The sequence below is a fragment of the Megalops cyprinoides genome, chromosome 24 (genome assembly GCF_013368585.1).
Source record: "Megalops cyprinoides isolate fMegCyp1 chromosome 24, fMegCyp1.pri, whole genome shotgun sequence".
NCBI lineage: Eukaryota > Metazoa > Chordata > Actinopteri > Elopiformes > Megalopidae > Megalops > Megalops cyprinoides.
The window spans coordinates 13,898,340-14,036,992 of record NC_050606.1 but is presented as its reverse complement, the minus strand read 5'-3'; the positions used below and the strand labels follow the sequence as shown (position 1 = coordinate 14,036,992).

Below are 138,653 nucleotides of genomic sequence, written 5' to 3'. Positions count from 1 at the left end.
AATAAAACTAAAAATGGTACTGACGTATGAAAATGGTACTGCCTTCTTAGTGATTTTTTTCCCTCTGGGACTTTATGAAGTGCTCTGTGACAATCTCAGTTGTGAAAATGACTAAATGACTAAAATGAATTTATTTATTGGATGATAAAAGCCCAAGCATGGTACAGCTTGTGTAATTCAGTCTTTGCACAAACATTCACTTCTACTGACTAAAAGAGGATACATCTTTTTGAGGTGAGATCATATCTTTAAGGAGCAGGGACTCCTCTGCTGAAAGTTCTTTGCACGAGGCGCAGTACCTGACCTTGACCGCTTCATCAGGATGCCTCTAAACGGTGCCCTGGGACTCTGCAGTAAAGTCAGTCTGACATTGAGGCCAGGGAGCAAGGTTTCGCACTACAGGGACTTGATTTCTAAAAAGATACTTCCTCGCCTGAAACCAGCTCTAACCTCGGTTTTGACTCCAGATCGCCTTAGGTGAATTTCATTGGTCTCCCTCCTCTCAGCCGTCATTCGCTCACGCTCTTCTTTATTTGCCTCTGTAGCTTTGCGAGGCTGGATTGCAACAGAGCAGAATGCAGAATATAAGATATTGTCTGCACAACGGCACTCACATTGAAACGACAGTTTTTCCTTCACAGTAAATGATTCCTCTTTCCACCTGGCTGGTTAACTGGAGTTGGATCATTTTCCACAAATATCCCTGCAACTTTCAATGTCTGCAATCAATGTACTGCTAAGACTACTACCAACAACAACCATATTATTACTAATGCAAATAAATAATATAGTGTGATAACTGAATAAGTATCATTAATTTAAAATATTTTCTCTCTGGTAAAAACCACAGCATTTTTAAAATCATGGCATGCCAGAAATGCAGTACATGCAATACCTTTGCCAGCACAAACATGCATCATATTCAACATTGCAATTCAAAACAGGGTTGCTTCTGCAATATCTATCAAAGCCAGTCGCTGTTGTCTAAAATCACATGTATCAATGTGATGTTGCTCCTCCCGAACTGTTGCCATGCAATAGATCAACCAGATTTCTTCCATTTCAACACCCTTCAAATGTGCATTGTCACAGCAAAGAATGTACACAACATAACTTGCAGAGTGGTGAGCTCCATTGAGATGTATGTATGGATTTATTCATGCCTTTCCTGTATGAGTCTGCCATTTTGATTCACCTGTGGAAATGCCATATCTGATCTCAAAAGCTGGTAATTATGCTCTCACAGCATCAAATCTGGTCATATGTATTGAAAGATGGCTGAATATAAGCTTTTAACCAAAATGTATATCAGATGGGATGATATTAAAGGTTAAAAAATATATTCACATATTTGCTAGGGAAGTGGTGACATGTGCATGTCTTGGATACAGCTCTTAACTGTCAAACAATTTACACACACCTTCAGAATCAATATGGTCTACCAGAAGGGGGCAGACTTGAAATAGCTTGCTCACGCTGTGCGTTGTCATGCCCGCTGCCCTGCCTGCTGCACAAACAATTAAGGAGCTGGCGGATGGTCAAATGATGTCACTGTGTATTTGCAGCCCTTCTATTGAAAAGGTGCCATGATCATGTGTGAACTAATGTGGGGCTTTCCAAACCTATGAAGTGCTGGCTGTGTTTTTGTGGTTTTTTTTTTTTTGCATATCTAAGATAACAACATTTCTTAACCTGATTTTACACATATCCTTAACTTTTAAGCACCTTACTGAGCATATGGAGGTAATTCCATTTTTAGGATTTTACCCAGTAACCTTCTGCTCATAGGTACAGAGCCTGAGATATGGCCTGAAAGAGCTTTCTTTTCTACTACTTCTCCATTTTATGTCCCTGCCTCTGCAGTCTGAGGTAGCAGTGCCTTCAGGTATACAGGCTTATTGTATTGTTATTGTGTTACAGGGGCAATGAAGTCTTGAATTATAAGTTGGTTTAAGCATTCACTATATCTACATCTTAATTTTAATCCTGCATCACATCAGAGCCCATTTCAGCTTGGGTCTGGGATCAGCAACACCACAACATGGAACCAGTGAAGAATCAAAGCACTGTGAAGACACAGGTAAAGCTGGAGAGAAAGATGAGAAATCACACAAGGTGTAATATATGTAGTCTCGTTTCTGGATCAATGGGTTGAACACCATACTCTGGAGAGCAGAGAGAAAAGGTTCAAATCCGAATAGATGCATTGTTATTACGCCCCTACAGATTTGCAGTCATTTCCATTTCAGCTCATTCAGTTGAAATAATTAATTAAAATTCAATTCATAAAACTGACAATTGCCCATCGTTTTCTTTGATGACTTTTCAAGTAATGAATTGAATTTCAACTCATTTGATAAATTGGCTGAACTGAAACAAAATAGACCCCAAATCTGATAATTAGGCAGCAGAATATATAACATTTACAGAGAACATAGGTATTGTTTGCTCCCCTGTGTATGGTCATCTTGTAAATACATAACTAAAAACAATAAAACATCTACTACTGTAAAAAAAAACTTTGGTGAAAGCTGTTTAAATTTATTTTTAATCAAATTGTTTTGTGTGATTAAGCAAAAACATGACATGTTAAATTTATATAGGTTTCCCCATTGAGGAGTCTTCAGTGAGGACAAATGCAATAAGAATGCTGTATGTTCTGAAGGGTACCTGCTCAAATCTACAGGTACTGTATGGGATAATAGAGATCACACAATACAGGTTCAAGCCTACAGATGGAGACTGCGTATATAAAGCATATACGTGAATCTGTTTTGCGTCATTGTGACTCAGGTTCTGTTCCCAAAACACGGCTTGTAGGTTTTAATGAGTGATCGCTGCTGCGCCCTTTACGTAAGATCTTCACTCTCATTACCAGTTACATGAATGCTTACAAAGCTATACATTTTTAATGGCGCAAGGTCACCCTGAATGATGGGGTTGATCAAGACAAGAATAAAGCTTAAATCTTTTCTGATGCCAGATGAATGGATAATTCATTTGGCTGAACTTTTCTTTGTGTGAAATTACCAGAAGGAACAAATAACAGACATTCAAAATCATGTGCTTGTGCAAGACGAAAAAGGTAACATCACATCAGAGTCAGCGTACCTTGGCATCAATGTGCTGAGAGAGAACATGCCGTGCCTCCGCCTTGGCGTATACTGTATGTAAGCTAGATGTATTGACATCTTGGCATACAGACCACCAAGACTTGATATGGAGGGACATGCCAAGCTTCTCCACTCCCTTATAAATATAACACCAAGGGGCAAAACATTTGGAAGTTGCTCAGGGAAAGAAAAAAATAGATTTGTTAAAGTTTCAGCATACTGCCCTAGTTGCAACCCGCTAGTTTTAACTTAACAGGCATTGTTTGTAAGCTTGTTTTTAATCAAGACTCCTAATTACTTGTGTATTGCATATCAATCTATGTTAACATGTTACATATTCTCGATGTATTCAAATGAGTTGATCTGTAGTTGTTTACTGCTGTATACTAATTGTCTCCTCCTGGAGAGAAACACCTACTAGATAATGATGGTACTCTGCTAGTTTATGATAATAGACATGAATTGTTCCAAAAAGAGCTATGACTCATTACCTAGGAAGCAGTCAGTAGCTGTTTGAGATCATTACAGTGTGTCATATTGGCATCTGTGTTTGAGGTGATTAAAAAAACTTCATTGGACATCATTGGATTGACTCAACTTTTGACCCTTTTGAGCTAATTGTTGCACTCAAATGTGGTTTTAAGGTTTGTAAATATCTACAAATCACTGGTAACACTACTGTATGTGTAGGATGATGGACAAAGTGATTCATTCCAGCTGTATTTGTTATGTGTTTATTGCTTTATGCTATATTTTCACCTGAAAAGAAATGTGATACACATTCCTGCTTTATTGTTAAATGTAATAAAAAAATGTAGCAGTAAAACACCTTGATCAAAAATGACTAATTTTCATGACTCACACCGAAATTATTCCTTAGCATTGGAGGGACATTCATGCCAGTATTGCAAATGTAAGCCACCTTTTCAATTATTCAACCTACAACAGCTGGATAATTGAATTGTAAACTGGAAACCAACCAAATCTACAGAGTAGAGTGGACAGTGTACTCACTGCAGGCTAAGCATCTGTTTCAGAGCTGAAGAGAGATATGTAATTCCTTTTGGAAAAAAAAAAAACTCTTCAGGCTTCATATTGATTGTTCTGGCATATTAAATGTAATATTATTGTGTTAATCACTATTTATTTGGCAGAAGCTCCTTTTCAGGGATAATACAGCGTAATAGAATAAACTCATATCACAGGAGCAGTGAGAACAATTATATTAGATATATAGAATATTCATAATTAACACCAGTCCCAGAAACCTGAGGCCCCAGCTTGCACTGAGTGGTGACTTGGTCCTTTCTTCTTCTGCTTTTTCTTCTTCTTCAAAAGCAGCTCTTCAAAAGGCAAGCCATGAAATGCACATGCACAATAACAGCAATTTTGTGTAGGTGTGTAGCAAAACTGGATTTATGTCTGCACACCTTTTTATATTTATTGATGTATATTGACATGTTCAATACTAGTGTACATATTGAATATACTAAATATTAGACTATGCGCCATATGTTACATATAACATTGGATATATGTACTGCATGTTTTGTGAGTGCTTGCAGGACAACAAACCCATGCTGTTTTCTTTGTGTTTTATGTATGCTTCCCACCATATAGTATGGAGGATTCTTGTGCAAGACAGTATGAAGACCAAGAGTGTTTTGAGAAGCACAACCACAACACTGACTGAGATATCAGACACAATGGTCAAAGGAGGCAAAGAGAATGTCACCTTGCCTCAGGTCACACAGAAACAGTCTAACATGCTGTTCAACTGTAGCGGCCCTATTTGATGTTGCCCTGAAACGTGGTGAAAATTTAGTTTTTGCGTCACAGTGATTTGGGCCATGAAAGAAAACAATGTGAATTGAACATTGTCATGTTATTGTCTTCATTTTCTGCATTTTCTCAAAAATATGAGACTCCCTTGGAAAAAAAAAAAACAGCTATAATGCTTTGCAGCAGACTTTGCTCTCAGGGTGAAGATAATTAGAATCTTTCATTCATAGCAGATGAAAAGTTCTTAGTCATCTTTGTCATTTACCTAAATATTTAGTCAGCAATCATGTGTAGGACCGAGTGCATCACTAGGATGAAAATATTAATATGATGACTGATCATATTAATGTGAATGAGCTTAAGTTTATTTGAATAATTTTAAAGATCCACTGAATGAGAAAATTTTATTCAATAAATATATTCAGATAAAATTGTAAACACGTATTTTAAAGTCAATTGACTTTAATGTGCTGCAGAAATATTGTTTCAATTCCATTTCTCAACATGGTCTCTTTGTTATAAATTACTGGTGGTATACTGTACTTTCCTCACTACCTAGAATCACAAGTATGCAAGTAATTGGGGGTCCTATGTGTTGTAGTTGTGTATCACTCAAGATTCACCTTTGCTGGCTGTAAGGTATTACAGGCCAGACTAAAGAAACCCTCATAATTGGGCTAGGTGAAACATACCACCTGTTTGTTTCCAAGCAATGCAAGAGCCTCTGGTAATGAAGCATTTGAAATTCAGCCATTTAGAAAAACCTTTTCATGACATGTTTTGCAGCACTGTTAATTTGAGAGCGAGGGAACAGCGGTCTCTGTTAAGCTCACCACACAATTGCAGGACAAAAATCACTTATTGAAAAGAACCAGAATTTATGAAAACCATACAAGCAATAAAATGGAAATTCAGGGAAAGGGGCTACAAGGAAAATATGGTAATTTGTGTAGAACAACCCCAACAACAAAAATATCTAAAAATCAAGAACAAAACTTGAAGTGAATGAATAAACAGGGTCGAACTATGTCATCCATTATCAACTTGACACACACTCTCATATTGTGTAAGACAATATGTATAAAAAAGCAAAATGTATAAAAAAGCAAAATGTATTACACATGAACATTGACTTATACCTAAAACTGTGAAATTAACTGTCTGATTTTGAACCTCAAAACTTTGTGATCTCTTAACAAAACTGGACCGCCCACATACTTTACTTTTTTATTGTGGATTAATTTTATCACTTGCACCTGTGGATTTACCTATGAAGGTAAGCCAATAATATCTATTCCCAAATGAAGATACGAAGTTTCTAAGAGGTTTCTTTTTTAAAATGACTATAAATAGGAGCGCATGAGAGTGTACAACATTCATTTTTCCTCATTCCCTTCCTTATTAAAAACCTGCACCTTGTTAACATTGGGTGAATCCTTCATTCCTTTAATTGGAATGACTATACAAAACTTAAAGGCTTATAATCAATGATTAAAAATTCCTTTGTGCTCATATTTTATGCCTTGATTATCTACCCTTAGTTGTTGCTGTCTTATTACATAACCTACCTGGCTCCTTGAAAATTTCATTTAGTCACTTCCACTAGACGCCTGAGATGACAGTGAAAATTTGGATGAGGGTGTTTGCAAAATAAAGAATATTCAATGGTGCAATGTTATGTTGTACTGTGCCTGATCCTTTAGGATTGATTCAAGACCCATTGATTGACATGTATAACCTTTTAATACTTCTGGATTTTTACCACCACAACTGGAGAAAAGTAGTTTGTTTGAGGCTAAAGCAGTGGTGTCTGCTTTGGGATTGAAACTACAGCCCACAGACACAAATCTCAATGCCCTTAGCCTGTATGTTACATGGCACACTTTCCCTTTCCAAGAATCACAAAATGCTGGAGCCTGAGAGCTCAGGAATATACTGTTTGGGGGAATGGTGTCTGTCAAGCCAGTGCATTGCAAAGATAACAACATCCGGATAATAAAGAGCTAAATCTAATCAGCCCCCAGACATCTGACTGTGTACACTATTCCCCATGAATGCTAATTAGCACATCCTTTTGTGGAAGGGGAAAAATATTTCACAAAGTGTTCTGAAAAGGTACTTCTCTAATACAGTAGATTGAGATTTCAAGATGAACGGACAGTGATGAATGATTTAAGAGAACTCTTCGTTTTAGCACACTCCAGCTTTGATCAGGGCCTTCGCAGAATCAGCGGTGTTGAGACATCGAATGTCGACAGCCTGGGCTCTTGTTCCTGAACTCTTCCGGATGCGCTTCAAAGCTGAAACGTAAGTGTGGCTGAAACCTACCTTGATGTACTTGTACACCAGATTCCTTTTGCCTCCTTCACCTGAAGGGTGCAAGCCTAGGGCAAACTGTTAAGACTTTTACTTTATGTCCCAACTGAATGCTTTGGCTAATGGGCAGTCAGTTGAGGTATGGCCTGGGGTGTTTTCTCCCCATCTCAGTTAAATGGCCCCTGCCACTGAGTGTCACCACCATAACAAGACAGCCCTCCAAATCCAGGAGTGCAGTTTTTGGGGAACTAAGCTGAGGTCATTGTATCGTGGAGAGAATGACCTAGCAGCTTTGAGTTTTAATGGCCTCCTTTAAATCTGGCCTCTTCTGTCATCTCTATATTGATTGAAATAAAACCCTGGAAAAGCTTTTAAAGAAGAGCTTTTTACCTCAAAACATACTGGTTCTCAGTTAATTCCCTCTGCAGATTTTTTTTTTTTTTTTTTTTTGTTTTTAACTTAGGACTCATCCAGGTCTTCTCTTCACACGTATAACACCAGATACCATCTGCTGGCTTTAAACAGACATTATTTACAGTGGCCATGGCTAGAGCACTGTATTCCTACAGCCATGGCCCTGAATAATCAGACAGAAAATCTCATCTGCGGTTTGAGGGATCTAGAGAGAGGCAACAAAGTGCTATACAACCCAGGGCAGGAGCAGGTGCTGGGATCTGAACAACCCAGCTTCCATGGTAAAAAGACTCTCCTAGAGGGATTCCTTGAGGAATGTCATTTATGTAATGTAATTTTTTTTCCCCTCTTTTGTCTTCAGTGTTTGGGGGTAATATTTTTTGATGCAATAGAAAACACTTTTCAGGAAAAACAAACCCAATTGCACAGATTCAAAAAGAATTTTCACTTCAGCTGATCCAATTCACTTTTCCTGTGTAGTGAAAAGGTCATAGTTCAAACCAAAGGCTCTGCAGTTCATGGGATTATGGCATAAAAATTGGCTCTTTCCTCACCCAATTATGCAGATTCAAATAGAATACTTCATTTCTTTGCTCAAATTCACTTTTCCTGTTCTCTGAACACTCTGAAAAATTGCAGACCAGACCAAAAGGGACGTTTCTTCAGTCATTGTTATTTGTGCTGCATGAATCCATGGTAATGTGCTCAGCACACCAAATAGGTAAGTATCTATATGCTTTGTAACTGGAATGGGTGTGCCTGTGACATCAGAGGCGTCAAGAGCAGTGGTGAATCCCCCTACCCCCATGTCCTCCTGTGATTCCTCTTGATTTCCCATGGTGCTCATTGGGCTTGGTCTTCAGGATAAGCCTGTAGCAGAAAGCTGCGCTGGTTCATTTTGGCTCCTGTAAATGTCTTCAATTGTGTCGGTCTCTGAAATGCATTGCCTCCTTTCCATTCTTTCTGGCATGGCACACATTTCTGGAATTATTTTCAGTAAAACCAAATCATCCATTGCAAATCCAGTTTCTTTGGTTTTGTGGCTTGTCGCGTCTGAGACAGCTCCGAACAACTCCGAAAATATGCATTTTCTTTATTCATTTGAAATGACAACTCATTTCAATTAGAAAACAATGAGCTAGTAGACTGGCCAGCTGGCAAGTTCTTTGTTGGCTAGCAGTGTTTCCACTGAACAAGAAATACCTGACCAGTGACCACAAATGAGATGGCTCTGTCCCATTTTTGTCAGGTTTCAGATGGTCAGTTGATGCTTTTGGCTTTAAATTTTACATTTTACAGAGAACATAAAACTGAGAATATTATATTCTGATGATGCAAAGGTTAATTCCACTGGTTTCTTGTGATATAGGTGTCTCCATAAACCGCAGTTCATTTTTAGGAGAAATTTTCTTGCTCATAATAGGTGTGTGTCATTGGTAGCATGTGAGTGAGACAAAGGAGGCAGAGTATTTTAACTGAACCTGTTGTTTTTCATAATTAACACACATTTTAACTTTGTTGCATAAAAATTATTTCATGTGATGCAATTAAGAAATCTGAGGTGGGTCTTAACTGAAGTCCAGATGTTTTTTTTTCCCCCATTATGACCACAGTGACTCCATAACAAGTGAAAAAAGGTACCACCACCACCATATATATTATCAATTCAAAAGAAATTGGCTGACAATGGAGATTCTAGCTTAAGCTGTCATGCTTGTTTATCATACAAAATTATAAAAACAGATCTGTGGTAGAAACAATTACAGGCAAGTCTTCTACCTCCCAGACTGGATGTTTACAACCCAGCGGCCTCCTTATTTTTGGGTTCACACCAGTAGGATATGTCTCTCAGTCCTGCAAGTGGTATTCACAACTTTGCGGTGTGGGTTATTCTTTGCAGTCCACTGTCACATGGGGCAATCATGCAGGAGAAAACTTTGACTAGATCCATTTCAATGCAATTCATCCCAACCAGTAGCTCCCAGTTAACAGTTCTTTGTGGGATGTTCACGTGTGTCACATCCACTGCTTAACTACACAAAGTCAAAGTGAAAAGATCATCTCAGGACATTGAAATCGGCCCAGCCCTGTGGAGAGCTAGTGAGATGGGTAATTTCCATAAATGCATCGGCAGTAATTATGAGACACTGTTTCAAGTTCTGCTGAAGGTAGTTATCCTTGTTGATGACCTCTCAATGGCCCTTGTCCCTGCAAATCATTTCAAGCAAGAAAACAATTTGCAGATAGCAACACATTCATAGATTAAAGATAATAATTATGCCACATGACAGAAAAATGTGAATCGGGAATGATATGTCTTATAGACTGAACAGCTCGGAGGACTGCATTTAGGTTATCACAATCAATGTCTCTGCACTTCACTGGATTTTGCCGCAAATATTGATTTGCTCCTCGCACAATTATGCAGATTCAAATAGAATACTTTCTCAATGGCTGGCCAAATTCACTTCTCCTGTGTTCCGAAAATGTTGCACATAAAACCAAAGGGACATTTGTTCAGTTATTATTAGTCTCGCAACATTAATCCACATTGCTGTGCAGATTAATGCTGATTAATGAATCCACAATTGACACCAAACAGGTAAGTATCTGTCTGCCTTTTAAACAGAGTTGGCCCATTTACCTTCTAGAGGCCTAATGATATCAGAGGCATCAAGAGCAGTGGTGAGTCCCCCTCCCCCCATGTTCTCCTGCGATTCCTCTTGATTTCCCATGGTGCTCGTTGGGCTTGGTCTTCAGGATAAGCCTGCAGCAGAAAGCTGTGCTGGTTCATTCCAGTCCCTCCTATTGTTCTGAATTTTGAGATGTGTGTTGTCAGTTCACTCACCAGTGACATTCAGACCATCCATTTTAACAGCGAACCATGTCTGCCACGTCAAATGCGCCTTTTCACTTTTGGCAGCCGACAGGTTTCTAATTGATCAGAATTGTATGATTTCTTCATTCATTTGCTCTTTAAGACCTACATTTTATTATTGAAGGTGTTTTTTTTTTCCATCAGAATTCAATCGATAGGTCTAATTAATATTCATGAAAATTGAGTTTTTCTCTGTGGGATTGTTCAAAGGTTAGGATGTAGTGACTTGACTGAAGGGCATTTTTCCATAAGTAGAAACAAAACAAAAGGATGTTTTATGAATGCAATATTTAATTTCATTTCGCTTGTATGCCCTTGGATGGAACAGAAACAGATTGTTTGGCCCTATGACTTTGCAGTGAGTGTATTAGCATATGGTAGGTTTAAATGTGTGTTGACATGTGCTTTCAATTAAAACAGGTCATTGTTTTCAATTAATTCACCATGAAATATGAATACTGTATTGCACATATAAATTGCTTTTTGTTATATCCACAAGCATCTAATGCTTTGGGTGGAAAAAAAACAGATTTGTCATGTATTATACATACAATTTATGAAAGGCCTATTGCTGGTTCTGTATCTAAATGCTGTCACAGAATGGAATAAACAAAAACTAGTTTTATTTTGAGGCACAATATGTCCTGACAGTCTGGGAATACATTGTTTGACTTCAGCAGGGCAAGGACGAGTGGCTTTTATTCAGTGAAGTTGTGAGGTTGAGGGCTCCTCAATCAGATTTATTGTAAGAGGCAGCCAGTGTGTCCTTTGTGAACAAAGTTGGCTCCTTTCTGGTCCCCCCCCCATGCATTGTGCTCTTATCATCTCCTCCCATGCTGTATGTGATTTTGAGGAGCTTGCCTCTATCGATTTTATTTTTGCCAACAGCTAAAAAATGTGGGGAGGATGTAGAAAAAGCAATTCTTCATCAGGCTCCATTTGAAAACTTGAGGGAAAAAAACCAGGCACAGAAATCCTTGTCTCTTGCTTTCTGATGTGTTTCCACAGCGGGAGAGAGAGACTGCGGTTTCAGTCACAGAGGCTTGATGCTAAAAAAAAAAAAAAAAACATGTCTACCAAGACCTTATTTCACTCTAAGTGACGAGGCCTTTGAACCAACATTGTCACCAGCAGTGCAGCAGTTGAAATGTAGGCCATGTGTGTCTTGAAGTCCCCAGATGCACAGCCTACCAGTTTCCCTGCACCAGCAGGAGCATGACTCGTGACTCTGAGGTAACTCAGGTGGGCCACTACTGTTGGACCCTTGGGTAAGGTACCTGACATGAACTGCCTCAGTAAATATTCAGCTGTGTAAACAGATGACACGTAAAAATTGCAATCTGTATAAGTTGCTTTTGGTGAGAGCATCTGTTAAGTTGGCACAATTTACATGTAAACCATCCCCACTGCCTGGTCTTCTGACAACTCCTGGCTTCTGCCACCTTACAAACCAACCACATATAATCTGGATCCTGCCCCTTCCCCTCTTTCAAGCAATCTCCCCCGATCTGCCTGCTTTCCTCTCCTTCCTCTGTCACACCTTCTACCTTGCTTATACTGTCTTACCTCGCTAATGCCTCATACCTCCTCTGAAAAAAATCCTTTCCTTGTATCCCTACACAAGTTTTCAGTCTCTGCTTGCTTCAGGTTCATGTCCCTGCTGCTGGCTAATCTTCCAGTCGAGGCCACAGTTCCTTCTATCCATTCCATCTTCAGATCTCCTGCAGGAAACCTCTACTTAGCATCCTTTGGTCCTATGTGGCCGTGTACCCCAAACTCTTTTTTTCCCACTCACTGACGCACCATTAGTGGAATGAACTATTTGTAACCAACAGAGCTGAAGATTCTCTGTTGACACTCATGAGCTTACAATGTAGATGAACCTGTTCAGACTTTACCTTAATTTTCAGAACTGGACATGTCCTTTACCCACATTTCTGTTTACCTTAAAGTGAAAAATGATTTACCAAAGTACAATAAATCTTTTACATCATTTTTGTTCACTATGAGTATGGTAGTAACATACCAACGTGCTGAGTCTTTATGTGCATATACATATACTATCCAGTATGTATGTTGCTACTATATGTATGCAGAAACAATGAATGCTGTATGATCTTAATTTAACATCATTTGACCTTTGTTAATGTTGTCTTATTGCTCTTATTACGCAAGGGGAATGTATCTCTTCTCAATAGCATTGCAAGTCATTATGTACAGCATTATCTTCAAAAAGAATAAATAAATTAAAAATATTTCATATGTGTTTTAGTGCAGTTTATTTCATTTATTGTGCACACATGCTTATTGTGAAGGAGAGCCTTCACCTGTCCCCTAGAAACTGAATGTTGTTAATTGTTAAAATGTTAAATGTTCAAAGGCCCTGTGTCTTCAATCAAGTTCAAACTTAATACTATCAGTTCACATTTCATCAATCTGCTAATTGTGTGACTGTTTGTCATTGAAAATATCTGTGTGCCTGTGAAACCAGCCATTGGTTAATGGGTCACACCTGTCTAATCAGAGGCACATTAAATACAGGTGTGTGGGTGCTGCAAGCAGACTCGTGAGCAGCTTGTGGTGCTTTTAGTCAAGGCTGGTTTTCTTTAGCTTGTGTTATGAAATTTTTTTTTTTTTTTTGTAAGTTTGTTCCTTTGTTTTTTTTGTTTGCTGAGAAGTGACGGCCAGCTTCCTCACACTCACAAAGAACATCTCTGACTTATGTATGGAGATCTTTTACCCTTTCTGCTGTGTGCTTCCTCCTCTTTCATGAGAGCATTGGGGAGGTTGTTGGCTACTCCATATTTATCTCGGTGAGATTTGACGAAATATTGACTGCACTGCTTGTGTGGTCTGGTCGGCCCGATCGCTGCCCGAGACACTCCTAACTATTTGAGCACAGTACACACCCGTTATCAGCCCCGTGCAACAGTGAAACGACCAAACGGCATTCAGTCAGAAAGGAGGCCGAGAGAACACTGTCTCCCAAAAGGGAGTCCAAGCAAGGACAGATTGGGGGGGAGGCATCCTCCACAGGCTGTTCCCCTGCACAGGAAGGGAGAAACCACCCCGGTGCTGCAGTAGCCATTTAAATTCAGCGCACTAATGTATTCCAGGTCTGCGGGCCCAGTGCGCTCACCATGCGCGGTCCCCCCCCTGCTGTCTGCTCCTCATTGTGTGTTAATGAAAGATTCCCTCGCTGGCGAGCTGGGGATCTCCCGCCGAGACGGGGAATTGGGTAGCAAGCGCCGGCCGCTCCTCCGCTCTCACCGCCATCAAAGCTCTTTTTGTTCCTGTCACTTCACAGACACGCTGTGGGCACATCTGAACAGATGCTGGCAATAACAGGAGGCAAACGCTGGTGCTGAGGTGACGTGGGGAGGGGGGGTGTGTGTGCTGTGGGAACTTTGTCAGTTCACGTGTAGGTGTGCGTATGTGAATGCGTGTGCGTGCGTGTGTGCTTGGCGGGGAGGTTTTTCTATCCCCGTAGCAAACAGAGCTTGGACTATCTAAGGTGAAAATATATTTTTTCACATGACTTTTAGTGAACAATGAGTTGAGCTGTGTACAGGGTTAAGATTCTGTTCCTGCAAATCTGAATCTTCTAATGAGTGCTGTGTTTTTGCATATCTGGGGGAAGTTTCCTGTTATTGCAAAAACCAACTTCAAATATATACAGCTTACAAGGTGAAAATGTAATTAGTCAATAGCAGACAGGGACTAGAAAATCATTAGAATAAACAACAAACACAAAACAACATATGGGGGAGGGCAGATGTTTCATCTTCTACAATGTTTAACAACTAATTAATTTGGGCTGCTGCATTTCAGCCCGAGGCCAAATGCATTATTCAGTACGAAGCAACAGTACATCTACAATCTGAACAAGTGAGCAGCCAAGGTGGCTGAAAATAATTTATTTTTGCTTTTTCTTTGGTATTGAAAAGGATGTTGATCCACACCTTGTAGATGCTCTGAAAATTTGTTTCCAAGGATGCCCAGGACTGAGGGCCGACAGATGAATAAAACAAAGGGACAGAATCACAACAAAATTGCAAGAATATTTTGATAAAAATACAAACTTTCATTCTTTGGTTATGAAAGTGGAAGTGAAGTGTTGCAAAAACATGCATATGTCTCAGTGAATCTTTGCAATCCAGCAAATCAACAAAAAGACACAGGCGGGCATGTCTAATTAATCTCGTTGCCTTGGAGGATAATTGGTTCTCGTTAATCAGGTTGCACAGAATCAATGAAATTAAATGGGAATGTGGGAACACCATATCCATTAGTCTATTAATAATGTTTAATACTAAACAGGTCACGGTCATTGACAATTTACCGGGAAATGTCAAATTATCCACCATTTGTAATGTGGCTGGAGGTCATACGTTTTAGGAGTAAAATAAAAATATGTGCGCACAAATTTGGTTGGATGTGGTGTTCAATACACACAATTCTTTATGTGGTTAATTGTTGCCTGTGTAATTAAGGGATAGAAATATAGAACAAGGCTCCTATACTCTCTAAGAGTGTCTGGCTATTAGAGTCTGGCAATTAGTAAATGTGAAATATAAATGCACTTTCAATGGAAAAAAAAACTGATGCCAGTTACACAGACAGGAGCACCAAGCCCTATACACGGAAATGTATGTGGAGTTATTTTTACAGCCATCAGTGAAACATTGGCTCACACTGGAAAATTATACCTGCCACTGCTATCATAAGGAATTTCATTCAAGTCATTAACAAATTTATGTCAATTTAAGTCTTCATTTACATCACTAGTACATTTAAAGCAAAAGTAATATTGAATCATTTTGTAGTTATTTTTGTTCCATGATACACAGTGAGAAAAAAAAAAAAAAAAAACATCAATGTCTCAGAAAAGACAATGGGTATGTAATGTCCACCGCTGTGCGTTGCCCCTTATGGTAATTTATTTGTAGCTCTTATTCAATATTCTGAGTTTTCTAATATGTTTTTTTGCCAAACTAATAAACATTTGACTTTTCTCACACTAGAGCTAACTGCACACTTGTAGCAGAAGAAAAAAAAACATCCCCCCCCCCCACCCCCACCCCCACCCCCACCCCCACCCCACATACCCAGCACAGCCTTTCGAAATGTTCACATGTACCAGTGCATTCTGAATTTTCTTTGCTGAGAATAAAACAAAAGAGGGAAAGTGTCAAAAATCTGTACTGTTGTTGCTCCTTGCTAAGAGGATAATGCAGCAGAGCAATTACTAGGTCCTCATTGATTTCCTGTAGACTCTAAATGAGGTAACTGCTCATCAGAAACTAGCTTCGAAGTTTGTTAAAACTTAGACACATCAGCCCAAAAGAAGATTAATGAATCTGTTATGAGATATCTTATGTGACTGCTATTAGCTCTGCTAATGTAATCTATCATCTCTTGGGCCAGTGGTGTAGAATAGTGGTATGGAGCAGGACTTGTAACCAAAAGGCTGCCGGCTTGATTCCCTTCTGAGGCACTGCTGTACCCTTGGGCAAGGTACTTAGTACTAAGTAAATATCCAGCTGTACAAATGGGTAATGTAAAAAACCTGTAACATATGTAAGCTACTCTGGATAAGAGTGTCTGTTAAATGCCAGTAATATAATGTAAGGTAATGAATCTGACCTGTTTTCAATAGAATTGTGCAAGTCTTTGTCATTGTCACATGTCAACCAAATTATACACATGCCTCGCTGTCCTGGTCTGTGTGTGGCAATGACAGTTTGTTGCGCACTTGGGTAACTGTGAAATAGATTTTTCATTGGAAGAAAACAGGACTTGATGTGGAGGAATTAAGAAGCCATTCATCACTACTGAAAATGCAGCATGTTTTTTCCTTGGATGTCTCAGCAATATTGCGCATTACTGAGCTGAAATATACATACGATAATGCAACGTTGGATCTGCTGGTATTAAAAAGCAGATGTTATTGCACAAACACAACAGCTGTGGTAAGTAGTATAATGCTTATAGCTCTCCCATGCCTCCTTAAACTTTCAGATTAGGTGGCTGAAATGAACATCTAATGACAATAAATTAGCAGATAACAGCAAACCACACATTAGCTATGCGTTAAAATCCATCCCCTCATCAAGGAGAAAGTTAGTGTTGGCACAAATTCCCTTTACTGCAGTTTATGTGCTGTTTGTGAATTTATGAAAAACATTATAGAAACATTTATCAAAAGCGGTGTAAACAACAATATTAATAAAACACTTTGAAGTGGATCAGCATTTCCAGAGGGAGACACCCATTTGCTTACATACGGTGCGGTGCCGTTTGATTCGCGGCAATCCAAACGGGTAAAGTTCAGCGAAAATCCACGCTGATTTCGGCTTCTCCCAGAGGGATCCCGGGCTCACGGTGACATTTCGTTCACCTCTACTGGAAGAAACAACTCATTAGAAATGCTAAGTCCCGACAGTGTTTACTCCCCGGTCCATGATAAATCGAACGGCTCTTTTTTAATTAGAGAGGATCTCGCTTGCAGCAGAATTATGCTACAGATTAATTTTCCACGTTTTTTTGGTCCCTTTTATTTCTGTGTGGCATGTGTGGATTGAACTCTCTCCCCAGCGAGGGGCCTGGCCAGCGGTCGAGGAGAGCCGGAAAATGGGCTACTTTGTCTTTGTCACGGCGCACCCCGACCGAGGGAGCGATGTTGACACAAAGGAGATGTAATTTGGCAGTGCTTGATTACAGCTTTTAGTTGTACTCCACATCGATGATGAAGTTCACTGCCTCCCCGGCACTTGATCGTTTATTCCTCACGTCCAGATAATAACAGCGATACGAGTGACAGGGGCCAAGCGGGAAAAAGTTGGGACCGTTCTCTGCACATTAATGTAATGCGCATGATTGCTTCTGATGATAATAATAACATTAAACCTCATTGGGTGTAAACTACATTAGTTATAACACACAGAGGAGGAGGTGTGTGGGGGAAGAAAAAGGGATTCTGGTAAGTGAAAAATACGGCCAATATCACCAATTAAGCACAAGCCGGAGGCATAAATGTCTCCAAAAACACTCTGTGATTTTATCATTTTTAAAATTTAAGAAGGTGTTCACAGGGCAAATGTAGTGGGCGTGATTATCTGGGGGATTTTGTGATCCATGTTTCTGCTGGGCTGTCCATGGCCTGTCCTGGCCAGACTGCACAGATGCATTCGGTCAGACAGGTTAGGTAACCATCTTCTTTTCAAATTGGAGCTCATCTGAAATAGGTGAGGTTTTCATTACCTGGCCCAGGGAAGGTGGTTCTTCATTTGGACTTTTTCCCACCTATGCTGTTCATTCCTCACTATGGGAGTCATCCAGTATGTCCTCTCTCAGTTTATATACTGGTTGACCTCAAGGAGAGTTTTTTCAAAAACCACAACATGCAATCAAGCACCACAGTGATCTACTTTGAAGAGGTGCTTTAATTTTCGTTGGTAACATAACATTAACACAATCTCTGCTGAAATATATTGTAGACAATCATTGTCTGATCTATACGTTATTGCATTGTGCTGCAGCCTTTGTACTGTATCTGTCTGTTAAATGCAGACTAGCTACTGTGCAAACGTAAAAGTTTGGGTATACTGTAGGGCCAGGTTTATTTAGTTGTGAGTAGCTATTTGCACAACATCAACATTAGTATAGTTACGCATCATGGCTTAGTGGTATTTCTTCATTATATACCCTTAAAAGAGTACATACTGTATATTGGTTGCTGTATTCCGCTTATAATACCATGGCTAATTGCAACAGAAATAATTCAGCACTGTTGCTGTTAACTTTTACCGTTATTTTTGGTAATAAATGGATGGATTAATTGAAATTGAATGTTGAATTTGGAGGGTGATAAGGCCACTTAAACTGAAATCGGGTATTTAATTAAGCATAGTCCAAAGGCCTAATAAATCACAGTACGCCGCTGTATTTTCATTTGAAGAAATGCGCTAACCTCCATCTGCATGATGTGCAGTGAGCCACGCCCATTTTTATTATGACCAGGTTGGTGAAGTTCTAGACAGGTTCGGACAGGATTGGGTGGCAAGGGATGAATTTGGTTGCTCTTTATGCTCTCTGCTAATTATGGTAAGTTCATTTCATGACAGTTATGACTTAATATGACTGAAGTTGTGTTCACAGTGAGCTACTTATCATCTGAATCAAAAACATTCAACTGCTTATCGCTAAATTGCTCATGAGTTCATAATCAGACCAGTTTGTACTTGAACATTGGATCCTCATAAGTTATGCAAAACTGATTCCAGTTTATTTAAACACAACAGAGATGATTTATTCAAAGCTGGCGAGTTCATACATACGTTTGAGTCGGAGCAGGTGCAGCACCAAATGTCAGAGTCACATACATCATATATCGTAAACTAGAGGTCATCCGCTCCATTTCACTCTGGCTCGGCAGTAAAGGAGGACTGAGCATAGAATGCTTCCTCCCACTACTCTGACCCCAGCTGGTGTTTGAGCTCTGTGGCTTATATCCACATGAGGACATGTAAACCATGAACCCTAAGCACCCGATAAACCAGCCATTAATTCAAATGTGAGCTTAATGTCACTTTCTATGCTAAAGAGAAAGTACAATTTCAGAACTAAAGGAGGTAATTATTACACTTCATTGTTATCTCCACTGCTAATAATAATCCATGCAATTTGTATGAAAAATAATAAGCAGTAATACTGTTTTGAGTACTTGTAGAGAAGGCTATTTCTGTCGGATATACCTATGTTAGCTCAGAACTCTGCATACCTATAATTTGCTCTCTTTGAAAAGCAGGATCAAATTGGTTCCTGCTGTAGAATTGATCTGTTAGCTCATTCACTTACCAGCTTCTGCCCTCTGATGTTGTGTAACAAACTGATCTCTGGGGCTTCTATGAGGCTCCATTCTGTGTTACTCTGACTCCTGTGTTATGCTGAGCTCAAGGATACAGCTAACAAAGCCGGGACGTTTCAGGTTACATACAAGGAAGTGAATATGATACCTCCAATAATAACCACATTCAGCCAGAACAACAGGAAGTATAATATTTCAGTTCATAAATAATTATCGATTGAGCCATTGATTTGCAACTTGGCTTGGACTACACTGTAAACATGCAATGCTACTCCGGATGGCAACGTTTGCAGGTGGCAATCAAAGCTTGGTGTTAATGCACATCCACAAATACCATAAATAACCCATTAAAAAGGTGCGAATTGCATGTTCCAAATATTCTGTATCCTTGAACAAAAGTTGTCTTTTGTTCTCTCCTGAATAAAATGGAGGTGATGAGGAGGAGGAGCTGGATTCGAATCTTCTGGGTAAATAAAGAATATGTGTGTGTATGTCTGTCTGTCCATGTGTACATTTTTTGGGGGGTTATACCATTTTCAAAGAGACTAATTGAGCGTCACAATTTCAGTTGAAGCAGAGATATTGAGATGTCCCTCAGGGAGTCAGGTGGAGCTTGATTCACTCTGGGTAAGCATGCTGAGGGAACCGATTCTCAAGGAAACCACAGGAAAAAATGGAATTTGAGATGAGGCTGATGTTTCAGATGATGACTCCATGTCTCTCCTTAGAAATTACCTGAGGGAAAAAAACCACTGAAAGTATTTCTGTGATGGGGATATGCAAACACTGTGCAGATGCATGGGGAAGGTAAAAGCTGAAATGGACCCAAACACAGTTTTCACAGACCGTCTGCTCTGTGTTCTTTATAGGGTAGGACACAATGCACTGTGTCCAGCCTGTGTCCGTTACTATGCACACAGTCACTGACTGTGTGCTGTGTGTTCTCTCCAGGTGAGAGCACAGTGCAGACAGCCTGTGTTAGAAAAACCATGCAGCGATGTTTACTGGAACTGGCAGATTCAGTCAGACTCTGCGGCCTTGATCAGGCTGTGAGACGTGCCCCTCTCGGGTATTAATGGTGATTTTACAGTTCAACGGCTGCCGTAAATCAACAGTGTTCTCAGTCTTTTTCCCCCCTGCAGATAAGCCTAGAGACCGGACTACAGTAGAATGCACTGCGCAAAACTCCAGTTCTCTAATCCTGAACTGTTGTCATGCTTCTCTTTCTCCCTTTCCATCGCCGCCGGGATCCGTCAAAGCGTCATGTCAGAGCTGCGGTGCATTATTCATGCGCCCCCCCTCCCCGTGGCCCCCACGCTGATGGCACGGGCCGATAAGGATGGTGTCTGTCGGACCCGCGCAGCGGTCGTTATCGGCGTCTCGGTCCCGCGAGCCACCAATTAGGTTAGAGATGGCCTGCCTTCAGAGGGGACGGCTGATTGGACACAGTCAGGTAGTCCCATGGCACGCCTGCCAATGAAAAGCGCAGGCGCGCTCCGATGAAAGGCACTTGACAATGGCTTGTCAGCTCCGAAAGCCGGGCCGGGAGAGATGAAACGAAGGGGGGAGTCCCGTCATCATTCACCGGGAAGAGATCACGCGGATGGCTGTCTCTCTGTCCGCCTGCTGCGGGCTTGCAGTTATGTGTACATGTTACATTACATTACTGCCATTTAGCAGATGCTCTTATCCAGAGCAACTTACCTTGGTTACAATTTTTATGATGTTATCCATTTATACAGGTGGATATTTACTAGGTTAAATACCTTGCCCAAGGGTACAGTAGCAGTGCTCCAGCAGGAAATCGCATCAGCAACCTTTTAGTTACGAGTCCTGCTCCTTATCACTATGCTACACTGCCACCGTCACAACTGACTGCTATTGAATAATTGAACTGTACATGTCCCGTTCGTCACCTGCACCTATAAAGAACACACATTAAAATGCCCCGGCTTAAAGAACCTTGGAAACACTTGTTTTGCACCAAAAGAGAGAATGCTTTTTTTTTCATAGCCTCATTGTAAACAAGTCAATTTCAGTCATCTTCTCAAGGGATGAATTTGGCAGAGGCCATTGTTTTCGGAAAGCACTCAATAAAAAGGAAGACACAATCAAGCAGGCGTCCGGCTAAATCTGAGTGACATTCTAATAAGGACTTTCTGTTGATTGTATTTCTGGGTGAATAATGCACGGGTGACACAGAGGACAAATCTGTAGCCACTCAAATTCTTGGATGCTTTTTAAGTAGCCTCTCATGGCTATTCTGTTAATCACTTACGATAAAATAATGCAAGCCATACAGATGGTGTATAGCTCTGAAGAGGACCCCTACACTACTCTTGACTTTGAGAGTCTGAAAAATCTGAATTTAAAAGTGAACATAACTGCATGTTCGTGGAGTTGCCCTGATGATGTAGACAAATCTAACATACTCATATCAGGAAAACTGCCATACAGTACCTACTGTTTTTATATGCTAACAATTAACATTAATTGAAAGTGTTGGTATAAGGTGTCTATCTACTGATCAGCCACAATGTCTGTTGATTGACATTGTGTAATGTTGTTGCACAAGAATTCACTAACAGCCAATAAGGGGGATTTCTCACAGACTTAAAATAACAGACGACGGGCACTCATTCATAAATTTTAACCCACTATGTAAGTTGCTCTGGATAAGAGCGTCTACTAAATGACAATAATGACAGGTTGATATTCAGGAGTTAAGCTTTATATCTCATGTCTTACCCATCTCACCCTGCCCTGTCTGAAACATTTCAAAACACTCATGAACACGTTATTTGCAAGGAAAACCCACCTGATTCCAACCATTGGGTGCTGGGTACAGACATTTTAAACACTTTAAAAAAAGTACCAACCCAATAAAAGGATGTAAACAACCACAAATTGCCCCAGCGTGCTAATTACTGGCTTGTGGTTCGAAGGTGACAGGAGGCAAGCTGCGAGAATTGCACAGAGAATCAATGATAAGCAGAACCAACAGTAAGAAGGGAGAGAGGTAATGTTCTATTCTTTATGATCACATAAAGCTGTTCATCCTGAAGGAATGTGTCAGGATTATAAAATGCATTTTTTAAAAAGGAAAATATTGGCACAAACACAGGATTTGATCGGTCTTGTTACAAAAGCCTTCAATAAAACATGTTTTAAATCCCTGGGCAAAATCCAGAGGAGGCAAGTCAGTATAACACCAATAAAACTGCATTCGCCTGCCCTAGAGCCTGGCTGGAATCGATCAGGTATCGGCTGACTCAGTATCATCATCACTGCATAGTAGAGGGGAACAGAACAGGATCCAACCTGCCAAAATGGATCACGTATATAAATGAGTACAAGAATCAATGCTGAAATATTCACAATGAATCATTTCATGACTGTGACTATGCAATCTGTACTCAGTAGCACTGACTGAAACCAAGTAGGTGAGAAACACTGCTGAAACATCATTCAATGCTTACTCTGTTTGCTGCAGTATGATTATTGGTGAACAACTCCTGAACAAACATCTCCTTCCCTGCAGTTGTTGTTGAGTATGGAAGACCGTAGCATCTTGTCTAACAAATACATTATGTAGGTGTAGGTAAGACTACATTTGAATACAATAAAAAACCCATCTTTGGCATTTGACCATCTGAAACCCTCTATTGACTTCAGTCCACATTCAGCCAGCATCAAATCCCTAGAGAGCTTTCTCACTGTTCATTGTGTCTGTTCGCCAAGAATGTGTGAAGATCTTTGAACAAGCTACCTTGACTTTGTTATACATACTTAAACAAACTTTTAAAATTTTCAATATTTTGCTTCTAGGTAAATGGGCTGTCAGATTCCATTTCGATTGTCAGTTTTACTTTTTTAAACTGTATGTACTTCTCTCAAATTTAGGTCCTGGAGTAAAAAATAGCTGCTTCACAGAAGCAATGTGATATTGAAGGGGTCAAAGAATTTCAAATGATAGCACTGGTTTTTTCAAAGTTCCCTTTGGAGTCTTTTGTGAAATTACTTTTTTAACAGTAAAAAATAGGTGTGATAAAAACCTGTTCAAGGCAATATCAGCTATTGCACTCAATGTCCTTATTAATGTAAGCAGCAATAATTCATTATTTATATCCTTTTACGCAGTTTCTTCAGAGGGAACATCTTAATTCCCTGCTGTGTATCCATGCAGATTTAGCTCAGCAAGCGTGCATCGGTTGCTCTATAAGGTAAGATTTGTGAAGCATGCAATGTGGACATTACTGGCGCTGACAACGTGAAAATAGATTAACATCACCAATGGGGCATGACCTTTCCAAAGCAATGAAGATACACAGTACATCAGGGGTTAAATCTTGTACATACTGTAGACTCAGGTTTCCTGTAAGAGCACAGCTCTTTTAAATCACTGCACTGGAACATTTTTTTTTACCTCAAAGTCTACGCAGCTTTCTTGGTGAGACAATTAAAAACACTAAAAGAGAACCATGTTGTAATCTTTAACCTTCAGTTTGAGGTCAAGTATTGATATGATTATGATTAATAATACTAGAAAGACACCTTTTATGAACAATAGACCGTACAAAATTATACATCCTTTTTTTTCCAATTCCATGAATACCTGCCTGATTGATACCAATTAGCATGTCACACCACACACATCCAAGGCCTACTCTTTCCCCATGTGCCCCAGTCCTGAGCTCTCCTTCTGGGCACATGCAGCACCCTCAACAGGGTAACCTAATCTAACAGCACAGGCTAGACTTTCACACCACTGCTGACTGTATCCAGATCTATTTTAACACTAAAATCCCACTACCCACGCCAGTGCCACTGATATCCTCTGCTCCTTCCCAAGGGATGTGTGGACAAGCCATTTGCAGATTTTTTTTCCCCTCACTTAAAATGATAACATAAAATTTCTTGGTGCAGACAAAGCACATTTCTACAGTCTAAAAAAAAAAAAACTTGGTTTGTGACTCTGGTATGAATATCAATTGTACATCCTGAAGTCATGATGCATCCTACACAGCAGGTTGCCTGCTTTTTTTTTAACCATAGATAAATCCACTTTGAAGGGAACTATATCAAAAATATAACTGTGGATGCTTCTTCCTTGACCTTAAGAGAACTGTTATCTGTTATTCCTTCCTTTTTCACACCTGGAAGTGAACCTGATTTTCTGGAAACTAAGCTCACCCCAACTATGTCTATTTTGCCACACAGACAACACTTGCATAGGACCTGTGCAGCTGCACTGATCCCAATAACATGTGGATGGGCTGAAAGCAGACAAGAGCATGAGGTTGGTCATCCAGATAATATGAAGATCTGGGACTCATCCATGACTTAGTTTTGATCATTATAATGGTTTTCCCCTTTAAGCAGCACACATTCTCAATGAGGTATTGCTCACACTCCCATGAGCTTCAGCACTGCATCCCTCCATAAATTCATTTCAGCCTAGGGGGGTGGGTGGAAACCTGATGTCGTGACAGTATGGCGGTTCTGTTTATGTCAAATTCCAGCCAAGTTTCACCAAGCTATGAATTTTGCTCCTTTCGACCTTCAAGGCACTCCAGAGTCACGGTCCAGCCTCCCTAACCATGTTATTCCCCGTACTGTGCCCTCAAATCCCCCTCTAAGCATGGCCAAACGCTGAGCGCCGGGGACTATCAATCATTTTCCATCACCCACTACAGGTCTGTCAAAGCTCATCTCTTTTTAATTGTGTAATTAAGCTAATGTTATGATGAACTCTGTGGAACTGCATATTCTTTATATAGCGTGTAGGCGTTATTCAACGTGACAGATGTTGATTGCATTTCCTTTTTTTAAAGCCAGCATAATTGTTCACTAACCGGAGATAAGTGTCAATCAGTTCTGAGCTTGGCATATTTGTTTGCTTTGACATGGCTTTTTCGGTTGCATAATCCACATCATTTATAATGATGGCATTAATAGCAGCTATTGGTGTCTTATTTGATCTCTGTACTGTCTGAAGATACTTTGTCCTGTAGTGGTATCTTTGTGTTTATAAAGAAAGGTCAAAGAAAGGGATTTGGATTCTCTAGGCAAATGGACAGAACTTTCTTTTTTTTCCCACAAAAGTTTATAACACATTGTGGAAATTCTTCTTAAAAATAACTGTGAATAGAGCATTTCTGTCTCAAAAGCAGCGCTGACGTATTAAACAGCATTAAAGTTGCCATGTTAACACTTGGGGCACTTCCTCAGCTGACCCGGAACTCTGACAGGAGGATTCACCATCTTAAAGAATGCCAGCAGAAGAGGATTAACACCATGAATGCCACTGGGGTTTCACCATGAAAGGGATGTTGTGACCCAGACTCCTATGTCTGGCTTCCAAGGAGGTTCCTGGACAACACCAATAGTTCTTATGCCCTGGAATGAGTCATCACAACTCAGCTGACTAGAAAGCAATATTGGGTGATTATAAGTGATGGCTTTGTCCAGAGGCATTAATTGTGGGTAGGTACATATTGCATTGTATTACACACAAAAGGAAAGATTAAACTGTTGTTTAAAATGTTTTCGGCTGATATAGAATACATGTATAGATTGTACACAGAGCACAATTAATTAGGGCAATGGAATACTTACAGTGGTTTCCATTCCATTGCAGTCTTAAATTCAATAAATTGGGGCTTAAAATGTGAGAGGTGGTGAAAGAAAGCAATATTAAACTGTTTGCATATGTAATTGTTTAACCAAATGAAAATGTGAATTAAAAAAAGGACAATGTAAAATCTAATGGTTGTGGAGTATGTCTGCTCTCCCAAGGTATTTTATTTGTACGGTCAGTCTTTTCACATTCAGAAAATGCCAACGCAGAACCTTCTTGTCATTTCTATTCATACACCACTCCAAACACAACAGCAGAATACCAATACTATTGAGAAGATTATAAAGAATTTCTGATTTGAGGATTTGTCTGAATTCTTCACATCTCCAGACTTTGTTTCATGTGTACAGTTAAATGATTCCTATAAACGTTTGGAATTTGTGACAGGGGAGAACTGCATGTATTTATCTAGTGTACATATTCAGCCATCCAAGTCATTATTTGCCATCATTTATTTAAAAGACTGATTTGTGACAATATACGCCCACTTCACCATGGTTGAAAAATAACACTAACACTATCGTACCAATGCTGATCTTAGTAATCTATCCAATGACACTGAGAAAGTGAATGACATGGTTGATCAGAAATGACATAGCACAAGTAACAATACACAGGTAACAACATCAGTGTGATGGTAAATGAAAGGATGCCTAAAACAGAACAGTCCTGGGTATTCTGTGAATAACAGCTACACTCTGCTAGAATGCTATCCGTTACCTTCAGAATGCAGACCATAGTGCTACAATCCTTGTTTACTTTATCTGTGTTACTTGACAAATGATCCCTTAACTCCACAGTCACACAGGTGTCATGTTTAAATATACCAGACAACGAACTGCCTCAGAGAAGATTCTGCCAGTCGTTTTATTTTTAACTGTGATAAAAAGTTGATGTTTGGCACTGTCCTTTTGTGTATCATTTTAATGACATGCAAATCAGGTATAGGGATATTTTGGTCAGTGTTGCTGTCTTTGACAGCATCTGCCAGAATAGTCAGAAAATGTCCTGCGTAAAGCTGTGAACTTATGCATTACTAAACAATGCTATCTGCATTTCTGTCAAGTTTGGCAACACAATAAAATGTTATGCATGAGTTGGATGGACTCAGGAGACAGTATAAGAGGACTGAGGTAATTACATTACAGGATTTTTTATTAGTCCATTGAAATGTGGTGACCTTTCTTGACGTGTCATTCAGAATTATTGCTAACCCTTATTTACATACCTGTTTCCTGTTCATTTTCATCAGATGATGACTTCAGCCACTTCTCACTTTGTTTGTTGATCTACTTTTTGCCTTTGAATTAAATATGAATGAAAGATGACTACTAATTACGGGATTTTTCTTAAAGGGGACATGAATTTCTGGATAAAAATCAATGAATAATTAAACAGCACATGTTAAGTTAACATTGGCAATGGGGTCATTCATTCCTCTTAGAATTATGTATTACAGGAATGTTTTTTTTCATGGTGAAAAGTGAGGGGTCACTCCAGGGGTGACTGTACTAAAAGCTGACCATGCAAAATATTACAAGCTGACTCTAGTGGCTGTTGCATGTCCTATAGAGCTCATCACATGCACCACCTTGGCCTCTGAAACTTCAGATCCTTATCTTAAAATAAATCCCTAAGGAACACTGGCTATACATTGTTTAAGCATGTTATTTTTTTCACTGAAAGGAAAGGTTAACCTCACACTCAGTGATATCCCACATTTATGATATTATTTGTTATATGAATGCATATTAACATTACTTATTAAACTGGAAGTGTTCTGATAAAGACATAAAATAAAATGCATTATCATGTAAATAACATTTTTAGTCAGGTCATCACTGTGTTTACCTTTTAATTACAATATCTCATGTTTAAGACTAGACTTCAAAATACAGTGAGCACAATATTTAATTTACAAATCAATATTTTTGATGTAGATTCTTCATAAAAGAAACATGTAAGAGAAAAGGATAACAGAAGTTGCAAGTATGTGGCTATAGAGCAGGGTTTTAACTGAAACAAAAACAGAATGGAATTTTGTGTTCATGGCCCAACGTTGTACCATAGAGTGTTTATGTCTGACTTGGATTATACTCTTATCCAGGGTGACCCACAATGCTCAGAGATTGATCATATTATACATGATGTGACATTTAAAAGTAAAATCCTTCGTGCAACATCAGTGTCCCGGCTTGGATCTGAACTTGCAACGCTCTAAGCTTTTTTCACATCACCACTTGTTTCACCTAAATAGTTTCTGAAATTTCCCCCATAAAAGCCTACAAGAATTCATGTGAAAATAATCAATTCTGCTATGAATGATTCACCAAAGTGACTGTGTATTTTTGACGCTACTGTAGATGACTTAATTTACATGCCACACACTCTTTCAGAGCATTTCCCAAGGCCCCTGTGAGGTGTCATTGCCCTCAGCATTGACAAAAAGGACAGATGACTTGTCTTGCCGCTGTCTGTCTCTTAATGGAGCCGAGTGCCTTGCTGATTGTTCACGCCCCGATAAAAAGAGAGGGGTGCTGATGAAGTGCCAGACACCAGAAACATTGTCTTGGCCTGTTAGGCTTAACCCCACACAGCAGCACACCAACATGAATAAAACAAAACCCATCCGGTAGCCAAGGAGAAAAATGCCAGCAGCAGCTGGAGCTTCTCAGGAGTGAGAAGTTCCGGACCCACAGCAACACTCGTCTTTGAGAGAACACAACATGTCCGTGGGACCAGAAAGACGTTTTAAGTGTAGAGGAAGCAGGAGGAGGCTCAGCTCCCTCTCTTGATGCTCTTGGAAACTTGATGCACCATCTGTTAATGCATAATCAATGGTAGATGATGATAAAGGCAATCACTTCATATTCAAACCAGTGCTGCCCGGGCAAGATACTCCTCTGTCAGAATAATTACTCCGGCAGACGTCATTGCAATCAAGGCCATTATGTTTTGTTTTTTTTGTTTTGTTTTAGTTTTTGCATACAAATTGTACTCTAAAATGATGGCAGTTATAAAGAGTATGGAAAGAAGTCCTACTTTTTGTGGATTCAGGGTTTCAGAATCAAAGCAAGACAAAGCAAATAGCCAAATAGGCTAACATAGGCCTACTGGATTTGTGATTCAAGAATGGTCTTCCTTTGCCTTTCAGTTTTTGGAAAGCACATATTTCCTTTACCCACTGTGAGAATTTGATGTTTGCCTTCTGACTGAATATGGTGTCAGACAATGAAGATGCAAGAGCTTTTGAACTAGCTGGTGTGTGCTTATGGTCACATTCAAGGATGGGTACACACAGTCAATTGTGTATTAATCTGCTTGTCATGCACTGATATGAGAAAGAGGTGGTATCTTCACAGGTCCCATTCACTGCAACCCCCCCCCCCCCAAAAAAAAAACAAAAAAAAAACACCAGAGCTTAGAATGAAGGTGACCTCAAAATCTGGCAGGTTACAGCTCTGAGAATTGCATGGATGATTCCAGGGGTGAACTGAAAATCTCCAATTCAGTATATGGAGATGGTAATTAACAAGGATTCACCAGACTGTAATAGTATTAACCCCTTACTTTTTGGATTTGGAGGTCTGCATGGCTGACTCTTAGGGCCAAACCCTGCTAATCTGACATTCCTGTCTGTTCACTCACTGTCTGTTCTGCTCATGTTTTTCCCTCCAGCTTAGTATCCACCCTACATAACTCTCCTTCCTGCCTTCTTCACTTTTTGGTGGGGTGATAATTAGCTGCAAATACTACCCTGCTGACCTAAGCTGGCAGAGCATGGAGCTCTTGGCTGTAGTCCTCTGGTCTCTGGCTCTCACCAGATGTCAGCATCGTCCACTTATATGTGGAGTGGCCTCACAGGATGAGTGGAGTAAGTAGTCTGTTCATTACAGCACAGTTCAGCTAATGGAGAACACTTGGAATGAACAGGTTCTAAAGTAAACCAGGGCCGTTTTACCCCACCTGTCATTTGTTTGGCTGGAACCATACCTTTGGGGTTAAGACAGGAGACCTGTCACCTCATTATTAATGATTATATGTATATCTTACCAAACTAGTGAAAATAAATGGTAAACCTCTGAGGCTGTTCAAGCATACCACTTTGCTGTTTTGGACTTCAGATAGCATTTCCCTGGACCCCACATCCTTAGAACCAAAGCCCATGGTGGGTCATTTGGATGAAGCACTAAAGAGGCCCTAAACTCGCTCTGGTCATTAGAGACCCCGTAGCACTCCCCACAAAGAGCTGCAGGTGCAACCCTCCAGTCCTGTCCCAGAAATGGCTATCTGTACTCTGTCACACATTGCACTGGCTAAGGTGAAGCTTTGGCACTTCACTGTGTGCAGATAGTGTGTGGTACATGGTGGGTTTTATGTATCACCTGGATAAATGTTAAGATCTCTTTGCTAATATCTTGGGTCATGTGGCATGAATTAAGGTGGACCTTCAAGAAGACAAGAATGCTTAGAATTATTATTATTATTATTATTATTATTATACAAACTTACAGATATCTTACAGGAAAATACTGCTTCAAACTGAAAAGGCTTTAAATGAATGTGTTCATATGTATATGTGTGTGTATGTGTGTTTTTTTCAATTATTCTGCCTGCTGCAGGTAAGTGAGGCTCAAGTGATGACAGATAGCAGGAGTAATATATTGATAATATGCTCATTTTGCAGCAGTAGATTTTCAGTCCATTTCAGTCCACTACTGTAAAATGCCTGCTCGGTATCTCCACTGCCGGTGGGTGTCGTAGAAGTTGTGTGTTATGTGCCCCTGTAAAAAAGTTATGGGCACATTTGAATGAAACACAGAGATTGTCTCTAGGACAAGGAGGAAATAATTCAGTTTAAGGACTGATACCCCAACTGCCAAGGGTGACAGAAATATGTTCTCTACTGAGTGACACTCCAGTTTGTTATCTGAAAACTTTCCATTTTAACTGGCTAAAATAAATCAGCAAAGCGTTATTGGCATCTTCAGATTTAACAATGCTCTTCTGTGATATTTCCTTCCTCATTGCAGAGGGATAGTTTCTGTAAAGCGACACAAAACGTGAATAGGGATTTTGAATGATAAGTCTCTCATTCAATTCTCAGCTGTTGTGTTGCATTGTACTGCTCTTGGATCCATTAATTTAAACTGCATTTGCACACATCGTAGGACTTTTTATTACCCACAGGTATATGTGTGGAAAATAAGTCACGAGACACTAGCTCAGCTTCAGGGGAAACCAATTAATTCAAATCGATTGAATAGCAAATGAACTGCACTTGATAAAGTCAAGCAGGCTACGGTTAAAAAGAAGAGAGCAGGAAGGAAACTGAGCACAGCTACTATAATGCCGTGGCATTTTATATCCCAAATGAACACCTGCCGTTCTCAGTATTAACCCAGAGAAAAGAAAATTGAATATTTTATTGAATATAATATTATACTCAAAGAATGCTTATATGACTCAGAGTGGTGTTCTGAGACAGCTATAATAACCTTCTACCTTATTCTCTCTTATTTTGACCTCTGTCCTACATTTTACCCCAGAGATATATTGCTCAGCTAGCAAGCCTGAAGAAGGCCTGAAGAATCTAATCAGTTTGTTAATGTTTGCCACCCTAAAACAAACAAAGGAACATCATATTTTTAAGTGCCCTCTGATTCTCATGGTTTGCTGAATCTGTTGGTAGCTTTGGCTAAGCCAAAGATAAATAGATGACTTTGATCATAAAATTCAAATCTTGTGAATTACAATTTCAGTACAATGATATGTATAAATTGTAAGATGTGTTGTCTAAATTACTGTACAGGACATCTTTCCCCAAAAAATACTGATAAAAAAACTTCATTTGGCATGCAAAAACACTTTGATCCTGCCTCAGAGTACGTATTACAGTTGCATCCATGCGGATGGCATACTTCTTAGTTTCTCAGCGTACACAATGTTATACTTTCACCCACATCCATTTCAGAATGGCTGGTGTTAGTAGCTAAGCTCATTTCCTTGGTTACCTTGACAACTCTGGATGTTGGAAGCACAGGTGCACAGGGTCATCATTTACAAATGTGCGGGGCACAGGCAGCAGTGTCATCTTTCAGAGTTGGAGGAGGCTATAAAAAGAGTTGCTGGAATTAGCCTGAACAGCTGACAGCCTGCATAGCCCACGATCATGGATCCAAACCTTTCCCCACCCTTTCTGCACCACAGGCGCGCCCTGTTACATTTCACTGAGCAGAAAGGGCTCAAAAAGGCTGAATAGGGAAACGATTGGCTCACACGCTATACATGCATAAGCACACATATAAAATATACACTTATTTCAGTACTTCTATGCCTTGATATATAATCACAAATGTTAATTATATTTTGCATTTTGTATTGCACCAACAAGGGCAGTGGTTATGAAATGCCTTTTATTTAAAATGAGCAATTACATTTCCTTTTTTTGTGCATCTCTCTGTTTAAATTGAACAGATTGCTTTGATCATTAGAATCCAATAGGCTACAAATGTATCATCTGATTATGTGAGAAACATGCTGGAGATTCCCTGTGCACAGAGCTTTTTCATCTTTGCACTACTTCTATAGTGTATGCACAGCCAGCAACAGAGCGTGTATGTCTGATTTCAATGTCATGTGGGCAAAGAGCGAGATATGGAAAGGCACACAATTCTTTTGACTTATTTCCCAGCTGTATGATATTAGCTTACATGCTGTCCAGTAGAACTTTGTGGAACCCTGGTATTCCACGAGGTGGTGAATCAACGTGCACATTTCTCCCGTTTCCTATTTCTCCAGTGTCAACGTACAAATGGGGCGAAAAGCATTTGATGAAAGAATAACCTGATTGGCCGGGGCAGTATTCCCCTCGCAGGCCCCTGACTCAAAAGGCAACTCAATCAAAAGTCTGTCTTCATGAACCTTATCATAGGAGGCCTGCTCATCTGCCCCCCAGCAGGGAGCATAATGACATGGATGCCACTCTGGATGCAGGGTCTGTGGCTATAAAGATGACATGTCAGTGTAGGATTTGCTTAGTTTCATGTCTGTTTGTTTTTCCTCACCCCCCCTCAGAGCCTTGAACATCAGGCTCAGCTCGGCCGTGGATACTCAGTTTCTTCACAAGACAAAGCCTTTGATCAAGACAAGTTGTATGTTTTAATCTAATAATTAAACTGAAGGAGCTGGTTACTTGAGGCAACTGCAAGATGAAGGAATACACAAAGGACTTGACTCATTGCAACATTTAAAGAGCAGCATTATCTGATGATTTCATAATATGTGATCTCAGGCATCGAAGCAAAATTACAAACATAATGTACTAATGAGGGGTTTAAAAACATAACTATAGTAAGATACAGAACAAGGAGGAAAGTTTGTTTCAATGAATGCATTGAATTGACATCCTGTCTGGATTGATGTCCAAATGGGAGGCTGTAAATTTGGCCATTGGGTTTGGCAGAATGGAGCACCTGTGCAGAACTTGTTGAAAAGCATAGGATAGGAAGAAGAGGATGTGAAATGAACATGAGGTGTGTGTGTGTGTGTGTGTGTGTGTTGTTGAGCCAAACTACCCAGTGAGGTGGGGGAGTCTGGGTCCTTCAATATGGCATAAATAATTTGGTGGCTTGAGATCTGGACGGTCTCAAATTTATTTTCCTCCCAACAACCTCTTCAAGAGCAAGTGGCTAAAAGAACACAAAGAGTATGAAAGACCATGCAAAATTGATACGGCTTCATGAATATAGACAGCTACTAGACATTTAAGACTTGAAAACTAATGGCAAACTCCCGCTGCGGTTCACCTGACAGCAAGACCTATTTCTCTCTTTCTCCTAACACACACCAACCTTAAAATGTTGATTGCCACAGGTGTACTTTGTATGCATTAATTACCCAGGTCAGCTGACTAATCTTATGAGCCATTAGCCTCTTTAGAGTTCACATTTCACAGGTGTTTTAGTAGCTTTTCTTAAAATAGAGGCACTGATTGGCAATTCCTCTCTAATTATCGTGTACACCTGTAGTGACATTTTAGAGAATGGTATAAAAAGGTTGCCTTGAGAAACACCATTTCATTTCAGAGCGTAGTGCATTTATTTAAGCGTAGTGCTGAAATGATTTGCATGAGCTCTAGTGAAAAACTTTGAGTGTTAATCTTTTTTGAATAAACTTACTGCAATACATATACTCCTGAACCTATAGGTTAAAAAAGTGCACAACCCACTTGTGGGTTGAGCACAGACAATGAAAATTTTATTTTCATGTGGTGATGTGTTAGAGATGGTTACATAAAAGTTGCCATCTGGAAAGTGCTATTTCACTCAAGAAGGCAATATGCCAAAACATTCAAACCTTTAGCATCATCTGCACTGTGAAACAGTGAGTGTGGATCTTGAATGTAGTTACCTACATATCACAAGTGTGTCATGATTTGGTTGAAATGCATGGCTGGTGAATGTGTGTAATTGGCATGTTTACCCTTTTACCCCACTTTGAATGTCATTATGAGCTGTTTCTTGCTAGTACCTTGAAGAAGCGCTGCACCTCACGTAAATTACCATTATTTTTGTTACCTTTGTGTTTTCTCACCCATTAATTCCCCACTACAAATGCTGATCCACAGGTGTAGTCATTTTGTAAATTCCCAGAAGTCCGCTTTTCTCACTCTGATGATCTAAGAGTAACCAATAGAGGCATGCTGGAATGACTTGTGTTTAATATGCAGGATCCTTTTTACATCAATCAAAAAGGCTGCTCCATTCCACTCTGCTTTAAATTATAGGGATACAATGTTTTATACACATTTCAGGCTGAGGGGTCAAAGGTTCACTTCACAGAAAACTGCTGATGCTGCTACATTATAGAAAACTGAGGTTCAGTGTGTTTTTTTTCCCTGAATGCATTGCAATACTAATTCTCTGACAGAAACTGGATGTATATGCTTTGAAATATCTCTCATGTAGTGGTGCGTAAGCATACAATTTTTCAGAATTGTATGAAACTGAAACTGACAGAAACTGAATGTATGTAGAAAGTTTGCTGGGTTATTTAAAATAAATCTTTATTATTTTAAATGTAATTGAGACACTATACAAATGTCCATACAACATTTTATTTCAAAATGTGTGTCAAAACTATCTTTGTTCTGAATGCCTTTGGAAACAGAAATGTAATTAGTGCTGCCCTTTGAAGGTAAATGAAGATTTCCTGGCCTTGGTTTATATGTGTCTTGTTCACTTACAATATACTGTAACCTTTAAAAAAACAAAACTTGTTTAATGGACAATCCATCTTTCATACCATTTCCTCACATAATTCTGTTAAATTAAGTATATAAATTTTTTTTCAGCGTTTTTCAACAGAAGAGCACTTGGGAGCAAGGATGCAAAACACAACCACAAACAAAAAGCCTTGCGCTTGACCCCAAGCAGTCCAGGGGAGAGGAGGAATATATTTACCTTGGAAGACTAGGGCAGACAGTGGGACTAGTCCATGGCAGCACTATATAGGTCAGCCTCTCATCAAATATCAAAAACCATGGGGAACCGTGGGCTGCTGTTGCTGGCTGGGGAAGGGCAGAAGGGCCTAGCGCACACAGCCTGCTATTCAGCCCTGACCTCCTGACCATCCATCACACACCAGGAGCCACATCACAGGAGGAGGGGAGAGCAGCCAATGACAATGCTCATCACCATTAGATTTTTCTGGTATTTGTGATCCTTGTCCTTTTACATTCAGTTGGTGTATATTGATATTTAAGCCTCATTGAAATATGAGCCTCTTTGCAAACATAATAATTGAGTTGCGCAGCAAGAGGAAATGAAGATGGTACTTTAATGGCCAACAGAGGTCAGAGGAAAAGTCTGCTGCTATTAGGAAAATGGCAGGTAAAATGAAATGCCCTAGGCTGTACTGTTGATATTACATCAACATTATTACATCCACTGAACACAGTGTAAAATTAAATTAGCTAATCCTTTTTTTGTCAAAAAATCCAGCATATGAAAGCATACCTGCACAGCTTTAAATCTCCGTGTTAAATGTTTCATATTTAAAATGTCTCATAATTTGCAGATGTGTAATTTTGCTGGATCTTCCGTGCAGCGGTATTCATATCATGTGATGCGTTATTTCTTCATGCTGTTAATACAAACAGTTAAGCTGCAGTAATATTCTTCAGCAATCGGAGCTGGATGAAGACAAAAATCGAAAGCCAATCTGCAGAGCCCGTGTGCTTGCCTGATATAAGAACTCTCCACCGGCTCCCACAGGACCGGGACGGTTTTAATTGTTCCCATTGATTACGCCAACCAGGCGAACCTCTACCCCGAAATGACTTAATCACTTCAAGTCGATGAGCTCCGCGCTCCGAGTGTCGGAGGTCAGTTTAACAGGCAGAGGATTAAGCCAGTGCCTCATCGTCCTCACTCACATCCAGCTGCCACCTGCTTCATACAGCAGTCCGCCCCCTCGGCCTGCCTCGCCGTCGCCATGGCTAAGCCTTTTATACATTTAGTTGTAATTCATTATGTATGATCATATATAATTTAGTCATGATGTTGTGGCTTGATTCGTGCCAGTGCTGTCAGTGACTGTGTGCCAATGAAGAGGCACCTTCTGGTGATTCCAGTATAGCATGTTACTGGCTCCACACATCTCTCAGCCGCATGGATCCAGGCAATGAAGCCCTGCCAAGCCTGGCTGGAATCCTGGACATGCACATAACTACAGAGCGGCACGTTGTAATGTTGCGTAGCCACGGCCCGCTCTGCCGCGTCCCAATGCCACGGCGCTCACGAGGGGAAGGTCCGCGGCAGGCCTGAATAATGACCTTGTCATGCGAGGGAAAAATGAGCCGGATAAAAACATAACGGAGAGTCAGGGAGGTGAGACTCGCACGTGTGCCAACAAGTGCGTGTCGGCGCTGGTCGAGTGGCAACTTTCCAATCCCGTCTGTCAGACGGCCCTCCCCGGAGATGAATGGCTACTGAATTGCATTGAGAAGATTGAAAATGTCTGACCCCCTCTGAGCGGCTGCCGCTCGGCCCTGCCTTGTGAGAGGTTGGGTTTGTGTGACTGAATGAGTGGGGGAGACCAACCATTGTGGCGTGCTTCCCTTACATAAGACTCCTAAGCAATGGAAAATACAGACAAGCTGCTCATATCCACTGAGTGGCATGTGATTCAGCTTCATCTATGGGCTGATTGTTTGCTATATCCATTTAGTGAGAACTTTACAGGGATGGGGGAGGGGTGTGATGACACATTTGTATACTTGCTACATTTGACGAATGAGGAAAGTCACTGAAATCACTGAAGAACATCAGAAGGGATAAACTTTTTTGTCGTCCTTTTGCATAGGATTGGTGAGATGTAGATGCCTGGGAGCGCATACAAATGTCAGAATCCTGTTTCATGGCGAAAGAGAGCCTGAGCTGGGGCCTCGTTTTCGAGAGAGCAAAGCCACGGCTGGGGCACAAAGGGGCGCCGTCTGGTACGTGAGGAGGCAACGCGCGAGAACATCACAGCGGAAAGCTGTCAGGTGCATTAATGTCGCCTCTTACTGCGCCCTGGATGCGGTCCCAGCGGTGTATGCAGCAGATAGTCACCGGCAAGCAATTTCACGGTTTGTGCTCGCCTTGTGCGCATTACCGTGGCTGAAATACACCGGTTCCCCTTTCTGCGGCCACAGTCCTGCCACGGGTCAAAGGTGATCGATAGAGAGACTTTGCACATCAATATAAACAAATTATTTTCTTTTTTTTTCCTGGCTGAAGAAAGATCAATAGTTATGAACTAATTTTTCATTTTGAAATCTATTGTGCATTGTTTAATCTACAGGGAGGATATTACATAATGAAAACATGGCACTAGGATTAAAAAGGGCAAAGCATGAATGGATTATATAGTTACTAGTACAGCTATGACAGGGACTCTACTGTCTGTCTCCTTATGAAAAAGTAATGAGTATCAATACATGGTCAAATACATAACCCAGCGACAGGAGTTTATTCTAATGCATTTAAAAATATGTGGCTGTTAAAAGCAAATAACTGTTTTGTCTGCTTCCATGTAATGGATTTTATCCATTTTTTATGCAGAGCACATTTTACAGTGTGTGTCATTTCACAAACAGGTACTCATACATGAATAGCATTACATACATTAAGGTTGCAATATTTGATATCAAATGCATTATGCATTTTAACATGTCTCTTTTTTGAAGTTTCTGTCTGAAAATGATCATGTCTGCAAGGTGAACGGGGACTATGACCTGAGGGTTCTCAATATATCCACCGAATTGTAGATTCAGCACATTTGAATAATTGAATTTCAGACAGTACAGAATTCATCTAATGCATGTGGAACTTTTACTCCAGAGTATATCTTTCTTTTGCTGTTGCATTTTTCATCTGATGTTATGTCAATATTACTCGGTTGAATCTGAGACTTATTGACAGGGTCTTTTGGATATTTCGGAACCATCTGTTTAATCCGTATGCTGGTATGCTGTTTTCTCTGCCTGCCTGGAGTTGCTGTAAAATGAATTCACAAAGCAGAGGAGCTCAGCTGAACTGGAGCCAAAACGCAGTATTTTCTTATGAGCCTTTCTGAGTTTCGTCAAGGGCGTGAGTGAGACGAGGCTGCGGAGATCTGCCGAACCAGATAAATGCAAACGACAAAGTAGCCGCATGGAAAGGCCCACTCTGCAGACGGAACTAAGCCTGTCGCTGAATAAGAATATACTTTACAAGCCTCCTCCTTTAAAGGTCATTGACACAGAATATCGGTTACAACTGCAGTTACCAGCCATCAGATTGTTCAAACAATTCACCATCCCATTTCGGCGGCGTGATTCTGATCTATTTCTGCAGGTAGTTTTATTGCCCTGACAGATCTGCAAACAAGACCAGGGAATCAATAGCATATGGGTAGTATCAAGGTCTTAGCGACAAAAAAAGAAAGTCTTTTATCTGATCTGCGGTGCCAGATGGTGACAGATTTGTTCCCTTGGAAAAAAGAAATATTACTGAGGTTTGGGGACATAACCAAGCTTTAAATCACATTCACTCCCCAGAGTCCGAGTGACAGAGGAAATGTCAACTTCTGTCACAGCACACTTTTCCTTAGGGTGCACACTAAAGTTTCATCTGTGCCTTGGCTGTCCACTTTCAAACCTCAACCTCAGACAGCTGAACGAATACTGGTGTTCACACACACACACACGCACACACACACACACACAAATACACACAAATACAGTACCAGTCAAAAGTTTGGACACATCTGATTACAGTTAGCACAGCCAAAATAGTTGCTGTTTTCCAGCATAGAGGTCTGTTTCGCATTTACTACCTTGTGTAATGAATATTCAGTAGCATTGTAGACGGTGTTTGTTTATTTGATCCTCTTACTCTCTAGAATGAGAAGTTAACAATTGTAATAATACTGTAAATTTGTGTAGCTGATGACAAATTCACATTTCTGAGCATTTGTTCATCTAGTTTTAGCAAGAGCCTAACAAAAATGAACACAGAAAGAATGGTGCTAATTATACACAGATCTGGCATGGGGCCCAGAGTTTAATGTGAGTATTCTACCTTGAACTATTATATTTGCAAAACAAGCTATGTGGCTATGAGAAAGCACTGAAATAAATCGTTGTGCTTTCACACCACAAACACAGCAACTTCCATTTGACTTCACTGGCCTCCAAGCCAGTGCAGAGTGTGGGGCTGGCTAACATACCATTGGTCCAGGTTAATTAGCTGTGGGGACGCCTCCGCCTCACATTAGATATAGATGACCTGCTGACAAGGTGGACCACTGGAAAATGGGAGGAGTGTCACAATTATTTTCCATTGGAGAGGGAATAGTGATTACATGATACATGATTTACAGTAAATTCATTCCAAGTGTGCCTTCTTTTTACGGTTTCCTGCAGGGATATTTGAGTGCTTTCATTTATTTCCTTCTAATTTATTTATCACTACAGTGAAAAGTTAGGGATTGTGACATAATAACTGTCAAGTGAAGGATAATAAATATTTCAATTGAGAAAAAAAAAAACACAATTAGAGTGATACATCTAGCAGATTGACAAGCCCTCGGGAATGAGTTGTGTAGCTGGAAAAGATTTCACCACATTTTAACCATTTCGTTACTGTTACAAAATGAAATGTTTAATACTTATAATACATACTTTCCATTTAGGGAAAAAAAAAATTCCGTTTTTTTTTTTCTGAATATATAACAGGTATTTTTGTTGAAGACAGAGCCGTGTTGAAGAGAAAGATGTCTCAGTTGACAATGAAATGCAAAATGAAATGTTTTATTAGATATATATTATCTATATCACATACTGCACCTCACTTTGTAAGTCCTGAAAGCATTCAGGGCGAACCAACCCTGAATCCCTATCCAGGTGACATAACTATTTACTCATTGCCTCTTACAGGCCTCTATGGGCTCAGATGAATGCATTTAGGCTTGATGCAGAATTGTCATTCTAAAGAAAATAACAGGGGTGTTAAAAGTCATCACAGAAAATATTGGAGACATAATTGTCATACACACCGGCAGATTTCATCTTTTGTTCTCAACATAGTTGTCATAATACAACTGATATTATTGAGCATCTACTATTTGCAATTCATAGTGGATGTATTGAAGCGACAAGCCAACCAATTTAACTTGACAGTACTGTTTCAAAAATTGTGTCTGAAGTTTCCTGCTCTGTTAAAAGGTGTTTACAGAGAGATGAGTTAATTGCAGATGTGATCAGGACAGCTAATGCATGTGTGAGATGTTCCCAGAATGAAGAAGCCTTTCAAGGTCACACCAGTTCCCATTCAGAAACACCATTGACATTTATCCCTGCTGGCCTGGTTTCTCTGCCAGTGTGGCAAAATGTATTCAATGAAACTCTCATTTTCAGCATTTCAAGTAAACAAATTAGCTCCAAATGTCTAATGGGTGCTTACACATTGAATGGATTCCTTGCACTTAATAATGAAATAATACTGTTTTTTGAGTGAAATATAATGGCTTTCAGATGCTGCATATTTTTCCAAGAGCCCTAACCTTCAGAGCCCAAACCCAATGCAGGAGGCCTCTGTGATGACGATAATTTCTGCACTCAGGCAAAATATAAAAAATGCTGAGGCCAACCACATTTCTCTTTAGCACCTTGTTACCCTTTGCAAATGGAGTGAGTGGGTAAACAGTTGAATTTGAGTGTGCAACCACCAGAATAGCCAGTGTCTTTACTAGAGATCTTAACATCTTGAATTAACCACACTCAACCAGGACCTTTATGCAGATTACAGAAGAAAAATATTACATGTGGCTCTACACTGGCCATACTGACCCTAATGTGATGAGCAGTTTTTTGACCCTTATAACTACAGGGTCAAAAAGTTTAAAGGATATTACAGTGTCTGGTATAAATGAAAATACTTTTGAGGGCACACTGACAAGATTTGGGGAATGTTAATTGCATTAGAAACAATTATAAAGCTGCAACTATAAAAAGAAATTTGTGCACACATACTACTAAATTAACTGCTTGAGATATTTTAAGAACAGCATGGACAAACATGAATACATTTGGTATCTCCCCAATATGAAAACATTTTTGGCAAGGGTTAGATTAATAATTTTTCAAACAACACAGACAGTGGAAGCATACAATCATTTATCACAATAAGCTGAAAGAATATCTCAGTTTTTAAAAAGTTAGCCTACGGAAATGCTAGCTTCGACCTTCCTTGGAAGGCATTTTCTCTTTTTTTGCACTGTAAACATTGCAATATGCGTAAGCACTTAGCCAGATGCAGTTTTCACACCTGACCTCAACCTGACCTGATCGACTCATTAAATATTGGACCTGAAAACCTGTTTGGGTCAGGTACAGATCTCAGGTCTGGATGGACCCGCGAAGACCTTTAATCTGCACGTACCGAAGTAAACTGCCACGCTGACAGCAGCTGCTAGCACAAACCCTGTTAAAATGATGAAGGAGGAAGAAGAGAGTACAGATGCTTCGTCCTGAGAACCCTCTGTCTCACCCCCCCCCCCCCCCCCCCCCCGCCCCAGGCCTTTGTGGAGTGACTCCTGACTTCATCGCAGAAAAAAAAAAGATCTGAGGCTGCAAGAGTCAGCAAGCTGAGTCACTTGGGGACACACCAATCATGAACCCTGGCACCTGTCACCCTCGCTCTGAGGGGCAGATGGTGTGCCTGTGTGTATGTGTGAAGTTCATTACAGTACAAGCTGGCTGGAAAAACTGCGGGCCAATTTTTCCCTGACCCTAGATGATGTTTGACTGGCCAAAAGCACTCTCTCCATACACCCTTTGTGAACTCTAAGACAAATTTGTGGAGACGTGGTGAGGGTTCAAAGGCAAGAACTTACAAGGCTGCCGAGGTTGGTGGGACTCAATGAAAAAGCCGATTGGAGTGAATCACTTTGCTGGGCACTTTGATGGGTGAAATGGCTGCTCGGTAACACCATGTCCTACCATCACTCTACTGGCGTGCTGGGAGCTGTTTCCCGACAGCGGAGGTGATCTTCTGTGAGTCCGGGCCAGGGAGAGCAGATGCGCTTATCGCTTAGCACTTTCCATTCTCAAGCTTCCATACGGCGGAGTCACATCATTTAAAACAATGCAGCAATTCACCAATCGAGTCGTCCTGGCCCGCGGAGAAAAAGGAGACCGTTTTGAACCGGGGCCAGGCGTAGCAGATGCACTCTGTTGGGCCCCTTCCAGCCTTCTACATTGTTGTCAGATCATTTGTGAGGCACATAATTTTCAGCAATGAGGAACCGTAGCAGTCAAGTCTGCCCAGGTCTGTGTGAGGAAAACTGTAACAATATCACACAGTCCTTTGAATCCCAAACCCCTGCACCATTTATAGGCATGCATTTTACTCAGCTCTGGATCTGTGTACAAGACCAGCTGCAATACAAGCTCCAGGTATTCCAGGCTGCTGGTGAATTTTCAGGTATAGCTGCTTTTCCTCATCAGTTTACGAGTGAGAAACGACCAGTATACTCCATACAAGTACAGACACATTACACTTGCTTTGTCTGCTTTAGCAGCTTCTAACTCAATCATTCCTCAACCAATAGCAGCTACTCTAATGTGCATTGTGCAGTGTACCTTTAATGAAGAGCCTTGCTCTCTCATGACATCAAGTTTAGAGGTGTAAAAAAAAAAATTGAAGGCAAGTATAGCTGATTATTATGATTCACAATACAAAACAATTAGCTTGTCCTGTTGAAATCGGCGATCGCCTCATTAATGGCCAGCCTTACTCCTTAACAGCGGGAAGGTTGGACTCGCACAGCAGACACACGAGACTTTTCTGCCCAACTGTCCCTATTTTCAGAGGATGCCGTGTGTTGGCTGGATTCTCAATTGGTTGTCAAAGAAGGGTCTTTATCTCTGCCTGCTGGTGGGCCACACCCACACTCCCAGCATGACTCCTGGACCCAAACAGTCAACATTTGGCATGTCTGTAGACCTGTCCCCACAAACATGGCCCTCGCCTCTCCCCCTGTGGCTCTGTACAGGTTACTGCCTCAGGCTACAGCGCTGTCACTCTGCCCCCGCTATCCCAGACTCCCGCGGGAGACCCCCCTCGCACCAACCTCGCATGAATAATGCAGCCTCTCCCCTCGTCTGTGGAGGCACGTTTCTCATTTGCTCTCCATCGGGGGAGATAGCTTAACCCCGGCTGCCCCTGCCCCACTCAAAAGCGCCGATGCCCCGCCTGTGCGGCGTACTGACAGACACAGCAGAATTACACTTCAGTCCTTGTGAGCGATGTTCACGCATTCATCACGGGCAGAGCGAGCCTTTCGTTCACGCAACTTGACATCCTTGCGAGACGGGGGGGGCTTCAATGACGTGCCTGTGCACCTTCACAGCTGCTTCTGCTGTGCTGTTCAATTAATCCTGCTGGTAATGGGTGCTTTAATGAGTGTGTGTGTGTGTGTGTGCCGGCTCTGTCTGCAGCTCTGTTTTGAAGGACACAAAACACCCTCCCATTTAATTTGTGGCCGAGACAGAAAGTGAGTGGCGTTTCATTTCTGCCCGTCCGCGGCCGTGGACAGAGATATCCGTTTCACTGTTGAGATAAAACCCTCCCCCCGGCTGTAATCGAGATCGGCTCGCTATTGACGGTTGTCACATACTTGTGGAAAATCCTCTGACTTCCATGCTGAGGCTGGCTTTGTGCTCAGTTACCCCTCAGCAAGGCGTAATGTGTCGGTAGGGATAAATAAATTAAAAGGATAAAAACAATATTGCTCTGATATTTTGAAAGATTAAAATATAGTGCAGCTCTTACAGTCTGATGTAAAAAAAAAAAAAAGCAGGGGTGAACAAGATTATAGTTCAGATTGTGTGGGAAGTGTTGTTCAATAGAGAACAGACAGTGATGACAATGATGTCTTTATTTCATAATAATTTTAAAAATAATGAAGTAAAAATAAACTTACTTTCTCAGAACCATCCCAAAAAAAGCTAAAAATGATCATACACCATACATTGCAAGTGTCTATATATATTCAGCATCATGTTCATTTAGGAAATAGACTGCAGTTTACTTCTTGGTATTTTATTATGTTGATGATACAAAAAGTCAACCATCCTTAAACATCCTCAAAACCTTGATCCTCAACTACTTAATGTAGTATTTATTCAGGATACTACAGTGCATCTACAATGTACCCCTTGTATCACACAGTGTGTTCAATCCATTTTGTGGCATGCTTATGCACAGATATATGATCATGAGTACAAAAAAATGTTTGTATAGGTTTTATTACTTCATTCTCTTTTTTCCTCAAGAATAAAAACAAGGAGAAAAGGGTTACTGGCTGCACAATCTACTTTGTCAGCATGAAAAACACCCACTTTGCTTCTAAAGTTCATCTTTATTTTATTTTTTAAATCATTTGTAATCAATTACTGTAGGAGAAGACACTATGTGACCGTGCACAAAAAGTACTGCACAGTAACAAAAAGATAATTTAAAAATCACTTGAAAAAAATATAGTTTTTTCCATGAAAGAGCAAAGCTTAATTGTAAATTACTCATAAGAACTATCAAAGACATAATTCGTATTTGTTTATTTCAGTAGCTATTATTGTTTGCATAAATTACTGATTTAATAATTGTGAATAATGCCCAAAGGTATCACCTCTTTGGAGGAAATATATTTTCACAAGCCAACAGATTATTTCATTAAAATGTGCAGCACAGAATACTTGGTTAAGATGGTTAAGGAACTACTTTAAACTTTGGCCACAAAGTGGTTTAAAACTCATTCATTGAGGAAATTTGTACAAAATTTAATTTACAGTTGTTTATCAAGAGATCTAAACTAATAGTCTGTTTTAAATGCATGCACACTACCACTCTCTGATGCAGCAAGCAGGACCTGTGTTCACTTCAAGTATTACCCTCTTTCAGCTACCTGGTATATTTACTAGTACTTTTGTTACATAAAATACGGTTTCCCATTGAATAAATAAATAGACCTGACCTTGATATATATTTAACAGTATTCATTAACAGGATGGCCAAAGTTACTGATCTTATCTTATTGAACAGAATGCCTCATTTAGAAATGATATATTTTTTTTAGAACACATTCGATATTTAATATTTATTGGATTAAGCAATGAAAATATCATCTCTTTCTTTTAAGTTTCAAACAAAATTTTCTCAAGCTATGTCAGTTTCACAACATGTTCATTACAATTATTTTCAAGACACTCTTCAGAGACCTGCTGATTGAGTTCTTTTCATAGCCAGTGTCCATGTCAAAATCCATTACAGCTGTCACATTAAACAGAGTACCAGATTTGACATTGAGTAGGTTTAAGATTATCATAAAATACAACATGACAACATTGTATCATGATAACCTGCCACTCACCCACACCATTTAGAATTACAGTAAAAGTTATGCCCTTCCCACTTGCTCATAACCTTGCTCCGAAACAGAATACCATATGTTCTCACCTAACAACACTAGGGTGCGGTAACCAAAATCCACACAAATGTATGTATGCACACAAATGAGCGTCAGACAATCAGAAAGTTTAGCACCAGTTTGTGTTAAGGTGTCCTCAGGTCTCCTAAAAATCTCAATAACAAAATCCAGTTCAACACTAAGGAACTTCCAGTAGCTCCATTGTGGTTATATCAAGTTCTTTCATCTGAATATGTGTCCATATGTTATGCAAAAAAACCCCCCAAAAACTGATTTATCACTTCCAGACACCCAACAATTACCAATAAGGTTGAACCTCACAGGAAACACATTTTTATTAATTTTGTCAGATTCTGTCATCTTGAATGTCATTTACCGAACAGCTACTCTACATCATCATTCAAGATGACCTTCCAAACTGGCGTGAGGCCTTCACTCCCCCCTCCACCAATTCACCAATCACTACCAAAAAAAAAAAAAAAGAAAAAAAATCTGTATCCCCAGGATTCCCTTGAAAGTTCAGTGGGCCTTTTTAAAAGAAGACAAATTGAGGTGATACACTGCAAAACTGAACTTCTGTCTTCTGGTGTTCTCTGTGCTCTGTGCCGTCATTACTTTTCTTTCGCTGGTGGTCTGCCTGTTGCTTGGCCGCCTTACAGCCGCCTCACAGCTGGGCCTCGGCCGCCTCCCCCTTGCCTTCCTCCTCTTCCCCTATCCGTGTGGCAGCTGGCTCAGCCACAGGCCCCTCCCTCTTGGTCTCCGTCACCACCTCGGTGTAGGTGACGTCGGAGCTGGATTTCTGCCCCTTGGCTGCCGCGGCTGGCTCCTCGGTGTCGGTGGCCCCATCCACGCCCTCGGCGCCCTCCTGGCCCTCTGCCACTGTCCTCTCCTTCTTCAGCTTGATCCTGAAGGACTCCTTGGTGGGGGCCTTCTTGGCAATGTTCTCCTTCAGCCTCTCGCTGGACTGCTTGATGCGCTCACCGGCCTGGTGCATCTTCTCCCGGCGCTCTGGCGGCACAATGCGCTCGCCTAGGTGGTTGAACTTGGTGCCGATGTTGTCCTTGGCCTTGGTCATGTTCTCCCGGGAGAAGGCCGCCTTGATGTTCTCAATGCCCTTCATGCCTGACTTCTTCAAGCGTGTCGCCCTGGAGTCGGCTTCCTCCACCACCATGTACTCCTCATCCGAGGACAGGTCAGCCGGGGCGTCGTAGGTGTCCGGCTCCACCTCCACCCCCGCCAGACCCGCTCCTTTGGGTACCTTTGTGACAGCCACAGAAGGGATCTCGGTTTCTCCCTGTGGGGGTAAAAGCAGAATGTCAGAGTGACCATTTCAGCATAAAATAAAAGGCTATCGTCAACTATGAGAGGCTTGGCAATGGAGTGCAGAAAAACAAACTCAATGGAAATGAAAAGTGGATATAATGTCTAAGGAGCAGCCATAAAATGTGATTGCAGCCAAGAGAGTGAAAAAGGATGCCAGCATCTAAGAAGCCAGGGGGAAAAAAATCAGGTGCATCAAGGAAACTTGGAATATGTATGCATGAGACATCCCTAGAGGTGTCTGTGTGCTCAAAACATCTTTTGAAGCAGAATTGAAAGTGATTCTTTCAAACAGAGGCCTCTGATTCTTTGCTTGTGGGAGCGACTGATTCGCATCAGTAATTTCGACGCGCACTGAGTGCTTAATACGAGAAGATGGTTTCACAGTCGCCGCATTAATCTGAAAATACTTAGATACTGAGGCACATGGTTTGCCAAGTAATCAAGGGAGAAGTTATTCAAATATAGATATCAAGTTCTCATACAAATCGCAAGCACGACAAAGGTTGTGATACATTTAATTAATTTATTTAATAAACTTTTCGTATTTTTATATTGTATATTATTGCAATTCTGAATTTGATAGGAAATTTTTGTGTAAAGCTTGTGTGTTTTTATTGCACTACATCTCTTTATGTGGCCATAAGTCTTTAACTGTAATATTTATGAAGACACAGAGACAAACGATTTCAAATAATTTATTTGAAATACTGGCAATTATGTAATGATAAGGAGGCTCTAATATACAATAATATACAGTATAAAAATTTTCAGTGGGAAATCAATAATTACATACATATAGACATAAATGAGTGCTGAATATGTCAAGATAAGAACTGTGGTAAACCTGCAATTACCTTATTATTGGATTTCTATTCCCATGCATGTATTTGTTATTTTGTTTGATTGTAAAAGGGAGGTATTTGCTGGACAGCTGTAGCTGTTATTTTCAGGCCCATGTTTAAGAGGTCATGGAAATTTGATTTGTTGCGGGTGCCCCAATGTCACTCTCTTGCTGGCTTTAGGCAGTGGAATCACTCCGTGTTTGCAATCCTCAGCTCCTTCACCTCAAACCTTTCAAGACAGTTGAACAAAGAAAAAAGCTGTCTTAATGTCATGTTGTGTCTGATATCAGCCTGAACAAACTGACCAAAACATGCTTTAATTTTACTACATCTTTACTGATTTTGCCTAGAGAAAAGGCAGCTGGTTCCAGTACCATTTTTGGCCTCAGTATTTTTCTTCCATATGTGGTTAAAATTGTTCTGTATTGTATTTCTGTTCTGTTCTGGATTTATTGTAGGTTCATTCTTTACTGCATTCTACTAGTGGTAGCTGGAGAATTGCTGCAACAAATAAGGACTGACTGGTTGATTTATGGTGGCGTTGTGATATTAAAGAAATAAAGAAATGTGACATGTGAAAGTAATTGTCACCTTAAAGAAAAGATGTGCAACAGCACATCCACCCCCTCTTTCCAAGAACCCATAAATTCTGAGGCCCACGAAACTCATCTTGGGTCCTCAAGCTATTGAATCATGGATTTATATTAACAGCCAAAGCTATAATCACTTTTCAAAGCTCATTCACCTATGATAATCAGACAGATATCATCACTATGATGGATGAACAGTCAATCATCAGTCTCAGTCTTCATTCACTACTATCAAGCATGTGTGGCCACTATTCGGAGAAGTGAGGTGAGCTTGCAGAGTGCCCGAGTGTCTGACTTTGTCCTTCAGTGGTGGAAGTTACCTTCAGAAACTGAGGAGGGCTTTATGTGTGTGCACAGAGGTGAAGTGGGAGAGAATGAGAGACAAGTTGGACAGCAGATGGTTATCATAAATGTCTGTGGGCATTGGAAGTACTACTGATTTTGCCTACATGACAAAGCACTTTGCATTTTAATGGAATGCCATGCTTTGGATGAGTGGGATCTTTTAAACCCAGTGCCAGGACTGGCAAGACCAATGTGTTCATGATAGTGAAAAAATAGCTAGCTAATGAAAATCAACTCAAATACTGTATGAAGGCAAAGAAATGGAGGCAGGTTTTCAATGAGAATCTTCATTTCGTTATAATATTACTAGCTACTGCATATAAGTATCCAGGCTAGATAGCTAGTTTCTGATATAAATAACTACCCTTAATTACATATGGCTAGCTTGTAGTAGGTAGCATTTATACTTGTTACTTGCTTTTATATTATTCACTGCGAATGGAGGCTTCCGGCTGCATAATGCTTCTGTCTCATGCACTGTACCGTATACCATATCCAGTACCGTATATTATTTGAAATTATTTATATATTGCATTGTCTTTCATTTTGATTGTGACACAATTAGGGTAAATATTGAAGTACCTTTTATTGCTGTTAGCATGTGACAGCCATGTTAATACAATGTGCTGGAGTATGAATGAGTTTAGATGATGTAGTTCATCAAGCTGAATTCTTGACATTAACATTATGTTTCCTTTCTATAATTTTTATTTGTAGGAAAACATTGCCAGATCTTTCTTTTTTTCCTCTCTGGAGAAATCTCCTCCATGCAGCTTGCCCTCAAGTGTCAAGATTGTGTCCCACATTGTGTCTTGAATTGCAGTGACTGAGCAATACTGTGGAGTAAGGCCCCTTGATGGTGTCGGGTTTTTCTGGTGATCTCAGTTTCAGTCAGAGCACAGAGCACCCCGTCCCCATACACACACACACACACACACACACACACACACACACACACACACACACACACACACACGCACAGTGTTGAGTTGCTGGCTATGTTATCCCAAGACTGAACGGTCAAATATGACACCCATGAGCACTGAATAATATGTGTGCTGGATGGAAGGTACATCATTGTGCTGGGAAATGAACTGGCCACAAAAAAGCCTAATTCAATATTTGTAACCAAACACCAAAATTGACCTGAAACTACATGTTGTATTTCATAACCTTAACCTAAAAACTGGAGGCAGCACCAGCAGCTAAACCATAGTGAAAATTCTTAATTGAGCATGTAGGTGTTAAAGATGTGCGCTTTGTTGTTTTTGCAGAGCAGACATAGGCTATTTATTCTGGGAGCCTGGCAGTGCTGTTTCAGAGTGATACTCTCCAAGGCAACATTTTCCTCTTAGTCTGAAAGCTCAGCCACTCGCCGTGACAATTTCTGCAGGTGACTTTGTATCTGAGGCCTAATTAATCCTAATTAGGAGTTCACAGGGAGAGAGGATTGCAGTCATTAATCAGAGACAAAAGACCTTCATATGCTCACATTCTGAAAGTGACACAATAATCATATTTTGGGGGAGCATTAGCAGGCATGCTAATTGCTCCTTAGTAGCATCATCTGCTATTTCAAATACAGAGAAGAGTACAAATGAAAATTGCTTTCCAGTGGTTTCTAGGTCAAACAACCCAGCATTGTCTTTTTTAGTCTATTTATTTATTTTTCATTTTTTGATTTTTTCATGCTAAATGCTCCCAGGAAACAGATACCGCTGTGATCCCCCTTGTCATTCATTAAGGTTTCTCCTCCTAGCTTGTCTTATCTGATGTGCCACAGACTGCATTTAATTTCTCATAATAGAGGAAGTTTAGCAGGTGCTCAGATAAATGCAGTTTTGGTAAGAGGAATGAAAAATGCTATTCCATCTTAAGTATGAGGCATAAGGGTCACCTTTTGGCAATACCTGTGCATTTAAATTCCTTTTTCCTTGTTTTACAATGGCGAATGGCTCTCCTATTGAATTTCTCTAATGGTTCTCTCATTTGTCTGGGTCATCCACATGACCTACAGTGTAAAAATCATCACCTTAGTAGTGTTCTGTTGGGGGAATGAACTACCACATGGGCTAATCCCTCCATGAACTACACGCTTCATGCTTTTAAAGAATTTAGGTCATCAATAACATTTAGTTAGTTCTGATTATTTATGAGTTTTCCTCGGTCCAGATTCCAGTGGGAGGGTTGAAAATTTTTAACTGCATTTGGGAAAATGCTCGGAGCTATTTAGTACCTTGTTCAAATGCTACTATTTGGGTAAGTTATGTGTGCTGTCGTACTTTTCCTAAAATGAATTACCATCATTATTTTTTGCTAAAACAGATTGGAACCACAACACTTTAAGGGACTGTACAAACAGTCAGAAAACACAAACTTGTTTCACAAAACAGGAAGCAGGCTTTAAAGAGATGAAAAGATTTTTGATTTAGTTGCTTACAATGTCAACCACAAACATTGGAAAGAGAGCGAAATTTATCCTCCACTCAAAACAGATCTGAATTCTTTGGAAAGATAGTAATGTATATGCATACAATCTCTGTGTTATTTCAGAGATTATCAGTTTTATTTTGATACTTACAGTATGGCCAGAACACAATGTTTACAAACCAAGCATTTTGAATAAGAAGGAAATTAATATGTAACCATTTCCTAAAATCCTAAAAAGGCCCTGTAAATTAAAAGATTGATAATACTTGCTGAAAGTAAGCTTTAAATGATTACTGCAGGAATAACTTCTGGGGTCCTACAACTTTCTGACTCATTTCTTTTCTAAATCAGGAAATTAATCAGTCTTTTTGGTTCCACTCATATGTATTTCACACCACACCAGAAATTGGTTTAAAAAAATCCTTTCCAAATATGCACCATTTCCCCAGGGTGCAAATATGTGAGAGTTTATTTGTACATAGCTGCAGTGGACTGCATTGCCACCAGACTGTATAGCCATGCACAGCTCTAGCAGTGCTAACATGCAAGGATCGCTTTCCGAAAACAAGTTTAATGACCCCCCCAAGCAGCCACAGTGTCAAATGCAATAGCACTATATTTGGAGATATATGCCTTCCGAGCAGGGCCTCAGAATAACTGCCAGCAAATCTGTCATCTCGAAACAGTACGCCCCTTCAAACAGAGTGTTCCCTTCAAACCCCAGTAAAGTTCAACTCTCTCAGAAGCAGGTGCATGGGAGCTGTGGAGCAGCGGAGGATTAGCTAAAGACCTCAAAAAGCAGATATCTTGCCTATGCAAACTAACAATATTGCGATATTTGCTAAACTGTGGCACATTTGTTTGATGTGCAAGATTGTAGCATATTCTTACCCATAATAACCATCTTCAGACTGATTTTTTCCATGAATAATTTATGTGCAATCATTTTTTTTCTGCTGCAGTTACCACAGAAACATGAAAACACTTGGGACTGAATAAAAAAACAACTAAAATATGAGGAAATGTAGTGTGCAAGAGTTCACCTTACAACAATGCCCAGTGAATTTATGGCCAGGGTTATCTCTAACCAGTCAGATTTATTTTTTATCAAAGAATCTACTGCTTTTAAGAAAGTTTCCTTTTCCACAAGTTGTGGTACGAAATAGACTGGGAATTCTAAAACCCCACACACTCCATCCTGTTTGACTCCCACCCCTCCTCTTCATCTCTGAGTTAAATTAGCTGCTGAGCCCTGAGAGGGTGGTGGCTTTTCAGAGCGAAACCCAAAACCCTCCGCAGCCTGGCTCAGCGATAGGTCTCTGTGATGGGCCAGACTGACATGGGCCCTCTGCCACATATTGCTCTCCATACTGGCACCACAACCTTTTTTTCTTCACAGCAGTTTATCTTCTGTCTCTAATGGTTCTAGGGCACCAATGTAGCCAATCGCAGTGGCTGATCTTTGAGCCATGCACTAAGAATAGCTTGGCTGTCATGGGGCATGCGGCCACTCGCTTTGAAGTCACAAACTCCTACCCATCCGCTCTTTACCTTCTGAGAGGGAATGTGCTCTTCTTTGTTCTGACTACCACGAACACAAATCCCTCAACCACATGTTCTCTCTCTACCTGTCCCAGAACTGAATGTAGGTCTCAGACACTACATTTCTGTTGGTATTAGGTGGATTTTTCTTAGACCCTCATTTAAACCTATGTCCCATGTGCCCCATGCTAAATTCCTCTTGCTCATTTGACTTGTACGGAGGGGACATTTCCTTAAACACTGAATATGACGTGGTGATCTGTGAACCACAAAACAAGACAGGCTGAGAGTGTGTGGACGGGCATTGCGAGCAAGTTGCTTTGAATCTGTAATACATTGTGGAAGGTGTTCTCTATGCAAATAAATTTATTTCAGTCTTATCTGTTAATGCATTAGCTACCCACTGCTTTAAGACTTCCACCCTGTCCTGTTTGGCAACTTCCAAAGAAATGATACCTGCTCTGTAAGCAGACTTTGCTTTTAGAACAGCTTTCTCCCCTCAAAAACAGTCACTCCTTTGATCTGGGATTCAAGATTTCTTTTCTCTTAGACTCTCAGCAGATATCTAAAGCTGTTTGTTCATGCTGGGGCTCTCATTCACCTTTTGAAAAGTAGTTCAGTCATGCAACTCAGCAAAATGGAACACGAGAAGCCGAAGCCTGAATTCCAGGCTGTTTTTCGGTTGCGCTTCCACAGAGTGCGATTTCTACGCCTGCCACTCTGACCGCCGGCTTACCTGGTAGATGACGACGCGGAACTTGTTCCTGGTGAGCAGCTCGTCCTGGGTGCTCTCCACCTTCTTCACGCGCACGTTCTGCTTCTCCACTCGCGTCCGCACGTCCTTGACGTTGGAGCTGACCTTGCGGGTCTTCTGCAGGAGCTTCTCCACCGCCCCGCTGGTGGTGGTGTGGTCCTTGGCCAGCTTGAGCACGTCACCCTGGATGGTCTTGATGTTGTTCTCCAGCTCCAGCTGCCGCTCCTCCATGCGTTGCTGGCCCAGCTGCACGTTGTCGATGATGCCGGCCACCCGCTCCAGCAGGGAGAGGATGGACAGGGCGCTGATGGGGTTTCCCGCCTCATCCTCGATGCCGGACAGCTCCAGCTTGTCCGACGCGGCCGCCACCCGTTGCCTCTGTGGATCCATGACAGATGGGGGGGGGAACCACGCGGGGATCTTGGGTTGGGGTGGAGGGAGAGGGAAGGGGGGACCAGATCACGAGCCCAAAGCGCCCACTGGACTCTGCTTCTCGAGGCTTCGACCTGAGGCTCTCGTTGTCTCTGCTAGATTCGGGTGGACCTGGTTGGCTCTGTCACCATGAGCGGAGGGCAGGGAGAGGACACAATGACCAGTGGGACTCTCCTTGCGATCGCAGCCTCAGTCGGGGGTCTGGCGGTCTGGAACGAAGGAGGCTCCACCTACCCTGCGAGTCGGCTGCCAGGGAGTGGAAGGATCAGAGAGAAAGCATGTGCAGCCCACAGGACTCTGAGTGGGAGAGGGGGCAACAGAGACACCAGCATGCACTTCATAGTTATAAATACTTTTTGTAAGCCGACACTCTTACATTTTTGGTAGATGCATCACAGGGATAATGGAAAGCCCCTTCCAGCCACCCCCACTTGCTTTGACCCAAATCATTCATTTTCCATTGTATGTTACTTTCCAATCACCTTCCAGGATAAGCAGGCATGTGCCAAGGTGTACATGAGTATGTGACTGACGCATCCCTATATTTCATTTGGCTCATTCAAACACATACAGAGGGCTATTGGAAATAAATGGAAATGGGATCTATTGGTTCTGCGTCCATGAACAACATCGATGAAATTTTGTCAGGATTAAACACATTGTTCTGTTCGCTTTTACTTTCTCAGAAGTAGCAGCTTGCATACACATTGTGTAGGTCAGATCTGCCATTCTGTAAAGCAGTTCTTTAAAGTTTCTGCCCTTCAATTTCAGTGCTCCAGTAAATGTGTGTGTTCTTTTTTTATAGACTTATTTTTCAGTTTCCTTGAACACATGAGCACACAAAGCTTTACTTCCTGTGTTGCTTTCCTGTTGGTTAATTTCCCCAGTGTTGGCAGCAAACCAATATTACTGAAACAAGTTGCTCTTCCCAGCCCAGAGAACATCTTTACAGCAAATGACTGAAAAGAGCGGGTTATAATCGTAAGTCCTCACGGGCCATGAATAGATGACACACAAAACCACAAGTGGGCTGTATACTTCATGTAGCCTTCCCTGACAAGGCTGGATCCCTTACATGGCCTGGATGAATGAGTAAAACTAACGCACAGGTGCTGAGCAATCCCGCACCAACCTTCAGTGCTAAGCTTACCAGTTCAACCAAGCTGTGTGTCATCGAAACCTGAACGAAACACCGGTTACAAAAACAGGAGAAGAGAGGGATGATCAAAGCAGTTCCAAAAACAGTTGCCTATCCACTGCATTATGCATTATGAATTATAAAATGTCAAAATATATCATTATTAAGGAATGTTTGACAGTTGAACTTTAGCCCAATCCTTTCTGAGCTGCGAACCTGTAAGAAGAGTCAGTTATAAAATTGTCTGGTTACTGGTCTCAGGCAAATAAAACTTACCCCTACAGGTCTCCTTGTGTTGCATATTTGCCCTGAAAAAGTTCTAACTTGAAGCTTTGTCCTTTGTGCAATGCAGTGAAATGAATTTTTGGAGCAAATAGCATGTAATTTTTTGTTTCTTTGAACCTGAAAGAAATGTCCTTCAGTTTCACAAAAACGTGGCATAAGTAAGCAAACTTAATATACTGGCAAACATAAACCTGCCACTGCAGCAGCTTGCTGTCATCACAATCACAAAAATATCAACACAAAAAGTGTGTCAACTGACAATGATCAGGTAACATGACAGAGGATTTATGTTTTGTATAAACAAATCCATACTTACTAAAAACTATAATGGGTGCATATAGCAGTTGTGAATATAAACATTTTTTCAATCTTTTATTATTAATCTTATATTCACAACTGCAATATACGCCCATTATAGTTTGAATTTTACATGTCGTTTTAGAGCATATTAAGCTAATTTATGCCACGGTTCGGATAAGTAACGGATTCATACTGTTTAACAACCACAGTAATACGGGGTGCAAGGTCAGGACTGCACAGCTGATTTACAAATTAGTCATCAATTAAAAATCACTACACCTAAGATTCAAATTTTTAAATAATTAACCTTTCTATTGGTTTCCGTATAAAGCTGTTTCCTCTCGCAAGCAGTGATAGTCAAGGGCAAAAGCTACGGTGCTGGGTGAACTCCATTTTCTAACAAATGAAAAAAGAAATGAGATACTACTGCTGAAATCACAATAGCAGCTGCAGTTTAACTTGAGCTTAGTCTGAAAAAATGTACAATGGTAGTAGACCAGGAAAGAAACCTCTGTTATGCTAAAGAAAGCCCAATGAAAAAAAAAAAGATAAATGAACCATTCCACTAAGATGCTCCTTTTTGTTGCATGTTTCGCCAATCCATTCAGACCTGTGGCACAGCGATTGAATGTGTGCACCAACTCTGCTGCAGCTACCTATCCTCCTGTTTACATTTAAGACTTCTATTGTACCACATTGAAGTAAAACCACAGGAGGTATATGACATGTGTTGTCTTGATATATTAGCTTGTTGTTTAATGAGCTTCACCAAACTAAATCATACTGAGAGCATAAGGAGGAAAAGTGGCTGATTCTACCTACTGCCAAACAGCTTGGTACTCATAACTGCTGCTTATTTAGCTAGACAGCTAAATTATCATTCGATAAGCATATGTAGCTTATGCCGTCTGATTGGAAAACTAACACATCAGCTGCAAACTGCCATAACTTTGCCATGAACTTCCCATTCAAAGAAATCACACGAAGCACACTGCTTATTGTGGTTTATGCCTTGCACATCACTTTTAGGTGAGTGAGGAATTTGGTTTCCCCTGGACTTTAAAAAGGAGTGAGCTCAATCAGCACACACCCCTTAATAAAAGCCATTGGAATACCACCTAAATATGGAGACTTATCTCTCTGGCGGTGTTATCATTTTGCAATACAGAAATTCATATTTACCCACACCCAGTTATAAAATAAATATTTACCCACACCCAGTTATAAAATAAAAAGCAGAGATGGTTACCCCAAAGAAAGGCACAGAAAAGAAAATGTAAAAGGTAAATTGGGGTCTGGAGTGTGAATGTGAGGGCTATGGGGTTAGGATGTGGGGGCGATGAGTTGGCACAGTGTCCTACGCTGGCGTCCAGTGGCCCGCCTTATTTTTATTCCTTTTCAGAATATCAGAAGGTCAGGGTGCACAGGGCCCCCCGTCACCCAGGCCAGCAAGCTGATCCTGCCTCGAGGAGCGGGCGGAAATCCCCCCCACCCCCACTTCGACCCCAACCCCCACCTCAGCATCTCTCAAGGGGGCCACCCAATCCTGCCAATTGAAGCCAGCAGCTGCTACAATCCCCATGACCCCAACACACACACACACACACACACACACACACACACACACACACACACACACCCAACCCTGTCTACAGTTACACAGTAGAGGGCAAGCTTCTCTCATTTAAATCAACCTGCTGCCCCAACTTGAAATACATTTCACCCCACCCCCGCCCCCCTCCCGCAGTTTATTTTCACTTTGGGAGGCACTGACCTCTGCTCCCATTCTGTCTTCTGCAGACAGGCGGTTTTTAATTAGATTCAAGCGCCAATTAATGAACGTACCCACCCAAAAACTCCCATCCCACCCCACGTCCAGTGGGGGAAACAAATTTGGGAAGCATAGCTGGAGGGCGTGTTCAACCTTGTGAGCCCCATTTGCACCAAATATAATCTCTGACATGGCTTCAATGCAGACGGCTGTAACTGTGTGTTGGCGGGGATGGGGGTGCTGCATGTTTCGTGGTATGTACACAGTGCCCACGTACAGAAGTAACAATGATAATAAATGTGACATGGTGGGTCTCCAGTGGAGTTCTGTGTGGGAGGGCTGAAGGTCATCTCATTAATCCTTGTCACTGGGGAACCACCAGATATGGTGCCTGTTGTATCTTCCTTATAGAAACATTATTGAATATCTTAACCCTTTCCTTTGCGTCTGTGGAGCATGCCTTACCTCATTCTCCCTGCTAAGTAGTTTAATGCACTGTTCGAGCTCTTATAAACATATGCCATGTTGCTTGACTTTGAATAAACCAATGGCTGTAAAGATTCCCCAGTGAAAAAAAGATAATTACAGCATCCCCTGCAAAAATAAAACTAAAAACCATTTAATTGTGAAATTCACCTGCCCAAATCTTTTTAATAAAGATTCTCTTTAATCAGAGATTAAAGTTCAGTGCATGTTATTCAATGGAAGGCAGGGCTAACTGTGACAATGATACACGCCACCAAAGCTCAATGAGTGTGTACTGCATGCATGCTGAATATTATTTCAAACTCTGTTTCTGCTGTGTAATGCTAATGTGAATGCTAATAATAACTGGCCTCACTGCTTTGGCTTGGGAGTGCAGTGTACATAATGAATAAAAACAGGTTGAAATGAAAAATTACCAGTCTGTTTTTCCCTTGTATTATAATTCCACAACTCTCTGCAAATAACTGTGGTGCGAGAAAGCTAACTTCAATGGCTCCTATACCATTTGCAATGGACTTTGACATAGCTACCTCTACAGTCTTTTATTAGAATCGGCAATAACCAGGATGTATCAGGAAAGTTTTATGTTTACATATATATAATAAGTAAAGCTGTTTCAATGTCTGTGACAGCAACATAAAACAGTAGATTTAGTGTGATATACATGTATGTAGGCACTTGCTGTGTCTCTTGAAATTATATTGTGCACTGAATATGTACTACCCAAAAAACGGAAATATCGGAAAGATATCAAAACTATTATTCTACAAACTGTAGGGGGATCAAAGAACAGCACAGTCTTGTATGACATATGGCCTCTTAATGCATTGCAATGAAAATGATGCTGCTATTAAGATGCTACAAAAGTCATAATTTGTCAGTATCAGAACTCAGTGTTACCTAGGTGTTCTCGCAGTTCCATTTCATGTGCAGATTGCTTAACTGTGAAAATTTAAATAAAAAGTCAGTAAAAGACAGGCACATCAACGTGCTGCTGACAGCATATAAAAATGGTGCTTCTGATGTCCATCAATGAGAGATCTACATTCTCTGTGGAAAAGGTATCAGATGAATAATGAGACCACATGATATACATTAAAAAAAGCATTTTTATTTTTTGTTTGAGACAAAAATGGCTGACTATAAAGTCCTACATGCAGAATATTAATGACATGTCAAACAAACACATTCTACTCACATTAAGAGTCACCGCTGGATGGTTAACAACAAGTAGATTGCTACTCTCAGAGAACTACAACCAGATGAATTCAAACAAGGCCCTTAAAACTGTGGACCTCGGTGCCTGAATATTAAAGATGAACCCTTTAGCTCCCAGTTTGGCAAAGTGCTTTGGATACTACTGCCATAAGATACTAGCCTTTTAACATCGGTTTATGAAAGACAAATGTCACTGCACCTCAACAAGAAATGTTGAGTTTGTTCAAACTTAAAATTGATATATTTAAAGGAAAGAAAGAACCACAGACTCAGATTTAGCCCTGTTTTTTCACATTCCATGAACTCATATTTCCACTGATAAATAAAATAGTTAATAAGCTATATTTGAATGTGTTGTTCTTTAATTCATACATATATTCATTGATTTCCTTTTCTTAAATAAACATTGGCTACTCAAAGTAAATGCCTATATGATATCTATTTCTGTGAGTTAAAGGTTAATGGATCAAGACACAATTGTTTCTCCTCCTGCCTCGAAACAGTAATATTGGGGTAGATGCCTCATGGTTAGTGTAGAACTCCAGAGTATTATCATTTAAATAAATACAGATACTTCCTTTTTTTCAAGCGTGGTTTGGAACAACAGGAGACTCCTTTTTGAACATTACACATTCTTTTTTTTCCTAATGACAAATTCCTTCCTTTTTTCTCCAACAGCTCTTATATCCATTGACACTACCAGTCACATTTTCAAGGAAGATGGGAAACAGTACACCAGGGCCTATTAAAAATGTCGAAACAGCGCTGGAATCACTTAAAACGGTAGTGCTCAGATGAAAGCTACAAGACTGGAGTCTGAAACATACAGCACAGCATTAAATTTAAGTTAAAACTACTCCACAGAACACGGTTTCACAAGTCATGCGATATGCAGTGTCTAGAATTGTAAAATAATTGACAATAATCATTAACAATAATAATAATAATCATAATCATAATAACAATATAATTAAACATAAAAAGGTACACTTTAAGAAACAAATTAAGCTATGATCTAACCAAACACAGTGTGTTCCTTGTATTTCATATTAAAGAACAACTGTAAACCTCAGTCTCCTGCCTTGCCTAACGCCTCGTTTTAAAACTGCATTTGGTGTTCAGCTGCACATCAGTCGCCAAAAAAAAAAAAAAAAGAGAGAAAGAGAGAATCCGGTGAAGCTGTCAAGAAATCACTTCTCCCAATAAATAGCACATTCCAAGAGAGGCAAAAGTCCGTTACCTTACTGCAGGATTAAAGGTATGCGTGCCACAGCGAGAAACGAAAATGCGTTGCCGAGAAAAACCCGGACGAGAGACGGAAAAGAAGGCGAAAGAGAAAACGGAATGGGGGGGAAAAGAAAGCAGCTTTGTAGTCTTCTGAACAGTCTGTCGCTGTTGAAAAAAAAAAAAAACCCAAAACAAAAACGCTGCATGCTGCTGACAGCGCACGCCTTGAATGTCCGGGAGTGGAAATAAAAAACATAAGGCCCCTGAAATAAATATCTTCATTCCTCGGTTCTGGTTTCCCACAAAAGAATTCAACAAAAAAGCAAAAAAAAAAAAAAAATCCTTACATTAAAAAATGTATTCCACATGGTAAGAAAATGTATCAAAAAAGACACAAGCTATACCATCCTGGAGGAGGTGTCTGACGTGAAGTGTCCAAGATTTTGCTTTTGCCGACGTCCCCTGTTGTTTTTGGGGCATTTCCTGTAAGAAATGTAGGGGAAAAAGAGGAAGTCACTCTATATGAACATTAGACCATTGAACAGGTACACAACAGACCATTGTCAATGCTCATCATGTTATATCACTATCCATGGACACTACTAAGATGTCTAATATCAGTCATTCTCCAGAAGAGCAGAGCAATTTCAGGCTTTCTCAACTACAGTTAAAAATAAGTGATTCTGAGTTCCATTTAGATGTTCTATAACAGGATTTGATATTCAAACAGCATCACTGGTAATTACATTCGCTTATAGCCTTAATACGGAGCCTAGCTCGTAATTTCATTGTCCACATGACCACCATGATTCCTGAATTAGGGTGACTGTTTAATTTTTACTCGGATGGCACTTTTCACTTTCATTTAAAAGAAGAGGTCTTCAAATAATGACTTTTTTATCATGATTTACAGTACTTTTATAACTTACTAATATAACTTAATTAGTTCCTTGCAGCCCTTGAAAAAATGACCAGTCTCATAGCATATCTTTCCATATTCCAAGGCAGAATTTCCCCATGATAAGACATGGGCCTATTGTAATAGGTTCAGATCATTGATTAATCTTTGTACCATATAATCACTGGGAACTAGTATATTACAATGTATTGTGCCTTTTACAACACACTTTATGTGATGTATTTAGTGATACAATTATTACATGGGGAGCTCTGACCAATCCGAAGACAAAAATTTATATATTTTTCCAATGATACATTCAGTCTTTGCCCCCTAGGGCACTGCAACCCAAAGACCTATGGTATATGACGAGGCACAGGCAAGCTGACCTGACTCTCACCAAAGTCACTCCACTGCCTGTACCCGGCTTATCCTGCCAGTGAATCTTCTTACACAAACACACTGTGACAACAAAAAGCTGTGGGTTTTACTTCGGCAGTCAGCAGCATTCGGCCACTACCTCCGGGAAGAGCTTTGGAGAGAGGGAGGCACTTTCTGTGTCCTCTAATCGGTTTCCTCAAAGTCTCTCCTGAGCTGCTAAATCACAGTGTTTCTGCGCCTGTTCCGAGTAAGTCGACTTGCAGATAACAACCGCAGGCCGCAATTTATATAAACGCACTGCTTTCTTAAATGGCAAGTGATTAAGTGAAGTAAAGGTTCTGAGGGAGGTATTGGAGGTTTGCATTCCCTGTACATTTCATGTAAATGACATTTCACAATTTGCTGGTCTTCAGTGTGACACATTAGCGTGAGCAGAGGATCCTGTATGCAGAGGAATAACAGCTTAATGGGAGCACCGCAGTGGCTGGGACTACTTTTCTGGCCTTTCCAACCACAGTAGTAAAATGTCATAACAATGGGGGGGGTGAATCAGTCAGCAGGTCAGTCACTGAGTCAGTGAGAGAGGCATTATGGCTTGTATGGACTCCAGTCAGAGCAACAACAATAGCAAAATATTCTTCTGGCTCTTTAGTGGCCGAAACAAAGCAACGTGAAATGAGTGAACAATTTCGAGCCGGTGCTTTTGAAGAATGCGGGCAGTGTTGCAAGTACCCTGGTGGCTTAGCTGATGAAGGCTTTTCAGAAGAATGGAAAAAAAAAAAACTTCAATGGGTCCCTGCCTTTCAAGATGCGCAGTTCTTGAGGGCGCACTGATGCAGCGAGTGTGTAATTACAGGGAAATGGGCTGTGTCCTGGAGACATGCTGAAATTACCCAGCGGGGCTGAGGGAAACGTGGCTCGCAAAGCCATTTTCCATGCTGCTACAAAATGTTTGTGGGGTAGAAAGAGGGCTCCGAGTGAGGCGTGCGATCGTGCCCGCATCGAGCCCCGGGGAGCGGTGTGGGACGGCGGATGCGCGGCTGCCGTGTGTCTGGAACGCAGCTGGGAATTCGCAATTTGCTGCACGGCTGCGGCTTTCCAATCGTGCCGGCTCAGGGGTCTGTTCACTCGACACTAATGGGCTGCCGCGTGGAGGGTGGCAACAGCTCCGGAATGATGAGTGCAGTAATGTGCACATATAAGTAAGTGCAGCAACGTTCACATCCTTTCTCTTATACTGTAACGAGCTTCAGCCGGACACACAGATGAACTCAATTTCCTTGCTTAATTTCTCAGCCGGATTTAAGTAATGTCTTTCTCACTTGCTATAGGTTTTTAAGTACAGTGAACCATATTAAAATTGGAATCCACTTAAAAGTGTGTTGGCAGGGCTCCTTGCTCAGTCAGCAGGCCATTTGTCCTGAGTGCAGGCTGAGTCTCTACAGCCTGGGTTTGAAACCGGCTATGTTTGGCCTTGTTCCACTAGGGATGGAAGTGGGTAGGCTGACCAGGATTTCCCTGTCTTGCTGCCATCAGTGGAATAGCGCCTATCCTCCAATAAGCACCTATTTCACTATGGTGCGCTGTGTGATGTGTCGTATGACAAACAGCCATTGGCTGCATGTCAGTGTACTAGATGAATGTATTCATTTTGCCTCAGCACCCCTGGTCAAATACTGAGGTTGTCATTGTGAGACAAGCTTAATGTACAAATGCTGCTTCAAAACCAAAGAAAGCATAAAGGAGCATTTTAGAAGTTGCTATAAAAAGTAGGTGTCAACCATACGCCTATGCTGTTAATGGATATGTCCTTGAAAATCCACAAATCCCCACTCTATCACAAGAGTCCCCCCCACTCCAAAAAACAAACAAAAAAACCACAACGAGACTTATAATTGCAATGCCTCAGAATTCCCAGAATACATTGCATTGTTTGAAATGGCAGGGACTGTAAATAGACCAAAGCTTCCCACAGCTTTTGGAGATGAACAACAAAACATCCAATCGAAATTAATACATGAATGCAGGTTATGACCCTCATAACTCCTGTCACCCCGATTTTGTCAGCAATAAATCAGGACATTAACAGGGATCATCAGCGGCAGTAAAATCCGGCAGTATATTCCTACTCATCAGTGCCTAAAGGACACCATCACCAAATAAACCCTCCACTGAAACGAATGACGTGGCTAAATCCTTTCACCTCATGCCTCTCCAAATAGAACAGGCTGCCTCTTTCCATCAGCAAATCTGCACAACCGCCGAGAACCGAGGCTATTTTTACACAGGGCCAGGAAACAGCTGGACTTTGTACCTCAAATCTGGTTTAATGCCTCAAATGACAGAGCTATCCTACCCCCTGGTCTCCTGACATTATAAAATCGATGGTTCACAATGTAACATTTGACATTATTGCTGAAAACATGACACAAAATGTTAAGTGCTAAGGCCTACTTTACTACATACTACATACTAATAGCTGATTTTTAAAAAGATTTAAATCCTTACTATAACATCTGTGTTTGAATGAAGGTATTACTTATTTCATTGATATTCTATCCTTTTAGCTTGAGTAAGATGGAGTGTACAGAATGCTGACACATCTAGTGTATTATAAAAAAACTCTACTGCAAGCCTCAGTAATAGTCAGCTGACTATATTCAGCACTAAAATTCTCATGCTTTGCAACAAACGAGTATTGACTTTTTTCTACCCTAGTTGTTTCGGTACCCTGAAGCACAGGAGAAGACAGACACTCACCTTGTGATGCACATCACCACAGCGACGATGATGGCGATCTGCACTGCTCCGATGATGGCGGCGATGAGGACATAGTGGAGCTTCTGCCCGCTCGGCACCACGTACAGGATGTTGAAGTCCTGGGACTCGTCGCACTGTGGTCCCTTGTACCCCGAGTCACAGCTGCAGATTAAGACACAGGTCCCCCTCAGCATTACTGCCCTGACTGTGATCTGTCTACAGCACTAGAGGCATAGAGATTTTGCTGTTCTTTTTTTGTTCTTTTTTTTTTTCTTCTTTTTTTTTAATAAGCATTTTGGAAAAAAAAGACAAACAACATGTCTCTGGTGGTTTTTCTTACGGAAAAAAGATTGTTGCTTTTTTATGGCTAAATTCTTCACCTCATGCCTCTCTGCCTCCTCCCATTTGCAAATCTGCACAAAATATTTTTTCTGATATTTTGATGTGTGCAAATTCTCTCATACATAATTCAATGTAAAAACAGCACTTAAGAAACATTTTTGTGAATGGGAATCTAAACAACTGGTCTTTCTCAAAAAAAAAAATCATAGAATATCTGACACCTATGTGTATCACATCAAAATTCTATGTGCTGAAGAATCAGTGACCATTCAACAACACAACAAAATAATCTGTGTCTATACCTGTGCGTGAAGACTTATTTTATGTTTCCCTGTTTAACAGATTCTTTCTTAGTCTGAGGGAAATACTGTTAGCCCCCATAATGCAGCAGGCAACCTAGAGAATATTTCCAAACCAGGAGTAATGAGTCACCCAGGACTGCTGTTTTATATTTAAACCTCAACATGTGAGGAACCTCCCACCTTCAGACATTTTAATGTTTGCGCTTATGTCCTAAATAAATGGCCTTCAGGGTTAGAAGGTTCTTCTTATGGTTGGTTCAGCCAACAGGGTTGCCATGGGGTTGAGATTAGACTGAGGTCAGGTTTGGCGCTGACGCTGTGATGAGTCGACATTACAACTGCATTATGGGAATTTCGCTGGACCAACTGTTTTTTTTTTTTTTTTCTTTTAGTGTCTCACTTCATTATGTAAATTGGACACATTAAATAATGATGCTTGCACAATGAGTATTTCAGCTATTCCACACTGAAACAAATGTGCTGAATTGTGGAAAAGGCCCCCAGGGGCCTCTTTAGGAGCTTGGCTGTTTAGAAAGCTTTTTTATTGGATGGGAGGCACTTGTGTACCAAGGTAAGTTGTTTCGATATGTTTAACTGTGACAGTGTATTACGGACATGCTGTTTTGTAGTGGGTCTCCCAAAGCCTACACAAAATCTTCATAAGCACTAAATGACTTCATTCATAAACCTCTGTATCTATTTGTGCACTTTAGTGAAAATTGATGCAATTTATCCTGTTTACATTTTGCTCTATATAAGTTACAGTTTTTCCAAAATTCAAATTGACTGAACTGAACAGTACTTTGTGCACTATTTCAGATCTACTTAATCACGTATCATAATGTTAGATGTGGGTAATGGCCATCTAACACAGCACCTATACTTCCTGTTACAGGCAGATTGGGACTAATTAACACTCCTGTATCAGTAAACTAGGTGGAGAGAATACCACTGAGGAGGAGTACAAGAAATCACAGAACTCAGAGTAAACACTGATTAATATAACAATGAGCCTCCAAATAAGCTGGCAGTGTTTTGAAGTGTTTAAGGCTGTATATTAGTTAAGAACAGCATCCAAAGGAATTTCTACTACCCCTCAAAAATACCCTTCAAACATTAGTACCTAAGCGTTTCTTTCTAACAATGGTGGGTAAATAATTAGTATCTCTCACAACTGAAATGTTGTGCACATGGTCATCTTGCATTTGGTTTGATAAAAAATAAATATGAAAGCTGTGTGCAATTACCCACTCTATTAGGATTACAAATACTTTTTTTTAGTGCACTTTAAAAAAAAAGAAAAAAGAAATGCCGTCAAAGCTAAGTATGTTTGAGAAGGGAGACAAATGTTTCCCTCATAAAAGTGTGTGCAAGTTAATTACAAGCCACAGAAATGAATTCAGTTGTGTTTTTTAACAGTAGGTTTCATAATGACATCTACTTTTTTTGACTTTGCCTCGGATTGGATGCTCTGAGTCTGATTAAATCATTGCCCTGCCATTATACGCTACACTGAAGAACCATAGAACTTGAAGGGTGCAAATGTATGCTTGTATATTAAGAGAACCATCCCTTTGAGGAAGGTGACACAAAAATACTTCGAAGAAAGCACTACATGCCAAAAATAATGAACAAAATCCGAAGCCCTCGCCCTTTGCGCAATATTGGACTGCAACATTATTTCAAATGCAAATTCTCTCCACAGGTATGAATATGATGAAGGGAATTAAACTGTCAGAGGAAATTGGCCCATTTACTTTACAGCCCTTCCTGTGAAATACAGTATTAATATTGGACATTAATGACTCAATCAATCCACATATCTGTCAGCCTCTTTCACTGAGCTGGGGCATTCATAATAGATGGCGAGCAAAGTTTCTTTCTGCAATGCATGAAAGCTGTTGAAATCAGATAAAACTTTCATAACCTTACATAAGAGTAACCTCCATGTTGTTTTGCAACATTTCCACACACAACATAGCCTAAATATGGCAGAATGTATGTACATCTTAAATTACACATATTTGGCTTCAATCTGTCATTCAAAATATTTTGTTTGGTGGTTGTTTAGGATTTAGAGATGATGGAGGAACTTCACAAAAGTCTTTTATGAACAAACATTTTCGTTGCAACGATGCAATTTCCACAAAAATTAGCTACTTTAGGGAATTTGGGAAAGTCATGCAGCGCATATTATTTTCTAACAATCGTTTCTGTGCAGAAACACACTGCAGGTGTTCTTGGCAGTGAGCACAAGCCTTCAAAGCTTTTTGGTAGTGGGAAGCCTGTACAAGCCAACACACTTGCCAAATCGTAAGCAATATCAGCACAATGACACCCCTCCACTTGATAGTAACTGCTTGAAGCTAATGAGTTGGCAAGAAAAACAGATGCTTTTCATAAGGGCAATTTTCCATGACTTTTCAAGTACTCTGAGATATTCAACAACTTTCCAAGACTTTTCCACAACTCTCCAGGGTGCAGTTATTTGAGGATTTGTAAGGTCAGAGAGGTCCCTGACACCAGGGTTACCATGAAGAATACAAACAGGAAGAAGTGAGGTCTGTCTCAGGCCTGGACATTTCAGATAGTGCAGGACTCACGGCACATGGCTGGCAAAGCAATGGTAGAAGGAAGAGACCCCAAAGCGCCTTACCGACAGGAGGCCATGTTGTACTTGATCTCGCACTTGCCATGCACACAGAACCCGGCGTAATTATCCGAGCATGGGATGGGGATGCCTCCGTAAACACTGTCCCCCTGGTCTGCAGTGTCTAGGGGGTTCAGACAAAGGGAAAGGGACATTTTAAGTCAGTGCTCTGGAAACATTTAGTACAGGAAGACTGGCATTGGCTGAAAGTAAACTTTTTTGATACAGTATATCACAAGGTATACTCCTAAAAGTCCCCTCAACCCCTATCTGCATCTCTGCATTTACTGTTCATGGTCATACTCTTGTTTGCAATACTATTTCAAATCTACCGTGATACTTTACTCAGAAAATATTTTTAATTGCAAAACCCAGCCACCATCTCTTTTCTGATGTAGGCTATATCCACAGCTGGCCCAGGCATATCACACATACTCTCGATGCAGAAGCTCTGCTGGTTTTTTGACACTTGGGGTCTTACGCGATGCGGCCAATGTACAGGACAGTTATTTAACAGATGTCCCTCTCACGGTTTAAGACCAGAGAAAATAGAAGGGATCCGGTCTTATGCATGTCCTGGTTCGGCAGTAAACCCTCTGTCCAGAGCGCGCACCTCACGGTACTGCTCCGCGATGCCTTGTCCCCTGCTTGCCAGCCTGCCGCTGCCCACTCAGGACAGACTGGGACAGGTGTGCGCCGGTTCATTAACAGAAACAGCACGCCCACCCTCAGCCTTGAAATAACCCACTCACTTCTGGCAAGGATAGCTGGGCCTCCTAATTAACAGCTCTACTGGTCGCTTAGAATGTAGCAGAATGTATGACATTTATTACAGTCACTTTATTGGATAAAAGTTTCTTTTGTTGTAGAAGGACATGGTGTTGTCTTTGTTATCAGACGCCTCTGGAGAGAAGTCACAATATTCACTGCTACATTCAGCAATTCTTCTTTTTTTCTGGAATTAAGCCTGTGTATTTGTCCCAAAATCATGCTCAGTATGTGCTAAATAACAGTAATCAAAGTAATAAATGATCATCTTTTTCTGTCATTTATCTAATCTAATCAGTTAATTTAATTTGTTATTATAAGACCATAGAACATGCATGCAGGTATATGTAGTCTCTTCTTAATGAGTTTATCAAGCAATTGCCAGAAAATTGGAATGTGGTGCGTCTGTAAAGAGCTCATTTTCACAAACCTCCCCACAGATTTGTCTGTAAATGAAAACATGCAATATGAAAAGCACACGTCTATTTTGCAAAGAGACCTCAAAATACCAAAGCAATAATGAGTGAACATCATACATATTAATGTCGTCAGTGAACACATGGAACATACAGACCAAATAAGACCTTACACAATTTTCAGCTGTTTTCCGTAATGAGCTGAGGACAAAGCATACTTCACAGAGTACATCACAGGCGTGAATATACTGCCGATGCAAATATGGCATAAGAACACAAACATTCTGCAGGCTCCCCATGGGAGTTCACGCTGCGGCCTCAAACCCTAAGTGAAATATTCTCACTGCTGGCAGAGATCTCAGAATGCAAAAATATACCCATGATTCATTGCTGCTAGCGCATTCACACTGAGACTACAGCGGCAGGTGCGAGGGGTGTGGCACCGGCTGCTTGGGGTTGCACAAGACCACGCTAAACAAACCCACCTTCAGCTGGCCTTCAGTTTGCTAAACAAGGACTGAGCTTCACTAAACTGCCTCCACCAGGGGGTCGGGTTTCAAGTTTATAGCGACAGACACCACCCTCATGGTTGCGAGGCGTTTGTTTTTTCCGCACTTCATAGCCAAAATGGGAGTGTATGCCAAAGCACATAGCTGTTATACCAAAAATAACATAGTGACTAATTCGAATGAAAATTCAAATGCCACCACCTTGGAATTAACACAGCTGATTGTTATACACTACTGCCCCAATTGCAATGCGTTTCTTCTTTAAATCTGAGTTACAAACTTTTAGCAATTTTACCATTACGTGTACTACTGTTCCTCAATTTTGTTATGATCATTTCAGTGACAGCCAACAGATTGGTCAGTGAGAAAGAAAGAAACACCACTTGAACATTTTAGAAAAAATGGATGTGACAGTGCAGTCAATGCTTGTGTACTTACCTAATAGATCAGGCTTGTATGGACTTCCCTCATCTTTCTTCCCCATCTTCTCTTTATCTGGAAACAGAGCAAATATTGGGGAACAGATGAAAACACATATGCCAAACAATAGACAGTGTGCTTTGTTTATAAGAAGTACTGATATAATTAACTGTTTACAATGATCAGAAACACTTGGGTCCCCTCGAGTCTTTCAGTTATGTTCCTCAGACTAACTAAAGAGATTCAGTCAAGAAATTGGGTACCATCTCAAATCACAAAGAACAAAGCAGACGGAAAACGAATGAGAATCTGCAATGCCTATAATTGAGGGTGGTGCTTGTCATATCAGACAAGTTTGTGATCAAACATCCACTGCGCCTTGTCTTATAGCCTAAATAGTGCCAATTATAACCAAAATTCAAAATAATATGTGTCAAATTATTTTATGTACAAAGAATTTACTTTGCTTTGACTTCACCTATACACTGGCAGCAATTTGGATGATGACCACCCCCCCCCCCCCCCCCAAGAATAACATATTATTTATTATTATCATTTCATAAAAATTATATAAACATTCTCTCTGTACATTCAAATACAATTTGTTCCATGTCTGAAGAAGGTTTGCAGACGGTTTATAAAGGGCGTTTTAAATGAGGTGAAAATGTAAATACAAATGTCCATTTTCATTGCTCATTCAACACTCATAAAAATCTAATTTCCAGACTGTGCGTGATTCTTTAAGTGGAGTGCACTGCAGCCAATTACTTCTTTCTTTCCATAATTGTTTTGAATTCGCTCAGTACTGCTGTACCACTGATGTCCTCACGTTGTCATTGAGAATAACAGGTCGGTATTGAGCTGAATATTGAGGTGGGAAACACTTTTGATACTTTTAGGGGCAACAGCAACTTACATTCCTCAGAATGTCAAAGATGTCAAAAGGAACATGACCATGCTGTTTAATTTACATGAGAACAGAGAAAATGATTTGGACCTGGAGTCAAGCCCCCTCATTTATTACTCAACACAGACACACAGACTAAAAACTGGCCGCTAATGAGTCCATTTTATGCAAAGCACCATCTTTAAAATCTCTGCAAGACTAACCAGATCAGTGATGATGGCTACATCAGTTCTGTCTCTCACCCATGAAAAGTCTGTATTTTTACCCTGAGAGTATACTTGACATAAAAAGAAGCTTGTTGTTAAACCAAAGTCCAACTTATAATGCTGTCAAACTAGGGTAGGGCACCTAACTATAATGCACATCAGTTCATAGTGTACACATTGCAGTGCACTCGGTTGTGTGCATCAATCTTGCCTTTGAGGTTTTCCTACCAAATTATGCAAACAGTTTGGCCCTACGGCTAATCACGATGCACAGCCTTAATTCCCTAATTGGCACTTTTTCAAAGGAGGAAAAAAAATATCTCACAAATATTATGGCGCTTGTAGCGCCCGTCAAAACAAGCACCACACTGCGTTCCCAATGACACGCCAAGTACATAACAACAAGGGACATAACAACAAGACGCACCTCTGAGAATGACAGCCGAAAGACCATTCTCAAAATGCACAAAGCGTGCCTTCCCTGACAGTCCGGCCTTTGTTTGTTTCAGCTTACCCTGCAGGGGCAGTCGTTTGGTGTTGACTTGACACCCTCAATTATGTGCACAGAGGGAGATATAGGTAAGCTTGTGACAAAGGTATAAACAAGAGCGTGGAATCCTAGTTGAAAAAATGGCAGGGGTTCATTTCACACAGTGTCCATGCAAAAAAAAAAAAAAAAAATCCCTGAAAACAATAATTTAAAACTACACTGTATCCAGAAGAGAATCCTTAGCTGACCTTTTTAATATACTTGCTCAGCTCCCTGAATAAGTATCAGTTTATTAATTGTTCAATTGCGAAATCAGTGCACTTGTATGAACTGACTAGGTTTTTTCTTTTTGATTTTTGGCTGGTCAATCAGTGCAGATACAATTCATTAACTTAAAAAAATACCATAGTCTTTCCAGAAATCCTTCCCATGAAGGACACTTAAATGACTCGTTTGGTACTGAGTTGTACTTATTTCCCTGTGTTACCTTAACAGATTTGATGAAAGCACATTTGTAGATCACTCGGCTTACAAATGCAGAACTGTGCAAACCCGCAGATCATCCAGACTAATCAGACTGATGCGGCATTTATCTTCTTACACGGTCTTTGATCACCTTCTGAGGCTCATTAAAATAAAAGGAGAGAAAGCCGACTGCGGGTTCCATTGAATCCACAGATCAATGGCCCCCTTAAAATTGTACATTTGTAGAGGAAACAGCAGAATAGAGAGAGTTGGTTCACCTGTCCAGGTGGGCTTGAGTGTGCTTGGGGAAGACCATATCGTGGTTCAGCCAGAGCAGACAGAGAACTGCAGACATGATTGTGTTTTCCACTGCTTATCCAGAGTCTATCAGAAGGGCCTGCTGAGACTGGTAACGTGTGCAGGACGGGGGGTACAGAAGGGGGTTGGTGATGAACGGAATGGGGGGGGACACCAGCATGGGCAGGAGCACTGAAGTCTCGTCAGACACATCCTTTCAGATAGGCTGGAGTGGTGACCCTTCTGACCAGAGCTTCACTGCACCTCTCATGATCTGAAGCACAGAGGCGTGTTGAGGGACTGCACACCGAATAGAGCAGATGAAATGAATAAAGGAATGTAAGTTGTGAATACACAAAAAGTGGAATAGCTTCCAACTTGTCCATTTTCCGTGCTTTTGCTTTCCAGAAATAATTTACCGCACCCCCCCATACCCCCACCCCTCCAACTCCTAACAATCTGTTTCTGCTGCCTGCAGCTTCATGCAATTTCCCCATTGTTTGGACAGACTCAACAGCATCCAGGGATGCTGTCTTCATTCGACGGGTTTGAAATTTGCATAAAATGTACAACTGGCTGGCCGTTACAATCTGTTGCTTAATAAGGGTTACACCAGAGGTAAAACAAAAATGCAGTGTTTATAATGCATAATGCAATGGGTCTAATGGCTATTTAGACAAATGATGCAATTGTAGAGACAAAGGCAAATCTTTAGCACAGCAGCTACACAGTAGACCTACATTTGCATCTTTTTTTATGTAAATTAATTCTCACAATGCTTGTACGATGTAGCACCAAGGACAATAAATTGTTACATATAAATATTATATCTGTACTGTTAGATTATGTCTATATATAGCCCACAGAGTATAGATAGATTATAAATCTTTCTCAAGCTATGGAGGGGGTTGAACTGTCAGTAACTTAAAATATTTTAGTTTTTCCAAGCACATTCCTAATTCTTTTTTATCCTCTTACCCCTTTGTTTCCAAGTTAAAAAAAAAAAAAAACATTCTTTCACCCATTTCAAATTCTTATTGCAGACTGCTTCTGTGATTTCTTATATTCCTTAATTCATTATTCCTTCTCATGTTTTTGCTATATTCTTGTAATTGTGAATTTCATTTGATCTGTTCTGTACATTGTCCATTGACTTTTTTCTGTAAATAACTACTGTCTCTTAGCATCACACAAATTACCCAACACATACATTGGAAGCATTTTTTTTCGGTTTTCAGATAAACATGTCCACATGTATTGACTCCTGCTCTCAGCTGGAATGATTATGTGGAGTTTCCATCATGGGGACTGTAGATAGCGGTGGGGTCAGAATCAGAAGGTAGGCCTTACCAACATTCCATTTAGGATTCTTAGGGGCAGTAAGTGGGAAGCACAGCCAATCCTGGTCAACCATGCCCTCTGCAGTTAATGCAGTAAACTAACATCCATTACACTTTCCTGGCAAAATATACCAAGTGAGTTTGAGTGGTGACTCAATCTCACACCATTATCTTACATTATTGTTTACTCATGCATGAACTGTGTGCAAACTGGTAACGTTCAGATGGCGATATCCATGAGGGTGCTATGAAGAATTTTAATGGCATTAAGAAGAATCAACATACCAAAAGCAACATTTATCTCTTCAGAGCGAGAGAGAACGAGTTCACCTCAACTGGAAAGCTGAGCTAATATCAGGCGCCTTCAAACGAGACGCTCACGCGGCTCGCGATAAATTGTTGTCCCAGACCTTTACGTGACGGGCATTTGAAATGCGGGAGACTGACGGTATTCCCGCGGGGGGAATCGTCCTGGTCGCTTGTTTGTCGTCGCGCTTCGGAAACTTCGCAGTTCTACACCCACGCTCATGGGTGCGCTCGGCTGATCGGCTGTCTCAGCTCAGGGAACAGGTGATTCTGATTAGCAGTAGCTTATCTCCCCTTCGAGGCGTATGACACAGCGTTAGCTCGGGCAGCGAGACAGACTTCATAATGAGGTAGGGGCACACTACACTTCTGTTACTTAGCAGCAGTAATGTTACACTACGGGCTACAGAGCCATGATGTGGCTGCTTTGATACCGCCGCCTCATGTGTTTCCTCAGATTGGCTTACAACGTGACAGACTTTGAAAAACAAAACCGGCGCAAGTTTAGAAGTTAGCAGACATTGCCAAAGCAGTATGTCTCCTCAGGACTGTTTCATTTGGCTGTTTTATCAAAATAGACTAGACAGTCCTCATATAATGGAGACCTGCTTTCATTGGGTACGTTTTCAAACTGGTGAATTATGAAAGCAGCACATTTCAACCTAAAAACATGCCAGTAACTACCATGCTACTGTCAGTTGGGTTAACATGGCTTATCTGCTCATGTTGACAGAACTCATGTCATGATAGGCATATTCTAGTCAGGCTAACAAGTCATTAAAATTATGGCCATGAAGAGGTGATGTGTGGGAGTTAACATACAACTGCTTTTAAATGGAGGTTAAAGCTAACATCACGCACTGACAGACACACATTTTCAACACACAACTATCCATGGTTAAATGGCCCTGAAAAGAAGCAGCGCACACACCACAAGCATACAGGGAGTGTTTAGCCTGAATGACTTGCTTATCTTCACAAAGCAATGCTCTCTCGTTCTATATAGCACTTTCCCCCAAAGGTGAAAATGTAGCTAAGCACAATTCAAAGCTCTATACGACTACTCAAGTACCTAAAGAATGATGTTTTTTTTCCAGTCAGTCACATTTTTGTCTGTACTATGTCACTCTACAGTACTTCATGTGTGAAATGCAAACATTTTTTTCTTTAATGTAACATAACCACAAAGTGATGAAATGTTTCCTTAGTAAATGGAAAGTCCAAGGAATTTTGTGATTACAATGTGAACATCTACACCAGATCATTGAAGTCAGATCCTGTCGTTTCAGCCATGGTTTTAAGTTACTTTATGAGGTCCACTAGGGCCCTACTTGTCAAAGAGACCAATCGTGGTATTTCAATGTGATTTTATAAGAGAGAATTTTTAAAGAAGTTTTCTAGTCTTCTCCTTTGAGATTCAGGTGCCATAATTTTCAGGAAAAGGCACTTAATGTTTTGACAACAAATGGTTTTAATAAAACTTTAATAAAATGTATCTTTGGTTTTAAAAGCCTTTAAAGTCTTTCACTTGCTATGTAAGTGCTGCTCATGGCAACATCTGGTGCCGTTTTGACTCTAGATATAAATAGTGTTTATTCTTTGGAGTTCATGAAGTTACTCCAAGGAAATCTTGTGCTGACATCCTCCCAGGGACAGTAGTATGTATAGAGAATATAGCTGATCTACTTGTATCTACTTGTATCAACATATTAGCTAAACTGCACTGATTTTTCTGAGAAAGAAGCAAATTCTGAAAGAAGGGTACCCTGGTGTTACTCATGGGAAATGGGAAATAATTTCTGCTTTCCATGGAAAACTATTAATTGCTTCCTTTTTTCCCTCAGATTGAATACAATTAAGAAGAAATTTCCTTTTTTATGGTACAACTAGAGTTGCCAAAGACTGAAAAGCTGCAAGCTATATGCAAAAAGGTCAGGCAAAAAATTGCAAGAGATTGTACTGAGATGGTACTGTGCAATAGAGCCTTCTTCTAAAATCCTGAGGTTGATTAGCATTGTTTTTGTAGAAAGACTAGGATTCCTAAGAGCCAGTAATAATGAACAGCAGATGTTATGAACAATATGAACAATAACAACGATAACAATGTTGTGAACAAAAAACAAGTACACATTCAAAGATGGTGAGATACACAGAATAACCTATGCAAAAATTAACTGATACAAAATTTAAAATTTAAAAATTTTAAAATAAAAAAATAAAAATTTAAAAATATCAAGGTTTCTTTAAAGGGAGCAGACTATGGTATGGTAATAATGGTAATAATGGAGGTACTGCAGTAACTTCAGCCCATAAAGTCTGATTGATAATATCAGTCTCAGTGTCCCCAGAAGGTCAGTCTACTGCATGGCAGTTCCTCTAAACTGTCGCTGTAATCAGAGGCAGCGGTATCATTTCTAATGTCTTTGGTAGGACTCCATCTGGGCTCAAACCCAGGACTTTTCCCCTTTCAGAGAGCGACACTCTAAATGCAGGAACACAGGGTGAGACGTGATACACGCTGCTAAACTTTCTAACAGCTTCTCCTCTCTCCATCAAAGAGCCCGCAAAGTTCAGTGGATTGATATACACTCAGAGTGAATTACAGCTAATTGGCCTCTAGGGACCAAATGCAATTTGAATTTTTTTTCCTCTCATGTGCACAACTTTCAGGTTGTTCTTTCTTCTTAAGGGATCTAAGGCTTTTTTCTGAATGGAGGCCAATTTTCTTAAATAACCCATAGCCCATGTGACCCATAACCTTTCCTGTTGATGCCCCCCCCCCCCCCATTTCTCATGACAGGGTTATGGCTGCCTATACAACAGTGTTGCTCCCAAGCAAACAATGTTCCACATTACAATGAAGAAACAGAAATACATGGGGTGATTTTAATTTTTCATAGCTGTAAACATTTGCAAATCCGCACTACAAAATTCAAGTTAAGTGTTCACATGACGTTCCACATCGCACTCAGTTCTGTAATTGCTTGGTGCTCAGTGCCAACCTGCGGGTAATTTGTGCTATTCATATATAACATTTTGGATTTCACTGCCCGGGGATTGTGACCGAATGTTCTCACTGAACAGTCTCAGCCAGGGGCCTGTTGACATCATGCCACACAGACACCTGTTAAAGGAGCAACACACTCCAGCCAACCAGCCAGTGAAGAATAGGATAGACCTGCTGTGGTCTGTTAGTAGGGAAGGAAAGGGGGCAGGAGTCTGGAAATCTGTAGATCAAGAGATGGGGTGAAAGAAGTTAAATAGACAGATTTGTATGGGGGACCTTGCCCCTTGGTCATGGGAAGGAATTTGATATTAAGAGGTTACTTGATCATGTGGAAAAGTTATATTAATAGAAACCCAATGTCAAATATTAGTCCATTGCATAAAATGTGTCAGTGGGTACTAATGCTACAATTAAACTGTCAGGGTCTTGTACAAACCAGACTTCTGATGTATTTAAACAAGGTGCAACAACCATATTCCATCATCAACATGATGGCATAAAGCCAGACCAAAGCTTTGTAAATGTATACAAACTAGTATAAATCATACTCACAGATCTTTCTGAATATTAGCATGTAGCATTTACTCTTTTTGTGATAATGCCATTGTTGTGCATGGCACACATTCCTCAAAGGGTGGTCATGGGACCAAATTTGTTGTTTCTGGCATGCCTCTGTGTTCTGATGGCTTACACTGGGATGCAATTACAGCCAATTAATCCTGAGATCCAGATTTGGAGACTTCTCAGATCTGTGGATCTCAACTGGAGCTGCAGGCTGTCAGAGTATGCACTGGAGCCTTTACAAGCCAACAAGTCTTTCAGTGAAACCAGTCCTTACAAGTCAGTCCATACAAGGAAACCAGTCTTTACAAGCTGGTCCAAACAAGAAAACAGCCTTTACAAGCCATGTACATATACATATGTATGTGCATATAAATGTACATTTCATTCAACCAGTCCTCATAAACCCATTCAAACAAGGAAGCCAGTCCAAACAAGCCAGTCCATATGAGGAAGCCAGTCCTTAATAGTCCTTAAAACCTAAAAACTGGGATCTGACACCTCCTTTTGATTGTTTCTTTGTTTGAGTCTTTAAGAAAAGATTACAGCGCGTGGTGTGCATTCAGCACACTGGAATGTCCCAGCACATAAAAAAGCCGTTTTTTGGCATCTTGGCATCTTACCTAGACACCTCCCCAGGTGCTTCACGTCAATTTGCTCCTGCTTCATGCAGGATGCCTCGCGGACCAGGCAGGGGTTGTTGTAGGAGTTCCCGTCGGTGGCGCACACGGGGTTCTCATTGTGTCCGCTGCAGTCAATGTTGCATATGCACCTGATGGTGAGAACGGATTTCTAACGTCAAAGCTCAACATAAAGCAGTGTATCGCTTCTGTCATGATGGCGTCCGGGACTGCCGATTCCCGTTTTTATGCTCAAATTTGGCAGAAGGCTTTGGAAACGAGGCGGTATATCTGTCACTGCCTCCTTTTATTGTCCCCTTGAAAATGCCCAGAAAACACTCATGCATCATTTATTGCGGCCCTTATCTCATTGATCATACAGTATAACAATATTGATCGCTTGTCAGAGATAAACTGACTAATTCCCTGAAAAACAACTTTTGTGTGTGTGTGTGCGTGTGTGTGTGTGTGTGTGTGTGTGCAGGAGGGTACATATTGATGTCATATTGATTTTTCAGCTGCTTGTAAGTGTCCATCTGTGCTGTCTATTAAGAGACGGGAATGTCCTTGGCAGCACTTTGTATAAACTGTTGGTATGAAAATGCTGTTGGTACTGAAGTAACTTTAGATTTCTGCCTGGTTTTGATGGCTCTCGTGATGTGTGATGGCCCTGGTATTTGCATATTCTCTATCTATCTATCTATATATATCTATCTATATTCCCTCTGTCATTACTTGAATGTAAAGGTTCTTTTACTCGAGTTAGAGAAATATGGTGTGAAAATGAGACGGAAGAATCTTTTTAAATGCACTGGAACTGCAAAACAGTCTTGAATAAATGATGTTCCTGAAATGCATACTATAACATATTAACGTGTATCATAAAAAATAAAAAAAAAACAAAAAACTGATTCAAAATTAAAATTATTTAACAGTTAATTATTTAACAGTTACAATAATGTATTTATAAATGATGATGTGATCATGTAAAAACAAAGAAACACTATTCTACATTATTCTGACACATAATTGTCTTGAATCAATTTAGAGCTACATTTATAGTCAGGTGATATACTCTTCATTCCCATTTGCCGTTTTTATGTGCTTTTCCCATTTTAAACACCATTGAGGCTTCCTATATATCACCGCAAGGCTAATGGTATTGAGATTCCTATATATTCACCGTGTGGCACAAGTCAATACAACACATCTCCATCAGCCTCAGCCTCCTTGAGTGCTGTGATTCAGGCGGACCAATAGCTCCCCGCACCCACTCGGCCTATGCTAAGGATGGATGAGCACAGTATATCTTCCTGACTGACACGTCTCACATTAATTCCCCCTTTTGTGAGCCTTTCTTGGCTCTTTCTGATTTACACAACAGACCTGTATTAATGGCATCAACCATCTAGGAAAGGACAAAAAGCATAGTGATTGGATTAAAAAAAAAGCCTTTGATCAAATTTGGGTGGATTAAAGGAACATTAAAAAAAAATCCCATTCCACCTTTTATTTGGGTTCTGCATGTGATGTCACAGCAATGGCTGCCTCTCTGCCGGAAGGTTTACAATTGCAGCTTAATGTGCAGGCAGTCTGTGAGTTGATTTTAAGTTAAATTTGTGAAATGGGTTTGGAAAACCATGATAATTTGGTGGGTTTTGTGTCTTTTAGAGGATAAACATCAGGAAGCAGGTAGACGGTAATTTGTATTGATTCCCATTTTAAGGAAAAGCTGAGCATCATCATTGTTTTTCTTTGGTGAAAACTAGTAACCAACTGAAAACTGACATCTACTTAGCTAAGACCATTTTCATCCAGTTTATACCAATAGCTATTGTTCAGCTTGTAAATGTAATAACATTACAGAATCTCAGCAGACCTGCGGCACTCTGAAAAGACTTCTGTTTCAGGTGTAATTTTACAAGTGCCATAAGCCTCCTTCACTCTAAATCTGAATTAATTCATACCAGTGATAGCAGAGTGAAAACTGGGTGATAAACAGGAATGGAGAAACTACATGTCTAGTCCAACTATCACGAACCACAGTTGGCTTGATTCTGTAAATTCTCTGAAGTTCTGATAGCGTGCTCTACCTGAATTGTTTCAGTGAACAACCAGTATTATATGTTGCGAACAGAGAAGCACAAACCCTGCAATTTGTCAGTGGCAGACAGCGGCATACAAGCACACAAATGCTCGGCGGGAATGAGGGGGTGGGGGTGGGGGTCACTAACCATACGTCCTCCAGGTCCTCGTCGCACTCGGCGCCGTACTTGCAGGTGCTGCACTTGGTGAACTTCTTTCCTGCGTCCGTAGCGGATCCCTCGTACTCTGCGAGGCAAGAGCGATGACGTCTGAGGCTCCCCTTTATCACAAGTGCAAGCGGTGACTGTCTGTCTGTCTTTCTCTCCTTTTTGGTCCCTGTGCTCATTTCCTTCAGTGTTCCCGCGTGTCGGGAATCATTACCATGACGACCCACTTTCAGGAAACGCGGTTGTCGCGTTCCGTTCGCAGCGCTGTCACCAGGCACCGATTGTTTTACTTGCCGGTGATTTATCAAAAGAAAATCGCTTATTTATTTACACAAAAAAGTGGGGAGTCTTACAACTGATCTTACTCTGCTCTGCATTTACATTTAATGAGCCCAGAATCGGAACAACAACAAAACAGGAGCGATAAAATTGTACTAGATATTGAAACAAACAAACTGACAAGCTTACCACAACAATTTCATGACACCCCATACCAAAGAATCCCTACAACACAGTCTTATAATAACTCCTTAAAAAAAAACAATGCAGACATCTCTATTCTCCATGGACAACTTCTGAACAATGTGACAAAACGGCTTCCTATTTACTCTGAATTGACAGAATTTAGTAGGGCAGCGTTGCCACTCCCCCTGTGAATAGTACCAACAAATGCAGGAGTAAGTAAATCAGGTTTACCCTGTACATCCGTGGATTAAGGATTATGGTGGGATTGTGGTGGTGTACAGGTCAGATGATGATGTACATGCTGTATTAGCTTGCTTATTGCTGAGATTTTTGATGTATATGCAATGTGACATGACAGAGAGGAAGAAATGATTTCACTAACTGTATTAGTCTACCTTACTACTCAGGGCTTTCCACATCAACAGAACCAAAGCCACATTTTACATGAATAACCCTGAAAGAACAGAATGCACCAGAGATATTTTTCATTGATAGCTTCACAAAAAAATTTACTCTCGGTGGTAGTGCACACTGTAGAAATTTTAGGCTTCCAGAATGAAAAAAAACAAGCCTTAATATGATGCTGGAAACAAAAGCTCCTTTGTAAAGAGAGAGGAAGGCCAGCAGAATTTCTACCCTTTTGTCTTCATCCTCCAAAGCCAGCCCATGGTAGTGGTTTCAGAGCACAGACACAGAGCCTGACAGTTGAAAAACTGCTTCTCCCTTGCAGCTTGATGATTCTGTTAAGCTACTAATCCATCACGAAAATACTCACTTCACTATTATTGCTGGCTGAGACTGCACCCCCCCCCCCCTCCTCCCTTCCTCTCTGCCTGTCAGTTCATGCGTCCGGGGGATGGTCTGGCTCCCCTCTAGAGGGAGGGCCTCGAGCCTGCCCCTCTCCACGCTGACACCTGCTGGGGAGATGGGGGCGGAGCGGCTGCGCTCTCTCCCTTCCAGCCCCTGCTTGTCCAGAAGGCAGCTCACACTGCGCGGCTTAATTAGAGCAGCTCCGAGTCCCCAGCAGCGGCACACCTATGGTGATGCACTGAAAGCACGCATGCATGATCACGCCCGTCCATACAAAAAAAGACTGTGTATTCTAACTGGCGCGCATGTGCTCAGACAGTGACGCGGGCGTGTGTGTGGCGGACACTAGGGCTGCGCTCTTCCACACGACCCCCCTCCCTTCTGACGAAGTCCCGGCCTCCATGTGGGAGGTGGCCAGCCCCTCCCCTTCCTGCCAGCCTTCTAAATCCCAGGTCTGGTGCCAGGCTGTCATCTCTGTGCTCATCAGCAATGCTTCCCCCATCCCAACCATTCCCCTATCCTGTCTGCTCACACCACACTCCCCCCCCCCCCCCCGGCGCAAAATCACACTCAAAACGCTCATGGCGCTCCAGTCATGGAGCTCTGTAAACACCCCCCCCCAAATATCAGCTATTCCTTCCACACCAACAATCAGATTTCTGCCAGGTTTAATGCATGCCACCTGCAGACTAATTAGCTTTGCCATTAAGCCTGTGATGACAAAGCTATTGCAAATACTCAGAGCAAGGAGTGCAACATTTCATCTGGATTTAATCACGCTGGCCTGTAAAGTGCAGTTTCCCTATACAATACACAAATATCAGTGTGTGAGCAATAAGAAGGGACAGAAACATGTGACATACCTCCTTCTCCTGAACCGGAGCCATTGTCTGTAAATGAGAAACAGCAGATGGCACATTAATCACATCTTGCAACCTCCTTTGGTTTAATGATACTGTACAGAGCAATGGACACACACTGCCTGAGCCCTGGCTTCTTTAGGTGCTTCAGGTATATAGCCAGAGTCAGCATTTATGTAAACGATCACTGGCAGGGTATAGCCTCCTTTTCACTGCAGCTACGGGCTCTCTGTATCACACTGGACATGCGTGGAGGAGAGAGGAGCCCACTAAATTGAAGAAAGTTATGAATAAAAGATACCCATCCACAGGCATCGATTGGTTTTCTCTTGGCTGCTGGCACGCCATCTATTTATTTACACGGTGACCACTTAAAGTGCTTGTTTTCACATTAGTTTTGTACATTGTGGGATGAATGCTGATGATCGGATATATTTTGCAGGTCAATGTTTTAGGTTCTCTCGACAGAATCTACAACAGTCTGAATAAGACAAGCTCGGATCAGTCCATCGTGCCTCTTGACTGCAGCGCAGGGCGAACCCCATATTGACAAGCCATCAAGTATTCATTCTAATCCCCGATCTGCTGCTGCTGTGCTGAGTTCATATAGCCCGTCTTATACAGAGCCATAGAGCTAAAGGAGCTTTCTTATGGGAGCAGCTACCTGGAGTTAAACCTTGGAGTGTCAGCCTGGATTTAAGCCTGCGACTGACAGGTCGAAGGTTCATGCAACAGGCATGGCTTTGCAGTGCACGGGGGACAGTAAAACACACAAAGGCACTCCGCTAGTTTCTTCTTGCCAAGGAGGTGAGGTCAGTGAAGACCCACTAAAAATTTTCAGCACAACTGCCCCAGTGGGCAATTTTACAGGCTGACATAAAGGTAACACCATTCGGATATTTTGGTTATTTCTTACCGTGTTTTGCTCAATGGCTGGTCAGGGCATGGTGGGAAATTTTTAAATCACAGGGCATTTGTCCTTCAGGGATGAAATTACACTGGCCAAGGAGGTATATGAAAACTATGAATTTTGTACTGACAGGGAATTGCACAGACACAGCTTGGCTGAGACGCATGTGTCACACCACAAGACAAATCAACACAGCTTTTCCCATCATTTGCGTTCACTGAGTTTCCATCGTTGCACTTTCTGCGTCTAACAGCCTTCAACTTTTGCAGTTTAGTGTCAAAACATCACAATCGACCACGCTGAGAGACAGATATCCTCATTCAAATTCCTGTTTGCAAGTGTTTTGTGTGGTACGCCATTGTTGGATTCTTATTGGAGGTTGAGGGTCAGGGTCTCAATCAGTACTGAAGTACTGAAAGTGTGCATCACATGTCATGACCTCATTTCTGTGATGCAATACCCATTGTGTGATGCACAGTAACACAGACAATGGATCATAACAGAAGACAATGTCATTTGTGTCCTTGCTTTTCTGCTCCATATTTATGAATATTTCAGATGTGCAAAATGTTGAAAGTAAAGCAAAGCTTTCACACAGTAATTACAGCATGAACACAACAACATGGTCCTAAAAAAGACAAGCTGCTCGCATAAATCAACCTTAAATATGTGTGCGCAATACTAAATTATGGAAAACGAGGCTGTCTGTTGCTATTGGAAACTTGTTAGGTGTGGGTTATCAGCTTCTGGTTATGCTTGGATTATCAGTTTCTCGAGAAATACAATGCAATACAGCCTAGATATACAAAGTGTACAGAAATTGCCTTCGTGTCAAAAAAATGAATGAGTGGGTTGTCAAGTTTTTCCAGCGCTTTCCTGATGGAGGATCTTCGAACCAGGATCACAGCAGTACTCACCTGGGTTGCAGGGCCCTTCTGACGCCACCGATATGTGCCTCTGCTGTTTGCAGGCCGCCTGCCTGAGGTAGCACTCGTTCTGGTAGGTTTCACCATTGGACCCGCACACAGGGTAGACTTTAGTCCGTTTGTAGTTGTAGTTTTTGTGGCACTAAAATGAAATAAGAAAAAAAAGAAAAGCTGATGAAATGGGATTCAGTGAGGGGGAGAAGGTGATGCGAGGGACAGAACATGGCAGTTTCTTATTCCACTTGACTTGATTGAAGTCCATGTTTGGACAGGAAGTCGAATCAGCAGTGATTGCAGGCCTGTGTTCATTCCTTATTTTTAGGTCACTATAGAGGCAGAAGTGTCTTGGCACATGAGGTCCATTACTGCAAGCCTTACAGGAACATGTAGCACATATCTGAATGACTATAAAAATCACACAAACTGCTTGGAAATTGGCTCTCAGCAATTAGTATTTATCACGATTTGCATCAACATGTTGTGAACAAGGCCTGGGAATTGTATTAGCTACTGACAATGAGAAAACTTAATATAACAAAACTGACCTTTAACATAAAGCAATTATCATTTAAAATATCACATAACCTTTACTGTATCCTTCATTTAACATATTTGGTTCTGCGCAAGAGCTGAAAAAGTCTGCCATTGCCCATTGACACTACAGGCATCTACCCTGCATTTCACCAACAGCAGTGAATTAATTCTAAATGGCACCACTTCAAATGATACTGTAAGTCTGGGAAATACACACTCATTTCTGAAGTTTGCAGCACTGTCTTCCCTTTTCATTTCTACCAATTGGTGGAATGGGAGTCTATGCAATCAAACTGGCCAGACATGGTCCTGACAACATCTTGGTCCCTGCCCACTTCCTGCACAATAATGTGCTGCCTTCTTCCCAACTCTCCCTCCGTTGTGTGGAGATTGGCTGGAGGGCCATTTGCTGCACAGTAGCTAAAGCCCGACGGAAAATGGCTTGACCAATCAAATTTCATGGTGTTCCGCAGATACAGGTCGACAAAATGAAGGGCATAAAAAACCCGACTGAGGGTGCGAACTCTGCAGACCTAATACTGGCATGAAGGTGCTACAGTACTTAACAGTCTAGAGATGCCTTTCAAGGGACTTAGCTTTGTTTTCCGGTACATTCCCTGGAAAATAACAACTGTGTCACAACGAAGAATACATTCAAACAGTGATAAAGTAGAGTGAGGAGTATGAGTTATTTTATTTGTGTGGTGAAACATCAATTGCTTCAAATACGCAGACAGACAATGAGATAAATATAGAATTTCTGACAAAGCCTATGCTTTGTGATTTATGAAACTATTATGCACTCGTTTTTGAACAAGATGGATGTTGACTTCGAGAGACGTTCCTATGGAAATGCACACTTTTATTGAAACTCCACCTGTATGCCCAGACACCTCATTGCCGGCTCAGCGTGAGAGGCAGTTCATTGCATGGTCCCATTAATAAACACGGTGTGTAGAGATTTCATTTCTCCTGTGTAATCTGTTATTTTCAGAGTGTTGTTCACCTCTCTGGGAAAAGGAAAGAACTGTTCCATTAATGCAGCTGTTGCCAGAACAATTCATTTCCTTTTGTCCTCCGTTTCCTACGATAACAAGATGACATGAGGGCATATTTGAATTATCTCTTGAAGGCCTCTGTCGCAATCTCAATCTATTGACTAATTACATCAGAAACGTGCTTGACAGAAATACAATTCCACTTCAGTATCACGGAACAATTGAGCCTACCTTATTCTTTCCATGTACCGGCCACTCCTTGTGATCAGTGTACATACACAGAATGGCATTTAGCATAATGATATGCTATCCATTCACATAATTATATACTGATTGGAAATTAACCTCGCAATGTCTTTGCACAGCAGCTGGGGTGGATGACTGTAGCCAACTGACTGTAAGTAGCAAATGAAATAGGAAGTGTACTCTTAATGCAGTACATTCTCTCGGGCTTCCTCAGAGATCACACTCACATAGAAGCCTCCTGTCTTATGTCTTAAGCCGTAAGACATAAACCCTTAGTGTGCCTTAGCGCACATTCGACATCTATAGTGAAATATTTCCACCAACATGAATGTCATATTGATGCTAATAAATACATTTGATTCAATGAATCCAGTTCTTTTAGAAATTCTCATTATTTACACACTGATAACACTTACATAACAGAAAACCAACTTCAGTACAATTCATCTTGTGTGGTTTGTGGGGGAAAAGCCATGAGAACAGTTCTACATCTAATTTAATCATTCCAGTTAGAACTGAGATCCATGAGTATGTGACTTGCCTGCAATAGCATCTTCTCTTTCCAAGCACATTGTGGGTAATGTTGCCTAACAACATCATCATCCATGAGTGATGCGCTACAGCACATGCCTGCATCCAGCCATAAGTGAACCAATAAGCCGCATCATCCTTACATAATAAGGACTGAATGTTTTATGTTCATGCAGAGAGGCAGAAAGTCTTGCAGCAGCTACTGGAGAGGAGACTCGTGCAGACTCAGAGCAACGGAAACATCAGCAGTCCAAATGCGTAATCGGCCTGTTCCTGCCCAGACTATTTGAAATTGATATTCGGTTGGTGTCAGCGGTGGGATCTCATTTCTTTGACTTCCAGCACAATGGCAACATCAGTCAATAACCTGTTGCCCCAAGAAGATGATCTGAAAGCAGAGGCGGACTACTGATGGAGAGAGGAGTCGAGTTGAAGGCTACCCTTCTGATCCTCGAGGGCAGCGCCCGATCAGGTAGGTTTTCCAACTCCCTCTAAACCCTTAACAAACAAAGGGTTGAGGCAGCTCTATTGCATCACAAATGAGCTCTGGCAGGTTTTGGCACAGCCGTTTTCAAGGCCGAATACGCCGCTAAAACTAATATGCTTTTATGTTCTCTGTGCAATCAAGACTTCATTCAGCTGCAGGCTGGCTGAGTCATTTCAGTTAATGGCTTTGAGATGTTTGCCTGAGCAACCATCTGCTGAAATACAGGTGAAATACATGTAGTAAAAGACACTGTTTCAGTTCAGTAAGTGTGGCCAATGTAACAAAGGCAGTTCGACACATCAAAGGACTCATCAGAAATAAATTGCTTGAAACCAACCAGTTTGTACATGTGGATTCATAACATACTGTTAGGAGGCAGAAATGGGAGAGTTCCAGATCAAAAGCTCCGACAAGCTCTCAAGCATGAACAGGCAGTGACAAACTTCTTTTTTGTCCCTGTCATCACCACGTGCCTCAGCATATTCATCTTCAGGAATGTCCACCTTAAAGACCCCCTTGCACGCAAGCACACGTCTCATTAGAACCGAAGATCCTGAACTCTCTGAGGCATGCCACAATCATTGCACACACCTGTCTTCTTTCTTCAGCAATTAAAGTTCCATTAGAAGAAAAATCTGTCAGCTTTTCTCACAATGTGTTTCTCCAAGTACATCAACAAAAAACCAACCCCCACACCCACTCCCCCATGACTACCACCATAGCTGAGGAGCTTTCATGTATTAAACTCAAATATTTAAGCTGAATCACAATCAGCACTGTCATCTGTGATCCACAAAGAAAGAAACATGTCTATTCACCCAAAGCTGTATCAATGCAAGCTGACCTCACACAATGACCTTCATTCCAGACACACTATGACAAAAAACTAACATAGGTCATAGGATGCAGAAAAAGGACAGGCCATTTGGTTCATTTCATTTGGTTATGTAACACTATATCAAAACATTTTGGTAGGATACTTTGTTCTGTCACTGTGTACTACAACCTTATTAGTGAGGTAAATAAAGGCAGGGAACACTCTGACATAGACTTGTATTGTAAGGATGTCTCTCCTGCACAAAACCTTAAATGAGGATTTTTATCATTTTCTGAACACATTTCTGAACACAATATCGAAGGCGTCTATATAAGACTGATTCAGGTCCAAACCCTGCCAAATATGGCAACAGCACAAACAATAAAGATAACAATACAGTACTCTAAAGACAATGCTAGGTTCATTATTATAGGAAATTGCAGCAAATTAATGACCTCAGGTATATTATCTAGCAAAATTCTAACTACGCCTTCTAACTGTACCCATGTACATGAACTGTCTCAGAGTCAGTAATTGAGCCCTAATGTTAGAAAATTCTAAGAATGATGTGAATTTGGTACTACTCTTACTGCCAAGAGTAAAAGTAATTTATTGAGTTTTTTTTTTTTTTGGACAGAGGTTTAGGAGTCCTTGACAAGATCTGTCCTAATGTATTAGGAGTTGCCGACAGCTAGCTACATTGAGGTAGGGTGCAAGCAGTTTTCAGGGTGGTAAATACATTTTGTGTACATTTGACAGCTTGGAGCTTTTAAAAGATATCTGCAAGATAAGGAGGTTATTTTATTCGTCACCAACCTTATTAGAGACATTGTCACTCCTCCTGTGAGAAAAACATCACCACTTTCCACTTTAATAAAAGTAACTTTGTTTCTTGGTGACAGGGAAAAGTTTTTGTTTGAAAATGATTTTGTCCCGTTAGGGTATCACTTACATAATGACACCTCTTAAAAACATGTTGGATGACTCCTTTCCCATGACTGCTTGCTGGTGCACAGATCAAGTACAACAGCTAACTACATGACAAACATTTATGTTGTAATTCAGCATTTGTAGCAATGTACGGCAGCATATGAAACCCATAAATGACTTAAACAACATTTCACATATCAGTTATGTACAGGGTTCATAAGATCATTGATACTGTTGTGTGGATGCTAATTGGGAATTTGAAAAAGATACAAGTTACCCATAAAAATTCAGCAACAGCTCTGAAAAAGCCATTATATATTGCACAATTCTGTACAATATCTGCAAGCTGTGGACTCATGTTGGCGTATGTGGGATTTCAGGCCTATTACCCTGGGAGAAATCAGGAGCTAAGGCAATATTAACCGTATTGGAAAAATAAAACAATATAGTTTTGTTGATTCCACGTTGACTAAGAATGGAAACCATCCATGTTAATTTGCTGGCATTTATTCACATTTATGAGATGTTTGATTGTATTCACAAATTGCAGCGCTAGTGCTTTCAACACTACTGCATTTATTAGCCGTTCACTCAACATATGGGACAAACTGTGAAAAATGTCATCACTATTGTTCACTTGTGACACTTCATATTGACACTTTGGAGTAATTCTCAGAGGATTGACTAATACAAGCACATATCTTCAGTTTTTGGTCACTTTGGTTTCTCTGATCCAGTCTAAGTTTAAATACTAACAGCATGAGCAAAACAATTACAGACCTCTTTTTGTTTTTTCATGTGATGCATTGGAAGGAGGCACCCAGATAATCACAGCAAATCCTGACAGTTCACCTAACTCGGACAGCAGGCAACTGCTGACTATGACTGACCACCCCTGTTTGTCAAAACTACATGACAAACTATCAAACGCTCAGAGATGACAAGAATGCCACTGTGATATTCGCAGGGACCCCTGGCTTCAGGGTATGGGAGAGAGAGGAAAGGTAGCAAAATGTAATGACATGGTAGTCCAGTCTGGGGTTCTGTTTGTTTTATTTAATCAGTACCAATGACAATCTGTCACACTTAATCCCCTCCCTTTTTGCCTACTGACGCACACACACACAGTCTTCTTTTCTCCTACCTGAAAGTTGTTGCACACACACTTCAGGTCGGCCCCATCCTCCATGCAGGTGCCTCCGTATCGGCATGTGGAGTCATCACACACTCGCAGGTCACTCTTCTTCTCTGAGAGGTCTGGGAAAACACAGAGGGAAAAGACAGACTGTTAATGGCAGCCATGATGATTGCCGCCACCTTTTGAGCAAATTCCTCCATTAAGAGAATTATATCAATTTGACCGACTTGATATTGAAATAGTAAGCCACTAAGGAGTCACCCCCTGTAAAAGCGTGTTGTATTTTAAATAGCATTTCACAAAATATGTCTCTGATACATTTTATCAGTAGATTATACAACTGCACACAACAAAACTGTAAGAGATGCCTGCTTCTAGCAAAATGTTAGGCTTTTTACTTGGCTCCTTGGCTATTGAGGAAATGCAACTGAAAAAGCATTCTGACTTTCAGATTCTAGTTACTTCAGATTCCTCAGTTTATGCCCACATAATGCATAAACATGTTTGCACTGAAACCACTCACCCCTAGCTCTGGCTGGAATTATGACATATAGTCAGTATTTTAAACTAAGCTGAACCAAGGGATATCCAGGATTACCAGTAATGTGATTGCTCATGCTGAACGAGCAAAAATAATACTATAAGTAAGCACATTGGTTTTAACTCAATCTGACACAATCTAGTCCAAATAGTTCCATATACCGGATAAAGTGCTCCATAAAGATCCATGCAGTGGAAAATCTGACAGTGACACTGACCACACAGTGCACAATGTTAATCTCTTCTCATACTGATCATCCACAATCAGGACGCTCAGGGATGGACTGGCCCCTTGTTAACCTGTCTTCAAATCATCAGTGAGTCCCATTGTTTCCACCAACCCTTAATAATTCTGTTCAGCCCGCCCGCCAATGCAATAAGTGCATCTGGCAGTGGTGCAAGGGGGTCTCTGTCATGATGACCACGGGCTGTGAGCTCCTTTCACATCTCTACTTGCCATCGCTTCTTTTACCCTGGGACCTTGGTTTTATGGCAACCCTGATGGATGGACACCTTAACGACGTCTGATAGAGCTGTTTTGAGATATTGGCTTCGCTCAGGTAACAGAAAGCCCTATGAATGTCAGCAGGCAACAATGGCCAAAGCATGGTCCATAATCACTTCTAGCAAACAGCACAGAAAAAAAAAAGAATAAATACATAAATGAACACTGCTCAATTTTGTTGAGGGATGTATTGATGACAGCGGTGGTGGTGGTTGTTACTCTGTTCCAAAGAAAAGTGACAGTCTGAGAGGCTTAAATGGAGACAAACGAATGAAAATAGTGAGACTTCTACTTCTGTGCTAGCAGCTGGGCATTAGGCAGTCTAGTCCACTGTAATTACCTCAGAAAACAGAGCTTTTAAACAGCCAGACTTGTGTACGTATCTTTGGTTAATGGCCTCTGAGGAAGCACTCTGCACTCTGTGGTAATCATCCTCAGAGTTTCCTAAATTCTAGGCCTGACTACTTTATGGCTGCCTACTGAGTATAAGAACATTACTAGATGGCAAGAACAAGTAAGTCACCAACTCCCTGTATCAACTGGGTTGGGTGACTTTTTATTTTTTTTTCTTTACTTTTGGGTAATGTCATCAAGAAAACTATTTCCCAAAAGGTCAAAAAAATAACCAAAAATCACAACACCTTTAATATTTGGACAATAATTACTCCTGGGACAGTTTCAAACAAAATTCAGACCTGGGGAGTTTTCATTTAAACAGCTTGAAAAAATACATCAAAAATTGCATTTAGCAGTGCAATATAGCTATTATTTGAGCTGCCTGCGAATTAATGTATAATTAAAGCAAATTATGAATGATATTATCTAACCTATATAGGAAGTCTGAAAAAATATTCAGCTTGGATGCAAACCATGGGTTCACTTAGGGAGAAAAAAAACTGCTTAATAATAAAAGATACATCTGTGTGCAAAGCAAACAATACTAAAAAGTCAGGGACATCATGGGTGTGAATGAGAGCCCCAGAAACTTAATTCTTTTATTTGTTAGTTGTTGTGTTAAATGTTTACCAGTTTAACAATTAAAGGGTCCTTTGTCTTCAATCAAATTCAAATCTACCAGTCGCAGATCACATTTCATCCAAACCTGTTGTTAATTGTTTGCCTGTTTGAAATTATAATTGTCTGATGAGCATGTGAAGCCAGCCATTGGTTAATGGTCCACACCTGCCTAATCAGAGGCACATTAAAAACAGGTGTGAGGCAGCAGAGGGAGAGTAGTGGTTTGACTGTATGCTGTGTTTGCCCAAGGGTAGAGCCTTTCTTTGTTGATTTAAATAACTATTTTTTTGTACATTTTCCAGCTTCTGTTTGTTTTATGTGTTACAAGAGGTCAGAATTTGATTAATGTCTTCAGAGATCTGAGTCATCCTCTACACCCTAGACAAATCACCAGTGTAACCTGTATGTCTAAGAGATTTTATCTTTATCTACAGGTCAAGTTCTCATAATGATTGAATTAATAATGAAGTGCTCTTTTTTGATAGAGCTTAATTTTACTTGCCATACTTGGAGCTTAGTTTAAGTGTCTCACTTTTAAAAGACAAATTAGAGCTGGGAGATAATATGCAGAAAGGAGGGGAGGGTTGTGTTCATGAAAGGGCCTCACTGGTGTCAGCAGCGTCCGTTGTGGTTAATGTTAAAGAGTGGTGGGTTGATGACCCTACTAGCCCAGCTGATGATAATGCTAAAAAGCAGCAGGTGATTTCATTAGCTATTCTGTGGACAACATTAAAGACCTGCAGGTCGATGATGTCATTAGTGGTGCTGTGGGCAGTGCTAAACAAATGGGCAGGTTGATGATGTCACTGCCCCCTGATGCTTGTAATGTCAAACGGCGGGGCGGTTGTTGACATCGTCAACATCGGCTGTGCGAGCTGCTAGCCCCAGGAACTGATGGAGGTTGATACTCCTGCCCGGGGGAGCTCGACAAAAGAAATAAATTGCCTCAGGTTGTTTATCAGACTGGCAGACATGGCTGAATCACCCACCAAGGTGAGGGAAGAACTCTGCTCTTATCTCTGCTGGCAGATGGGAGTTTGTATTAAACAGAGGAGAAGTTGTTAAAGGCTTGATCTTGTAAGCTACTGCTTGGCAAAGCCAGTGTGTACACTGGGTAGGTATGGGAGAGTATTGTGTCATATACTGTAGGTATCAATCAAATCAGGACTGATGCTGTTGGTCAATAGAAATTGATAGAAAAAGGAGGCAGGGACCAATGGATAAAAGCCCCAAAAAAGTTAATGCAAAGTAACAAAACGGTTTCAGTGGCTGGGCTCAGCAGAAACTTTCTATCAAACATGGAGATCAATGGCTAGAGGGTCTGGTAAACAATCACCACTCTCTTGATCCTGCTTCAATACAGGGGCATAGCCATTCTCATGATGAGCGCTCCCCTCAGTGGTCAGAGAGGATCACAGGCTACTGTGCCAATTACAGATCTCAGTCTCAGTATACAAATCTTGGCCATCTTTCCATACTCATTAAGCCTAGACAGCAATGAATGGCTGTGCTCTGGAAAAAATGCTAAAACTATAATTAATGATTGTTTCTCTTTCAGACAATCTACATGATGATGGCCAGGGCAGTAGTGGTGTACATGGACAACTGTGCACCACAAAGCTCCTTTCAAGACCTCAACCTTCCAACAAAAAAAACATGGCCATTCTGGCTCACAGAGTGAGCTCTCTACTGCCATAAATGCTGTCAATCATATAAAATGGACTAGCTTGCCACTGTTAAAAATTTTAAATTCACAACACCCAGGACAAAAAAAACCTAAACAACAATGGTGTATGTTGCTCAAAGATACCCCTGAACACAGAATTACCCATATTCAATCCACAGTTTATTAAGGAGACAATGAGAAACACTGCTTTTAAAAGGAATAGTTTAGCCTTTCCTATTTATTTAATCCCACAGGCCCTTGTAGTTGGCACGAGCCTTTATTGTGTAATTGTATACTTGGAAGGATTTAAAATGTGGTCACTAATTGCATACCTTAACCCACAAAGATGACTAAGCAGATGTTTCACTCTAGAGAAGCAAATGGGAAGCAAGTGTAATGTGCATGAAAAGAAACTGAGGTATGAGCATTTATGTTACAAAGTTCTGTGGAAATGTTTCAAAGGTACAGTTTGATACAGTTCTGGTCTATCTTGAAAGGCTAGTGCTGCTTGGTAGACAATGTTGGATTATGTTTAGGGCAGTTGATGGCAGGTTTCACCTGGCACATTTTTTTTTTGGATCAAAGATCGATAGGAGTCAGATGGGATGTGTAATAGGGTCAGTGTAACTGGCAGAGGGAAACATTGGCCATTTGGATACACAATACAAGCCTTGCAGAGGACTGGGCGAACGGTTCCGCACAGGGAGTCCCAAGTGCCAAGGCATGCTGGGATTGCTCCGACCCTGAAGAAGTCGGCGACCGCCCTCCAAAGGCCACGGGGGTCCCTGAACCGTCTGCATCCTGTCGTTTGTTCTGGGGTGCCGGTGACAACAACAACGCTTTACAGCATCTGTCAACTGTTGGGCGTGTGCAATCTTTCATCGTTTCATCCCTCCTGCAGGGAAGTGTGCCTTTCATGGCTAATTAAGTCAGGCCATTGCTCCATCCATCAGAGAGGATTGCGGTCGGCGGGGCGTACTGGAATTGGAAGTGGGGGGTGGTGGCCATTGTAGCTCTTTTGAACCGGTCAGAACTTTCTAGACCGAGGCTTGCCAGCTTTGGAGTCTCTGACTCAGTTGGAAAACCTTTCTGCTAAAATTCAGGGCTACAACAATTATGCTGACTTTTTGAATAAATAGCTTTTAAAAATCATTGGTTAAAGTTCTACATTTCAAAAGCATGGTATAAATTGAGGACCACTACAAGCATACTCATACTCAAATACATCCCATTTTAAAAACTTCTCTTATTTTTTGGCTGAACCACAAAAGAGCTGTCAAGTGTGCTCTGTAATTCAGAATTATCTTGTCACAAGAACACCTGAAGTATGTCAGAACATCTGAATAAAAAATCTGATGTGCTTAATGGCTATGAAATGGGTGACATATTGGGATAAGATTTTTTGCACCACAAAGTGTCACTTTGCTCTCTGAAAGACAAACATTAGTATCACATTTTTTTTCCTATTTTTTCCTGCATGACTGTTGAGGAATACTACCACAAATCAGTGTACATGTTATTGTAGTGCAGCATTGATCCAACGTGTGATTGTTGAACTACAAGATAATTTACTTACAAGGTCTGTTTTGTCATCAAGATGGCACCTGACTATACTGTACTCCACAGCAGTACTGTGCTGAAACAGTACTATCTGTGATATCTCAATAACACAGAAGAATTTAATGCACAGTTCTCAAAAAACATGAAGAAAAAGAACTGATAACTGAAGTAGAACATTAAAATTCAAATGCAAAATGCTGACGGAAATGAAAATAGATTTTTTTCTGCAATGGAGATTCTTTAAATTGATAAGCATCTTTGGCTTGTTCTTGATTGCTGTTCATTAACACACTTGCCAATCATTCCTTTTTATGCAATTGCACATTTAGTCATGTTCCTTATACCTTCATGTTACATTATTTTAATCACAACACAGACAGAGGATTACATGGCTCTGATTATGACAGAGTGATTGAAGACGAGTTTTGGCCTAAAACCAGTTCTTCCATGCCTCCTCTATCACATGAATCAAGCCATTGTTTGAAGACGCATATATTTGATTGCTGCAGCTGTTATCAACGGACACCAAATGGATTATGGGTTACTCTTTGCCAGCCTGGAGTAGAGATGATACAAGATCTGATTGAGATTGAGCTGATTGAGTGCTGAAGAAGAGACGTCTTATGAATTTTTCCGTCAGATTCTGTACAAAAATGTGCATATCAAGCTTCAAAAGGAAGTCAAATCAAGACATTTACATAAAATATCCTTTTATGTTGTATGTTTATGTAATACTCTGATAAATATCAGTTGTATTTATTTTGTTTTCTCCTCTCCTGGGAATAATTTAAAGATAGAATGCCAGTTGTTACGGCGAAGTTAAAATTCATAAATAGTGTTGAGATAAATAGGATATTAAAATGGATAAATATTTTTTGTTTAAAATGTGTGACTTTAAAAAATACAATGTCATGGGTTCTGAATGCTTTTGAGGAAAAAAACAGAAAAAGTATTTTTTTATTTCGTACGAGAGTTCATGACCTTGGAGTTAGAGTTTCCGGAAGGAAGCGGGGGAAAGAAAAAGTTAATGGCGCGGAGCAGATAGCAGGGAACTGGGGAACAGTTGTTGTACCACGGGTGGAGAGTGTGTGAGGCAGGCTCCCCGCGGCAGTCACGGGTTTGTGTTGGTGAACGCGAGGCGAGTTCGGCTAGGTGGCTGGACGGAGCTGGGCTGACGGTGCGGTCACCGCTGTGAGAAGACATCCCCTGCACGGACGGGAGGAGTTTCGCCGGGTCGACGGAGATAGCTGCTGCCAAGGGAGACGGAGGACCGACGCTGCTAGCAGGTGCCGAGGGGTACAGAGGGCTGTCGCTGCGAGTTGCTGCGGGCGGAGACGGTTGCTGCCGTGACGAGGGAGCGATTCATTCATTCGCTCTCTGCGGTCTGGTCCTGCTGATTTCACCGATACACGGAGGTATTGTTATCCAAGGTTTCCCTCATGAGCTCCAACTAAAGCGCGCCAACGAAACAAAATAAGAGTGCACTCAAAACTAGACAGTTTGGGACAAAAAGACAAACTATCATTATTCGTGTTTCTGTTTGTATTTTTTCCTTTTCCTATAAAAAGGCTTGAATGTGTTTCTACTGTTCATTTTAATATACATTTCAAAGCCTGAGATCCTGTGTCGATATTATTGGACTGCGTTTCATGACATTGTTGATTCTGTATTATATGAGTGCTTATAGGTCCAAGTGTATTACCCACCGTCTCCACACATTCATTAATGAGAGTGAGAATCATACATTACCTTAGGCAGTTATTCACTAATTTGAAATGTCTCTTTTACCATAAGATATTGAAGAAGGGTTAAGGCTTCATCTTACAGCATAAGGTGGGTTTTAATACACGAGCCGGTGGTAAAAGGGTTACATTTACATGGCATTAATGACATGTTGTCTATTGGAAAATGTCATTATTTTCCAATATTCTGTTTTTTTTTTGATAGCTCAGTATGGAAAATGAATTAAAGACACGGTAAGAAATTTAATTCATTAAACATTTACCTGATAAAATATGTAGCTCAAAGTTTTTCTTCTACACAGCACACAATATTCTGTATTTTACATTATGTAATTATGGAATATTGCATTCATACATGTAAACCAAACTTTCACAACACATTCTAAAGATGCATTGTGATGGATTACACCCCCCAGCTCCTTAATGCCACCTGCTGAGTCTGAGTTTCTAAATGGCCTCATGTGGCATCTGAGCTGATTGGTTGAGTGCTGCCTGAGTGATAATTTTACACACCGCCCTCTGCATTCATCTAAGGTAATGGCAGGACAAATTCCAGACTGATCGAATATTGCTTCTAAGTACGTGCGGGGAAAAAACAAAGTGGATGCAATGCATTATGGGAAAGGGGAGGCATCCACAAGGACAGTGACAAACAATATTTAATTAAGCTGAAAATGATTAACTTTCACAAGGGAAGATTAGAGCTGAGAGGACGGCCACGGCTTACTTTATGAATGCATTTCTACACAAAGTACCGGCACACTTCAGCTAATAAGAAAGTGTGTGATCTATCTGTCTCGGGATGCCGGGTTGGGTAATTTGTCGTGGGTCTTTGTGATATGCTTGGAATATGGAACAGACAAGAAAGCAGGGACACGAGGATGGTAGAGCCACGAGGACAGCTGATGGCTGTGCCAGAAAGGTGACAACAGGGCGGTGTGGGGGAAAGAGTATGTGACAAATGAGGCAGGAGGGGTCTTTGCTGTTCCAGTTGTCCCAAACTCTCCCAGAGAATCTATTAGCTGAATGGCAGTTGTTGCTTTCTAGTCACCATTCATACCAGAGCTAATAATAATAATAATATGACAATAAATATTAAATAAAATAATAATTGCAGGTAAGTTGCAGTTGGTATGGTGCCTTTCACAACTTGCCAGTCAAAACCAGAATGGATCTCATGCAGCTCTCATAGTGTTGGTAATCCCCACCAGTTTCTTAAGCTTAACTCTACATAGTACCCCTATCGGCCTGAATTTCAGATACTGTAATGTTTAAACGACTCCCTGACCGATTGAGAGATTCCTCTTCTGCACATATATGAAACACCTGCTATACTTATTTTTCTTTCATAATTTCATTTTCATACTAATCTTCATTGGCCATTTATAATGAAAAATCAACAGTGCTACAAATGTCTTGACAAGTTTTTTGACATGGCCATATTTGGTGTGACCTTAGACCTACAGCAACAAAGTATTTTATTCATATCTACTGACTATGACCACTAAGTATGACAAATCTGAGAAAAAGTGAGCAATGCTCGCAAGAGTTAAGCAAGCAGAAAAAGCAGAAAAAAGGACCAGATGATGGGCTTTTAGCTGTTTTGGCGTGAAAGCCTTACGGAATATTTTCCTCTCATCTTTTGTGGACAAATGCAGTCATTTTTAAAGCCAAGAAAACAGCCAGTGGCCTTAAAAGCAGCATTACAAAACAGATACCACCTACGTAAGAACCACCTGAAATAAGTTCAGACGTCCCTGTCACCAGAAACTGACAGTGGTAATTTGGCATCGCACTCACAAACCATCAAAAGAACCCACACACAGCTGAGATATGGACAGAATCCCACGTGCATTTCAAGGACGAGAAAATGATTTTTTAAATTCAGACTACTTCTCTCTTTGACAGGCTTGTAATGTGAGAAAGAATCTCAGAATATATTTTGCTTGTGCTGACATGCCTACAGCCAAAGACTCCTGGCTCCAGGAGTTAACCAGGGTCCCATAACAAATCTTTTCTAGGTTCTGGTTCCTACATGAACTTTCATACTTGGAATCAAATTAATTCAATCAAGCCCAGAACCTTTAATTTACTGTGAAGATAAGTTAAAAAGAAACCATAAATATCGACTATCATGCAGAGGTATGAAAAATCTAAACATTTTCATAGTTGACATGCTCTTCAGGGAGAGAAAGAGATTTTCTACTTTCTCTGGCTCAAGCAGGAAGACACGTCCTTTCATATTTCCTTTTGAGCTCGAAGCCTGCAGACGCTGTGCTGGTGGCTGTGTAATTTTGTCTTTTTCTAATTTCCCCCGTCAGAAAGAACTGGGTTTCATTTTTCCTTGGCCACAAAGCAGGATCCTATTCCTGTCGATCTCCGGCCCCCGCAAGCAACTGGCACATCTGGCGTGAGACACATTCACAGGTTCCCTTTCACACACACTCTCATGGCCTCGGCTCGGCCCTTCATCGCGTGTGGAAGCCAAACACCACTGCAGCCTTACGGCGGCTACATCTCGCAGCAAACTGCAAGCTACCAGCAAGTTAGCGCAGCTCCCCTGTCTGTTTAACGAGGTGAGGAGGCATTTTGAAATGCATAACTGGTATTAATGTTGTTTCAAAATCAGGCTGTTTATGGTAACTACAAGTGTCCTTAAGGAGCTGCACGCCCACAGCTCCATGTTAACACACTCGGAAAAAACATCCCAAGGAATGCTGGGCTTGTATTGCCACAGCTCTTTCACTGAGAAACCTTTAACTATGCATAATGCATTGATCTATTTTAATCCACTCAGTTTAATGTTTTTCAGATGGCTGCTATGGATAGCTATGTGCCTTGCCATCTGACACACAGCCACTTCCACAATGTGCACAGTCTGAATGTGACTGACTGTTGATGACAGAGCAATACAAAAGCATAGCTGCTCCATAAACACAGCCAGTTTTGTCAAGCCAAAGGCCTTGTGAGAAAAAGGAAAAGCCAGCCTTTGCAAAAAATGCTCCCGTCCAGTTTAATCAAATACAGCATTGCTAAAATATTTATGCCTTAGCAAATAATTCCTGTGTCTATTTATTTAAAAAAAATGTCCAGAGTTCATATCACTACCAACTTCAACAGTCGATTTAATTAGCCATAAGGTCATGAACCATCAATTGAAGAGGAGCCAGAAGGTCTGGTCCACTGCACAGTTTGCAGATGTTTTCTTTCCAAATGACTGTGATTTTAACTGACATTGTAACGGTTGTAGGGAAAACACAATGACTTGACTCAGAAAGGAAGCCAGATTATTGTGTTCATCATTAGATACGTTTAGAATGATAATGCTGCTGGATTAATTTCAAATACTGAACAGCTATTTTATCCATCTTGTTGGACGCTATTCTGCATTGTATCCTCTCTGCTCTGTGCACACAAAACGTGACATCAGCAGTTGCATATTTTACACGAGATTAGCCAATGACAAACCAGGGGTTGGACAAATCAGCCAATCAGGAGGCTGAAAGTCAACTCCATTGCGCAGTTGTTCGGCGGAAAAAAAAAATGCACCCTACTCTGCTTTCCCTCTGCCGCATCCCGGGATTAACAGCTTTTAGTGATTGACTGTACAAAAGCGCTCCACGAGCTTAAATGTTGCATCTTTAAATAAAGCAACAGAGTTTAATCCATTGGCTTGAAACATTTCCAGGACCCAAATTCTAAAATAGAACCCCGATTGAGCCCTTCGAGGGGAAACTAGGACAGGGGGGCTGACTGAGGGGGCCGTATGAGGCAGCGATAATCAAAGCCCGCGGCAAATCAATGGCACTAAAAGGGAAGGAGTCGATGTCTCCAAGGCCACGGTCGTTATCTGGAGGCTGCCGTCTGACCCCCCTCACCGGGCAACATCGATAACTCATGTCCTGTCACAGTCTTTGGTCTCTGCTGGCCTCGCCTCTATTAGCCATGCAGCTGTGAGTTTCGCATCAGGACCAGATTCTGCGATTAACTTGACTTCCCTCCTCTCAGGACAAACGGCATATGCCACTCTCCTACCCGTGCCAGAGAGACCACAAGACAGTGAAAGGTGAATAATGCTAGAACGTGTCTCCTGTTTTGTATCCCTGATCCCAAAATCTGCAAACAGGCCCTCGCTGGTTTCGGTGAACAGCGGGAGCTTAAGCCTAGGAGGTAAGCTCAACACGGCACTGAGCATGAACTCCTGTAAGTGAGCCCAACATATTAAAACGTCCCATCCAAACCAATACAAAATCATGCCACTCATGCAGGAATATAAACAGCACCCTGACCACATGTTAATCCTCGATGTGCAATAATAAGATTCCTTATGAAGAGCAGAGTGTGAAAAGCTACAGGCAAAATATTATTTTACTGACTTTTTAGTGACAACTAATAGGAACACCCTGTGTTTAGTACTCACATTAAGCGAGTAACTTAACTAGTCAGCAATTCCTTAGGTGCCTCTATTATCACAACATGCTCAGAGGATAGACCTATTTGCACTGAATCTTTTCCTCTAGAGTCTAGTATCCCCAGCAACTTCTTTAAATACACTCTCACCCCCCAAAGGAGGTTGGGTTTGCATTGGCTACGCTGGCTTAAGCAATGAACCAGTAAACAAGAGGGCATAAAATGAACCAATGACAAAAAAGAGGGGGGGGGGGGGGGGGGTCACACAATGGAAAGCATTTAAGAAACACAGACCATTTTAGCCTGTCTATGCTTGTTTGAACATGGAAAAAACTGTGCAATAATTTAGAATTAGCCACAAAATGTGCAATACAGTCTTGTGGTGAACTCAGCAAGGGAACCAACAAAAATGATCATGAGAGGCTGCCAGCTTCTGTGTGCCGTACCATAGACTGGTTGCTCTGGCGCTGACACATTTCTCCACACATTCGCTGATGAGAATTAAGAGGGAGACCCTACTGAGCAAGGCAACTGACTCTCACTTAATCTCTTCCACCGCAGAGTGGGTGGCAGAACTTGGTCAACTGTGTCAATGGGCTCTCTGGACCAAACAGGAACTTAATGATCTCCATATGTGCAGCAATTATTATGCTCTTTTCAAAAAATGTCCCTTCAAATGGATATTAGGGCCCAGCGAAGGGAATTTTATTTCGTTTATTTATTTTTCCCCCCCCCCATGTCAGACCAAGCCATGCGTTCTTTTATGTCAATTTTTTTCAATCTGAATCAAGGAGTGAGGGCAGCTTTCATTTCATTTCATTTTACAATGTATTGTTTGTGTTTGTTTCCACAGATGTTTAGTTTTGCTCTTCCTTCAAATTGCCTCTTTTGAAATACCTACTGCTGCAATTGCAGGGATACCGGTGACAGTCGTTCTGGCAAGATGACCCCGTTTTCTTTCTCCTTGTGGGGGACTCTGATTTCACTGCACTGGCATTGGACTATGCACACCGATGACCTGAAATGTGCTCTGAACTTTCAAAAAAAAAAACAAGAAAAAAAACAGTGCAGCACTTTAATAGCAATGGACAACTATGACACCTGAAGAGGCGGAAGCAGTTAAAAAAACACTGCATCTTCTGATTTAGACAATATCATTAATAACTTCTCATTTTTAACGCAAAAAGCTGGTATCTGGGCTTCATTCAGTCATTATTTCTGGGGTAACCAAAAACTGTCAACCCGAAAGTGCAACTTCTCTGCTTCCACACTGCCAACATAGGCCACTGTTTTCTAAAGCTAATTGCATTGTCTCTGCCCTCAAGATGGGTCTGGAAATGTGACGTGAAATTGAACTGGTAACAAAAAAAAAAAATAATAATAATAACACTATTAGAAAAAAAGGCCTGAAAAATGTTATTCACACTGTTGGTGTAGCACTGAGCATGCCTTAGATAATTGCCATTCAGACTGCATGTACAACAAGGATTTAACACATTTGTTGATTCTGTCTGAGACTAAACAAAGAACTCTCACACTAGAGACATATAACAGAGTTGTTCAGAATATCAGGTACATTACAATACAAATTATATTAATTTGCTGAATTCCTAAGTTCAGAGCCACCAAAAAGAACTTCAGTGCTGTATGTGTCTGCATCTGAACCAGTTTCATCCACTTTTCTATGCTCTGCTATTTGTTCCTTCCTTTTTCTTAATCCTAGCCGACAGCCCAAACCATACAAAATGCGAGCAGAACCTCCTGGCTTCTGGTCTAATTACTCCATTTGAATAATTGGCCCTGGCTGGGGCACAAGTGTTGTCTTCCACTCCGCACGGCTCCCAGCTGAATGATTGTTTTAGCCTTTTCAAGTCCCCTTCGAAGATTTACGGGGGGAGGGGGGGTCTTATCAGCCCGTCCCCACCCCGTCCCCACTGTCCTCTGACCATTCATTGCCTTGGTGACTTCCTGGAGGCATCTGTCCTCCCTTTCCTGTTCCCTCTCATCTTTCAGCCGTTTTCTTAAGAGCGCGGCCAGGCCCGCGACAACATATTGCCTTTTCAAAGAGTGGACTGCGCCCCTCACTAAGAGCTGACTGAGCAAGATTGAAGCTCCTCGCGATACAAGAGGGAGGCTCTTTTTTAAAGAAACTCCCCAAGCTTTTGTCTGCGGGAAAAGGACTGTTTGAATGAAAGAGCGGCATTTGGAACAGACTGGAGAGGGAAGCTGATGAAGGGAGTGGGGATTTTTTTTTTCATCACCGTTTGAAGGCAAACAATAAAGGCTTTGCATTTATCGAGAGAATGCCGGCAAAGAGGGCCACAGTCCAGTCCTCAGCCAGAACAACATGGGTCCACGTCGACATGTACTGCTCTTTTCATTTGCGTTTTTTTTTTTTTTGGTCGTTTTTTTGATAATCGCATTAAGGATCAAAGCTTTTGTTGTCTGTATCCTCAGTAACACACAGGCTAATCCTGTAAATGTATGGCCCTGAGTGGATCCAGATAGCTTACCATGCTCTGTCATGGATTTTCCTTACAGAGGCATTTTCAGACAGACTACCTCTAATTGATCCCACTGGCGGACTGCAAATTGTAAGCCATGGGCTGCTGGCACGCAGCTCCCGGTTCAAGAGGAACAGGGTATGTCATTAGCAATGGGTGTGTTATTAGCCATGGGTGGAAGGGTCAAAGGTCAGTCCATTCTAATCCTTGCACATCTGTATGTCCACAAAAGGTAGAGCTCTTGAAATATAATTTACTGAAAATGTCAATGATGTATTACCAGTTCCCAAATTAGGACAGAGCTGTCCGGGGTGCAGTACCAGCACTTCTAAAATTGTAATGAATGAGTCCTGGCACTTTTCCCTGAGTCCCTGTACTTTTTCATAATTGAGGTTATGCTGCATGGAGTCTGCCATAAACAATTTAAACATTGTACACATAAATATTAAATGCATACATTTTTAGAATGGGAATGAATGTAGTCATCAATAGGTTGGAACATCCTTAATTGAAGAACTTGGCCATCACAGGTTACAATTCCCATTTCCCAGATCAAAACACAGTGAACATGGATATTGTCATAGATATCAGCTACTGTACATTTATTCAAAAAGGTAATCTGGCCATTGAAAATAGGCTAATTTATTGTTAAAACATTACAGGTTATGTATTTTTACATTTACGTCGTATGTGCCCTTGTTTTGTTTTGTTTTGTTTTGTTTAACAAATTTTACAATTCAATACTTTGCTGGAGGTTTAGTAATGCTTATATGGCTGGTCTAATGAATAAATGCATGGGTCAAGTTTAAATTTGAATCATGGTATTGATAGGATGAAAGGCATGAGGAAATTTTGCAGCTACTGGTAGTGAATTTGACAGATGTTATTTTAAACATACTATGCTTTCATATTTTTACACTGGTTTTTGCTGAGAACACAAATTAACGGTTATTAACCTAGAAACATTAAAATCATCGAGGTCTTTCACTTTTTTCAGTTTAACCACTGTGTATTACTGAATTTTGTTTGATATGTGTGGTAAGAACATCTGTGATAACATCATGACATTTTGCTCTTGACATTTGCAAGTGGGAGCAAGACTTAAATTGTAGAGGAAAGGAAACATATTATACTCATGTCCATGGCCTTACAAACTATGCCACACACATACTCAATAAACCATCCTGCTGGTAACGTGTAGAATATTTTTTTGGCTCTCATATTTTCAGTGTTCTGTTCTTGGTTTGTGTTGTTGATAGTACTATGGCTTGCTGCATCTTCTAACTAGAGCTGCCGAGCTTTCCCATGGGGTGGGGGTGGGGGCGTTTGAATCATGAGCGCAGGTTAAAGGAAGCCGATTTCTAATGGAGAGAGTCAACAAACTCTAGGGCAGGTTTGATTGAAGGCATGGAAAATCCTTACTGGGTCAGCTCTGTCACTCCCCACTGTAATACTCTGAGTACTAGGTATGGGGAGTGTGAGTGTGTGCGTGTTTTTATTTATTTATTTATTTTACCAGAAAGTCCCATTGAGATCAAAAATCTCTTTTACAAGAGAGACCTGGCCAAGACAGCAGCCGTACAGACTCACAACATATTAAAAATACAACATATACAACATAAAGTACATCATATACAACATAATACACAAAAAAATGTGTGTGTGTGTGTGTGTGTGTGTGTGTCTTTGCGTTTACCTCCAGTGGTTGTAGGGTGGCAGCGTTTCGACAGATTGTGGGGACGTTTTTTGCACTAATGATCTATCCCACTGATACACAGGTACTGCCCAACCCTCGCCCCCCCTCCCATTTGAACATTCGGCTCATCGAGATTTTTTTCGGCACTGCATGAATGGATATCCTACTGTGGGGTTTTACGGGCCTCTACTCCAAAATGTGATCCCTCCTGTGAGTGCCTGTATGTTCGGCTTTGCCGCTTCGTTTGATCGAGGGATGTACCGGTTGACAAATATACAAGGCCACGGACACCTTGCCTCCCACATGTTACTGCCAGCATGTGGCAGATTTTCCTCACATTCAGGGAAATATCAAGTATCTCAAAGTAACTCATTATTAAACAGCATGTCATTGCTTGAAATAGACAGCTCTTATACAGACTGTTTTTATTTTTCCCAAACGAAGACGATAAATTTTGTAGACGCTCATTACTTTTGAAGTGCCGTCTGGAAAAATCACAGCAGACCGCCATCATTAAGAACCGGCTGTTTAAAAGCTGCTTCCATGTCTCCTGTCAGTAAGATTATGGTATCATAACAATTACAGCAAAAGAGATGGAAGGTGGAAAAAAAAAAACGTCTGGGCTTTTCATAGATGAAATGAGACAGTGTTGTGGAGTACATGAAAAAGAATACCCAATTATTTCTCAAAGTCCCTCTGATCGATTCAGGAGTCTCGGGAAGAGTGAAGAGATTCGCCAATATTTTATCTGCAAATTCTGAGAGATGGAGGCTAAATCCGCTTCAGAGAGAATGCAAAGTCCTTATCGCATGTTTATTCAAGTATGAAAGGCACACGAGATCAAGACACTCCTCAGAACAGCCTGCTTTCTGGGGAGGAGGCTCAGACCAAACCTGACCCTGACCAATAGCTGAGTTATCTGTGACTGCAGAGAGAAATAAACAGATCTCAGTTTTGCTCCTCCTTAGATGCTGATGCTCTGTTTTTTGAATAGTTAGTCCACTTGCATGCTATTTTCAGTCTAGTTCTTAACAGCATGCATTACACTTTTGCATCCCTTGTCAATAAAAGTTGCTCAGCCCTAAAGTCCTGGAATCAAAAAAGCTGTAGAGGGCTACTATGGCAATTATAAGCAAATGCCAACAGAAGTTAATATAATGGCATAGTCATATAGTCATAAGGAGTAGGGCTTGTAACCCAAAGGTTGCTGGGTAATTTCCCTGGTTGGGCACTGCTGCCGTGACCTTGAGCAAGGTACTTAACCAAAATTCCTTCAGCAACAATATTCAGCTGTTTTACTGGACAATACTCTGTGTGCAGTACATGACTATAAAAATCCCTCTGACAACAGGATCTGCCAAACAAATGTAATGTCTTAAAAGAAACATCATCATAAAAACAACCAAAATGGAATATGAGAAATAGGTGTGTCTAAAGGGAATGTATCACCTGGTGCAATTGTGACTAATAAGCATCACTGTTTCCAGCATTCTTGGAAGTGCCAACAACATGCAAGATGGTAAGACAATTTGATTGCGTTTCTGTCTCACAAAGCAAATACATATTTGATGCACTGACTATGTGTGTGCACCCAGTATTTTGAAATGGCTGTCAGCATTGTAAAAAATTACCGGATTATATCCGGAAGGTAACCCTAGTAGATCTTGCAGTGTGACATACATGAGCACAGTGAGGCTGATCGGAGTAGCCTAGTTTCTCGGAGAGTCCCCCGAATGAACCCAGAAAGACTGCAGAGTTATCTATGTCAGACGGATGGAGTGTGGCGCAGTCGATTTGCACCGTAATTGGGGTTCCGGGAGTCTAATCTGTCTGATTTGCTTGTTGGCGCGCCGGCTAAAAAACACCGCGATCGCTGCATTGATCAAAAGAGATCCGTCTGGCCTGCATTCAGCTTTGTGGCAGTTCGACAGAGTTAACAAATGGGGAATATTTCGGTTCCCAAGATGAGGCATGAAATCTGTCTTTACACGAGAAAAATAAACATCTGTCTCAGTAACAGAAAATGACCATGTTGCAAGCGCTGGCAATGACAAACTCAGGACGTTTTTTTGATTTTGCCTCTCTTTATGTAGAGAAGCACATAACTGACATAAGTGGAAGAGTTATTGTTCTCCAATATGAATACTGTTCTTTTCCACAAGCTAAAAGATGGATGCAATATGAGGTGAAAAGTATGCTGTTTTTTCGTTCTCTTTTGAAACTGCATAAAACTTTTGAAACAACGTTTTGTCATAAAAAAAAAAACAAAAAACATATTATTGCCTTTCACAAATGCTGAGACCAAAATGGGATTTTTGAAGATTTCACTGCAATTCACTCTCAAGGTGACTCTAATGTTCTTCACATGTTAATCCACATAACTCAACCTCGGCCTTTATTCTTAAAAGCTCAAGGTTTCACACAGAAAACAACGGGCTTATTATGAAAATCGGGGAATTAAGTCAAGACAGATCACCAGAAAAATAGTCTGGAAACACGGAGGAGGCACAACGCCCCTTATTCCTTCTACCTTTGCCTCGAGCATGGCTACCAAGTTCAACCCCCATAATTAACCTGGGATATAATGGCTATTGATTGGGCCACTTTGCAGTGGTTTCCTCATTAACACTCGCCAGGTCAGGCATCCTGAGGTTCCCTGATTAAAAGCATGCAGTGACCTTTGCCCTCTCTGTAATTGAGGCAATCTGCAGTCAAAGATATAGGCTGAATACAAACACCGGTACCCCGGTACTCTGGACGTTGTCAATTTCGCCTTGATCAGCTTTCGGTTAAAGATTCCTGTTTATCTAGAACCGGCGCAGAATGGCGCAGCTAAGCGCTTTGATGTATTATTCATGCTGGCTCGCAGCAGCCGAGACTGTTTTGGAATGGCATTAGCGTGTGATTTATTGAGCAGTGAGTATCAAAGTCTGTGCCCCAAAATGACTCCCATTAACACCGTCAGAAAGAGACAGTGTGAAAAGGCCCTGAGCAACCTGTGGAAATAAGGGGTCTCAATTCTGTCTCTGGCTGTGGGACATGTTCCCACATCAACATCCCTTTCAACACGCACCGCTTCCAACAGCTACAAAAACCATCACCTGTGGGTAAGTATTAAAAATAAAGCATGAATACTAAATAATGAGGATGAATCACTCCTGAAATGAATAGAAATGGTATGCCATTTGATAGAAGCCTGTCTAAATGTGACTCTGCCTGTCAGAAATGGCTGCGAGGATCCATCCACTTCCCGGCGGTAGAGAGATGAAAAAGAACAGACGTGTTTCACCACTAAGGCTAGTAAAATGGCAGGGTGGGAGTACGTATGTTGGCTGCTACTCTAGGCTTGCATTATTGAGAAGGGAAAAATATTCACAGACAGCAGAGGCACCAATGAGGAATCTGCAGAGTTCTTTGTGCATAAGCAGTTTGAAGTATTTATGCATGTTTAGACATGGCTTGTTGTTGTTTTTTTTTCTGGGTGTGCTGTTGTTCATGTGGCCCACCCCGCCTTTGCTTTGTAAGTACCTCTGAGTATGTGAGTAAATGTGAGTGTAACGTAGTGTAAAAAGGACCCATTCTAGACCGAAAGCCTCGAGCGAAGGTGTTTGTTTGCGTGCGGTGGTGACAGATGGTGTGGGTGGCATGGGAGGGAGCCAGCCTGGCGGGGGGCAGGGGGGACCTTGGGTGCAGTTCAACAGGATTGGGGGATGTGTCCCTGAGGGGTTCAGGTAAGCCAACAGCATGGGGCAACCACAGTCTGCCGGCAAGGAATGGCTTGGTGGCCACCCCTCCAATAATGGCTGGTTCCAGCATAACAACTCTACCATTTCCCTCATTGATGACAATGTAGGAAATCTAGGCAAAGACTGAGACAAATGTGTGACTCTGCCACAATCCAACCCAAGCTATTGTAGTTCTTCCCACAGAAACCATAGAGAAAACAGTGTCTGCTACAGACTGTTTGATGTAAGAATGCAACGTGACTGTTTGAGTACATAAAACACAGAAGTGGGTGGATATGGAGAGCTTCAGGCAAGGGAGTTTAATGAACAGTCAGTGAGCTCTTCAGAATCGGATCGTATGAATGAATACTGATCAACAGCACTGCAGACATCCACAGCTGCGGCTGTGAATGTACCAAAAGGGTCACACCTGCCAGTTCTCCTCTCTGTACTGGTGCAACTCGCTGGCTGACCAAATCTGTAATCGACTCCCGCCGTCAGCTTGGCCTCTCGGATCTAAATCCATGAAAGGCATTGTGATGAAAAATCTCAAACTGTTACAGGCAGGCTGGAGTAGCCGTGAGTCTGGAGCAAGTCCAGGGAGACATTTCAACTCCCACCTGAAATCAGTGGACTTAGCTGTTCCACAATTATACAAAACAACCGATCAGTGCAGTAAAAGGGAGTCCGCGATCCAATGTAATTAACAATGCTTTTTTGAGGTTTAGCACTCTGCTGGAGGGGCTCTCTGCTAAAAAAAAAATCTTTAATATGATATTCCTTCCTTTTAAAATCCACACAGCCTTACTACCCCGCTGTCACAAGGCCCTATTTCTCAGAGCTCCCTGCAGAAGGCCTTATTACAGGCGGGGGGGGGGGGGGGGGGGTGCTTTCAAGCTCAGTGACTGAGGTCACAGCTGTCCCAGGTCCCTGGGGTCCATCAACTTCTGATTGCAAGATGTGACCTGGAGTCTCCAAGAGCAGGGGAAACCAAACCAACGACTGATGTTCTCCGCCATGTTACCGGAAACACCTCTGCCCTTCTCTCCAGAGAAGTTGGTTCCCTTTTTCTCTAGGCTTGGGTGAAAAATACATTCTCTATCATGGAAGTAGAGCACCCCATGTCTTGCTTTTCACCGTGGCTTGTAATGATCTGCCCTGACATATACAGATAACAATCATTAACAAAAAAATAGACACTTTTACCATAGAATCAGCTCTCTTCAGATTTGTTACTATTGTTGTTGTTGTTGTTGTTTTTGATATTATTATTGTTATTGTTGTTATTATTATTATTATTATTATTATTATTATTATCGTAGCAGTAGTAGTAGTGGGAGGAGGGGGAGGAGTAGTAGAAATATAGTGAAGCATTGACCTTGGCAGTTTGTAACAAATAACATTAAAGCATGAATTAATACTGACAGCACACAAACAGTTCATTTGTGATAAAACTGACTTTCCTTGGCATAAAATCCCAAACATTTCAGACAGAAATCTCAGCTGCATCCATTACTTCAAATAAGAATGTCAAATTAATAATTCATCCGTAATTAACTGGTGGATCCAACATGAACACAACTTGTTAAAAAAAAAAGTAAAACACAGAAAAAGCCCTCTTGTTGTTTGTTCTCACAAAGTGTTGTTTATTTTGTGAGAGGAGAAGGCACTTCATGGTAAATGGCACAGTCTCTCTCGGTAATAGCCCATGGCTTCACATGCCTCTTCTTTCGAGCACGCCTTCAAAGACCTTTCAAAGTACACTACTGCTTGTAAAAATCAACACCACCCGCAACAGGAAGAGGCAGCCAGATTACGGCTGGCGACAATGTGTTACTTGTAGCTCTGCTATTTTTAGTGATTTTTTTTCTTTTTTTTTGGTGTTCCTGTTACTTCGCAATACTTGTTTTTCTGTCCCTGCTGGTGCCCAAAACCGAGGTGTTAAAAAAAAATCAAAAAACATGAGTAACTGAAGTGTGAATATAGGGTGCTTTTTATAAATATATACAACCTTTCTACCAAGGAAAAAGGGGTATACAAAGTCAAACAGAAAAACAAAACAAAAAAGAATGTTCAGTCATGTGCTGACTTTAGAAATACATATATGGAGAAAGCCATGGCAGCTTTTCATCAAACATTACCAACATTACCACATGTCTGTCTCAATTACACATACATCAACTGTAAAGTCAAATCATCGCTTCTTTGTCCCTTATTTTAGCCCATTATTTTACCAAATGTTTTCCAACTTTCACAATTATGCTGTTCACAGACAAAGCAAAAGGACAGATGGAAAAATACACAAAGGCCGCCGTATAACCTCCGCTCCACCTACCTCCCAGCAACAGTAGGAGACTGTAAAAAAAAAAAAAAAAAAAAACTGAAGGCCTTTGTGCCACTGCCAGCCAAGCCAACCTACATAAAATCCTAAGCTTGAGGACCAGCTCAAAAGGTACTGCTTGGTCACTAAAGGAGGCCTGTTGTGCTGTTAAGCGTGGCTTCAAAGAGGTCCGAATCTCAATCATGGCAGAGGACAGAGGATACAAAAGGTGGGGAGGGAGAGAAAAACTTTGAAAGAGGACCAAAGAAAAAAAAAAAACAGATATACTGACAGCTCCAAACTAAAACCACAGAGAGGATTTCTTAGCAGGCAGTCCCCTACCAGCTGAGACTGGGCTTGACGCACCAAAGGATTTAAGCACTGCAGGAATTTTGAAGGCTGCCCGAGCAACCAGACACAATTGAATCAGCAAACGACAGACGGCGGCCATTTGAGAGAGAGGGCTCGAGAGTGGGCTGCGAGTTCAGCGGAGGCTCCTTCCAGAGGTTTCAACCCAGCTTGTAACATTCTGTGTAAACAAGCGGGAGGCCGAGAAGCCTCTTCAAAGCCTTAGCCCCTGTGTCAGGAGGAAGGAAATGAGGTGCCCAAGAGAGTGGCGCTCACCTTCAATTCAAATGCATGCTATGCTCAGCTGCTGGTACCTGATAGCACTGTACCAAAGAACAAAGAACTGACATGGTATACTGTAGCTCTTATATGTCATACACAATATGATAATATTGATATGATATCATATAAAAATAATAATACACTGGATCCATTTTCTCTCTAGTCCAGTCAACAAACACATTCTTGTCCCTATCAGCACAGTTACCATCATTTCATTTGGGTTCACTCTGTTTTCCCTGGATTGCTCTTATATTTTCAGTGTTCTTCCCAAAAAGCTAGGTTTTCTGTAAAACAACAAATAACTCAATGTGGAGAAAATGATAGAATACTTTAATCTCAAGGACCCTTGATGCAAAACAAAAGTAACCCTGGCTAATTCCTCTGAAGTACAGAAAGAGGTACTCAGCCCTAGCCACAGATCTAAGAACAAAATTGGTATATCAGCTCTGGTATTTTTCTCTCTCTCCCTCACACACACACACACACACACACCAGCAGCAGCTAATTCTCTTCTCTAACTTCCTATGAATGCAGCCTCCAAGTGTGGAGGGAGCAACCAAGCAGCACTGCTGGCTTCTGTCACGTCTCAGCCCCCCAATTCTGCTGATGGACTTCAAAGCCTGACTGCCTGCTCATGTTGTTGGGCTTTGGTCTCACAGCCGCCCCAGCTGTGCGACCAGCAACTCCCAAACTTCCTCTGCTCCCAAATTAACCCCTGTTTGGCACCTACTCTTTCCCATTTTTACCCTTAATTCCTTAAATGACAAGATGATAGGCCTCAAGAATCACCAGAGAGCTGTGCTTCCATTCAGCCTCCACATGGCTGGGTGACAACAACAGAATGCATGCAGCTGGAGTGGCCCATGGTGTCCAAGCCCACCAATGGCCTCGTTACACATGGGACCCACACCAACTTGGCCCCTCCTCGTTCATCCCCCTATCTCACGCCCCACCTTTAAATCGCGCAACACACCAGAACCTCAACTCCCACCCCCGCCGAAGTTCTCCATCCATTCTCTCTGCCAATGTCAACTTGGTCATCATTTCATTACATTACATTACCAGCATTTAGCAGACGCTCTTATCCAGAGCGACTTCTAGCACAACAGAATATAAGTTCATTCAGCTTAAATGAGCAACAGTGCCAGACCAGGCTAACAACACTCAGTGTTATGCTCACACCATTGGTGATTTTAGACTCTTTTTAGGGGTGCTCAAGCACACCTAAATTTCATCTCAGCACCCCAACCTAACATTATTATTATTATTATTATTATTAACAATAATAATAATAATTAATTATTATTATTATTTTCTTAAATCATTTTTAGCCCTCTACCAAACTTGTCTGTTAGAGACGGGACAAACAATTACAGGTTCAAATGGCTTTATTTAAACAGGTTTTTACCACGGCTTGGTTAAATACTTGTTTCTGATTGGCTGGAGGGGTGTGCATTATTTCCCAGTAAATGCACGGTAATAATGCACAGCTATGAAGTAGTTCCAGTGAAAGTGGCCTTATCACCGTTCGAAATTAATATGCAAGCTCATTAAATGTTACTGAAGATTCCATTTACAACCGAACATAACGGCAACATTGTAATAACATTAGATAACATTACAGTTAACAGCAGCAACATAGCTAGAGCATCAACAAAGTGACATCGCCAATACACCATGACATTTGCCGCTTAAAATGGAGAATTTCTCAGAATTTTTAAAAATTATTTCTTTGGTAAGTAGCCGTAGTATAAGTGGAATAAACCACTCCTGGTGGTGCAGTTCTATGGAAATAAACCACTTCAGGGTGGTTAACGCCCCTTGGCTTCTCCACGGGGCCGCATAACACCATCCTGTCATTGTTTATTTCCATAGAACACCATTGCCAGTCGTGGTTTATTCCTTAATTGGAAAGTATCTGGTTATAGTTCCATGGTGTGAATAGTGTCAAAGAACACTAGCTGACGTAATTCGCTAGAGATCATCAGCTAGTGTTAGCTTTTTGAGCTTATCTGCTTGCACAGTTGCCAGATAAGGAGCTAACTGATGCACTTTATTATTTTAGTTAAAGTAGTCACAATGTTTCTTATTCTGATAGAATTGGGGTTCATTATATATTTATAGTACATTTGAACCGTTATTATTATACACTACAATAGACTACCCAACTAATTAGGTTGCTTCTGAAGATAACATTGTGTACCTAATTAAATTGAGGTTTGCCAAGGTGAAAGGGGTTGAATACTGTTGCAAACAGCATATTCCATTTTTCATTTTCTTAAATATTTTATGGTGTAAAACTCATGTTACATACTAGTAATTCATTAAAAGTATTGTTGTAAATTAAAATATCATACTTAGAAAAATATTAATGTATTGTACACTTTTGCAAGGCACTGTATGCATGTTGCATTCTCATTAGGGGCTGAGGCCCCCTAAAGGCCTAGAATCACCCCTGGCTCACACTGACAATGTGAGCATAGCACCATTCAAGCCCTACCACAAGTCAACTTGTCCAATCTAACTAGGCCATGGAAGCCAAGTATATTACTATACCATTTCAGTTTGACTACGTTTTGTTTGAGCGTTTCAATGAAAGAAAAAGAAGCGGTCAGTGTGAGAGCCGCACTTCCTTCGGAGAGGAAGAAGAGAAAAGGGGGCAACTGCCGGGCCTCTTCCCTGCTCTTCATTAGAGTGTTTTTCACAGCCTCGATAAAGACCAGTTTATAGCCTCCCGGCACGCCACCCTTATTTACCGGACCCTTACAGGGGCGAGCGGGACACTCCACAGAGCAGGAGCGGGCTCGCACACAATGCAGCAGTGCATCGCTGTCCTTCTCCAAAGCTCAAAAACACATACCAGTGGGCGACCTGAGCCTTGCGTGTATGTATTAGCGCACACGGAACGGTTTCATACGGTTTCATCTTTTCCCGACGAGGCCCCGCATCGAAAGTGGGCCTCCTTTCTCATTGTAGCCACGGACACCCACGTCTCCAAATGCTGCATCCTGGCAGTTCCCAGCTTATTCATGCTGTGATAAATGTACGGACCCTTTCTGGATCCACCCATTACTTAGCTGTTCATGCCCCTACGGTGCATTGATCATGCGGGGCCTTCAAGTCTGGGTCTATGCACCTCACAGGCTTTCCAGCCCCTTGCAACATTCCTGCAACCAGGGCGAAACAGTACAATGGATCAATGTAGGTAATGATCAGTTAAATTACTGTGGGTGTGTGGGTGTGTAGTGCAAACTCTCTCTGTTACCAGGGCTGCGCGCCTCTGTCCTACTGCGCTCCTCTTGACTCCCCCTTAATATCTTTGTCAGAGCCAATCAGAGGCGAAGACGGATGTTTCCGGCTTATGCATGCTCCCCCTATGGGCTGTAATTGATGGCCATGTTGCTCACGCCGGTGGGCGGATGTGAAAAGATGCGGGATGCAGGACATGGTGGTGTGGGGGGTTGGGGGGACAAAGACACGCCCCGGAGCATCATGCGCTCCACCAGCCCGCTGAAGGGAGGGTCTGTCTGAGTGGCGGACGCGGGGGGGGTGGGGGGTTTGGGGGGTAGCAGGCATCTTCCCTCAGGGCGTTCATCCGTCACACGCCCATGCCCTTGTCATTTCTATTTTTTTTGGGTATCGTTTTCACCCTACTTCTGGAGGTGCCCCATCACACGACAGCCGACCGCCCAGCGGCAAGCGTAAAAAGGCAAGGCCGGCGTACATGGAAGCGTGAGGGGAGGGGGGAGGGGGGAGGGAGGCTGATCTGCATTCGTGGTATTATGTTTCTGAAAGGCAGGAAAAACAAGAGAGGAGTGCATCTACACAGACCTGAAATTATGCAAAGTGGCCGAACTGGAGGGACTCCTTTTCTCTCCGTCGACACCCTTTTGTGATAAACATTGCTGCCATTGAATCCGCAGACAAAGCTTTGAGCCGCATGAAGGACGTGCTCTCTTTGCCACAAAGCGGCGGCGTGGATCCTGCATAATGAATTGTAATATGCTGAAAGGAGGAGATTCAGGATAACAGATGATTAACTGTTAATTGCCTTCCTCCTTTCAAATACTGCTATGCTGTACTACCACACAGTATTTACAGTTTACATAGGGGGTGGGTTAAAAAAATGCATTCATGTTCATTGTTTTTTTTTTTTCATTTCAGATCTATCCACATGAATGTTCAACAGAATTTTCTGAAAGCCAAAAACATAATCCACAACGCAAATGGTTTGCCTCTGTGGGTATGTCTTAGACGAAGAACCATCTATGCGTGCGTCAAACAGATGGCTAAGCCCAGACAGACAGACATCAGGGGTTGTTTGTCAGTGCTGCACAGGGGTCATTTGTCACTTATGACAAACATAAATGCCCACACATGGAAGGTGTGCATTGGTGAAGCACTGTGAAGATCGGTATACAGGTACACTGAAGCCCAGCAAAGTTCTGTTCCAGACAATTAATGTTCAGATAAACAAAACTCATTTTCTTCCCCACACACCACATGAAAGTCCACCTTTTCTATGGAAATAATGACACTATGGAAATAATGATAACATTAACATTCAGGCAGGAAAATTAATATTACAAACCAACCATTTGTCATTTTCCTTCTGGGTTCTCCGGCTCTCCTTCGTATATATTGTGAAAGGAATAGAACTATAATTTCATAATTATTTATTAATTTCCATACTGACCCAAGTAATCAATTAATAATGTCAAGGCTGAATAGTCAAGTAACTGAATCTCTCATCACTACAAACAGGAGCAGTTCCTTCTGTTCTGGGCTCTGTCCTCTAGTTTATATCCTTTAGCCTTTGTGTGATTACTGTGAGAACTCTTGGCCGGAGACTGGAGCAGGGGTGAGTTTCGCACTGCATCTCACTTCGTCTCTGGGGACTTGTAAATAGGCCGAAAGGCCACACTGAGACTGAAAACAGATTTCCACAACCACAGGTAATGGCCTTCTCCACATGAGAAGGGGCTATATTTCATCCCATTTGTTTTTCTATTTTTTCTTTTCCTTTTTTTTTTGCGAGGGACGACTAGTGTGGGTTTTCTTATACTCTTAATGTTGCCGCTGCGAGAGTGACCTCAGCTGTTACATACAGAGGCTTGGATTTCACCCTGTGAAGTTAATAGCCTTCATCACAATCAGCCTACAAACACCTAATAAGACATATCTGCCGATTTAAGCAGTGTCAGATAATTGCATATAAAATTTTTTTTTAAAGACTCACAATAATGATTATTTTTTTTGACCCCCCCCTTTTGACAACTTGCACTTGCACATGGCGTGGCGTGTCTGGCAGATTCAGCCCTGCAACTCTCCGTTCGAGCCAGGTGTTGACTTTGGAAACGGAATTAGCGAGGCTCCCACCATCACACACATCATTACAGCGCATCAGATGCCCGTCTCCCATGGGCTGCCGTAATGAGGCCGGCTGGAGAGAAAGCCCTTTGAAGCCGAGACGGGGCTGCACGTAATGAGGTGGGGTGATATATGGCAGCGTGCAGACCTTCAGGTGCCCACTGCCGAAATAGAAAACCCCGTTATCAGTCATACTCTGGACAAATTTTTTTTTTCTTTCGGCCTAATGTTGACAAGGAGAAAGGAAGCGAAACGGACTAAACAATATCCGCTGCGCAAAGCTGGCTTGGAGAGCCCTTTCGGGAGGGAAATGAGATTTCATGGTTGTAGTCTTCGGTTAAAGTGAGACGTGTGCTGGAGATGGTAAAGCGGGGTGGCGGTTTCAAACAAGACCCTGTGTCCGTGTACAAATTCCCCTCTTAATGTTTGATCCGCACTATTTGATCAGCATCTCTACTGACCGTGCTGCAAAATTGACAGCGGAAAGCAAAACAAAAGCAACACATCCTGCGGTTTTCTACACTTGTTTTCAAGGTTGATGGTTTGAAAAGACGTCTCACAATGGCTTTTGTCTGCTATGTGTGGAGGGGGTTGAGGAGGGATGGGGGATGGGGGAGGAGGGGGTGTTCCAGGGTGCCAAAGGACGGTCTATGCCAATGCGGCGTCTTTGATATATGTTGTCGAGGGCCTCACTGTTTTTTCCTTCGAGCAATTGAGGCCAATATTCAAAGGGCCTCCTTCTTTTTAGCCAAATGGTGCCGGCTAGCCTCAAAGAGAAAAAGATCGAGGTCTTTGGGCCTGGGGTTCTTCCTTCAGAATGGTGGGAGTTCACACAAAGGTGGTGGCAGACATGAGGGAGCAAAAATACAGCACCCCAGAGCCCTCGCTGCTCGGAACCAAAAGTGCCAGCGCCGGAAACATTCCAGCCCCGTCACTCACATGCAGGCTCCCCGGAGACGGGCCCAGGCCATGGTCCAATCCGAACACTTTGCTTTTTTCCTCTTCTGTTTTATAAACTTCACCTCCTGGGGCCGGACTCCACACGATTTTTACGGACCAGCGAACTTGATTAGAAAACCACCAAGCATTGGGGGGGGGGGGGGGGGGGGGGGGCACAACAGAAACCACATTTTCCGCAGCAGCATTTTGAGACCAACTTAGACCAACTGAATACCCCATTTATATACGGGCCGCGAGAAAAGAACGCTTCCTGGGTTTGTCATTCTTCCAGGCTCCACTGATGGCGCTGACATCAAACACTTAATGCACCTTGGGTCACCTGCATGACAGCCAACTCCTGCACAGAATGCTGGTTTTGAGTGACTAAACCTTTGTTTACTTAGCAACAGCCTTCTTTTGTTGGCTGGAGGGATTCCAAGGCTACGCTGTGGTGAAATGAATCTGCAGATTGTAAGACTTATTTGGTGGTATGAAATTTTTAAAAACTTTTTATAAAGCATCAAACTACACATTCCACTGCAAAGAATGTACGCATTTTCTCAGCAGACATTTTGTAAACAACTTCCTTCATTGATGAAAGCCAGACTCCCATAAGATGGCTGAACAAGATAGTATGGCAACTCAAGTGACTCCATTAGGACCCTGTGCAAACGGTGTCTAGTAAACAGAGGCCTCACTATCGTGTGTCCAGAAGACAGTGTTTGTAAACTGGGCTGAATGAAACCATTTGCTGTCAATTCAGCACAGGCTTAAAGGTCGCTTTTATCACTCAAGATCGGAAATAGAAGCACTTGAGCAAGGTCACTATAGGGAAATGTTCTTATTGTCCCTCCTCTGGAGTCAGGTGAGATACCTTTAGGAACTTTAATGCATACACCTGAAAAAAGGGAGTTTGAAGGGAGCAGAAAAAAAGCAATGCTGATGAAATTCATCCCTGAGTGCCTTCCATTATGTTAATCCACCACTTAAGAAGAGGCAGATTACAGGCCTTTTTGTCCTTTTTCTCTGGTTGAACCTGGTTGAGCGCTTCATAACCCATCAAACTCCACTGTGAAGGGGAGGGATCACAGACCATTTTTGGGGTCAGTGATGATTGTCCCCCTGTTGACATTATCTGGGTCTCTATATGTAACTCCTTGATTATTCCAATTTTAACAGTTCCACTGTTTTCCAGGAATCTCTCAGCTGCCTTCTATTGAGGTCAGGGGCAAAAAAAACTACCTGTTGTGTTTAGCCAAACCCGCTGCATTGTGTTTGATGACAATTTTGATTGTAAAATTTAAAGTTGATTGACTGATTAATGATACATTAGTCCAGTCTGAGTCTACTTAAGACGGTTCCTCCAGAACGACATGGGAGAGACCATGAATGTGACATCCTCCCTCAGTCACTCCCCTTAACTTTCCATTCATACACCCCCCCCAAGGGATGACTCCATTATCCCGAGATGGACAAAGGGACAATTAATTTGCAACCCGATAAATGTAATTCTCTGGGCTTCACTTTAATTTGCACCAAGCTGGTCTCCCCCTCCTCCCCACGGGCAGCAAGTTGTATCCAGGCTGAAATTAATTAACCCGATCGTATTTTGTTGCTCCTATGGCACAGGCCCCTGCTCAGCTCTTGCCTGGGTTGTGATCCACTCTAACAAGCTCCAGACAACCCTGGTCTCTCCATAAGGACTCTGCATCATTAAGGGCTGCTATTGTTATGAGTGGCTGTTGGCCCCACAGCTTTGATAAGCTCATATTAAAGGTCTCACAAATGTATCTATCTAACACTTCCCTTTATTCAAAAACAGGAGTGCCTTCTTCCATGGGAGAATGCCAGCTTGCACCAGTCAAGGGCTGATTGTGGATCTCTTCACATATAATAGGACGCAACTAGCAACGCAGCCAGGCTGTTTTCCAGCCATCCTCCAGGAATTGTAATATGGTAGACCCTTTAATGTCTGTTTGTAATTTATACAGCAGTGACATTATGGCACCACAAGGAGATTGGTTCTGGAGCTGCTTTTTAGCTTTTTTTCAGCTTAATGCACCTGGGAGCCTGAGCGCCTGAGTGTCAGGAAAGGAATTTGCTGAGTTTACAGCTGCAATCTATGTGTACACCTTGTGATAATGAAGCACGATGAGAGGTTAGTGTATGGGGAACCAAAGTGAAACATCAGGGTAAGAGAAGCGAAAGAATGCAAAAAAGCAATACAAAACAAAAAAACCCGCTTTCTCCTATGTGGAGTTATCCGGGTCAATACATTCATCCCACAGAAACAGAGGAGATCTTCGGTGGATTAAACATCGACCTGGATTTGCACAGCGGGAATGAAACCATGGAGCTTGTCAGCGCTTGTGCAAACTGTAAAAGCTCCAGACTTTTTTTTTTAAAGGATCAAAGGGAAAATGTGGAGGGAAATGCAACCAATCCAGATATTTTCATGGTGGCACAAAGATAGCACACTGTGCAATCGTACACTTATTGTGCCATCATTGTGAGCTGGCTAATGAGGTCAGTGCTTACTGCAACAGGAACAGTTACTGGAACACAATGTAACAACAGCAAGCAATAGCAAGGAAGATATTATGTCACAATCGCATCATCAGATCATTGCCTGCTCATTGTCCAAGTGGCACTGATAGGATTTTACTCAACATCATACACTTCATCTAAAGTAGATGGTAATACTATAATACTCTCATCTGCCTGGTAATTTTTGGTTTATGGTGGGTTTCCAGAGGAATTTCACGCATGTTAAGCTCATGTCATGTAGTGCAGTGGCTGGTTAAAACACAGATACGTAAAGATTGATTACAGCTTTCTTGAGCATGATAAGAGCTTCTCGATTTACGTTCCAGGTCTTGGTATTATCTTAAGCCATGCTTGAGACATGAATGTTACCATGAACCAGGAAGCGAGTTTGGACTTGTATGAATGTACGGTATGAATGACTGCTATTTCAAGATTGGTTTTTCACTTATTCACTGCAACATGGTAGGTTAAGGGTAATCAACACAAGATTGAGGTGAGCCAGAGATACTATAATTAAGGCCATCTAAAATTCGCGCAATAAGCATGCAAGGGAATTAGTCCAAATTACAGAGCTGTTGCTTACCGCTTTTAACCTCAAAACAATTTTCTTCAATCGACACCTTTCATCTTTGTCTGTTTAAAAATCCATTTCTGAGAGTAGCCCTCAGATTGCGTTGGTGGAGCATGGTTACTTCTGTGTTGGACGGCTGTTACCGCCGTCCACGTCATCTGTCAAAGGTGCGCCGCTGCCCTCCTGCGGGGGTGGGGTCAGCCATCCATCAGGAAGCGGCTTGAGGAAGTGCTGAAATCAATACGCTTCCACCATGCGACCTAGGCAGAGATGAGCTTGGGGGGGGGGGGGGGGAACTTCACACCAACACCCGTAGCTGGCACCTGCAATGCGTGAATGTATGCTTTCCTCCTCTTTCTCAATAACTAATTGGGAATTAAGATTCATTTCTGGCTTAGTGATCTACAATCTTTGTAGTAAACAAAATAAGCGCCACTTCGAGGGAAGCAACTGTATTTCTACTCCTTGTAAGTATAATGATCCTTTATCTTTTTCTTTCATATTACACCATGCAGATTTCATCCATTTCTGCTTTCTACAGACCATATGGCATGTCTTTAGGTGTTAATTTCATCATATCGCTTTGTTATATACATCAAGACATTTAAATGACAATTTTCAGCATTCACTCATGCTAGAACAAATGATTAAACTGAGTTTAAATGCCGCTATTCGTGCTGGGGTAAGCAGGAAGCATTTACATGCTGTTTAAATGCAATCTTTTCATTCACTAAAGGAGAAAAAACACACTCCTCACGTATCACTTTCAATTAAATGATGTTCCACAGGTACAAGAGATGTTTAGAGTCGAGATTAGTATTCCTTTGGAGTAACACCGAAACATCAGAGTGCCCATCAAGTTTTAATGACATTTTGCAGGTTCCGCACCATGATATCATCTGTGCAAGGAATATCTTAAAACGGGAATGTTTTTGGTTAATCAGGTAGTGCATTTCAAGGCAGCGCTTTCATGAATATTGCATGCACTGCTATGCACTATCAGTGGTGGCTGACAGTTAAATTATGAAGATTATATTACGCTTACGACCAGCTGTCTTCCATAGACTCTCAATGAAAGAAAAAAATTCCAGGCAACAGCAATATATATGTCTATATTTAGAAAGCCATTTCACGCGGTAATTACGTGATGATCTTATGGCGCAGATCTGGGAGACGTATATGTGACGGATGTCTGGTTTGCGGTGATTAGATGTTAAATTTTTAAGTTGAGAAATGGGGAAGGAGTCACACATGTTCAGCAGAGGGCTGTTTTAAAGCCTATTGCTTCCCCTCAAAGGGCCTTGTCCTGGCAGTAAAGAGAAGGACTTCAGGCAGGCTTGGTGGCTCCACAGGTTACCTGGTGCCACCACTGTTCTGTTGTGCTTCTGCAGACAACAGAAAACTGTTCAAGAAAACACTGAATTTATCTTGTTTAGCTTCCCAGAGTATTGCATGCCATACAGCTAATAATCAAAAAGTCCACCAAGCTAACTACCAGCGTATCCTCCCACACTCAGCTGTGACAGCCAGCTGGAATCCATAATAGCCGTGACTTTGATTGTGTGGCCTCTGGCGCTGTTTGCCCAAACTGTGAACATCTGTGGGCAGTGGACTTTGTCCATGCGTAAACAGTGGACTCCATCAGAATGTTGCATGTGCATTCGGAGAGTATTCCCTTGGCTTTGGGGCTGCTACAGGTAGTGCTCCTTTTGCTGTGGGTGTCAGCCCTGATATATTGGCATAAGAATTTTTGACGTGGCTTCAGATTGAACTACATGATTGCCCCACATGGCACCCACGCAGGCTACAGCATTTTTATGACTGGGAATGGAATCTCTGAAAGTATGGCTGTAAAACATAAAGGAGAAAACCATTCTAGATAGCGTTAGCATACATCACGCGAAGCCCGAGAGAGCACCATTTCAGTCTTTTCAACAGAGAACTAAAAAAAGCCCCTTAAAAAGCCAAAGGAGGGTTTAACCAAGGACGGTTCAATGAAATACCCAGCTTCCCATACATTCAGTGGGTTTTACTATATTAAAACAACATGCACAATCTTTATGTAGGGGCTGCTACTAATCTCTGTGTTTTGAGTTTCATAGGAGTATGCAATTTGAGTCTGTCTCCCACTTGCAGCTCTTAGTAGATTCACCATAATTGATTGTTCCCAGGGGTTCTGTGGCAGGTGAGTATGCTTAGTTGACTCATCAACAAACATTGATGAATGCGAAAGTCCTAATGAACAGCACGGATCGAAACTGTGACGAGGCCACTATCTTAGGCGGACATGCTTATGTGACAGTGTGAGCTCGAGCAGAGTGGTGCTCTGATGGAACCAAGATGGGGATGGGGATGGGGGGGGGGGCGGGTGGGTGCATGTTGCCCCTGTCCAAACTAAGGGTCATTCATCACTGACAGAGGGGGAACATGTACAAGCCACCATCACGCTGGGAGATAAGCCACGCAGGACAGAGCTGGTTTGCAGAATGGCGGCGATCTCCCACCAGCGCACCACTCCCTGCCCCACTTCCCGGGTGCATCACTAAACAGCCTGGGATGCAGCGATAGCTGTTTTGCATCAGACATCCCAGCTCCGCAACATCTCACCACGTGACGCTGACGTAACATTATACGTGAGGCTGAACATTGCTTACTTGGTCATGAAAAGGAAAAGAGTGTCAATGGTCTGTGCTTGCGGTTGGTCAGTGTGCCTTTCAACTCAGTATTTCAAACAAAGGGAATGATCAGCGGCATGAGAGCAGCTCAAAAACAGAGCAAAAAGCGTGTCAAAATAACACTACTGACTGAAAAAACTAGCAGACATGGACAAAGGTGGGATGGGGTATACCAAAAAAATGTACCCTCAATACCGCAATGTGAAGTGGAATGATGGAACTGCAAAAAATACTGCCAGCTGTTGGTACATTCATTTTTAATATCTGCTCTATACTGTCTCTAGTAGGCTATTAGCTCAGTCATTATGAAATGTACCATTAATCTATATATATCACCAATCCCAACCGCTGGAGTGACTGCAGTTAAATACCCTACAGTGATAAAACCCTTGAGGCTCAAACCCATAAGCTGGCGGTCAAAAGCACATCCGTGCATGCTAACATTGGAATGTAAAAACGGAGGCAAAAGATGATGAATTTGACTGTATGCCGATATGACACATCCGTCAACATTGATTACGATGCCATTCCTCACATCCCAAATCACTGACCATATTTTGCACCTATGTCTTGCAAATGACTTCTGTAAGGCATTTTAATGACAGCAGCAGTATTTTTTTCCTTCATTATTATTTTGACTATGACTTTGAATACAATGCTGGGAAGGAATAATTAATTTGGTTGTCACGTTTGTTAACCTTTAGCGATCTCATCAGTAGACTCCATTCTCTGCAATAGACTTCACCATTATTATAATTGTTGTTTTTACATTGTCAATTAGCTTTCTTGCTCCTGGACACAAGTATGATAAACATACGCATCATAAACATAATTACAAAGGAAGGTCAAGTCAAATGTCAAGCAGCAGTATATCAAGAACAATTCTCAGAAACATACAGCGTGTGGGTGTGAAGCATGAGGCTGTGTGTTAGGCTATGGCTGTCCTCCTTCATGATCTGAGAGGGATAACAGACACAGGTTTGTGTGCACTGGTGCCAAGGATAAAGTTATTTTCTAAATTCAAATAATGCTCTCCAGCCACACGGAGGTGCCAGGAGGCCTGTGTGGACACGGTTGGAGTTTCTGCCTCAGACCGCAGCGGTCGCACGGTCCAGAAACTCCGCTGGCTGACAGCTTTCCTGCCCTCTCATTGGCTCCTGATCGGTCCTGTTAGGTGGTCCCTCTCCTCAGAGGGGGCCTTTGTGCCGCCTCATTCTCCGATGACCTATTTTGCGAGGAGCCTTGCTGGCGCCCGCCGAGGGCCCTGGCACAGTGGGGCTGACAGCTCGGCTTGGACCCGGTGCCACCGGGGGGTGGGGGCGTGGGCCACCGCGACAATGGCGCTCGTTCACCTGCAACGGCCGGGGGGGGGTTCCCATTCACACAGAGGGGAGGGATTAAATCGAAAACCTTGACCCACCTGCTAATTGCAAGGCGCGTGCCCAGCACTGGTGGCTGGCTCGCTCTGGGTTTGAGCCAAAATCCCACCGAGAAAGGACAGAAACACAGCAGCATCTGCTGTATCCTTGGTTCCTGTCCCAGCAGATCCGAGACCGCCAGCACCGCCCCTCCAACCACAAGTCAGTAAATACATGCTCCTCATTACCACATTATCAGGATGCTGGAACTTCTTCAAGGAGATGAAATTTCATTTCAGGAAGCCGTGCATTAGTTCCCATAGCCTTAGAACCTTCATCCTCGACACGGGAAAGGGAAAGGCATAAATCTGATGCTTAAAACCTGCCATGGGAGAAATGTGTTGCATTGCAATGAACGACAAGCACAGAGGGTGATATAAACAACTCGGGCATTCTCACACGCCGCATGTTCCGGAGCCAATAATTTTCCGCCCCAGAAATCAAAACTCCACGCTTTGTCTTGACTGTTTGCTAAACAAACCAGTGCATTTGTTGTGGAATTTGGGGTGAATATAAATAGATACGAAAATATTGTGCGCACACAAAAGCTATGCTTTTTAATAGGCTGTGCAAAACTGATCGCCATCATTGCAAATTAGAACTTTTTTCAGTTGAACATGCACACTGAAAAGTTCTCTGCAGGGCCTTGGCTTTAAATGATCCATGTAAGACAAAGATGTCTGGTGATGGTTCCTGCATAATAATGAAGACTACAACAAACCCAAGGCTGGTTACATTTCCATCCAAGGAAGTAAGGCCAGCAATTATAGAGGACCATTGGGCTTTCATCCCGATCAGCTCAACTAGGACCTGCCAGCCCTTTTCAGTTTCAGGCACATGTGCCACTTGTCGTATTTCAGGAGTCAAATGATCACAAGCCTCAGTTTTCTGATGGTCTACAAGGCCATCCTCCTAATCTTAAGCAAACTGGAACACATTTCCATGCACTCAGCAATGGTGTTCTTTCAAATGACTGCAGAATATGAGGAGCACTCTCATCTGCATTGCTTCAAAAACACATACTACAGCTGTGCTGAAACCTCAAGAAATTGGCCTCCACATGTATCTTCCTTGAGATGTACAGTAAGTCAAACAACTCCACTCAAGGACAAGACTTTCCTGGCAAGAGTGAATCTGCTGTCAGGGGTAAACATGCTACATGTTTGTTTTGGCTTTTGCTCAAACCAGGTACAGATGGTTAATTTGTGACCTTGGTGAAGATAGCCAAAACTAATGAAATGAAACACCACTCAATGAAAAGGCAAGTCTTTTTTTCTGGAAACACACAATGCTTTAAGGACAGTATCCACTGCCTTCATGAGGTAGTCTTACAACATTCTCAGTGGGAACAGATGTGAATGATGCACAACCAGGAAGCAATTAATATGGCCACAATCCATACTGCGCTGTTACTCCTGTTCAAAGCCTAGTATGACATTACAACTACCAAGAATGAAATGGATTATTTAATTCCTTTTTTTTCCAGAATGTTTTGCAGTACACTGAAGATGGATGAGACTGTGTGTACAGAGTAAGATATACACATATTACGCTGAAATCACAATATGAAATGTGTTATTTAATGTGATTTCTTTTCCCCTGCTTGCAGGGATTTGCAGCAGTTTCAGCATGGGACGACTATCAGGTGTTGATAAATAAGGATTTTGTATAAAGGTGCTTAAGGTGAAATCACAAAAATAGTTGTTTTTTAAGTGAATTTCGACTGAATGTTTTCTCAGTATTATTGCTCTTAGAGCATATTACAATGAAGACTTCTAAAAGCCTTATGCTGTGCATTGCTCCTGTTTCAACAATGCTTATCCCAACCTAATCCTGTCTGTTTCTACGATATCTGAACTTGAAATGGCAATTGTATGCCAAATCATTTCGTCACAAATGACAATCTGTCAGAGCTTTGCTTGAAGCTGACCTGTTATTGCTAGAGTTTAGAATAGAAGAACATGTATGTGGATCTTGGTCAGCTCAAATTGCTGTGATTGGACAGTTTCTCCTGGAGAAATGGTAGGTGGGGAATGAGCAGACTCAATTGCTGCTCAAGGCGGTGACCTCACTGGCGTGAAAGGGTAATTCATTCTTCATGCCCAGTGATCCCTGTCTCATCTCCTCGAACCTGCATCCGTATCTGGCTCCCCTCAGGGTCCTGCCACCAGCTCTGATCAGTGCATTGAAAGCCCCCCATCCCCCCCTCCAATTACTTCATGTATTATGGCTTCATATTTGGTTGATTATCATGTTGAGCTCTGGGTGAGTGTCCAGCTAATTCATATGGATTTAGGTGGGGAACATTGCAGTGGAGAGTGCAGTGTCACGCAGTCACGGCTGTTTGTACTTGCCTTCGCTGAAATAATTTGTTGGCTGCTGCATAACTGATAGAAATCTGATTCGGTCACACCACGAGGCTCCTGGAGTTAATTTCACGTTAAACGGTTTTCATGCAGTTCATGAATAAAATTTAATTTCCCAGGCAGCATGCGAAATACTATTGCTGCTGTCATTAATAAGACACCATGAAGTTAGTTAAAAACATATTTAAGCCAGATGTTGGGATTCTGCAATCCTTTTGAATGAAATTACACAACAGAGCTCAGTATCCTGTGTCACTTGATACAGTGTTTATGAAAGCCATTAAGACCAACTAGAGTTTCCAGGTATGTGACATAATGTAACTGTCATTTGAACAATGTATAAAGGTATGGTTTTGCTCCCGCTGGCATTTACTGTAGTTCATTGAAATACTATACACAAGCTAATGGGCTGAGAGAATTTATGACAGATAGTTTTCAAAGGCATTCCTTCTCAGAATGGATGGATGAATTTGCTACAGGTGAAAGGATTTCATTATTTTTCGGTCTTTTTCAAACAATAGCTCGAATCCGAGCACGTGATGTAACATTACGGGAAAGATAACAATAAAGGCATATTTCACAGATCTTCACCTACAGTTGTTGCACTTTATTAGGATTTACCTTTTTTGAAACATGGTTTTACCCTGTTTCACTAAGGGACTTTCTGTAGTTGCCGCAGCATGCAAGAAGTTGACAAAAATCTGCATAAGTGAGAAGCTTTTCCACAGAAAAACATTCCCACTCTTTACGCACAAAACGGATGTCGAAGGCAAACAGAAAATAAAGGAAAAGTCAATTCTGTCGTTCATAAATAAAAGATGGGTCCCAGGTTAATACAGTACCCGCGAGCAGTTGTCTATCAGCATCCTGTAGTATTACTTTAGGAAAGGGATGCTCTGAATTCTGGAAGAAACGCTCTCTCCGCGTTAAATTTTTAATAGATAAGGGTCACGTGAAGCCCACCGTAAGCCGAGCTTTGCATTTGCAGAGACCTTAATAAGAGGAGAAAGAGAAAGGCAGGGATCGCGAAGGACCCGGGTACTCGTAGGGCGGGGTTCAGTTCTGTGTGCGGTTCTTTCATCGCGCACCTGCTTAGCTGCACTGGGAGAGTCAGTCCAGTGCACCTATTGCATTTACTACATCAGGTGCATTTGTAAATTACAATCACAATTAGGCGAATACAAATGAAACAAGAAAATAAAAACGTCACGGCATGATTCAGCAGTAGTAAGCACCCTCTGAATAACAATAGATGATTGCAATTCCAATGCAATCCGGTTCTCTCAAGGGGTCATGTTCTTTGTCTGCTGTAAGTGGCTAAGAGATTCTGAGCACGAGAGTAGCAAGGATGAGGGGGATCGCTCACTAGAAACAAATTCAAATTTCCTCCTCACAGGAAACGTTAAGAAAATACACAGAATATCAAAACATGTTTAAACGGCAAACCTCTCAAACTGTACACATGCAATCGCTCGCCCGCACCCCACACCGAGCATGCTTACACTTACCTGTACAACCTTTTCCTTTGCCGGACTGGCATTCGCTGCTCTGGGGATAAGATGCTCGAATCCCAGGAAGCGAGGCGATGGCCAGGAAACACAAGAGCGAAAAGTAATAGCCAGGCAAAGGTCCGATCCACCTACCGGGGTGCAAACCACCCACCATGATGAAGAGGAGTACGGCACCGACAGCTGAAGAAGGCCGCCGTCTGTTGACAAGCAGTGGTTGTCGGCTCCTTTGTTTAAAAACCGTCGAGTATGCACCAAATAAATGAGTGAGCGAGGGGAAAAGCACGGGCTCATGCAAGAGTCGAGTACGTGGTCGGCGAGGCAACGGGACCCTGAACAATAGTGCTGCGATCGAGAAAAAAAAAAACCCGCACACGTTTTCACTCCAGATTAAAATGTGGCAATGTTGTCTATGTCTTTTCTCAAGCAGTAACAGCAGGTATTTATTTCCAGAACAGCTACAGAAGCGGCAGCATCACCCAGTACCTCGACACAGCCGCTATCTTCATGCACCACGATTTTCTGAACCACTTTTCGTTTTACCGTCCCCGGATCTGACTCCCTCGCTATCCTACGCTGTCTCTCTCCTCCTGCTCTCTCATCAACTCCTCTCCGGTACCTCCGTCCGACTGGATGGGGGTGTAGTTCCGTGGTCCTTTCGGTATTTCCCTCCTTGTTTCAAATTAAATCTCAACAAATGAGGAAAAAGAAAAGGCAGCCGTCCCGAACAGCAGCTGCAGCAATAACAACAAAGAGGGTAGTGGGGGAGTGAAAACGGTCACGTGACAAGGCCGCCCCCCCCCGACACACACACACACACACACACACACAAAACACACGCGCGCGCGCACGCAAACCCTTACATCTCTCGCTCCCCAGGGGTGACCGTAGAGCAGGAGAACACAGTTATAAGGAATCAGCTTGTCTCTTATGCATACAGTTTTAAAAACGTTATAAACGACATGTTCTGAGAGCATCTATGATCTGCTTACTAAATGTGGGTGCTACACATCAATACGACGACCGTAACTGTGAAAAACATATTTCCCAATTGTTAAATTATACAGCAATAATAAGTGACCAAACTTACCTCACTGTCAGGGATAGGCATTGAGCTGGGATGCAGGGTTTGAAACCAAGAGCATACTGGTTTGCCCTTATTTTCAGTCATGAGGTGAATTACAGATTTGACGACACTGTTCCTTTCGTCATCGCATTATTTAAAGTAAGGTGATAAAAAAAAACTAAACAAGTAAGACATGCTGCATGCTTTTTGTTGCTAATTAAAGCTAAATCCTTTCATATGTCCGCAGTTACAGTAGCTACTGGTTGCGTCAAAGCTTACAATTTACGGTAATAATCTGCGGAAGTGATTGAGGAAGTAATTAAGCGGTTTACCTCTGTCTCAATGTATTTCACTGAACCCTATATACGTTTGAATTCATGAACAGCGTAATGATCGCATGATAATGATATCTATCTAACACTGAAAGTAACTTTGTAATGACTCATATCCTCTACCATTCTGGACTTTGGTCTCAGGCTTTCTTGTCCCTCACCATATGATGTTATTATTTCAGAGCTGTGGTAGAGGTGACGCTTTTATAGAGCCCCCTATATTACACTGAGAGAATGAGTACACACATACACACGTGAAAAGGCATTCTGAGAAAATAACCCTTGCCCAGTTATAATGTTCAAGCCATTAGTGAATGGTTGTGGAAGCGAACATTTCATTTGAAACTGGTTGCTAGGCAAGCTTTGGAGTACAATCGTGCCTGAATGCCGTGCATTGTCGTGTGCAGCAGGAGCCGAAGCAGAGATCGCGGGAAAAAAGCCGTCTCTTCCCTTGAAACTTCCCCGCTGGAGTCCTTTCTTTCATTTCCTTAGCGGGGCAGGGGGACGGACGCCGCAGTGCGCTGATGGCATCCTCCCGCTGACTGGAAGCGACTGACTGCAGTCGTCGGCTCCGAGGGGGCTGGGATCCAACAGGTGGCTCCTAACCGGGCCCACAGGTTGTCAAGGAAGGTTCGCACGCCGTGAGTATCTACCTACAATATTAAGTCCAAGGCAAACGCTATTCATCGAGCTCCAGCAGAGTGCCGCCGCGTGACAGTCGTGTCTCCTTTGCTGGTGTGCCCTGGCAACGGGCAGCGATTATGCTGGATGAATGAATAGATGATAATACAGAGATGATCGGGTACGGTGGTGTGCACTGAAGCGACGGTCGGAAAAGGAATGGCTATTCAGGCTGGCTATTCAGATGTTGTCACATCTGTGATAATTATGGAAATGAACGTTTTTGGTTGCAGCGATTTTAGTACAGTTGTCTTGTCAACCATTCAAGGTTACAGGTAATTAGACTAATGTCATTGTCACAGCAGGAAAAAAAAAATCAAAGTAATTGACATGCTTCATCGAAGTATAACCCATACGGTAATGCATGACATCAAACAGGCCTGGCGCTATGGGGGTGCTTAGGATGGACCAGACTTCAGTGCACCCCCAGGTGTCTCCTTATATCCCAGTGTCTACATAGTATTTATGACTTTTTGTGCACCCCTCTGTGTTTTCTCCTGGCAGCGAGCCTGACATGTTAGCAGCCAAACAAGAATACAGTAGAACAACATTTCTGTCCTTCATGTTGCCTTGCTCTTTCTCCTCTCAAAGCCTGACATTGTGCCATTGGAACTGAGCCTATGATGAATAATACAATCCACTAATCACTAAAACCACACTATCCCTCTTCTGACATTATGATTGGCCTCATCACAGACCTGTTCACCAAAACCATGGCCCCCCACTTCCTGGACTCCTTTGCTGTCCAAAATTGTCCACAAATGGAAATACTCCAGCTGGAGCCACCACCAGGTGGCGAGAATGAGAATGGGGACAAAATCAGGGGGTGCACACTACAAAGACATGACATACCCTTCTGCCAATGTAGGAGAGGACAAGAGAAATTACAAATTTTAAAGTGGAACGGGCTGATGGACTGTGTATGTTTGCAGTCAGTCTCAAACCAGTATTGAGTGTGACATTGAAAAATGCTAGAGTAAAACTAAGCCGGATAGGTGCTACAAACTGAACCCCACCGTTCAGAATAAGTGACTGTGGAAGAAAGGAAGCAGGAAGCATGCTAGTTTGAACTGCCACATTGATGAGAACAGAACTCCCTGACCAAAGAAGTCCCTAAAAAAAAACAGAGACACCATAATACCCCGAGCAAATCCAAGCTGTACCAGATCAAATGCATTCTGTGCTAGGCTGCTCGCAGTCGGATTGGCATAGATTGCTTGTAAATCCAACCAGAGCAACCGATGGCCAGACACTAGACGCAGATATGATTTTGTTGTATAACCATGTTATTACATGACAAAACAGAAGGATAAAAGTGTAATAAGAGTGACAGAGTAAGGGTCGTGAAGCAGTGGCAGAAGCAAGCGTGAAAGTGCAGAATACTGAATGCCAATCAGCATGTTGATATGATACTATATATATTATTAAAACACAGACATAACAGTTGATGTTTAATTGATTTATGTGAAAAAAAAAATAAAAAGGATTGAGGGAAGGACTTGCTACAGCATGCCTTTCCATTCATTAAGAAATAGCTGGCCATGTGCGGTAAGGTCATGTATTGAAGCTCACACAGTGGGGGTTCCATTATGCTGTGTGTCTTTGGCTGGGGTTGTCAGCCACAGCGCAGCAGCTTTGGATGCTGCTTTTAGACTGCAAAGTCATGTCTCGCTGCAGAGTCCTGGACACCTTGAAGCTCTTTATGTCCAGGAATAAAGCACTGCGCCAGAGGCATTCGTTTGATCTTAGAGACCGTGCCTGCGGCAAGAATGCCTGAAAAATGATGCTTTTTGGATCAATCCATGGCAAAGTGAGTTTACCATGGAGAGAAAGTCACATCGCTTCCTTCATCTCAGTTTAAGATAAGCCATGAGTGCTGTTTCTGAGAGTATCCCTATACATGTCAAATTCGAATCAATAATTTTTTCAGTTATCTCGTTATAGATTTATTTGAGATATTTTAAATCTGTTACTTTACTGAGCCCACTATCACAACAATTGGACTTCAGTCCTTTGGTTTATGTCTTCATGAGACATACCATCTACAAATGACACCAAACATTACTTCAAATCTAAGTAATACACTTGCATTAACACATACACACGACTGGTATAGTGATCCTGTTTATAACTACATATAATGAGACATGTCCTAGGGTAAAATTAATAATAAAAAAGTCAAATTATTTAAGCCTGAAGATGAATCTAGAAGGAGCCTAGTCCCACATTGTTTTGCATTGCGGGATTTCCCATCCTGTGGTGTCTTGCTTGGTCGGTAGGTTGTCCAGGCCAGGGTTGTGTTTTGATTTGGTGGACTGACAGATTAACCCAAAAAGCAGCAGACGCTAGAATGCAAGCAGGTCCATTCTCCTCCATTACATGCCTTCTTACCCCACCCCCGTAGCACACTGAAACGGTTTCCAAATTACCCCACCATCTGTGTCATCAGCCCCCCCTAACCCCCCCCCCCCCCAATTCAAGATGACCCCCTGGCGTGCCCGGCTAATCGCACAGGACCCGTGGCAGAGCTCTGTCCCTCGTAAATCACCCCGGGGCTTGGCTGGACCCACTGACAGCCACCTACCGGTCAACCTATCTAGTTTACGCAGTTGTAGCAAAGGAGACGAGACATCTGGTGTCTGGTTAAAAACCCGACCCATAACCTCCCTGCCGGATACACAGAAAAAAACACCAAGGATCTGTTCATCAGCAGAATATCTTTCACTGCGTTCACTGTAAAACAACATGTTGCCTTCAGTCAAGGTACGTTATGTTCATTGAGAAAACATCTCTTACTCATCTCCACTCGTTATTTACTCAATTCATCCCTTGTTCCCTAGTTTTATGCATAATTGAAATGCCATTCAAGTCAAGTAAGGTAAAATAATTTAACAAAAACAAATAATAAAGGAATAGAAGATCTGTTCTTTTTTCTGTGTGTAGTGTGTTTATCCTTTTGAAGAGGCACATTAATGTGCAAAAAGGGGTTAAAAATGAGCAAAAGAGAAACCAAAACATTTTCCATTTGCTTAATAAATGTCTCTCTTCTCCACAAACAGTAAATTAAATGTGACAATTGTTTATTGCATGTGAACTTTCTTTTTTTTTGCTGGTATTAAAATATAACTTTGTGTCTTGCACAGAAACATTTGTGCTTCAGTGATGTTCAAAAATACACAACAATCATTACTTTCAAATTGTTTTTTATTTCATCTGGAAAGAAAAAAAAAACATTTTTGGCAGGCTAATGCAATCATTAAGATGATTCAATGATTAATTATTACACATAACAAAACAAAACAAACATATTTTAGATGTTCAAGGCTTAATTTTTTGCTCATTTTTTTGTACACTGCAAAACATTCACCTCAGCCTCAGAGCAAGGGCCACTTGAACCGGAGCCTGACTCAACAGGCCTGAGGATTTGACTGCAGGTCACTCAGTGACCCTAGACTAACTTACATTAATCTCTTGCCTCTTGTGACATCTGCCATTGGAAGATTTGCATTATCCAAAATGATTGATTGAGTTTGTGTCACCTTCCCAATCCTTCAACATCTCTCTCTCAAGCATTTCCATGACAAACCTTTCTATTCCATTTAAACTGAAATTCTGATTATCCTGGTTATCAGTGGGTCAAATTGGACTTACTTGATTTAGTTAAGGTTAATATGTGACCTAAGTAAAAGTCCCTCATTGTATCCTGTGTGTTAAAACATGCTTTTAAATTGTCCAGTAAGGCTGAGTGTATTTCTGGATCATTCTCTATTTGTGCATACTTAAAAGAAATATGAAAACATATGATTAATACTACTACTACTACTACTACTACTACTAATAATAATAATACTTTCATTATAGCATAATCATGTAGAGATACTAAGAATTGCATTTCAGATGCTTTATATTTATCTTGCATTTTCATAAATGTGATGTAACTGCAGCACTGGCACCTAAGAACAGTGACAGAACACCTCTCGACTTGACTTAATGCTGTGGTCACATTTCCTGGATGTTCAACATGCTAAGGGCTCCACATATGGGGACACAGTCTGTGGACTTGGCCCACCTCCAGGAGAGCTCTGAATGAGGCATTCTCCTGGGTTCCAAGGGATTGCCTAATATGTGCCAACATGGCATTAAAAAATTACTGCAGTCATTCCCAAAACACGTAAGGCCCTCTTTCCCCAGTCACCCCATCATGGACCTTAATTCAAAACACATACTATCTATATTAAGGGTCCCTCAGTGGCCGGATCCCGTATCGAATACAGCACGCGAGGAATTCAGATGGAGCGGAATCCAGCTCATTCCAGTCCAAATGTGTGATAAAAGCCAATACAAGTGCTGGAGCATGGCCTTTGGTTCCATAAAGCTTCAACCTTTTCCTGCATGTAACCTTCCTGTCTGTTGTTAATGGGGATATTTAAGATGAAGTGAATTAAAATGGCATTCAAAGGCTGGGGCTGTAAAATGAATGGCAATCATTAAACTGCATTCATTTCCCATCCAACCGCTCCGGCTTTACACACAAGTCATCAGTGGGGGATTTTTTTTTGAAGAAGAAGAATCTGAATTCTCGGGGTGTCTGCGCAGTTCTGCAGCAGAGTAAGCAATTAACCTTAGCTGAGCTCACGTGTGTCCTCTCCAAACAATATTTAATAAGAACGCTCGTGGTGCTTTCAGCTTTGTCACATGTAACCTTTTCCTTTATTTCCTGGAGTGGAAAGAATGCCAAATCTAGCGTTACTGGTGGTTTTGGATTTGTAATTTAGATTTAGCTGCCGTGAAGCCCCAGATGAACATTAATTAGGTGCATATGCTCTAAGAGTTGACAGAAACGTCATCTGATTCGATGACCGCGTTCCTTGCTCAATGTTTATTTCATAGCCTGAATACCATTATAGCTACTTAATTAGTATAATTATAACTTGTTTGGTAGGTTTTGCTTCAAAACTCAGTCATAACTTTGCAAACACAAGTAGTCCTGGGACTACACTAGACTCTTCTTGTTCTGTGACCTCATATGAATGAGCATTTTTGAAATCCAGTTCAACTTCTTACTAAATTCCAGTCTCATTTGTCCTTTGATAAATGTATCCGCTAATCAGGATAGTCCCCCCAGACACTTCGTGAGGCCTATAGTTCTCCCATGAACCACAACAGATCATTCCCACTGATTGGCAGTGGGGCCTTTTGCCCTTGACAACTAACCCACAGTGTATTTCATTTCTTTTATTTAAGGTGGGTAGCATCAAAAGAGGTCATGTCACCACTCTTCCAGCAACCTGTCTGTAAGCTCCACGAAGCATCTTTGTTTAAATAACATTGTGTACATTGATACATTGTGGATGAGGCTTCCTTTGTACATGTCATTCAATTATGTGTATATTATGTTTAATTTTTACCATTTCCTAAATATTTTATTATATAACATATTGTACATACCTTTGCATTTGCTCTCTGTTGGTATGCTGTTCAGTGCAATATACTGTAGATTCATGTTCACCCCCTTTGAATGCTGTGCATTCATTATTATAATTTACATCTATACGCTTAAAACTTGAAATACAATTGATAGCTGTGTATGGATACATATTTTCCATAATTAAAGATATTAAAGCAATAAAGAATTATCTGGAAATGTTTTGGCACACAGGCAACAGCTTATGTTAAACAATATATTAAATTTCATGTGTTTTAAAATGATGTTGTCAGTCATGACAAAAATCCATCAACTGCATATCAATGATAATCAACATGAACAGTTTCAGAGCAGTGTGTACAGCCATTCTGTAGCCAGCAGTATAGAGCGGTGCTCAGAGAACCTGTCTGCAGCAGGTTCTGGGTGCGAATCCTGGATGGGGCACTGCTTCTGTACGCAACACAAAGGTATCCAACTTGAGATGCTTCAGTAAATGTCAAGCAGCATAAATGGATAACGTGTAAAATACAGGCAATATCAGTCACTCCATATGAGGGTGCATGCTAAGCAAATGGATAATGTAGTAATGTAATGTAGTTTATTTACAGCTGTAGACTCAAGAGATATATGTGGTCAAGGAAACTGTCCAGGCACATATACAACAGAATGTGATGCAATAAAGACATGACCTTCATTACGAACACTGGCAGTCTCTGAAATCCCTCACAGTTTCCAGGAACTGGTGATCCGCATCAGAGACTGCATGGCCTGGCATTTTAGGTTTGCAGAGGCAAAGGTGTTCTGTTCCTCGCATCTGAATAAAACAGATAGCATACGGCTGTCGGAGATGAGTCGCTTTGAAGCATGTGAATGCCTTGCCTTCAGGATAGATGTTCCGCCCTTTGTTTTCCTCTTTGCCATGATTGATTGAAAGGCTCTCTCTCTCCGCCCTCGTTCTCTGTTTCCTGCCTTTCCTCTTTACTTTCTTCTCATGCAGGAAGAGCAAAAAGGGTCACGCTAAATGAATGGGCTGTGTTGGATTTCCAGACTTCTATGTTCATCGGCCACACAGATTCACATTTTGATGCAAAATCATGTTTGGTGGTCTCTCACTGCTCTGATATTGTCTGCACATGAGATATCAATCACAATCACATAGGCACATCCATTATGTACTTTA

The 138,653-nt window shown here is 41.5% G+C and overlaps 2 protein-coding genes across 2 annotated transcripts; both read right to left on the bottom strand.

The window, feature by feature from the left end:
* Window positions 1-45,222: 45,222 nt before the first annotated feature.
* Window positions 45,223-54,592, bottom strand: cavin4a (caveolae associated protein 4a). The gene is made up of 2 exons (XM_036519180.1): window positions 53,837-54,592; window positions 45,223-47,322 (listed from the first exon to the last, which is right to left on the bottom strand). The coding sequence occupies exons 1-2, from the start codon at window positions 54,242-54,244 to the stop codon at window positions 46,693-46,695; spliced, it is 1,038 nt and encodes a 345-aa protein (XP_036375073.1). The 5' UTR covers window positions 54,245-54,592; the 3' UTR covers window positions 45,223-46,692.
* Window positions 54,593-59,407: 4,815 nt separating this feature from the next.
* Window positions 59,408-130,728, bottom strand: tmeff1a (transmembrane protein with EGF-like and two follistatin-like domains 1a). Its single transcript, XM_036519259.1, has 10 exons — window positions 129,970-130,728; window positions 90,267-90,379; window positions 84,571-84,721; window positions 82,747-82,773; window positions 80,591-80,687; window positions 78,360-78,508; window positions 70,176-70,232; window positions 68,051-68,168; window positions 64,751-64,912; window positions 59,408-61,194 (listed from the first exon to the last, which is right to left on the bottom strand). The coding sequence occupies exons 1-10, from the start codon at window positions 130,124-130,126 to the stop codon at window positions 61,110-61,112; spliced, it is 1,116 nt and encodes a 371-aa protein (XP_036375152.1). The 5' UTR covers window positions 130,127-130,728; the 3' UTR covers window positions 59,408-61,109.
* Window positions 130,729-138,653: the final 7,925 nt, after the last annotated feature.

What these genes read in the sequence shown, in the direction of transcription:
- tmeff1a (XM_036519259.1), bottom strand. Translation starts at nt 130,126, where the DNA reads ATGGTGGGTGGTTTGCACCCCGGTAGGTGGATCGGACCTTTGCCTGGC. An exon ending in GCACCTGGGGAGGTGTCTAG is followed by an intron (nt 70,233 to 78,359) that starts GTAAGATGCCAA and finishes CTCTGTTTCCAG; the next exon opens with ATAAAGAGAAGATGGGGAAG. An exon ending in ATACAAGCCTGATCTATTAG is followed by an intron (nt 68,169 to 70,175) that starts GTAAGTACACAA and finishes TGAACCCCCTAG; the next exon opens with ACACTGCAGACCAGGGGGAC.
- cavin4a (XM_036519180.1), bottom strand. Translation starts at nt 54,244, where the DNA reads ATGGATCCACAGAGGCAACGGGTGGCGGCCGCGTCGGACAAGCTGGAG. An exon ending in TCCGCGTCGTCATCTACCAG is followed by an intron (nt 47,323 to 53,836) that starts GTAAGCCGGCGG and finishes TTACCCCCACAG; the next exon opens with GGAGAAACCGAGATCCCTTC.